At 40.8% G+C, this 144,179-nt stretch overlaps 1 protein-coding gene across 3 annotated transcripts; it reads left to right on the top strand.

Annotated features, from left to right (window-relative positions):
* The first annotated feature begins 37,274 nt into the window (after positions 1–37,274).
* Positions 37,275–115,940, top strand: VRK1 (VRK serine/threonine kinase 1). Of its 3 annotated transcripts, none has more exons than XM_065871330.1 (13): positions 37,275–37,342; positions 69,845–70,009; positions 74,792–74,847; positions 82,818–82,887; positions 83,867–83,954; positions 88,411–88,519; positions 88,639–88,731; positions 91,191–91,323; positions 92,117–92,237; positions 92,533–92,591; positions 96,373–96,551; positions 110,532–110,622; positions 115,719–115,940. In XM_065871330.1, exons 2-13 carry the CDS (start codon positions 69,850–69,852, stop codon positions 115,748–115,750), a joined length of 1,191 nt encoding a protein of 396 aa, XP_065727402.1. In that variant the 5' UTR covers positions 37,275–37,342; positions 69,845–69,849; the 3' UTR covers positions 115,751–115,940. The 3 variants fall into 3 exon arrangements, with proteins under 3 accessions (XP_065727402.1, XP_065727401.1, XP_065727403.1); XM_065871329.1 differs by lacking the exon at positions 37,275–37,342 and adding an exon at positions 111,879–111,953 and having other exon boundaries at positions 69,850–70,009; positions 115,719–115,750; XM_065871331.1 differs by lacking the exon at positions 37,275–37,342 and having other exon boundaries at positions 69,850–70,009; positions 110,535–110,622; positions 115,719–115,750.
* Positions 115,941–144,179: the final 28,239 nt, after the last annotated feature.

Below are 144,179 nucleotides of genomic sequence, written 5' to 3'. Positions count from 1 at the left end.
TCGCCTATAAAGTGAGCAAAGATTAGTACAATCAAACTCCAGGCTGGTGAGAGAGGAGAGAAGGAGGGATGCATGCAGAGCTTTCGGAAATATAAACGGTTACAACCCTTTTGGAAAGAAATTTGGCAATCCGTACCAAGAAACTTTGAAATGCTCATACCTTTTGACCCAGTAATTCCACTTCTGGGAATCTAGCCCAAAGAAATAATCCCCAGAGATGTAAATCGAGCTGCCATTTATGAAAGAAAAATTGGAAATAATCTATATGTCCAATAGAAGTGGACTGTTTAAGTAGACCATGGTCTATCCATTGCCCTAAATTGATGCTGGCATAGAGAATCATGTTTGTAAGAGCACAATGACGAAACAAAAGCAGGATGCAAAGCTGAGTCTACAGCGTGATCACAATGACACTCAACAAAGGAAAAGTCACACACAGTAAACACCATCACGGTGAATATTTCTGCACACACAGTAAACACCATCACAGTGAATATTTCTGCATGGTGGAACTAGGGGTGATTTTTCCCCCTATCCTTCTATCCCTCTTTTGACTTCTCGTTTTCTAGAAGGAGCATGAATTTCCCTTTAGAATAGAATAAAACAGTTGCTTTTCTTTTTCCTTTTTAAAAGTGGTTGTGAAAGTGACAAGGGCTTGGAGAAGAAAAGTTAATACGATTGATGGAAAGGAAACCAAGTCCTAGGATGTACTGGGGCTGTGAGATAGAAGTGTTGGAGTGCTCAGATTCTGAGATGATGTAGGGATAAAGGACAGAGCATAGGTTTTGGAGGAGAGTGGACCTGGGTTGGAATCCTGCCTCCACTCCCTGACCTGGGCAGTGCTGAGCTCTGGGCATCTTCCGTCACCTTAGCTGTTGAATGTGGGGCTGGTTCCTTCGACATTCCCCGACCTCTTTGTCTGCGGCTACGTCCTCCATGGCCCTCACCATCTTCCTTTACGCTGATGCTACAGTGAGGAAGATGCATAGTGCACCCTCTTTGGAGAGAAAGCTAATTTAAAAAAAAAAAAAATTTATTTATTTTTGGCTGCGTTGGGTCTTCGCTGCTGTGTGCGGGCTTAGTTGAGGCGAGCGGGGGCTATTCTTTGTTGCAGTGCACGGGCTTCTCGTTGCGGTGGCTTCTCTTGCTATGGAGCACGGACTCTAGGTGCGTGGGCTTCAGTAGTTGTGGCTCGCGAGCTCCAGAGGGCAGGTTCAGTAGTTGTGGTGCACGGGCTTAGTTGCTCCGCGGCATGTGGCATCTTCCAGGATCAGAGATTGAACCCGCGTCCCCTGCATTCGCAAGTGGATTCTTAACCACTGCACCACCAGGGAAGTCCGAGAAAGCTGCTTCTCGTTGGGGTTTTAACCCAACCCTGACCCTCTTTTGCCCGCACCTGAGCACCCTCTCAGCAATAGCAGTAGCTCTGGGCTCCAGGTACCACAAACAGCAACGTAAGTGATTCCCCAGGCGTGCTGTGTGGTACGCTGTCCGGAAATGGTCCAAACTGCTTGGTGCATGCAAAGCCCCTATTTGTGCCAGGGCTGTAAATTTCTCTATGACAGGGAGGAGACTCACCCAGGAGTCTCCTTGCAGACAAGGCACTGGACGCCCTGCTTTTCTTTCTTCCTTCCTTTCTTTCTTCCTCCCTTTCTTTCTTTTTTTTCCTTGCTTCTTTCTTTCTCTCTTCCTTTCTTGCTTTCTTTCCTCTTTCTTTCTTTCCTTCCTTCTTTCTTTCTCTGTCTCTCTTTCCCTTCCTTCCTTCCTTCCTTTCTTTCTTTCTTGCGCTTTCTTTTTTGCTCTTTCTTTCTTGTTTGCTTTCCATCCTTCATTCAGGGCAGACCGTGGGTAAAATTGAGAGATTGAGGAAGTTTATTTTAGATGACCTTTCATCTCCCATTTCAGAATTTCTCTTCTTTTGCCAGAAATGCACGCTGTCTCTCCCTTCTACCCTACAGCACTTTCCAGTAGAACATTCTATGTTGCTGGAAATGTTCTATAATCGGTGCTGTCTGATACGGTAGCCACTAGCCACATGTGACTGTTGAACATTTAAAACATGTCTAGTGCCACTGAGCAACTGAATTTTTCATTTCCTTTTGTTTTAATTCATTGAAATTTAAATCAGATAGCCACATATGGCAGGTCACTGTAGTATCGGATGGGGCAGCCCTATAAAAACCTGTCCTCAGTTCTGCTTCTGGTCTCCTTCACAAATCCATCCTTTATATCCAAACGTCATCAGCTCTTCAGGCCTCAGTCTAGATGTCACCTCAGGGGTGTGTTGGAGCCGGCTTGCACCAGCCCGCCCCCGCCCCCAAGAGTGCATGGGTATATCTCTTCCTAACTCTTCAGTGACTTCACGTGGGGAGCTTGAAATCAGTTGTCATGAAAGTCTTTACACCACGGAAATGGGCAAATCAAGTGTGTTTTCTCCATGGAGCCTGTTGTTAAACATTTACCAGCATGCCTTTGTATAACAGAGCTGTGACTTGCACGCCCCTAAGAGCAGGTGTCTCCTTAACTTTTGCTCCCTGGGCACCTCCCTTGTCTCACCCTCGTCGTCCTGGCTTTGCTGAGCTAACTTCCCACTGGCTTCCCAGCGTCAGATTGGGCCTGCCATTGGGATCCGGTGCATTCCAGGGCTTACATCTCTCAGCCGATTCTCACACTGCTTGTGTTTGTTTACCTCTTCCATTAGATTTCTAGTTCCTTGAGCGAAGGTAGTTCTTTTGTCCTGCTGGGTGCTGAATCCCCAGGGCCTAGCACATGGTAGGTGCTTGATAAGTACTTGCTGGATAAACAGAAAGGCTTGGTGGAAGGAGCTTGGGGCTGGGAGTCCATATCTGGAGCCCTGGGTTTGAGTCTTTCTCTAGCTCTTTCTTCCCAGTTGTGTGGCATTGAGTATTAACCGCCCCCCCACCGCCCGAGTCAGTGTCCTTGTGTGTTACATGAACATAACAGTCCCTTTCCTGTCCACCTTGTAAGGGTCAAAAGCCATGCACATAAACAAATTGCTTTCAGAAGTCCAGGGACATTTTGAATCCTCTTTGGTTCTTTGCCATCTTAGCTTGGGGCATCAGAGGGGACCAAAGGGGGTCTACAGTCTCCCACTGATTTAACTGAAATGGGACCAGCGCAGCAACTAATGAGTGAGCGAGAGGGTGTGTGTCTTTGAAGCTAACCAGGCAGCAGCCTTGAAGGAGAGGTTGCGATTCCTTTTATCCCCCTTAACAGGGAAGTTAAGACAGCTACAGCAGAGGAGTGTTCTTTCTGTTTCTGGAGTTGCGTGGTGGTGAAGGCTGAACTCTTGGATGAGAAATTGTTTTCTTCTGACATTTAGGAGAAAAGCTCTCTTCTGAGAGCCCACAAATATTTGTCAGTTGTTTTTCTTTTTGAGAAATGTTTTTCTCAGATCTGCATGCTGAAGACCGTCGTGGGCATTTCAGCTTCTGTGGCCTGTGAAAGGTGACTGCATCCCAGGGCTGCTCCAAAGGGGTTAATTGCATCTAAGCATTGGAAAGTGATTATCTAATTAAACTTTGAAACGGAATGGTAAAAACACTGGGTGACAGACTGTCTGTGGGAGGGTCCCCTGAGGTGCTCTCCATTTATTGCTAATCATCTTTCTTGCCCAGCCTGAGCCTGTTTCCAGTAGAGCACATGCTCAGACCACGCTCTCCCCGCCTCGGGATTCGCTCAGAGATTTTTCAGGCAGATTCCTGCTCCGAGTTGCGTGCCCTGCCTGAACTCTGCAGTTGTGCCCGGATGTCTTGAAAGACTATCATCCCTGGTCTTCACCTCCCCAGCTTCTATTTAAAATCAGAAGGCTATTTCTATACTTAGAACCATGAAATCAAAGAGATTTGAAGCTTTGGGAGTTATACTGGATAGTTATGAAAATTGCCCAGAAAATTTGGGTTCGAGACCTAGGACACCTGCCATAAAGTCCATGCACGTGTCGCATCCCTCACATTGAAATCTGCGGGCGTTTAGATTCTTCTGATGGAGGGCCCTTGCTTAGGCACCCTGGTGGATGCCGAGGTGAGTCTGGACCATGTGCTCTGGAGCAGCCTGTGGGTGAGAGGGGAACAGGCTGGAGGAGCCAGCCGACAAGAAGGTAGCTCTTTGTAACTTCAAAAGCTATCCCGTTTGTTCCTAATTTATGCCTGGTGATGTGGTTCCCTACACCACTGCCATTTTCTAGATGTGGAAACTGAGGCTCAGATCGCTTAAACGACTTCCCTGAGTCCCTCAATGCCGGGCTTCCTGACCTTGGAACTCATGTCTTTTTTTTTTTTTTAATAAGTTATTTTATTGAAGTAGAGTTGATTTACAATGTTGTGTTACTTTCTGCTGTACAGCAGAGTGTTTCAGTTCTACATACATATACATTTTTTTCATATTCTTTTCCATTATGGTTTATCACAGGATATTGAATATAGTTCCCTGTGCTATACAGTAGGACCTTGTTGTTTAACCATCCTCTATATAATAGTTTGCCTCTGCTAATCCCAAACTCCCACTCCATCCCTCCCCGACTCTCCCTCCCCCTTGGCAACCACAAGTCTGTTCTCCATGTCTGTGAGTCTGTTTCTGTTTCGTAGATAAGAAACTCATGTCTTTTTACCTGTTGCGCTGGATGCTGCGGAGACCTTAACAAGGAGGGGTTCCTGCCTCTTTTCTGGGGACAAAGAGGAAAATGTCATAGCAGAGATGGCATTTGACTTTGATGTTCACAGATGGAGCTTGACCAGTAAGAGAGAAGACACAGAGAAAGGCAAGTGGATACAGAGTTTGGGAACCAACACCTTGGCAGGAGTGAAGCCTTGCACTTCATTTTTATTTTTTATTTTTGAACGATACCTTTACACAGCAGTAAACATTTTTGGAGCCCCTATTATGTGCCAGACCCTGGGGGAGGGGGGCAGTTAGAGTTAAGCAAAGCAATCGAGGTGGTCGATCTTATACTCTAGCAGAATAGTGGCAGGGTTTTGAGCAACACAAGGCATGCTCAGATCTGAGTTTTAGGACAATCACTGTGGCGACAATTCGGAGGAGGGGCTGGAGGTGGACGGGGTTGGAAGATCCTTGAGGAGACTCCTGAGAAAGGCTAGAAGGAGATGGGGAGGGGCTGGCTCGGGGCCCTGGCAGTAGGGGTCAGGGGGAGGGGAGAGATCTGAAAGCAGTTTAAACTGAAATTCCAGAATGATTTCCGTGTGCACTTTTGTATAAACTAAGGCATTATAGTCACTTAAATTCCTCTTTAGAATTGCCTATGCAGAACAACACTTTAATATTTTGCCCTCAGCAAAGGTTACACAATGATATAAGGAGAGCCACCCAAGGAACATCACTGCATTTTTTTAATAAAATGACTATTGGGGACATAACTCATTACACTGCTCATTGCCACTTACGCAAATGTCCCTATGACAAATGCATTCTCGGGCTCTGGGCCAAGAAGAATTGGTTCTCCTGACATACAGCCTGGATCCTACCTCTAGACAATAAGAGCCCCATGGCCTGCCATCCTTCCCTCTGGACTCCAGGTGTTGGGAAGCCCAGAGCAAAATTTGGGCTTCATTTTTGTAGCATTACCTAGACTATTATACCCTTCTGCTTGATCTGATTCTAGTTTTAGTGGAAGCTGCCTTTTTGGGAATGGAGCGGGGAGGAAGCCTGGTGAGTAAGTCAATCAGTAAATGGCTTACCATAGCTTCTGGCCACATTGCGTTTGAGTATGGCTCCTGAACGCCATTTCCCAAACTCTGTTCCTTGGCACACAGAGGTTCCATGAGATGGTACCAAGCAAAGGAGCAGTCCCAGCTGGGCGCATTTTTTCATCTTCAATTCATTTTAAAGCAGATGTTAGAAAAATTCTCAGCTTTTTAGTAAAGCTGTTCTAACCATCAAACAAGAGAGGCTGTATGGCGTTATTGAGTCCCCAGGCGCAAGGTGACCTGGGAAATGACTCCATCTCTTTGCAACTCAGTTTCTTTATCTGTAAAATGGGTTAATTGTAGTACCTGCCTCGGAAGCTTAGAACAGTGCCTGGGACTCAGGAAACCTTTGACTAGTGGTAGCTTTCACTCCAGAGTGATCATCTCCCTTTGGGAAAAGCTCTCCTGCCCCTGACAATAGGAGGAAGTCATGTGACAGATCGCTTGGTACAGGAAGCATGATGTTTAGCAGTGGGTTGTGCGTTTTGCCTTCCTACTGCCAATCTGTGTGTTTTCTATTTGAAAATTGCCTGTCTTTGTTATGCATTTTATCTCATGATTTTAACATTTATTGGTGCAATTATTCAATGTTTACTTTATATTAAGCATATGGATCAAATTTTGATCATTTCTTTTCACAATTAGTTCAACTGTGAGACCATTTTTTTGCTGTCGACTTTAATTTAAACAATATCTCTTGAGCCTCCTCTGGGCACCCTGACAAAATGGTACAATTTAAATAATATTCCATGGTCAAACAAGTTTGGGAAATACTGCCTGAGGTTATATTTTAGTTGAGTATGCCCCCTTTGGGCAAGATTATTCTGTTGAAACTCAGATGAAGCACCAGCCAGCTTGGTCTTTCGAAACAGCACCACTCTTGAGAATGAAAATTTGATTTATATAAGCCATGGCTGTTCTTAACATGTGTAATAGTTCTGCCTACTAACACCAGCTTGAAAACAATGTCTGTGTGTTTATCATGAGTTCATTCATTCAATAATAATTTATTGAGTCCTTCCTACGTGCCAGGTACCATGCTAAACATTGGCAGCATTGGGTTCTAGGTTCCATGTTCTAGATCTGTGGTATCCAATATGGTAGCCACAAGCCACGTGTGGCTGTTGAGTACTTGAATGGCGACTAATCTGAAGTGAGATGTGGGGCACGTGTTAAATTCACACCAAATTTCAAAGACAGTATGGAAAGGAAAGCACAATATCTTTTAAATAATATATATTTATTATGCATTAGAAATATATAAAAATAGAGTTAAAAGTTAATGTTGGTAGCGTGTTGAAATAATCATGTTCTGGATATATTAGTTTAAATAAAATTTATGATTAGAGTGAATTCCACCTGCTTTTTTTCACGTTTTGTTTCAATGGGGCTACTGGAAACTTTTAGATTACATATGAGGCTCACGTTCTATTTTTGTTGGGCAGCAGGGGTCTAGATGGTTCACAGGTATGTAATTGTTTAATTATGACACAACAAAAGGAGTGTTATAATTTTCCAGATACCCCTACTGCTGGAGCCTGATTTGGAGAGGACTTCCCGAAGGCAGGATGGAGGGGTCAGCAAAGGCTCTGAAGTTGGGATCAGGAGTCTGGAGTTAGATCCAGGGAACTGAGAGTGAGCACAAACATACTGGGATCAAACGGTGGCTTCAGGGTGTATCTGTCAGCTTTTGCTGTGTAACAAACAATCACAAAACCACAGAGACATACAGCAATATACATTTTTGACTCACACCTCTGCAGACTGGCTGGGGTGCACCTGACGTAGGCTGGGCTTGGCTTCTCCCTGAGGATTGGGCTCAGGTCTGCTCCAAGGGCATTCATGCCAGAGCCCAGGCTGAAGGGGCAGCAGCTACCTGGGAAAAACTCTCACGTGACAGTATAGGTGCAAGAGGCAAACCCCACTTGTGCAAATGATTTATAACCCTCAACTCAGTCACGTCTAATAACATCCCCTTAGGCAAAACAAGTCACAGGGCTAGGACCAAAATTCAGCAGCAGGGAAGTACAGCCTGCCCGTTTGTACCATGAGGTTAAGGAGAGTCATAATGACCAAGCCCTACACCTACTGGACAGAGAAAAATACTCCCATGGAGGTGGGGGTGAGGAGGCAGTGAATTTTGTTGAACAGTAATCTAAACTATCAATGGGGTGGGAGACATGATTAGAAGTAGGGTAAGGTTCTGAATGCTTATTATGAAGGGAACAGAAAACTCATGGTCCATGGGCAGGGTGACCACATAATTTGCCATCCACACTGAATACTTCTGAGAGTGAAGGGGTCCTATTCATCATTACACTGGGACAATAGGGATAAACTAGGATTGTCTCAGGGAAACCAGGACATATGGTCACCCTAGCTACAAACCAAATCCCTAATGCTGATGTGTTTTGTTTTACTGTCATAGCATTTCGTTTCAGCTTTCTTTTCTTTTTAAAGTTAATTTGAATGTTCTTCAGGGAGGCATATGTTCTCATGCACAACACAAGCCCAGGCACTCTCTTTGGTCTCACATATAATCAGGCTCCTGGAAATACACGTGCAGCTTGCTTTTAGCCGTCAGATCCTTCACGGGTGGTACATTAGATTCCTAGGGCTGCTGTAGCAATTGTAGCCCATTTGGTAGCTTAAAACAACAGAAATTCACTGCCTCCCGGTTCTGGAGGCCAGAAGTTCGAAATCAAGGTGTCGGCACATTTGGTTGTCGTTGAAGGCTCTGAGTGAGAATCTGTCCCAGGCCTGTCTCCTGGCTTCCAGCGGCTGACCCCAGTCCTTAGGGTTCCTTGGCCTGCAGCTGCATCACTGCAGTCTCCGCCCCCACCTTCACATGGCTTTCTCCCTGCGTCTTCCTGTGTCTGGGTGTCAAATCTCCCTCTCCTTTCTCTTATAAGGACACTAGTCCTAAATCCAGGATGATCTCATCTCGAGATCGACTTATGACCTCTGCAAAGACCCTGTTTCTAAATACAGTCACATTTGCAGGTCCTGGGGGTTAGGACTTGGGCATATCTTTTCTGGGGACACAGTTCAACCCAGTACAAGTGATTTCCAGGTGGGCGATGGAGAGCAGAGTGAGTGTGGGTGGGTGCAAGGCATGTGATGGCAGAAAGAGCGGGTTGGTTTCTCTCCTGGGAGTGGGGGCTGGCGAGAGCTCTGCTGGGGAGGAGCCTCTGGGGTGACTCTAAAGGCTGAATGGAGTTTGGGGGAGGGGAGAGAAGGCAGGACAGCAGGTGCGGGCCTGGCCAGGCAGGGGCTCAAGTGGCCCAGAGGAGGTGGTCTTCAGCACCCCTAATCCTGCCTCTCTGGGGTCAGGTGAGCTGGCCTTATTGGTTGAGTCCCCAGCGACTGGCCAGGGCAGGCACCCTTCCTAAGGAGGTGTAAAGTAGAAAGAGGAGGGTGGGAATCCCAGTCAGAAGCCCTTAGATGGTGTCCAGTGTCCTCGGGGGTGAGAGCAAAGATTAGGAGCCTAGTGTGGGTCGGGGGCAGGATGGGGTCATGAGAAGGTCGAGTCAGGGCTGAGTATGGAAAGCAGGGCCACGGGAGGTCTCTACTTACTGTCCCCAAGGGTGAGTGTGAGGCGAGAGGGTGTGAGGTGTCCTAACAGCGCAGGAATGAAAGCATGAGAAGCACTTCGGGGGCAACAGGTGTCATTCGTTCATTCGCCCATTCACTTATTCATTCTGCATGCCTTTCCTCAACACCCTGTGTGCCTGACCCCGACCCAGGGAGAGAGCCTGACACACACGGGCTCTGCCTCTGAGATGCTCCCAACCCAGCCTGGAGGCTCCCAGGCCGGCATATCTATGTCAAAGCAGAGCGTGCCCGTTGCTCCGACAGGGAGGAGATGGGGTAGAGGAGGGTCCCGACGGCATCTTTCCAGAAACCCGAGGCAGGGTGGTTCTGATCAGACCCTGCCGCACCCCGGGATGACTCCCAGGGTGCTCACCGGCCATAGGACTCTGCTTTTCTCATTTACTAGTGAGAGCCTCCTTTGTCCCCCCTCCTCGGGGAAGGACCATGCCCTGGTCTGGTCCTTTGTGTTCAGGGACCAGCAGGCTCTTGGCGGATGTTAAATGAAATAATACCCACTTACTTTAGCAGCCTCTGCTTTGGTGCCCACTGGTAGCTCAAGGAGACACGTGCAAGCACACACACGCGCGCACACACACACACACACACACACACAGCCCATGGGGTCTGGCAGATGCAATTAGCCTCTGGGTCCCTCAGAATGAGATGCAGGTGGCTAATTGTCCATGCCAGGAGGCAACTGTGGGCACAATTAGTCATGTCTCCTTCCCCACTCGGGGCTAATAATGGGTGGGGAGTCAGAGGGCTGGGGAGGAAACTGGATGAGGCCTGGCCTCTCCCTGTGCCCTGGGCTGTGACTGGCAGCTTTGGGGGCAGTGCTCATCCTTTGAGCCTGGGGAGGGGTGCAGGGTAGGCGAGGAGGAGGTTGGCAGCTCTTGCGAGGATCAGGGCCCTCTTGGGTTCTTGCCCTCCCCTCCCTGCCCCACCAGCACACTAGAGTCTGTGCATCCCAGTCTATTAACGGTGCCAGCCCCTTGCTTTTGTGTAGCTTGTTAGGGTTTTCAAAGCCCTTTTGTACACACAATTGCATCCAACAGCCACAGGACTGGGAGTGTATCTCCCATAGAGATAAGGAAATGGAGGTTTGCCGGGCAATTGGCAGAACCTCTGTTAGAAGCCAGCCCTGGGATGCCAAGCCCAAGGGCTGCCTTTTACGTCCTCAAGCTGCCTTTTGTCCCTCCTTGCCTTCCTTTCTTGGAGGACGGCAGGAGCAGAGGGGTGGCTCCTCAGGGACCAGACGGCAGATTATAGCAGAGTCGGCCAGGGACATTCCCGGTGTAAGAGTTGCCTCAGTAAATTTTCAACAATGCTTGTTTAAGCACTGAAGGTCTTCCCTGTCCAAGACCTGTTCAAGGAGCCATGGTACGTTGGAGATGGAAGGTGTGGTCTCTGCTTCTAAGGTGTTTGCCATCCAGGAGAGCGAATAAGATGCCTACACAGTATCCATTCTACCAGCACGGGCTCTAAACATTTCCCTAATCAGCCCCTAACTTGCGGTGTGACTTTGGTAGCTACTCACGACCTCTCTGGGCCTGTTTCCAGAGCTGCTGAAGCAGGGAGCTGAGACTCAGTGGTGTCTCAGGCTCTGTCCAGTTCCTCCAACTGATTTCCAACCATGCTGTATAACCAAGAGGAGGCAATGACTTCTGACTGGGGAGGAGAAATTGGAGGGGGGCGGGGGGGGGGTAGAAGTTGGGGGAGGGGCACAGCAAGAAGCATGTTGGATTTGGGCTTATCTGGTAGGATTGCAACAGGCAGAGGAGAACAGGCCTACATCCTAACCCAGGCTCTGCTTAAACTTGCTTTTGGGGTTGTAGGTGAAGGAAACATCATCTCAGTGCATCTAACTCTAACCTGTCCTGGAGCTCATCTCTAAGACGGCCTCCTGGTGAATCCTGCCTCCTGGTATCCATGCCTTATTGAGGTGTATCCCCTTGAGTCTGGGTTGACCCTGAAACTCACCTGTAACCAATAGAAGTGGCAGAAACGATGCTGCCCGACCTCGGAGGCTGAAGTGTTGCAGCTTCCACCTTCTCTTGGGACATTCACCGTAAAGAAAGCCATACATTATGTAAGAAGTCCAGCTGTCATGAGACCAAGCTAGTCATATGGAGAAGCTGCATGGAGAGGGATGCCCAGCCAGCTCCTAGGCGGTCCAGCTACACTAACCCAGCCAAAAGACACATTATTGAAGGTGCCACCTTACATATCCAGCTTGGTTGACATCTGAATAAAAGTGAGGCCCACCCAACTGAGCCCATCAACCCAGAGGACCAAGAAGATAATAAGAAATGACTGCTTTAGGCCACTGAATTTTGAGATGGTTTGTTGTGCAGCAATAGATAACCAGAACACATACATAATGCAAAAGTCCAAGGAGGTCTGGTTTCAGGCATGGCTGGATCCAGGGGCTCAAATAATTCTCTGGGTCTAGTTTTTCTCCCTTTCTCATGTTTTGCTCTCTTCTGTGCTGCTTCTTTCCTAAATCACCTCTTTCCAGTGATATTCCTCAGAACTTCCAGACTTGTATCACCCCTGCTTCCATCAATACCAGTGGACAGACCCGCTTTTTCTCAGCCCTTACAAAATTCCTGGAAATACATCCCATTGGCCAAGTAACATGATCTTCCTTAAACCTTTCCTGATGTGGCTGGAGGGAAGTGACGCGGAAGGGACATTCTTTACCTCTAGAAGCAGGACTAGGCATCAGCCCTGCCCAAACCATGGCTTGAGCACGGGGAATGTCACTTCCCAAGAGGGTATTTAAGGGACTATTGCCAAAGAAGGGAAAATGGACCCCTAATAGACACAAATAGATGTTCATTCCTGTGACCTTGTGTAAGACACTTAACTTCCCTAAAGCTTTGTTTCCTCTTATTTTAGAAAAGCTCAAGATACAATTCTTGTCCTGTCTAATCTACTGTGAGGCTTAGGATGAGGAAGGTTGTGGCAGGAAGCCTGGGAGAGCTGTCGCCAGGGTCCACCTTGAAGAGCTGGCTATCAGCACTGGTAGCAACCTACAGGCAACTTCAAAGCTGAGCAAAGCAGGACAAGCTGTGGCTCCCCAAACCCAAATCCTGTCCACAGCGAGGAAAGGAACCGAACACAAGTCTTCCAGATCCGGAAGCAGGAGGTTAGGTCCCCAGACACTCCGCCCGCAGAGACCTTTGTCCTGCGTTTCCCAGGTCATGTATTTCTGTGCATTTGCAGAGTTTGGGTCAGCTAAGGAGTCCCTGAAATCGAGGTCTCTGCTTGAAGTAAGTGGGAAGAGACTTTCTCAAAGACAGAAACGCATCCTGCTGCTGCAAGGCTGAGGTGCCTTTGCTGGAAGGAGGGGTTTTTTCCCCCGAACCCTCTGAGAGATCAGAGACACCGCACAGGGGACCCTAATCCAGGATGATCCCTTTTACTTGGGGGCAGATAGATTGTTTTCTCTCTAGCCATTGCTCTCAAAAGGCCCTGAACACACCTAAAGAAAAGGTATTTTACCTTTTAATTATATTATATTTTACAATATATTTTTTTTAAAAGGCAAAATCCTGGAAGTGAGAATGCCAGCACTCTTACCATGATGGAAGCAGCTCAACTCTGGAGCTTCTACTTCTTAGAAGTCTGGTGTGTAGTCAGAATGGCCATCATTAAAAAGTCTACAAATAACAAACACTGGAGAGTGTGTGGAGAAAAGGGAACCCTCCTACACTGTTGGTGGGAATGTAAGTTGGTACAGCCGCTATGGAAAACAGTACAGAGGTTCCTCAAAACACTAAAAATAGAGTTGCCATATGATCCAGCAATCCCACTCCTGGGCATATATCCAGACAAAACTATAATTCGAAATGATACATGCACTCCTATGCTCATAGTAACACTATCCACAGTAACCAAGACATGGAAATAACCTAAATGTCCATCGACAGATGAATGGATAAAGAAGATGTGGTATATATACACAGTGGAATACTACTCAGCCATAAAAAAGAATGAAATAAGCCATTTACAGCAACACGGATGGACGTAGAGATTATCACACTAAGTAAGTCAGACAGAGCAAGACAAATACCATATGATATCACTTATTTGTGGAATGTAAAATATGACACAAATGAACTTATCTACGAAAAAGAAACAGACTCACAGACATAGAGAACAGACTTGTGGTTGTCAAGGGGGAGGAGGGTTGGGGAAGGGATGGAATGGGAATTCGGGATTAGCAGATGCAAACTATTACATATAGAATGGATAAACAACAGGGTCTTACTGTATAGCACAGGGAACTAGATTCAATATCCAGTGAGAAGCCATAATGGAAAAGAATTTGAAAAAGAATGTAAATATATGTATAACTGAATCACTTTGCTGTATAGCAGAAATTAACACATTTTATACTTCAATAAAATATATATATATAATATTTTTAAAAGACTGGTGTGCATTAAAGAGGTGTGCATTCATTGACCCACACGACGATGCATTCTTTCATTCATACGTTCACTCACCTATACCTATCTACACATTGCTCTATTTACTCAGCCAACTATCCATCTGGTCATACCCATATCAGCCTCAGTCAGAGAAAAGCTCCAATGCATGATAGAGGCCTAGAGAGAAATCCTCAGATCAGGGAAATGGTTAAAATAAATCAAAATAAAATCGGAGCTGGCTGCGGTGCTTATTCTCAATGACTCACAGGAAACTATAAACCAGCCATGCTACATAATTGACCACCGAGCATTTTTCGCTCTCAGTCAGTCTGAGATGTACCGAATCCAATATGGTATCAGTGATTTGATTTGTTAATAATCAAATTGCAAATACCTTTTCATTTGGCTTCAAAAAGCAAACAGCCATTCGGAATAATTTTTATGGGTCTTGGAATGCAATATAAACTTAAAATATTGTGTTTGCAAGTCCTATTGGCATGACCATATTATAATTTATATTGGTCTATTTTGATGTACAGTGGCATAATGAAACTTTAAAAAACATATTCTGCAGAGCTGCATCTAAAGCCAAGCCGGCAGCACGGATTAATGTAAGGACATCATGGGGATTCTCTGCATATTTTCTTAAGGAGAATTCTAGAGAGTAACTATCCTGCTCATCAAAACTTTAACTTCAGCGGGGATTGCAGAGCTTTGCAGAGTTTGCTCCTGTCCCCTTTCCGGGCCCACTGTCTGATGCTCCTCCCCCGGCCCACTCTCCTCCCTCCCATGCACCCTTCCCACGCCCCACTATTTGCAATCTTCTGAGCATATCGTGTATGTACCTTTCTGTAATCAGTTTTCTGTTCCCTCTGTCTGTAATGTCTTTTCTCTCTTCTTTGCTTAGGAAATATCTCTTAGACATTCTTCAGCTTCTAACTAAAATGCCATCCCTGCTGGGAACTTTCTCTGATACCCCCAGAAGTTATTATTTCCATTCTCCCACAGCAATTTAAAGAGGAGTCTAGGGACTTCCCTGGTGGCGCAGTGGTTAAGAATCTGCCTGCCGATGCAGGGGACACAGGTTCGAGCCCTGTTCCGGGAAGATCTCACATGCCGCGGAGCAACTAAGCCCATGTGCTACAACTACTGAGCCTGTGCTCTAGAGCCCACGAGCCACAACTACTGAGCCCGCGTGCTACAACTACCGAAGCCCGTGCACCTGGAGCCTGTGCTCCACAACAAGAGAAGCCACCACAGTGAGAAACCTGCGCACCGCAGTGAAGAGTAGCCCCCTGCTCGCTGCAGCTAGAGGAAGCCCGCGCACAGCACTGAAGACCCAACGCAGCCAAAAATAAATAAATTTGATTCTTTAAAAAAATAATAATAAATAAATAAAGAGGAGTCTATGATAGCACTTGTCACAGTGTGTTATTGTTATCTGTTTACACACACTAGACTCTTGAGTTCCTTGACAGCCCAACTGTGGTATGTTCAATTCAAAAGCTCCAGTGTCTACCACCATGCCTGGTCCATAATACTTGCTCAATAAGTGTTTGTGGAATCTACTGTGGATGGATGGATGGATGGATGGATGAGGTGGATGGATGGATGGATAGATGGATGGGTTGGTGGATGGAAGAGCAGATCCTCCTAGAGGATGATGCTTTCTCTGGCATTCGAAGCAGTCAAGAGAGACTTCAGGACCTAGATAGGTTGTTGAACAAACTAATCTGTTAGGTTTCTTCCAGTCAGAAAGCCCCTATTCCATTATTTTCCTGTAAAGCTTTGCCTCAGCACAGAAATGCAATGTGCCTTATAAAAGAAATCTTTCCTTCTCTTGTAATAGATAGATGCCCGAAGCTCCCAATTATAGCTGAATGAAGCAGAAGGGAAGAAATGCATTTACTGAATGACAACTATAGGCCACGCACGGGGCTATGCATTTTCCAACCATTCTCTTCTTTTATCTTCGTGATAATCCTATGGGGAACTATTATCCCCATTTTGTAAACAAGGAGTTGAAGCTCAGAAAGCCTTAATAAATGGTGGAACAGAGACTTAAACTGATGTCTTCATGGCCCAGATGTCCAAATCCTGTCCACTGAAACATGGCCTCCAGTGAAAGAAGTAACGGCCGATAAAGGGGCCTGTGTTTAAAATGTCAGGTTCAGGAATGTTGCATGGACAGCCTTGAAGATACCCAATCGTTATTCCAAGGAATTCATTTGGCGTACAGAAAATATAACTGGCTGTATTTGGCATCTGATGCTTCTTACCTATCCTATTACAGGTTTTGCAGGAAGGGTGTGGCATCTCACTTAGCTTTTTCATTAACACTGCTGTTCAAGTTGATACTCTGGGGAGGCATTGTGGAACAGGGAAAACTCCTCGGACTAAGAATCCAGGGACCTGGAGTTTTGTCCCAGATCCCACGTGGATTAGCTGTGTAATCACGCCAAGTGAAGTATTTGTCCAGGGCTGCTAAACTAGCAAGTACAATTTTTAAATCTCCATCCATGCCCTCTCACTACCACTACCCTCCCCAGATAACCATCTGTTCAATTTCCCACTTACCTCTCTGGCCCTTTTTACAATTATTTATAAACATATACAATACACGTGAAAATATTTAAAATTTCTAAAAACATAAATGGGACCATATTCGTGTATGATTCTGTGACACCGTTTCTGCATCTTTCTTGAAAATCTGCTCCGTGAGCAACTTCAGTTTATCTTATTCTTTTCACCCTCTACATACTATTCCAATAGTACAGAGCTACAGTCATTTACCCTCCCGTGTTGACAGACAGGCAGGCCGTTTCCAGTGCTACTGTGGACATGCTTATGAAGTACGTTTCTGTGCACACGCGCACCTATTTCTCTAGGATGGAGTGCTAGAAGTGGAACTGCTTCGTTAAAGGCTATGTACGTGAGAGTTTTGGTAGATACGTCCACAGGGGTCCTCTATTGGTCTTACCACTGATGCTCCAGCTAACAGGAGACAAGAATGCCTCTTCTTGCTCCCTCATCGACACAAAATACACACAAAAAGTTTAATCTTAAAAAAAAGTGTTTAAGCTTTTAGGTGAAAAATGATGTTCCTTTGTTGTTTTACTTTTTATTAGTTATATAATAGTAATGTGTATCTTTCATATATTTATTGATCATTTCTATTTCTTTGGTGAATTGCCTTTGACAATTCACACACTTTGTCTATTTTCTGTCAGGGTTTTTTCTTTCTTTTATAGTGAGTATTTTATATATTCATTTATTTGCCAAATATTACTTGAGTAGCTACTACAGGTCCACGACTGCTAGACTCGTAAATAGAAGACGCAAAGTCCTTGCCCTCAAGGAGGTTACATTTTATGGGAGGAGGGGCTAGACAGGCAAGGAGCAGATAAATTAGCAAATGATATAGTGTGTCAGAGTGGTAAATGTTACCCTAGAGAAAAATAAAGCAGGAAGCAGAATAAAGCAGAAGGGAAGAGAAGGGGGGGCAGTGTGGGGGGCAGGTGTTGCTATATTTTAAAAAGAGTAGTCAGGAAAGCCCTCATCACTAAGATAACACTTAAACTGAGACCTGGAGGAAGAACATCCCAGACAGAAGGAACAGCCAGTGCTAAGCCCCTGAGGTGGACGCAGCTGGGAGAACCAAGTGGCTGGAGCCCAGGCAGGAAAGGGAGAGGTCACGTCGCATAAAGGTTGTACTGGTTCCCTAGGACTGCTGTGGTAACACAGCACCACAGATGGAGAGACTTAAATGACATGCATTCTTCCACAGTTCTAGGGGCTAGAAGTCTGAGGTCAGGGTGCGGGCCCGAGGGGAGGTTTGCCGGTGCCCTGGCCTTGTTGAAAAGGGTTCAAGTTCCAGGGTGGGTGGTCAGTGCTGTGTGAAAATATTTGAGGTCTTCTTGCTTGGGAGCCATACTGCTGACCCCCTGAACCTCTGTCCTAGACCCCCAGGATTTGCTTTTAAGCTATTTCACACCCCCTTTGGTTGGTCAAACACACCCAATGTATGTTCTTAAGGAAGGATGCTTCTAATAAAGAGGTCTGAGTGAGAACGCGCTCTCCTAAGACCTGAATGTCCTTCTTTTCTCCCATCTTCAGTGCTTTAGCCAAGTGGATCAGGTTCCCTCTCCTGAAGGAACAGAACTCTGTATGCAAAAAAAAAAAAAAAAAAAAAAAAGTCCTTCTTTTAACAATTTGTCTGCCAATTTGTCCAGAGCTTCTAACACTCATTGTTGGGAATAAAGGCAAGGCTCTACCTTGAAAAGACAAGACCCAAAAGGTGGGCGAGGGAGGAGGTGGTCATATGAGCGAGTTACCTGGAAAAGTCGCAGGTTCAAAGTTTACAGTTTCTAGCGCTCGCGTTTTATCTGTTGAGAGTAGTGGATGCGGATAAACTGATCTACAGCAAGGAACTAATAAGTGAAATGAGGCAAATCAACATAAAACAGAGATTCATAATAGGCCTCCATTTCACAATACCAGACTGTACTGGTGCAAAAAGGCCCCTGGTTTGAGCACTCGTTTGAATTTGCTACTCAATGAGAAGCACACGTGCGCAGCTTGAATAACTGAAAATTCCCAATTACAGTTCCGACGAGTGAGGTTTTCTAGCCTCCTGTGAGTGACGAGCTAGACAGGCGCACTCAACCCAGTCCTGACGGGAGAGGGAGATGCTAGCCAGCCTACCTTTCTTCCTCTGAACAAAAGCGGTGATGGCTTTGTCAGGCCCCATTTGGAAACACAATATCAATCTTGCCTTATCCATATTATTGATGGGTTGTGGGTATTCTACAGTAATTATGTTAAAAATGAAAGATTTCAAAATGTGATTGGCAGGCTGATTGAAATAATGCATGTGATTAAACCCAGGGCCTGCTTGTGAAACTAAAGGGAGAATGTCAGTGGCAATTAACTGTATTTTCTTTAAAGTTTGCCAAGATTTCTCTTGGTTTTCGTTGTGTTATTATCAAATAACCCACCAAGGCACCTGGTGGTAGGCATTCTTCATAGTCTTCCTTAGAGGAGCCAATGGGATTGGAGGTAGAGATAAAAGGAATCCCCATCTCCTGTCTCTTACAGGTGAACTTTGCCAGCCTCAGGGGCTAGTACCGAGGACAGAGACCATTGAAGTTCTCTCTCCATTTCTCTTTCTCTTTCTGTCTCACTCTCTGTCTCAGGCTCTCTTGGCGTCCACCTGTCTCTCTTTCATCAACTCTTTTCCCCATCTTTCAATTCAAAACCCTTGGAGGGAGGAATTTATTAGCTCACCTTGGGTCAGACGTCCAATCAGATGCCCAGTTGGCTGCCGTTTTGTATGATGCGACTTCCTTCCTTTCACCTCCTACCCATGGCATTGGCCACAGATGGGTGGACTTGATGAGTAGGTCCCCTGCCAGATGTGAGGGAGCAGGTGGTCACAGCTGTCAGTGTGACCCCAGGCATGGGCCGGGCTGGGGTATAGTCCCGTCTCCTTTCCATTCAATGAGCACTTTCAGGGAACCTACCAGGTGTCACGCTCTTATCTGGACCCTGCTGGGTTTGGAGTCCATGAAATTCCAACCCTTCCCTGCCCCGTGGAATTCATACAGAACTGTGAAGACACAGGAAGCCCTCACTGACTTTCTCCAATAGTTTTAGCTGTTCTTATGCTAACAAGGACCCCTGTGTGGAAAAAGGATTCTTATCTTGGCCACATCCAGCCGTTTGGGGTTTTATCTTAAGTGGAGAGAAGGAGTCAAGTGCCCAAATCCTTCGGGTGAGACACAACCGTGGCACTTATCAAATGGGAACCTGGTCCCTCACAGCCCTGGGGATCACCCAAATCTTAGATGTCACTTCTCAGAAGCCTTCCCTGATTCCCTGGACTGGGTTAGGAGCCTCTTCTCTGCACTGTTGCACTGCCATTGTTTTGAACTTAGGACATTGCTTTGTAATGAGTTTTTCTCTCAAGAAGGCTCTTGAGTGCAAGGAAAGACTGTGTCTTACTCACTTCTGTGCATAAGGCCCAGGATATAGAAGGATCTTGATGGATGCATGTTTGTTAAACAAATGACCTCTTGTCTTACCTTCCTACGGCTGCCGTAGCAAAGTACCACAAACTGGGTGGTTTACAACAGGAAGTTGTTGTCACGGTTCTGGAGGCCAGAAGTCTGGAGTCAAGGTGTCAGAAGGGCTGTGCTCTCTCTGAAGCCTCTAGGGAAGTATAGGTTCCAAGCTTCTCTCCTGGCTGCTGGTTGTTCCTTGGCTGTGGTCACAGAACTCCACTCTTCACGTGATGTTCTCCCTATGTGCATGTTTGTGTCCAAATTTCCCCGCTTTTTTTTTTTTTTTTTTAGTGGTACACGGGCCTCTCACTGTTGTGGCCTCTCCCATTGCGGAGCACAGGCTCCGGACGCGCAGGCTCCGCGGCCATGGCTCACGGGCCCAGCTGCTCCACGGCATGTGGGATCTACCCGGACCGGGGCACAAACCCGTGCCCCCTGCATCGGCAGGCGGACTCTCAACCACTGTGCCACCAGGGAAGCCCCAAATTTCCCCTTTTTATAAGGACACCAGTCACACTGGAGCAGAGGCCCACCTTACTCCAGTAGGACCTCATCTTAACTTAAATTCCTTCTACAATGAGCCCATTTCCAAATAAGGCCATCTTTCCAGGTACGGGGAGTTAGGACTTAAACATGAATTTTGGGGAGACCCAATTCAACCCATAGCAACTCTTTAGAAAGCTGGTCTCAAGGTTCCTTCTCCCAGACCTAACAGACTAGTTTGCAAGGTCACTATGACCCCACAACCACCCTGAGACAGATAGCCACACGTTGCAGAGACTCTTAGATTCAGAGCCAGGATCTGAGTGCCAGGCTCCCCTCCCCGAGCAGGGCCCAGGCCTCTCCAGGAGTGGCCTGGTGAGGATGTTCACACTAGGCCTCCAGGACTCTCTTTCTCCTCCTGGGGAATGGGGTCCCCTCCCCAAGGCCTCTCAGCCCTGGCACATCCAGTCAGAAAGTGAAGGGGAGGCCAAGCTTCACCTTTAGCTGTACCAGGCAGACTCTGAACCCTGGGAGGAGAAGAATGGCTTGAAATTCCCCGAATGCCTTCCTCAAAGGGAGGTTTTTGCTGGCTTTGCCGTGAGGTCTTGGATTTAACTCAGGAACATGAAGACTCGCCACAGAGATGATCTTGCCGTGGGAACGAAAGACCGGCTGACATGGCGTTATTGCTCGGCTCCTGGAGTTGCATGAAGTTCTCATTAATTAACGAAACCCACCTACCAATGATGTTCTTCATATTTATACTGTGTTCTTCCTCAAATGGGCCACTGTTCCTGTGACTTCAGAATTGTGGCTAAATGAAGTGACACCTGCTGGGGCAGGAGACAGCGTGAGAATGAACTGTGAACTAGGAGACGAGCCTGAAAAGTGTGTGTGTGTGTGTGTGTGTGTGTACACATGTGTGCGCACACACTGCTTCCTATCTTTTCACAGGTTATTTTTTTACTCCATCTGACGCTCTGAGCTTGTCCAGTGTTCTGTGTATCTCTTGCTGGGCACTAAGCCACCCCAAAATTTAGTGGCATAAGACAACAGCCATTTCATTATATGCACAATTTTGTGAGTTTAGGAAGGGGGGCAGGAATGTGAGACATCTCTACTGCACGATGGGTTGGCCTCAGCTCAGATGACTTGAACAATCAGAGGTCGCTGAGCCGCTCCACCAAGTCTGCATCTCTGGGGGCTTGGTCCTGGCTGCTGGCTGTGTTCATCGATGCTTCTCCACCTTGTGTTTGTTAGGACTGTATTATCCAGGAGGGCATTTGCACTCACGTGTCTGATGACTGGGCTGGGATGACTAGAACAGCTGGGGCTGGCTGGCTAGGCATCTTGCTCTCAGTACATACCTCCAAGTGGCTAGCTTGGGCTTCCTTACAGCGTGGTGGTCCTAGGTGAATTGAACAGCTGGCCCCCTTCCAGAGTGAATATTCCAGGGCTAGGCGGAAACTCCAAGGGTTCTTATTACCTAGACTTAGAATTCACGGTGTCCCTTCTCCCACATTGTATTGGCCGAGGAAGTCACTAAGGCCAGTCCTGATTCAAGAGGAAGGGAAACAAACTCCACCTCTCTGTCGGAAGATTGACAGAATTTGCAGCCACATTTAAGCTTTAAAACTCATCCTGCCTGTCAGCCGTTGACCAATGCTCCAGGTGGTCTCTCCAAGCCCTTCTCCTCGGGGTCTCAGAACTACCGTTCTTAACCACAGATCTAACCATGTCATTCTCCTGCCCCTTGCACACACCCACTCATGTGCACGCACACACACACACTCACAAATACGGAGCTCCTCAATCGCCTCTGAAGGATACCTAAGCTCTTGGCATTCATGGCTCTGTAAGTTCTGCATGACCTGGTTTCTACTTACCTTTCTACTCCTCTCCCTCAACCCCTGTTCTCCATCCTGATTTAATTACACTGGTCCCTCCATATCCACAGGGGGAATTGGTCCTAGGCCCCCACGCTCACTGTGAATACCAAATCCTCACATGCTCAAGGCCCTTTTATATAATGGCCTAGTGCAGTCGGCCCTCCATATCCATGGGTTCTAGATCCACGAATTCAATCATCTTGGAACCTGCAGATACAAAGGGCCAAGTGTACTTGTAATTCCAGAAATCCCCTGTCTTCCTTCAGGGCCTTTGCATGTGCTGCCTCCGTACCACGCCTGCTCCTCGGTCGATTTCCTCTGGCAGCAACTCATCTTTCAGACGAAGCTTCTCTGACCTCTGCCCCACCCCATCCCACCCTACAAGGTGCACCTTTATCTTATGCACCTTGTCACTCTGCATGGTAACCATCTGTTCAGGCGTCCTTCCTCCCTTTTAGACGATGAGCTCCTTGCAATCAGGAGCCGTATTTCTGAGGGGGTTGTCTTTGCCTGGGAAAGGACCTGGAAGCAGTGTGCATTCTGTGAATGTGGAATGGGTGTAGGAATTAATGCTTTGAGAACAGGCGGATGGTGTGGCCTGAGGAATGGCTTCATGTTAGAATTTCTGAGTGACAGCATATGAAGCATCAGAGCTAAGAAATAGCTGAAAAGTCTGTTTCAGCCTCTGGAATCTTGGAGCCCTGCTCTCCAAGTGTGTTCTGCCTCCCACTAGTGGCATGGAATGAGGATAGATGCTGCTTGTGGGAAAGATGTTCAGTGGTGGAATAAGTTTGGATAAAATGAGATTGAATAAAATGCACTGATGGGCATTGAAAACCTCCTAACAGAAAGTACAGGATGCCATGTTTCCCAAACTTACTTTACTCTGGAACCCTACTAGGACCACTGGTCCATGGTACACACTCTGGGAAGTTTGTTTTATTATCCCAGCTTCCCATTGATGCTCTGCCCACAGCCCTTTGCAGGGGATACTCCTGCATTTAGCTCCTGACCACCCGGCAGGGGACCAAATGTCCCAGGACCCAGCTATTGGCAATTGTCAGTTACCAAGAGGTGCCCATGATACGCTCTTTTCCACGGCAGGTGACTGAGCTGCGAGGTCACATGGAATTGGGGATGGAGGCAATCATATGGGTTCAAGCACAACATAAGTGACCATGACAGTTCTTTTTTTCCCCTGTTTTAAAAAACAAGTATAGTGATGAACTATATTACATAAGTTACAGGTGTACAAGATAGTGGTTCATAATTTTTAAAGGTTATACTTCATTTATGGTTATTATAAAATACTGGCTATAGTCCCCATGCTGTTCAATATATCCTTGTAGCTTATTTTATACACAATAGTTTGTACTTCTTAATCCCCTACCTCTATATTGTCCCTCCCCCGTCCCCGCTGGTAACCACTGGTTTGTTCTCTATATCTGTAAGTCTTCTTTTTTTGTTATGTTCACTAGTTTGTTGTATTTTCTAGATTCCACATATAAGTGATATCGTACAGTATTTGTCTTTCTCTTGTCTGACTTATTTCTCTTAGCATAATACTCTCGAAGTCCATTCATGTTGCTGTAAATGGCAACATTTTCTTCCTTTTATGGCTGAGTAGTATTCCATTATGTATATAGACCACTTCTTCTTTATCCATTCATCTGTTGATGGACACTTAGGTTGCTTCAATGTCTTGGCAATTGTAAATAATGTTGCTATGAATATTGGGGTGCAGGTATCTTTTCAAATTCGTTTTTTCAGATATATACCCAGGAGTGGGATTGTTGGATCATTTGGTAATTCTATTTTTAGTTTTTTGAGCCACCTCCGTACTGTTCTCCATAGTGGCTGCACCAACTTACATTCCCACCAATGGTGTAGGAGGGTTCCTCTTTCTCCACAACCTCACCAATATTCGTTATTTGTGTTCTTTTTGAGGATAGCCATTCTGACAAGTGTGAGGTGATATCTCATTGCGTTTTTGATCTGCATTTCCCTGATGCGTAGCGATGTTGAGCATCTTACCATGACAGTTCTGTAACGTATTCAAATGTCCCTTTACAATGAGGAAGTGGAGATTTCAAGAAGTGAATGGCTTGCCCAGGGTAAAGCCGAGAGATCAGTGGTCTCTGTGCTCTAAGTGTGCGCTTCTTCCACTGCTCCACTGCTCTCAGTGGGACCCAAATCCCTCAGTTATTGAAGAATCTGGTCAACCAGGGACAGGGAACCTGTGTTCACCGAGCACCTCTATGTACCAGGCTTCTTAGCAACTGTAATAAATCAGCCACTCCCAAGAACACTGGGAACTAATATTATGGAACTTATGTCACAGATGAAGTACAACCAAGGTTGTACTTTGATGAAGTACAACCAAGGACACACACTGGGAGTAACAAAGGGAGTTAGAATTAAGCTCCTTGGGCCTAATTCTAAATTCTGGATGGCCTGGATGTCTTTGCTTGAGTCACATGCCTAAAGAGGCTTGTTGCAGTCCAACCAGAAATGGTTTCAATATCTGCAAATGGGTGTATGGAAAGTGCAGCCCTCTGAAACATGTCTTACTCACTAGCTGGAGGTCCAGCCCCACCGTGGGATTAGCTGTTGCCTGGGCTGCTTCCAGAGAAGCCTTCTGGGGAAAAGGATCAATGGCAAAATTGGTAGATCCAGCAAGGCTTTTGCAATAAAAGCTTTTTATGCCTCTTGTTCAAAGCATTTAAGTGCCTTTTAGATCACAGATTGAACCATCGACATTATAAAGTGGAACCTTTTAATACCAAAATACACTTCCAGAGTAAAATTCCATTATGGGGAAAAGCATTTCACGGCACCAGGCTAGATAATTATTCTCTCACGTGTAATAGGATGCATGAAATGTTTGATGATAAACAGAGTTTCTCAGCACTGCAATAAGACAACTCACACCGCTCTGTGTGTGTGTGTGTATGTGTTGTATACACATAAGAAGTTCCATCTCATTTTGGACACCAGTTTCTTTACCCGTAAATAGTAAGAATTGGACTTGATGGGCTCCGAGGTGCTTCCTGCTGTCAGATTACATGGAAAAGCCATTTTCCCACTCTTGGTTTCCATTCCCTCATCCTTAAAATGAGGGCTTTTGAATCAATCAGGGAACTTTTAGTTGCAAGTGATAACTCAAAGTGGCTTAAGAAAAAAAAAAAAAAAAAAGTGACTATTTTGGCTCACGTCGCTAAAAATCTCAGGAGTGTTCTAGGTTCAGGCATGGGTGTATGCAGCAATGTTACCAGGACTTGGTTGCCCTCTGTCTCTTGACATTGGGGTCAGTCATGCTCCCTCCCTTTGCCCCCAGGTTCACATTCTGGCGGCTTGGCCAAGTCAGTAGGAGGAGAACTTCTTTCTCCCAGAATTTCCAACCACAGCCCCTGGATTGAATCTCATTAGGCTAGGATTGGATCACGTGTCTATTCCTGAGCCAATCACAGTTTTCAGGTACAGCTACACTAATTGGCCAGGCCTGGGTTACATGACAACCTAGAGCAGAAGCAGGGAGTGGTGTCAGCGCCTTCCAACTGTGAAGTAAAAGTTATAGAGGATGGTTCCCTTTGGAATTGTGGGAAGCTGCTGATAGAGGAAGGGGGAGAGGATGTCGGGCAGAGGAAACAACAGATATCCATTTGGGGTTAGAACTAGTTCTAGCTGGCCCTGAGGCTTGCTTAAGCTCTAGAAGCTTATGAATAATAAATGCTTAGTGCCAGAGGCACTTTTGTGATTATTCAATCCAATGTTTTTCCTTCAAGTTAAAGAGACTGAGGCTCAGAGGGGAGAAGTGACTTACTCAAGGTCTCTTGAGTCTTCAGTAGCAGGCCTACCACGAAAATTCAGGTCTCTTACCCTCAGCTCCATGCTCTTGAACTCTCCTCTTTGAACTATGCAGCTAGGGAGGCCTCCTGGGAAGGGTTGACCCAAGGGAGCCTCTTCTCAATGTCTGGTTAGGGCTTTGCTGTTTATGCTTGCTTCCGCTGACAGCAACCCTTTGGCCCAGCCAATTTAGGATATTTCAGAGTGACTGATACCTTCCAAGTTTCCTTATGCAGAGTCAGGAATCTCAGGTGTGATTTCTGATTATGCTACTGATTTGCTGTGTACTCTTGGTCAGGTCACTTAACCTCTCTGGGCACTGATTTCTCAATGTGTAAATTTACCCTGATATCAAGTTCCTCCTTATTGCTTCTCTCGCCATAGATACCCCTGGGATCTCTTGTGTTCTAGAAGGTCATCTAATACATTCCTCCAAAATCAGGGTTTCTGTGAAGGCTTGGCTAACCCCCCTCAGGAAGAGTTTGCATTTTAACAAAGGAGTTTAAAGAGTACAGTGGCTCTCTAATAATGGGAGTGTTTCAGGCAGTGTGGGATGGCCACATGTCTGGCTCTGGAGAAGACACACCTGGGTTCAGATCCTGACTCCTCTGTGTGTGTGACCTTGAGCAGCTGGTCTAACGTTTTCAGCCTCTGTTTCCATCTCTGGAGAGTGGGAATCGTTCAGAGTGGTTGTGCTTGGGCCAGAGCAGGCTCCAGTTTGGGAGGGCACGTGACAGCAGGGGACATGCCCAGCAACACCTGGGGTCAATGGGAAATGTCGGCACAGCCCCCTCTCTGTATCCCATTAGAGGAAATTACAACAGTGACGTTGCTATCTCTGGTGTTGTGGGCTGAATCCTGTCCCCAACAAGATATGTCCAAGTCCTAACCCCCATACCTGCGAATGTAACATTATTTGAAAATAGGGTCTTTGCAGCTGTAATCAAGTTGAAGATTTTGAGATGAGATCATTTAGGGTGGGGCCTAAATCCAATGACTGGTGTCCTTAAAAGAGAAAGGAGAGGAAAACTTGATGCACACAGAGAAGAAGGCCATGTGAAGACAGAGGCAGAGATTAGAGTGATGCTGCCACAAGCCAAGGAGCACCAAGAAGTGCCTGGAGGGCTTCCCTGGTGGCGCAGTGGTTGAGAGTCCGCCTGCCGATGCAGGGGACGCGGGTTCGTGCCCCGGTCCGGGAAGATCACGCATGCCGCGGAGCGACTAGGCCCGTGAGCCATGGCCGCTGAGCCTGTGCATCCGGAGCCTGTGCTCTGCAACAGGAGAGGCCACAACAGTGAGAGGTCCACGTACCACAAAACAAAACAACACAAACAAAAAAAAGAAATGCCTGGAGCCACCAGAAGCTGGAAGAGGCAAGGAAAGATTCTCCCCTAGTTTCTGACCCTGCTGACACTTCGATTTTGGACTTCTGGTCTTCAGACCTATGAGCGAATACATTTCTGTTCTTTTAAGTCACAATTTGTGGCAATTTGTTGTGGCAGCCACAGGAAACTAATACAGCTACCAACCAGAGTTTATGAGAAAACAGAAACTTTGTAAGTTCTGTGGTGTTGACTCAAACTGCCTTTTTTCTTTTTCTTTTTTTTGCGGTACGCGGGCCTCTCACTGTCATGGCCTCTCCCGTTGCGGAGCACAGGCTCCAGACGCGCAGACTCAGCGGCCATGGCTCACGGGCCCAGCCGCTCCGCGGCATGTGGGATCTTCCCGGACCGGGGCACGAACCCGTGTCCCCTGCATCGGCAGGCGGACTCTCAACCACTGCGCCACCAGGGAAGCCCAAAACTGCCTTTCTGACTACAAGAAAATTCTCATCTCTGTCTTTCTCTCTCTGTCTTTCCCCTCCCCTCTATTCGTTCTCAGCATGTGCCCTATCTTTATGTTCAGTCTGATTAACCATGGAAATTTCCCCTACGGAGCTGATTAATCAAAATACTGAGTCATTCATATTTTATACTTAGAGATTCCTGATCGTGCTTCTAAACAGTCAGTAACAGATATGTACAAATAAACTGGAGTGATTATTGGTGATTTAGCTCCATCCAGGATCATAACAGGGGGTGAAGTTATATGGCAGGAATGCATATTTAATGATATATGTTTACTAATAGAAAATATATTAATAAATTATACACGCATAGGCTTTGGTGAGTCAGCCATCCCAAACGATTCATTTGTTCATTCAACAAATTTTTATTGGACTGTGTACCAGGCACTGTGCAAGCCCTCTGCTCTTAGGAATCTTTCTAGTGCAGGAGACAAACAGCTGAATGTACAATGACGTTGGTTGTTGACTTTGGCGGTGAGTGCTTTAAAGGAAGGATGCAGGGTGCTGAGAGAGGCGAATTTGAATGCAGTGGTTGAGGGCATGGGCTCTGGAGGCAGAGCCCTTGGATTTGAATCCCAGCACTGCCACTCATTACCTGTATGCCTAAAAGAAGCTACTGACATTGTTGGGTCTCCCTTTCTTAGTTCCCTAATCCTTAGACGTAGCCCTTCTTCTTCAGGCCTGGCACATTTTGGGTTTCATTGGACAGCCTGAAATTAACTAGAAATTAACCAACCTCCTCTGACTTGGTAGGGCTCAGACTCCAAACTCCCTTGCAGTGGTTAGCAGCTGAAATCTCCGCCTGCTCTTCTAACCTTCCAATTATTGTTTCCCTTTTGGGCAGCCTTGGAGTTTTGCTCATGCAGGTGCGATCCACTGATCAGCCAAAGATTTTAGGGGTGTTTATATAGAGGCTTTCGGGCTGCCCTGTGGCTCTGTCCATTCTGAGATCCTCCGCCCCTCCCCAATTTCCAGCTTGTTCAGACTCCACCCTCTGACTCTTCAGGCTAAAAGGACTGTGGCTTTCTTTTTGAGTTCTAGCCACCCTGTGGCCTGTGGACTGGGGAGTGTCCTCAGTGGAAAAGTCAGATAAACATGGATCTCCTGCAGGGTGGCTCCCTGTTTTCAAGGGTCAAATCCCCTTCAGTTTCTGCCTGCTGTTGGCTACTGTCCTGTGGGAGGTGAGTATGAATAAGCAATTCCACCATTACCACCAGAATGCTCTGATTTCTTTTTTTAGTCCACACTTGGTCCTTGGGTTAGTTCCTCTGTCTCTTGGATAATCCATTCTCATTTCTAACAACAAGCTGACTATATGCTGATGATTCCCGAGCTCTTCTCTCCACCCTCTGAAATCTGTGTAGATGTGAACATAAAGGTAGAGAAAAGGGCCTTGAAGACCTAGAAGTTGGAGCCAAAGAAGAAGTGCTGGCAGGAAGCACCGCAAAGGAGCATTCAGAAAAGGAAAGAGAACCTTGGGCAGGAAAGTGTTATAGAGGCCAGGAGGAGAAAGTGCTTTAAGGAGAGAGAATGGGCAACGGTGGAACAGAAATCTTGTCTTGTTTATCCCTATCCTGAGAACCTAGCGCAGCGCCCGGGACTTAGTAGGTGTTCACTAAACCTTTGTTAAACAGTAAATGAATGAACTTCAGTTTAAACTAGCGGATGCCTCGAAGGGCTCTGCACTAGGTCCTGAATCCTCTGACAGCTGCTTAACAGAGTTTTTAAACACCTGAGGCCTTATCTCTATGCTAAGCTAAGACCAACGACAGTCAGGGGAAAGAATGATCAAGTTCACAAATTGTCCTGTGGCTTATATTTTAATTCTCAAAGATAAATGTTACCTCAGGTCATGCTTTCTGCCTCTGCTGCAGGTGTTAGCTTATGAAAATATTGGCTGAGCTCAGCTCCCTGGTGTGAAATGCAAATCCTGGGAAATTACAACCTGGGTTTCTTTTATTAATGGTCACTAATGGTTTGCAATCAAGACACACCTGTTAGAGGCAAAACAATTGACTTATTTGCTTGACGTGCGTATAATTTATCAACAGCCTGATTATTCATTCTCTCTCAAGGTATTCACCAGAGACAAATAGGCAGAAAAAGAGCGTAAAAAAGTCCACTGATCTAGTTTTAGTAAGCAGTGTGGAGTTATCACGGCTTTGGGGTCAGACAGTCCTGGGTATAAAACCGCATTCTGTCACTAACGAGTCACAACCACAGTTAAATCTCCTGTTCTCACCTGTTAGGTAATGATAATCAGACCTACCTTTTGGGGTTGATAATGAGGATTAAATAAGTCACTGTCCTCTCAAGCCTTCCCATAATAGATTTGCTTTTTCATTCCAGTCCCCTTTTGCTATTTTCTAGGAATTCTGTTAATCTACACTTGAGCTCGACACTTATCTCATGATCAGATCCCAGATTTCTGAAGATCTGGGGCCATGTGCATTCTTCATTGTGTAAAATCCCACATTCCTTTTGACACCAAGGAAGACCATAATCATTGACATCGTAGAGCTGAGTTCAAATCCTGCCTCCACCACTTACTGGCTATATGATTTTGGGCAAGTTGCCTAAGTTCCCTAAGACTTAATTTCCTCACCTGTAAAATGAGCTAATGATGGTACCTACCTCATAGAGCGGCCGGGAAAACCAAAGGAGATTCTAGATGTAAAGTACTTGGGACCATGTCTGGCCCATGGCAACTGCCAAAATATGTTGGTTGCTATTATTTTAAAATATTTGCCTATAGACTAATTGATAGGCTATGGGTTAGTTAAAGCAAGGAGTTAGTGATGATGAGGATGTGTGGAATAAAGGAAAAATGCATCTTCCACATGGTGACTATATTTGGCAACAATTCTCTCCAATTCTCTTGTGATAAAAGGATTCTGTTTTGCTCAGAGCCCCTTTGAGTCTCATAATAATGCTTATATATAGTGCCTTTTGTCCCAGAATCTTGGAGCAGCCCTGAAATCAAAACATAACACGAGTTGGATGGTTGCAAAGATAAAAGCAACAATTTGCTTTTGTTTTTGGAAAAGCTCTCCTTCTTTTCGTAGTTTACAACTTGGCAGCTGGTTGTGAACACGTATGTGTATTTGACCTGGGTCTATGGCAAACCACTGACAATACATGATGACAGCTGCTTGTAGCTTGGCTCCTGGAGACAGAGTGACATGAGAAGTGGACCTCATGGTGTTTGGAAGGAGGAAAATAAGAGAGGGATGAACAGAAGGGGGAGGCAAAACCTTTACTGAGTGCCTACCAGGGGCCAGGAATTTCACACATGCTATCTCATTCAATCCCAACAACTGCTAGCCTTTACTGATGAGGGCGGAAGCTCAGTGAGGTTAATAATTTATCCAAGGTCACACAGCAATTAAATGGCAGAGGGAGGTTCCAGACTCAGGTCTGTCTCCTCCTATCACATTACCACACTGCTTCTCTCTTTCTCTAAGGATGCTTGTCTTCACTTTCAAAAAGTGTGGAGTGGGAAAAAGGAGGAAAGCTCCATATCCGTGGGTGTTTGAGAGTGTCAGATCCAGTACGCAATGTGGGGAGTGGAATGAAGGGGAGAGATGATCCAGAGAGAAGTTCTGAGGAAGCAAGCACCAGGTATCCTAGAATTCAATAAATTCTAAGACTCCATCAGTTCTAAGATGCCCCATTATTTTATGTGCTACTAATAAAGAAAAAATAAAATCACCACCAATTACAACTGGCATTGGTTGTAAGACATACTCTGATTTCAGAGACATTAAAATGTGAAAAAGCTTGCATGTTCGAATTGCTATGTCATTTAGCAAGGCCAGGTCCTCTCCTGTATTAGCTGAAGTTTAATGCAGGACACAATGACCGTTCTAGCTATTTTAAGTACAAAGGGATTTAATATAGGGAGTTAGGTACTTGTAAAGTCACTGAAGGGCTAGACTAGCAGGCACTAGTGAGAGCAACACAGAACTGCCTTACCTAGGAAGCCACTAGCTCTGCCACAATCAAAAGGGGGAAGAAATGACGAGACTGCCGTTGGGACTAGAGAGGTTAGGAATTCTCGTCACTTGCACAGTTAGAGGGAACACAGACCACCACTCTCACTTCTGACACCAATTGCAAATTTAGTAGAGGGTTCCCCAAACCACCCTCGGTTTTGACAACTTGCTAGAAGAACTCACAGAACTCACTGAAAGCTGTATACCCATGGATATATTTTATTATGGGGAAAGGATGCAGATTAAAATTGCAAGGGCAGAAGCAGAGGCCAGGAGGGTTTGGAATGTGGAGCTCCTCTGCCCGTGGAGTTAGGAAAGTGCTACTTTCCCAGCATCAGTCTGTGACAATACATGTGGAGTAATTGCCAACCAGTCACTTAAGCCTCAGTGTCTAGAGTTTTTACTGGGACTCCACTGCAAAAGTATGATTCATTGCCTACATGCTGATCTCAGTCTCCAGTCCCTGTGGAGTTTGACTTATACTGTGTGACCCAAAGCACCCATCGTAAATTGCATTGTTGGTCCTTCTAGCATGGCCAGCCTCTACCCTGTGTCATATTGTTGGAAACAAAGACACTCCTATCTGCCATTCCAAGGTCTTGGAGATCACCTTGCTGAGGACGAAGACCAGAGCCCTTTTTGAGCAAAGTTAAATTCTTTACTACAGAAACTCACAACTGTACGCGCCACCCAGGGGTCAGGAAGCTCCTACTGCCACCAACACAACTGCTTTCTGATGGCATTAGACAAATGGCACTGGAACACTGCTGCAGAAAAATCCCGAGACTTCATTACTGTGTTGACACCTTACTTTGCCTCCAAATCTTCCTTGAGGAATCTCACCGGTGGAACCTAATTTGCATCCAGAGTCCTAAGCATTAGGGTGCCTGGCAAATGCAGGTTTTAGCTTTGCAGCCTCTGCAGCAGCAAATGACAATAGAAGGCAGTAGAAATGTGTGTGAGCGTCAGTAGACCGTATCTGCCACTCCTCCCGACAAGTGGGCAGAAAGCAACCTATCCGCTGGCAGCTCACATCATCCTCAGCTCAGGGAGTTTCACCAGTACACTGTGAAACATTTCAGTCATTCTTGGAGGCTCGCACATTAAATCTTTCTGTACCATTAATCTCGCAAATCTTGGGGAAGACAAATAACCATGGCATCCTGAAAACATGCTCAGGAGATATAAACACGTGAAATGAATGGTTGGTGCACTGCATGGAAAGTGGTTAAGTGTTTGGTCTTCTGAATTAGCCTAAACCTTGACTTAAAGCCCACATGTATCACTTAGTAGCTATGTGACTTGGATCAGTTACTTACCTTCTCTGAGCTTCAATTTCCTTATCTCTGTAGTCAGGAGAGGGATAATATCAAATGCCAAGAGTTATTGTGAAGATTTCTTGAAATGTTGTTTGCAAATTATTAGTGAATTCCTGAAAAGTGCTTAAAACTTAATAAATGGAAGCTGCCATCATCACCATCATCATCATCATTATCAGGACAGAGAAAAGGACAAGCAGGAAACATTTGCCTAGGACTTTGAAACTTCATTCATCCACTTCTGACCTCAGAACAACCCATAATCATTAATTATTGTATCATTAAATCCCAAAGAACCTATCTCTACTATTGTGGAAGTCACTAGATAAGTTCAGCAGAGTAACTAGGTCAATGTTACCTTGTCTATGAGGCCTGGCAGAACAATTTGTTCTGCTTCCTGCATTCTCACTGCACGGAGTCTAAGTGCCACCATATTATCTCATTACATTTTCCAAGAGTCAGCAGCTGTGATTGATATCAGGATGGATTTGGAGTCAGCCAGCTCTATCGGCCACCACTAGCTGTACGACCTTGAGCAAATCATTTCACTTCTCTGGGATTTTGTATCCTCATCTGGACACCGGGGATTATATCACTCACCTCTCAGGGTTACATGAAATGGTTTTCCCAACACATAGGAAATAAATGCTCATAAAAATCATAGTTACTAGAATTTGTGAACACGTCTGGCTCTCCCACTGGATTATGAATCTGTAAGGACACTGTGACTGGCACATAATAAGTGCTCAAAAGCCCTTGCTAAAATGGAAATAGGGGCTCTGGGCCCTGGAATGAGATGAGACATCAAAAGGGAATGGATGAGTAAGAACCAGGATCAGCGTACTCGGAAGACTTCTGAACATATTCTGTTCCTCATTCCTCTCTCTTTACCCTCCTCCCAAGAGGTAATAATTCCTTGGGTTGTTGTTAGGATGCCTACACTGGGCAACGACACCCCAGCAGCTTTGTTCCAGGAGGATCAAAGCCCTTCTCAGACACAGCCTCATCTACCTCCCATCAGCCTTGGGAGGCACAGAACTTGTTGGTCCAGGATGACTGCGCCCATTCTACAGATGAAAAGGACAAGGACTCATGAACTGACTCACTGGTAGATCCAGTGTCTGCTGAAGACTGCCTGGGCAGTGTTGCTTCCTAGTGACTATCGTGCTTGTTTGAATTCCCCAGACTGAGTTTCCGCCATGGTCTAGCTACTACCAACCTCCTCTCCCTTTTCCAAAGTGCCCTGTATTACGGTTCCCATTCTGTGCCTTTATACTCGGGTTGGAGAGTTCCTGGAAGTAAAAGAGGACACTCCAGGGCCTATGTGGCAGATCAATACAGATCCCATGCATAGATCCTCGGCTGGTCTGCCCTTGATGGGCAGCAGGAACAATATTTATTAATTGGGCTGAACCCAGTCATGGTCCACACTGCTTTATCCATGATAATCCTTTGTCACAGAATCCCTTTACCTGACCATGCCAGCATCTTGCACAAATCTCTATCACAGTATTGACATTATTATGCTAGAAGTATCCTCATGTACTGAGGCTGTGCATAAAGAGCCAGTAAAAACAACATTTGGAACTAGATTTGAGGGCCTGGAATCATTTAAACTTTTTGAAGTTTTTTCCTGTTTAAGAACTGAGATATCGTATATGAAAAAGCACAGTGTGTAATACATAGCAAGGCCTCCTTAAACATTCGTTAAACCAGAACTTCCAGATTTCCCAGAGGTTAGCCCAATCCCTGGCTCACAGTGAGTGCTCAGTAAACATTTGTTTGGACTGTAGAGATATTTTTGAATATATGGCAGGACTATACTCGTGAATATTTCCTCCCAAGTTCAATTCTAAAGCCCAGCCCCAGCAAGTCCTCAAGGGTCAATCTTCTACAGAATCCTGATGTTGATACCAAGCTATCAACTCATAAACATTCATCGAGGGCCTCCTGTGTCCCAGCGCTGTATCCCCACCTACAGCATCTCAGATACACAGTCTCTGTGACAGCAGCTTGGAATAATGTCCTGCCATGCTCTGCACTGGTAGGACATCTCAGCACGTGTGCATGGTGCCAGAGAAGTTGGTAATTGCCTTGGGACATGGTTGCATTTAAGCATCGTTTAACAGTAAGTCATCTGAGTTAGGATGAGGGAGCCATGAGTTCCAGAATAAATACATTCCATTCTCACCTTGGAAAACTCCAGACACTGTTGCTGATTTAAGTGTCTTTCAAGGCCAGCCAATTGTCAACCCAGTGTGGAATCAGGGACATTTCTTCTGCACGTGTTTGGTGAAGTTAGGGGAACATGGTCACTATGTGACAGATAAGTCTTGTTCTAAGTCTTCTTAGTGTGTGTGTGTGTGTGTGTGTGTGTGTGTGTGTGAAGAATATCTTTCTCTCAATGGATTCTGGCCACAGATTCTTGCTGGGGAATCCACACCTGTGAGATGTGTGAATCTTGAGACCTCTTTGCCGACAATTAATCATCGAGTGCTCACCTTGTGTATGTGTTTCCATCAGGGTCTCAACAAGAAGCAGACGACGTGTTTGAAACAGGGTTTATTTGAAGAGAGTTTATCTGTAATGAGAGTATTGCCAAAGTGTGAGGGTGGGAACCACGGGGATGGGGCAGTAACCTTGTCTCAGCAGCAGCTGTGGTGTTATCAGTTGCAGGTCTGAGGCACAAAGGGAGGGAGCTGTCACTGCAAGCTGGAGGGGAGGGCCAGGCAGCAGTGGCCTTCAGCCGAGGGCCCCAGCCAACTGGAGGTGACCTTGCCAACAAGGATCCCGGGAAATCCTTACCTTCAGCGACAACTCTCTTCCCTTCCACTTCTCTGTGGGGTTCTCTACTGGCCAAATCCACCAGAAGCCAGGGGCACAGGAACCTGGAAGTGGTTTGTACAGCTCAGCCTCCTGGGGTTGAGGGCAGGCTGGAGGAGCATCTGGAGCACGTGGGGGTATCTGGAGGAGCAAATGTGGGTCATCAGGCACAATACTGCACTGTCCAATGGACAGAGTTCACACAATTTTGGGGTCCACTCAAAGAAAATCATGCAAAAATATCTTACCTTGGCAAATAAAAAAACCCCAGAGCTATTAACAGAAGGCTTTGGAAGAGACCTGTGCTTAAACTTCATTACTGTAGTTTCACTGTAAATCTCCCTCTGCCTATGGCTTTGGTGACTCTGACCTAGAGCAGCATCCCAGCCCTCAATAAGCTTAGTCTCATGGGTAATGGAGGCGTGGACAACTGATTAGAATTACAAAGCAAACTGTGACATAAGAGAATTACAGATGGAATACTACAGAAGGTTAGGTAGGCATTGACATAGGCTTTGACAGACAGGTAGGATTTAGACTCATGGCTGTGAATGGACAGAATAATATTAATACTCTACGATTTATTGGGCATCTACTACATACAAAGCACTGTCTCTACGTACAAGGCACTCATTTAATCACGACAGAAACAGGAAAATGAGACTCACAGAGGTTAAGTCATTTAGGTCACAAAGCTACAGAGTGGAAGAGCTAGGATCTGATCGCGAGCTGTTTGCTTCCAGAGCCAGGCCACAGCATACTGAACCAAGCTGCTGTGGGATGAGCTTCAGGGTGTGGACCAGAAGGGGGGAAAACGCAAGCGCCTGTTGGCAGAGGAGACACTCGGCCAAAGGAGAACGTAGGATTCTTTTACATCCAACTCTTTGTCAACACACTTATTATTATAATTTAATAAATAAAGCTACTGCGAACACCGGCAACAATTATTTCAGTTGCTACAGCATTGCCGGGTACAGCATCTGACCAGAAGGACGGACTCCGAGGCTGTAGACCACATTTCCCAGAAGCCCACGGGGGCAGAGGGACCGGGATCTCGCTTTGCCAGTAAAAGACTCCATTTCCCAGCATGCAGTGGTAGCGCCGGCCCGCGGCTCCAGGCGTTTCTGGGGAGGGGGCGGGGCCATCTCGGGCTCCGCCCCGCCCCGCACGTTCCCGCTCGCCCCGCCTCTCACGCTCGCCTGAGCCAATGGGAAGGTCGCATACTGCGGGGTGTGAAGGGGCCGGAGCAGCTGAAGAGTTGCGAGTCGGCGAAACCGGCGGGAAGTTCGTATTGAGCGGAAGGCGACGGGTCTACAGCTCGGGGTAGGGCGGCCATGCGCCGAGCGGTCCGAGAGCGCCAGCGCCGAGAGGGCGCCGCGGAGGGGGAGGCCGGGGACTGGGCCGGCGCGGGGCGGCCGGGCGGCCGTGACCTTGGGCGGCGCAGTGGGCTGCGGACGGCGCGCCGCTGGCGTCCTCTCCCGCCGGGGCTCCCTCAGGCCCCGCTGCGGCCCTGGGCTGCCTGCACCGGCCGGGCCGGTCCCCCAGGCTCAGTTCCCGGTTCTGGACGGCGTGTAGGCTGGTCATACTTGCACCGCATCCTGGTTGCTCGGGCTGGGTCTGGGAGATGACCTCTGTAGGCCAGCCTAGACCGCCGGGCTCCCTACGCCGTCTTGGAGCTCACCCTTTTCGGAGGAAACTGAATGGAAGCAAATATGACATTTTGCAGATGCTGAAAAGCTCCCTTAAAATGAGGACAGGCGACTGTGGGCCACAGTGGTGGGGTTGAGGGAGGGCATCTCAGGAGAGGTGACGTTGGTCTTGAGATCCGAGTTGGGGGAAGGAGCCCGCTCCCCGGAGGATAGCGTTCCAGGTCTTTCTAACCTGGCAGAGTCCGGCTGAGGCCGGGTGAGAGTTTGCACTTAACCGCAGGGTTCAAGGCGGTGGAGCTCCGTGGGGAGTTATACGAGGGATTTTCGCATCCTTCTGACGGTTGTCCTTTGTTGTCTCTCCGTAGCTGCAGGCTGGCTCCCTTTGCTGATGCAGCTGTATTCAAGGGCAGCAAATAGTTTTTCCTTCTGTCGAAATAATTTTTGGCTCCGGTCTTAAAACTCATAGGTGATTTATTTAAATTCGACGAAAAGCACCAGCGTCGCTGGGTTGAGAGAGAGAGGAAGGGGAAGCAGCCACTGGGTTCCTACTGAGGCCACCCATTTTTCTAACTTGTTTTCTATCAAGTCACCCATTTTTTCCCCCCGTTGCTTTGTATTGACTCTTCCTTTCCCTCCCCCGTCTCGCCTCTTGGAACAACTTGGAAATACCAGTTTTGCTCTTGGGAGGGTGGCGGTTTCAAGGAACTGTCAGAGAGTCTCATTAATTATTATTTTTTCTTTTTTTCTTTTTAAACTGCAGTTGCCCATCTGTGGAGTCTGAAATTTGCAAGAGTTTTAAAAAAATACAGGGCAGCATTTGTTTTTAAGAGTTCAGAATAAAGGCCCCTTATTTTCCATGACATGCTGAGTGTGATACTTCTGGGGAGAATTTAATCTACAATTTTAAAGTAGTTTCCGAGGGGGGGGGCAGGGGTTCTTTATATAATCATCTTATTCAAATTATGTTTGTGCTGTTCAAAATGGCCTGTAGCAATTGGAATTAAATTTCTGGGTGGGTAAGGTGATGTTGACCTGTGGAAGGGAATGCAACTTAAGTTGTCACTTAACGCCAGCTTCTGCCGAAGCTGCCTCAGGTGCTATTCTCTGTGCATCTCATCATTGCTGATCAGATTCTGAGTTAATAGGGTAACACAACTTGAATCCAATGACAGTAAACTTGTGTTAAGCATTACTGTCCGTTTAGTACTAGTATCTAGTGCAAATATCAGGTTTAGAGTATAATGGCTTCTTAATGTTCAGTGCTGCAAAAAACGCGAGAGGATATTTGTTAAACAAATGAGGAAATGGAGGAATGTGTCAAGCACAGAACCTGGCGTATAGTAAGTTAGTTAGTGCCCAGGAAATGGTTATATGGAAGCTTATGCTAAGTTTTATTCCAGGATGCGAGTGTATATTTTAAAAATAACAGTAATGCATTCAAAATGTTGACAGATCCTAAAATTAAATTTCTTAAATAAGCCAGCTTTTTTTTTTAATTTGAGAACTAATGTGAAATAATAATAAATACATAAGTGAATGTCCCAGATGTCTAGGAAAGAAAAACAAGATTTTTATTTTGACAGCTATATGTTTTTTTCCCTTAAAACCATCCCTAAGAAGATATAATGTGCTATGAATAGAATTTTGATTTAAAAAATGAAACTTTGAAAGTATTTTTGATTTGATAAATAAAACTTACTGGAAATGAGGCAAAACTTAGAAATTTACCTTATATCAAATGAAGAAGAAGGATGACTCCTGAATTTATGCAAGTGTGCAAATGTTGATATCTCCATGTATCAGGCACTGAACCTAATGGAAAGTAAATGCTGCCTCTGTGTGTGAGTGAGGCTTTCATGGAAATTGGTCTTGATGGGTTTTAAGAATGATGGGTAACTGAATAGGCCTGGAGAATATTTTTCAGACTGGTAGGACATTTTACATGTTTGCCAAGGTTATTTTTCAGAGTAAGCAGAGGTGGACTCATTTATTCACCAGATGTCATGTGGCTACGGTATGTCAGGAATTGTGCTGGGTGCAGAGTCTGTTCTTGCTATTGTGTTTTGTCGAAGCAAGTGTTCTTTTAAATTAATAGAGGTCATTCTTTTTGACTTCGGTTGTCTAGCCACCACCATAGAAGGAGTCAAATGTGTATGGCATATTTGGAAAACTATACTCTTAGTGATAAAATGTAGAGAATATGGAATTTTTAATAAGGGTGTAGTATTAATTTAGAAAGGTGATAGAATCCTGACAAAGCATTTAGCTAGGTGGTGTAAGCAAGATGTGTTTATACTCTAGGGCATGTTTGGCCCTTTTGACCCGAATTCCTGTGAATATGTTCGTACTTGCCATTATAAAGATGTAAAGAGGGCTGTGCCCTTTAATATCTTGTCCCCTTAGCTTCTGAATGATATTTAAGTACCTAACATTATGAGGTGGTTGTTTGGAAATAATTTCATGCACTTGCCCAATTATTCCTGCTCCATCTCTCCCAATGTCATCTTAAATCTTTGCACTCAAACTCAAGCACATTCTGCTCTTCTTTTCTGGATGACATATGGGCACTTGATGAAAGAAAAGCTCTCTAGAGAGTCTGGAGAGGTATTAAGCCTGCCCTTCCCCCCATAATTAGAATTTGATTTTTAATATTCACCAGTATATACTAATGACAAGAAACTACTTCTAGTAACATTGGTGAGTAAATTTATTAAGAATTTTAGGGACTTCCCTGGTGGTCCAGTGGTTAAGACTCCAAGCTTCCAGTGCAGGGGGCACAGGTTCGATCCCTGGTCAGGGAAGTTCTGCATGCTGTGCGGTGAGGCCAAAAAAAAAAAAAAAAAGGGAATTTTATTAGCCACAACATTTTTGTCAGCTTGGTTTGGTTTGAATTGTATTATTTATTTAGTCTTAGTGTAGGTACATGGATTTTGATGATTCTTTGCAATAACTCCTCTCTCTCCAAGGGATAGAAGCCAGTACTCTCAGATTTGAAAATTATATAGATGCTGTCCACACTGGCCAATATTTAGGATGAATATTAAATATATACACATACTAAAATGTTTATCAATAAGCCACATATATTAAGTGGGAAGATACACTAGATGGAAGTCACGTAATTAAGTTGCAAGGTTATTAATATGAGATTTGACAATGTTCTGTCATATTGTAAGGACGCATTTGTCTTGATGGAGCTCAATATCCAGAATCACATAGTTGGTCCTGAAAGGGACTGATGAGAACTGGAAAGTCAGTGGGCACAAGGGCAGCACCATCCCACTCTTTTCACGGCTTTATAGTTTCTTTCTGTGCATTTCTTTGTTTTCTCTGCAGACTGGCAGACTTATTGCTGTTTACATTTGGGATAGATACGTCTGCTTCAGGTCTAGCTCCTTGTTTCAGGAATCCCAGAGAGACTCCATTATCTATCTAATTGTCAATTATATCCAAAATTTTTTAAAAAGTCATGAAGTTAGGAATCTTATAGCTAGGATAACTACAGCTTTATTTCAGATTAGTTGCTTTCCTCAAATTGTCTTACCAAGTAAGAGCCGAACAAACTGTCGTTGTTGATACTGTGTATAAATGGATTGTGATCACATTGTGTGTTAGAAAGTGCTGTTAAGCCTTTAGTCTTCATAGACTGCGTCAGGAACATAGAGAAACAAACTGCTGTTTCTGTTGGCAATGTTGCTTTTGTTCCACTTCTTATTGCAGCTTATTATATAATACAGCAACAGAGCTGTCAACATACAGACTATATCTAATTATACATTCTTCATTAGCGGTAATAAAGAAGAAGTCTTTTTGTGGGAATCGGGAAGAAAGTTTTAAAAATCCATTTAAACAATACTAAGGTCAGATTATAACATTTAAGAGGCTTAATCTTACTTGTTTTACAGGCTTTTAGAAAGCATTGTAGAAATTGTGACTTTCAAATTTTCATTACCTCACGTGTTGCTGCCCATGTGAAATGGTACAGCCACTCTGGGAATTCGTTTGGTAGTTTCTTAAAAAGTTAAATATACTTCAAACACATGACCCAGCAATTGCACCCCTGGGCCTTTATCCTCGGAAAATAGAAACTTACGTTCATACAAAGACCTGTATGTGAATGTTCCTAGCGGCTTTGTTTATAATAGCCAAAACTCAGAGACAACCCAGCGCGTCCTTCGGTGGGTAAATGGTCAAATAAAATGTGGTATAGCCATATAATGGAACACTACTCGTAACAAAAAGGAGCAAACTATTGACACAAGCAACAATTTGGATAGAGCTTAAGGGCATAGTACTGAGTGAAAAAAGCCAACCTCAAAAGGTTGTGTGATTAGAATTCCATTATATAGTATTCTCAAAATGATAAAATTATAGAAATGGAGAAGAGATCAGTTTTGCTAAGGTGAGGGCTGGGGGTATGGTGTGACTATAGAGAGGGAGCATGAGGGAGTTTCTTTGGGGTGATTGAACAGTTGTATGTCCTGTTTCTTGTGACGGTTATAAGAATCTTTATAGGTGATGAAATGTCACAGGACCATACACGCGTGTGTACGTGCACTCACACACACACACACAGTGTAAAAACTAAAATTTGAGTAAGTACTTTTATTACTAACACTATCAATGTCAATTTCCTAGTTTTGATCATTGTATTATGCTCATCCTTTGTATGGCTTTGCCACATAATCATCCATTGAAGGTTGTGGTTTGTCTAGTTTTTGGCTATTACAAATAAAGCTGCTATGAGCACTCATGTACCGGTTTTAGTATGAATATAAATTTTCACTTTTCTAGGATAAATACTCCAGTGCAACTGTTGGGTTGTAGGGGTAAGTGTGTGTTTAAACTGTTAAGAAACTGCAAACTTTCCTAGAGGTGTACCATTTTACAGTCTTATCATCACTACAAGAGAGATAATTTCTCCACATCTTTACCAGCATTTGGTGTTAGCAGTATTTTTTATGTTAGCCATTTTAATAGGTGTGTATTGGTATTTCATAATGGCTTTAATTTGCACTTTCCTAATGGCTAATGATGTTGAACATCTTTACATGTGCTTATTTGCCATTTGAAGGGTTTCAGAAAAAGCCTCCCCCAAATGTGCCGTTATGGCATGCAGATTATCTTAAGCCAAAGACAGTGGAGACCCAAAAGACTCAAGAGCTTTTTACCTCCACTTCAACTGCCAAATGAATTTAGATAGGGAGCCTGGCTCAGAGAGAGCTATTACCAGAGCTAACTTTTATCTGAAAGCCCTATCTGTTTGGCATCTAATAACAAAGCATCTGATCTTATTGTCTGAATTACCTTCCTCCCCTTTGAAGTCCCAGGCCCCTGTCCCCTTCCTTAGCTCAGGATGGTATATTAGCCTCAACTGCCCAACTTACCCTTGGGTCCCATATTTTTATGGAGGTAATTAAATTTGTTTTTCTCCTGCTAATCTGTCATATGTCAATTTAATTAATATACCAGCCAAAAGAACCTAGAAGTGTAGTGGAAAAAATTTTTTTCACTCCCACACATTCATATCTCATTTGGTGATTTGTCTGTTCAAATCTTTTGCCCATTTTCTAATTTGTTTTCTTATTGTTGAGTTTAGAGTATCCTTTATATATTCTGAATACAAGTCCTTTGCCAGATATGTGATTTGTATATATATTCTCTCAGTCTGTGGCTTGTTTTTTCATTCTCTTACAGTGTCTCCTGCAGCACAAAAGTTTTTAATTTTGATGAAGTTCAACTTACCAATGTATGGATCGTTTTTGGTGCCATGCATGTCTCAGAACGCTTTACCAAACCCTAGGTCAAGTAGATGTTCCAAGTTTTCTTCTGTTTTACAATTTTATGTCTTACATTTTGATCAATGAATTTGTTTTGGGTTAATTTTTGCAGAGGGTTTGACGTTTAGGTCTTGGTTCTTTTTTATTTCTTTTGTTTATGGATGTCCAACTGTTCCAAACCATTTGTTGAAAAGACTACCCTTTCTCCATTGAATCATGTTTTTTAACCTTTATCAAAAATCAGCTGGCTGTGTACACTGTAAACTGCATACAAAATGAAGATAGGAGGAAATGAGTAAGCAAGTAAGGATGAAAATACAGATTTCTGAAGGTGTATGAAGACTCATGCCTTAAGTCTTGAAAAAAATTTATGTATAGATTTGAGAGGAAGTGGGAACACATTTTAGAGAATAGCATGAGCAAAGTTAGGTCCTAGAGAAAATAAGTAAGAACTGGCTGTTCTGGGGAGTCATGGGAGTGAAGGGGAGGATAGTTGGTTCATGAGTCTAGAAAACTGCTGGCCAGTTTATAATCAGTTTCATTGGCCACTAGAATGTACTGTGGGTTCTTGAGCAGGAAAAATGATATGGGAGAGATGGTCTTCAAGAGAAGTTGTTTTAGGGGCATGTATAGCAGTACAGTAATAGGTTGGTAGGAAGAACAGGTTATAGCCAGGACCCTGAACTTGACTTAGTACTTTGTGTTACAGACATCTACCACAAAGCCAAAACAGTGGTGTCACTTTATAACAATGTCCTTTGTATTTCCTAGAAGAATAATGGTAGGTTTCAGACTTTTGCCACTGTCCTCAGTGATGGATACTGGGAACTCTGCTGGACTTTCAAACTCCTTCATTTTAATGCTTCTTTTAGTAAATTGTACATGTTGGCTCATTGTTGATGTGGGTGACATTTCTTATCAGGCCTAAAAAGGGGCCAAGGGGTGAGCAACTGAAATGATAAAAACGTAAAGAGTTGATAAATTGGTCCAGTGAGGAAAAGTTAATGGAATCACTTTTATTTATCATGGCTAAGAGGAGACTTAGGGGTTATTTAATCAGTATGTCCTGATACTTGTATATGAAGAACCACATGGAGAATGATGATGACCAGCTGTTCTTCAAAATCACCGAGGAATGAACAAGGACACACAGCTCAAACTGCAGCATTAGAGTTTTAGTCTGAGGGAAGAATTTCCAAGCAATAAGAATGTTAGATACTTCATGCCAGTGATCCAAAGGATCTTTAGAGATAGAATAGGAACCTAGATGTAGTTTAGGGACATTTTGCTTATAGTCAGGGGGATGTACGTGACAGCCCCTGAGTCCTAATTTATTGATTTGCGACCCAAAATACTCAGTTTCTGTTTTAACATCCACTTCCAGTTCTTGATTCTTTCCCCGAAGAAATTATATTTCTTTTTCTGTTCACCTTTGGGAAACTCATTTGGTTTCTGCCTTTTGTGCATTTAAAAGATTATCTTGGATGTGGATTAAACTTCTGTCATTTAAAAAATAGCCACTTAACAAATAGAACTTATTTAATGTCAAACTGCTAAATATCCATGCATTTCTACTTTTTAATTTAGAACATGGAAAGCCATATCATTCCATTTTTATAAAACATCAATGATGACTTGTTGAGCAAAGGATTTTACTGCATAAGAGATTACCGTGACATGTATTAATGAAAGGTTGGCAATGTGAAAAGCTTTAGTGCAATCACTTATTTGCCTTCAAAGCACTTTTTCTGTTTGATTTAATTTCCTTAGTCTGACTCTTTTCCACAAGTCTAGATCTTTTTTCCACTGAAATGTTCAGATTGACCAAGACTGTTTTACTTGTGATTGCAACCCTTCAGTATTAAAGCGGAGTTTTTTGTTTTTGGTTTTTTTTTTTCCCTGCAGAAGAGCAAGCTCTTACAGTGCTATGCAAGCTGCCCATTTAAAACTATCATTGCTTGGCACCTATGCCCTAGTGACAGTTTGACCAACATGTGAGCAGGCACACTGCCATCCTGACAGATGGGCTTGCGTAGAGGCAGCCAAGAAACCATGTATCTGCATCTAGTGTATTTGTTAAGGGCAGGATTCCCAGTCGGGGATGTTCAAACGTCTGTCCATCCTGAGCTTTCACGCCTATGGATAAAGGGATGTCATCATTAATCTCAGCTTCTGACTGAGATTCCATGGGTATATAAGAGCTTCTTGGCTCTTACAAAAGTAGGCAGTTGGGGACAGTCAGTATAATTGATCTCTCCTTCATCACTGGACTACTTCAAATAATCCTTTCCTCTTTCTCCCAGCCAACTAGGTTTGAAGTGAGTACAAACCTGTTCAGACATTGTCCCCATACTTCTAGAATACGTGCTGTTTCATTTGTTTTCTAGAGTACGAAAGCTTTGAAGTCATTAGTATTTATGGTTGGGACAGTGATGTACATAATTGGAGTCAGGTAGATCTGAGTTCCAAGATTGACAGCTGTATGGTATCAGGGCAACCTAATTTTACCATCACATCAAGGTGAAATAGTAGCTATTTCATAGGTGGTTTTGAGAATGACCTGTGAAATATGTACAGTGAATCACTTGGTATCATGTCTGGTCCACTGTACGTGTTCAGTAAGTGTTTATCCTCATCACCATTATCATCGCTGTAACATGCCTGAGGGCGTTTTTCTCTAGAGCGTTATCGAAACAGAAAATCTTTATTCCACTCATTTCCCACCATTCTTGAAAGTCATGTATTGGATATCATCACATTGTCTGGCCTATAATGGAATGCCTCCGATGACAGGGAGCTCACTACTTCTAGAACAGGGTTTTTCAACCATGTGACTGGTGACATTTAGATGGGTCGTTCTTTGTTGTAGGGGATTGTTCTCTGAATTGTTGGGTGTTTAGCATCCCTGGCCAGGGAGGCAAAATTGTCCCTGTTTTTCATAAAGTTTTGACTGTTAGTAAGTTCTTTCTTAGATTGAGTGGAAGTCTACTTTCTTATTTCTCCCACCCAATTCTGTCTTTTGGAGACATGTAGGACAAGCTGAATTCCTGTTCCACGTAATGGTTTTTCAAATACACAGAGATTGTCATCTAGTCTCCTCAGTCTTTTTGAGTTGAAACACCTCCATCTAGTTCATTAACTGTTCCTTACAAGGCATGATTTCATGTCACTTCACCACGTTGGTGACTTTCCTTTGATTTAATCCCCTGTTTAAACTGTACCGCTTAAAATTGAATGCAGTACTCCAGGCAGGGCTTGATTAGTAAAAAATTGAGTTGCATCTCTTGTTTTAGATACAACACTTTTCTTCTATTAGGCTAGGAAAAAATATTGCCTTTCTTCTATATACTACATTCTTATTATCAGCTATGTCCTCTTGATAACCACATCATAGTTGAACCTAGAGTTGAATTAAACCCCTAGATCTGTTTAAGCCGTATCTTCTTCATTCTGTTTTTATGCATTAGTTTTGGTGCTCAAGCATGAGAACTTACGTTTATCCTGTTAAATTTTTCTTTTTTAATTTAGCTAACTGCAATCCCAATTCTTGGTCAACTCTGAAGTTTCTAGTTCAAAAGAACAAGTAGGTGATGATGATGCTGTCAACTGAAATTGAAAATACAGGAGAAAGGTGTGTGCGTTTGTGCATGTGCACGTCTATGAAAGGGGAATTGGGGACGGAAGGCTGAGGAATCCCAATATTAAGAGGCAGCTGGACACAAAGGAGGCAACAAAGGAGACCAGGAAGGGGTGGGCAGAAAGGTAGGATAGAAATGATAAGAGTATCTTGGAAGCCAGAGTGACTGTGTATTGAGTACTGGGGTAGGTACTTGAATACAAAATGAATAGGACATTGTCTCTGCTTTCTGCTTCTGTTTTTATTTGCCCCATGGTTTAACTGTTCAGTTAATGACATTACCTAGTCAATTATGCCTGAAAACTTAGAGTCATTCTTTATTTTGCCTTCATACCCTTAACTGTTAGGTTACCAAGTTCTACTGATTCAAAAAAATACAGAGTGGGAAGAGTGCATAAATCTTAGCTAGCTCAATGATTTTTTTTCTTTTTTTTTTTTAACATAGTGAACACACTATAATTACCACCAAGATCAAGACATTTGCTATTCTAGCACTCCAGAAGTCTCTGTTGTGTCCCTTTCTAGTAATTATTCCCACCCTGGTAACCACTCTTCTGACTTCTATAACTATAGCTTAGTTTTGCCTGGTTTTGAACTTATATGTACATGGCATTATATTATGTACTCCTTTTAACCAGGCTTCTTTCATTCAACATTGTATCTGAGATTCATCCATGTTGTTGCATATATAATATGTTGTGTTTTTTTTTTTTAATAGCTCGGTAGTTCTGGTTATCTGTTATTGCATAATACATTAGTTTTGGTTATTGATTACTACATAACACAGCACTCCAAACTTAGTTGGGGTTAAACAACAACCATATTAATTTTTTATTTTTTATAAATTTATTTTTTTATTTTTGGCTGCGTTGGCTCTTTGTTGCTGCACGGGCTTCTCATTGCGGTGGCTTCTCTTGTGGAGCATGGGCTCTAGGAGAGCAGGCTTCAGTAGTTGCGGCACGTGGGCTCAGTAGTTGTGGCTTGCGGGCTCTAGAGCACAGGCTCAGTAGTTGTGACGCATGGGCTTAGTTGCTCCACAGCATGTGGGATCTTCCCGGACCAGGGCTTGAACCCGTGTCACCTGCATTGGCAGGCGGACTCTTAACCACTGCGCCACCAGAGAAATCCTCATCTGGGATTGTTGATCAGAGCACCTAGTTTGTTGTTTTTTTTTTTCCTGAAAGTGGCTATTTTATTTTTCCAGTGGTATATCTAAAACAGTTTGAATGGAGTCAGAAACTTCTACTTGAAACTTGCTTTGCTTCTTTGCAACTTTTGAGTCCATGGTGGACTCTTTGGATAGTGTTCAGATTTTGCTGCTGAAAAGGCTGTAATGGGGTTGATGATCATATATAACAAGAGGAAGGTCAATGTTTGTTTCCAGAAGCAGAGATTCCTTTGAGAAGGAGAGGAGGTTTAGGAAATATCCAGTGAGCACAGTCTCTGTGGTATTGTTTAAAATCACAACAATTTGGAGATGAGCTCCTGCATCCTCATTCTGGGCCCTTGTAATAAGAAACCAAGCTTAAATTGGACATTGCAATGTGTAGGGGCTTAGGTTGGTGTTGTATTTATTTTCTTCAGTGCATATTCTTCCTCTTCTGTTTTGGGACTAAGTTTTATCACCTTATCACTAGTATGGTGGTTGCTATAAAGGTGGCTGTGCCCTGGTTGCAGATTCTCCACAAGGCTTTGGCTCTTCAAACACGTTGGCTGGGTTCCCAGAGAAAGCTTCCCGAGAGTGACTTATCCTCGGAAGTCACATAACATCACTTCCACTGTAGTCTATTGGTTGAAATAGACACAACCCTGCCTGGATTCAAGGGGAGGGAACTTAGACCTCACATGTTTATGGAAGGTGTGTCAAAAAATTTGTGACCATTTTTTAAAACTACCTCAAATTATAGACCACAATTGATCCACTCTGTTGTAGATGGTTATTTGAATAGTTTCTGCTTTGGAGCAGTTGATGAATAATGCTGTTGTAAACATTCTTGTTCATATTTCTTGCTTCATATATATATTCACTTTAGTTGAGTGTAGATCTAAGAGTAGAGTTGCTAGTCATAGGGCATATGTATTTTTAGCTTTAATAGGTAATTACTCCCAAACAGTTGTCCAAAATGATTGTACCAATTCATATTCCTACCAGCAAACTGAGAGTTCCCATTGCTCTGCAACTTCACTTCCACTTGGTACTGTCATTTAAACATTAAAAAAATTTTTTTAACCATTCTGTGGTTGTGTTGATTTCATTGTGGTTTAATTGGCATTGCCCTGATAACTAGTGACTTGAGCACCTTTTCATATGCTATTAGCCTTTTAGGTATCCTGTGTTGTAAAGTGCCTGTTCCAAGGCTTTTACCCGTTTTTAACAAACTGGGTTGTCTTTTTTTCTTATTGAAATGTTGGAGTTTTGTATATTCTGGATATGAATCCTTTGTTGAAAATATGAATTGTAAAAATCCCTTTCCATCTATGACTTGCCATTTCACTCTTGTGTCTTGTTGATGAACTGAAATTCTAAATTTTAATCAATTTCAGTTTACCCATCTTTTCCTTTATGGCTGGTGTTTTCTGTGTCTTGTTTAAAAAGTTTTTGCTACTCTGTGGTCATGAAGATATTTTCTTATGTTATCTTCAAGACGTTTTATCATCTTACCTTTCACATTTAGGTCTCAGTTTTCAGGAGTTGATTTTTGTGTGTTGTGAGGTAAGGGTCAAGGTTCCCTTTTTCCCCATATGCTTATCTATATGAGTAGTAGCAGGTAGCATTGGGTCAGGTGAACACCAGTCTGGGAGTTAGGGTTCCTGTATTCTCAGCCTTAATCTACCTTTAATGCACCTTCTGAACTTGGGCATGTTATTAAACCCTTGTGGCCTCAGCTTCACCTGCAAAATGAAGGATTTGAATGAAATGTTTTCTGATTTTCATCCTGGCTCTAGTTTGTTAGATTATTCTCCCTAGTTTACAGTTTTAGTTAGGCCTATCAGAATATTCTTGGAACTCGTTTCTGTTATCTGATGTGTTCTTGATATCTCCCAGCTTTATGTTATCACCAGTTATGATGAGTATGCCATCTAGATTGTCATCTAAGCTACTGAGGAAAGAGCTTTCTTGATCACGGTGGTAAGTCCTCGCCCCCGCACCTGTTCTTCTGATCTTGTTGTTATTCTCTGTCTCTTGCCAGGAGCTCATCATTTTGTTTTAGTAAGCCATGGCTCAGGACACCAATTCCGTTTTTGAATGTCATATACATATACTATTCATTATGCTTGTCCTTTCCTTCAGTTTCCTACTTGAACTTCTGAGAATCACAGATAACAATGCAGAGCTTCAGGAATCAGCAGAAGTCATTCATGCTCAAATGAGTTCTAATCTCAGTGAATTCTCTCTTATGTTGCTTGTGTGCTCTGGAAGGTGGCATATCCTCCAAATAGCTGCATACTATACTTGTGCTCTTCAGTGGAGTAGTCAGTGAACCACACTGGTAACATAACAAAGTGTACCCTTTGCTGGTTCCTCTGTGTTCTTAGTAGCCTGCGTTGGGGTGATATCTACCCTTCTTTCAGAAGGTATAGTTTCTTTACACAGAATGTCATAACTTCAGGATAGCTATTGTTCCTTCCTTTGTCATTGATATCACATTTTCCCTCTCATTAATCTTTTTTTAAAAAGTAAGCTTCATTGAGATACAGTTCAGTTATCATACAATTCACTCATTTAAAAGGTATTGTTCAGTGTTTGTATTTTCACAGGACTGTAACCATAATCTAATTTTAGAATATTTTCATCAACCCTAAGAGAACTCCCCTACCAAGTAGCAGTCACTCTCCATTTTCTGCCATCACCCACTGCCCCCCGGCCCCCACAGCCCTAAGAAACCACTTATCTGCTTTTGTCTCTAGAAATTTACCTATTCTCGAAGTTTTACATAATTGGACTCATACAATATGTGGTCTTTTGTGACTAGCTTCTTTCACTTAGTATGTTTTTAAGGTTCATCCATGTTGTAGCATGAATCAGTGCTTCATTTCTTTTTATTGCTGAATAAAATCCCAGCGTATGGGTATGTCACATTTTATTTATCCACTCATCTGTCGAAGGGCATTGGAGTTGTTGCCACTTTTGGACTATTATGAGTAATGCTGCTATCTGTGAACATTTATGCACAAGTTTTTGTGTGGACATACGTTTTCATTTCTCTTGAGTATATACGTACCAGTGGAATTGCTGGGTCATGTGGTAACTCTGTTTAACTTTTTTTAGGAACTGCCGAACTGTTCCAAAGTGACTGCACCATTTTGCATTTTCAGTAGCAATGAAGATCTCTCCAAATCTTCACCAGTACTTGTGATTTTCTGTCTTTTTGTTTATACCCATGGTAGCGTGTGTGAAGTGGTATCTCTTTGCGGTTTTGATCTTTATTTCTCTTAATGACCAGTGAGGTCGAGCATATTTTTGTGTGCTTATTGGCCAATTGTTTATCTGTTTTGAGAAGTGTCTGTTCAGATCCTTTGTCCGTTTTTAAATTGGGTTGCCTTTTTATTATTGAGTTCATTAACCTTTTAATGTTCACTTTGATTTATTTTCAACTAGAAAAATGTTTTTCCTTGGTTTTCCTTCCTTTTTTTTTTTCCGTTTTGTTCAGGGACCGTTCATCCTTTCTATAATGAGCAGGAGGGTTGAGAGTGCTCTCAAGCCCTTTTGCATTCTCTTGGCAACAGCCTCCATTGGCAAAATATGTAACTGTGGAATACCTTAGACGGGAAAATGTACATCTGCTCGTTATTGGAATAGATCCTTTTGTAGTCTCATAATGGTACTATTTTTATACATTATTTTCTTAACTATTTTTTCATATATTCTGCAGTAGTTTATCACATCAAGGTTTTGCAACTGAATTTTTGTCAACATTTTGTATTAGTAAAACAACAACTAAAAACTTTTCTGAAGAGCTTTACATCAGTTATTTATTTCATTATTTTGTCCTCTTGATCATTGGAAGTCATCCTTTTTATTTAATAGTTAGGCTGTGTATTTATAGTAACATTGAATATGTTTCTGTTTTGTCTTTTATACTCTTTTTATGACATTTACATTATTAGTCATTAAAGCAAATATTTTACCACTTTAAGACGTTTCGTTTTGCAAATGATTCTGCAGTATGCACACTCTCAGTACTTCGAAGTTAATTAGCAAAAAAGGCATTTTTGCAAAAATTACACTTGCCATACATATTTTTTGAATCTTGGCCATGTTAACTTACCTGTCCATGGTTGTGAGGCAAGGAAAATATCCAGCACTATTGGGGTCGAGTAAGAGGGACACGGTGGTCAACTTGAAGGGCTTCATTGTCTAGTGCAAAAGAAAAAGGAGAAGAGCGGCCCTGGCACTCAGAAGCTGGTCTGGTGTCACCGCTAGACCACGCTGTTCTCCATTTAAACATAAACAATCTCACAGATTGCCTCAAAGTTTCTCTGAGGGCACGGAAAAATGAGACAGAGCACAAACAAAAGCAAGGTTGCTGCCACCCACAAAATACTTGGCCAGAATGAGTGACCGCAGCTTCTTTACCAATTACTGTTTTATCTTGGTTCTAGTCTCCCCTCAGATAAGATTTATTGAGATACCCAACATAGAATTACCCCACTTTCTAACCGCATCCAAAAGAAACTAGAGAAATTCCTGCTTCCCTAGCCCTCCCCCAAATTACCCAACCAAAGCCCAAATCCTATCATAGATTCTTTACAACATTCTCTTATGAGATGCCCCACTGTTCCTGTGGTGTGTGTTCTCCCAATGATTTAACTACAGGTTTGTTCTTGGTGGTCTATTGCTGAAAGGCAGACACCAGAGATATGACACTTTGAGCAACTGCAGTAACAAAAAATATAGGATAAAAGGTTACGTGACAATTTTAAGGTAATCAGCAAAATTCAAAGTGTGGGAAATTTTACAGGACAAATGACAAGGGGAAGGAAAAAATATTAGAGAGGTGGCACTTGTCCATTAGAGATTCAGAGACACATCAGCCAGTTACAGTGACTAAAAAATCAACTAAGACTTTTTAAAAAAAAAAAGTTGGGGAGATTTGAACACTTATTAGGTGATATTAAGGAATTGTTAATTTTATTAGGTGTGACAATGATATATGGTGAGTGTATTTTTAAAAAGTCCCTGTTAGAAAAATTTACATATGAAATTATATGATGTTTGAGGTGAGCTTTAAACTAGTCTTGGGAGGGGCTAGTGGATTGTTTATACAGAGGAAACAAACTGGCAATGTGTGGATAATTGTTGAAACTGGGTGATGTGTACATGGGAGTTCATTATATCACATCTCTACTTTGTATGCATTTGAAAATTCCTCTAATAAGGTTTTTTTTTAGGTCATTTGTATTTCTTTTTCCATGAATTTGCCTCTCTATGTCACTTTCCCATTTTTCTGTTGGGCTTCTGTCTTTTGTTTCTTATAATTTAAAGGATTCTTGAATATGTACTGAGAAAATTAGCCTTTTGTCATAGGTCTTGTAGGTATTTTTTATTTGTCTTTTGAATTTGTTTATGGTATTTTTTAACTTGTGGAGAATTTTTGTCAAATTTATCAGTTTTCTTTAGGCCTTATGTGTTTTATTTTATGTGTTGCTTAGAAAACCCTTCTTGTTTCTGAGATTCTGCAAAGTTCTTTTGTTTTCATGCAGAATTTTTTATGTCTATAGTACTCTTCTGATTTACTTTGATTATTTGGTCATCCTAATTTCCTTTAGAGTATTTAGAAATAGTCTTCCTTTGAGCCCTGCTGCCAGAATATATAAGGAAAGATGTTGTTCAGTAGCTATCTTGCAGAGATTTAATACTGAACACCCGGAGAATTAACCACGAGCAACGTTTGGTAGTTAATTTTGCAACCCGCCCCCCCGCCCACAAAATAGGAGAACTAATGGGAAATCCGTCATTTACAAGATTGGCAAAGTGTGCTAAATGTTATAAAAAATATTAGCAGTATAGTTCAAAATTTCTAATTTTAGAAAAGTTCCTGTGATTGCTTTACATAAAGAAGTGTTCTGGGACTTCCCTGGTGGTGCAGTGGTTAAGAATCCGCCTGCCAGTGCAGGGGACACGGGTTCGAGCCCTGGTCCAGGAAGATCCCACATGCCGCGGAGCAACTAAGCCTGTGTGCCACAACTAGTGAGCCTGCGCTCTAGAGCCTGCAGGCCACAACTACTGAGCCCGCGTGCCTAGAGCCCTTGCTCCGCAACAAGAGAAGCCACTGCGATGAGAAGCCTGTGCACCGCAATGAAGAGTAGCCTCCGCTCATCGCAACTAGAGAAAGCCTGCACGGCAGCAACAAAGACCCAGCGCAGCCAAAAATAAATAAATTTAATTAAAAAAAAAAAAAGCGTTCCTTTCAGCTCTTTTTGTAGGGCTTATGGGTCAAGGAGCTAGGCACCCACCTCCCTTTGAGGTTGGCATCTTCAAGCTTGTTCTTCTCTTAGATTTGATGCCTTTGCCTGGGCAGAGCAGGAAGTTTTCTAAATATTTCTGTAGTGTTTTCTTCATGGTTGGTTCGTGGAGACCTGTTAGGACTCCATGGATGGATCTTTTAATCACTGCATCAGAAGTCAGAAGAAGTGCGTAGCAAAAACTTCATGACATCATTCCTTTTTGGGGGCAAGTGGTGGCAGTGAGGTATCTTGGGATTGTGTTTGAAATTGTACCATACTACATGTTCTCAGTTAAAAATTAATTCTGCAGTTAGTCTTCCTCTTTTAGAACTTTTGGAAATCATTTAAAGGAAATAAAAGTTGAAGAAGTACATTTGATACTGTATTTTAAACATTTTATTCACTATACCAAAACTTTTTATAATCTAATGTTAATCATTTTTTTAATACAGGTTTAAAAAATCTGACTAGGAAGAAATTTTTCTCCTTGAAGATATCTACTTTATTTTTCCAAGTTAGAAGTTCGAGTCTTCACCTAGTTCTTTCCAGCTTAAGTGTGAAAACATGACTAGTGTGACAATTGCTTCTAAAGATTGTATCACAGTTTGAGTTTAGCTTAAGGTTTTTCAGAAATAAATCTATGAATTGATGGGATCATTATCTCTGGAGGTTCACTTCTAAATTCTCATTGTGTTACATTTGACTCTTATTTTGTTAGTGTTACTAAGGGTACCATATAGCTGTGAATGTTTTTCATACTTTTATTGATATGGCTGGTTCTCTGAGTGAAACCAGGGGATGATTGGATGTCCCTAACAGAACTGAGTTAACCTTCCTGTGTCTCAGTTGTTTGTGTTAAATGGTATTGGTAGTAACTACTTTTATTCCTGTGGTCATCCTTATAGTTCTGTCTCAACTGTAGGATTTGTGGGGACAAAAGTAAATATATGAAGAAGACCCTGTGTATTGTTGCGAAGTGGCTATAAAAACTCAAGATTCTGTATTTTATTTTTCATATGATTTCTTAGCACTAAACCAATGCATTAATCAACTTCTGATTAACTGGCTCATTTGTAAGAGGACTGTCCTTAGATGTATTGCTTTCAAATTGTTCACAATGTAATTTAGCAAAAGAGGTGATGAAGTTCTTTATTGACTGATTATCTCCTATTTGATTTTATTCTTTGACTTACTGTAGATTGGCAGGAAGCCATTTACACCAAAATATGTAATTCTTTTTTTTTAATTGATTTATTTAATTTTGGCTGCGTTGGGTCTTCGTTGCTGCATGCAGACTTTTCTCTAGTTGCGACGAGCGGGGGCCACTGTTCGTTGCGGTGTGTGGGCTTCTCATTGCAGTGGCTTCTCTTGCAGAGCACGAGCTCTAGGCACACGGGCTTCAGTAGTTGTGGCACGTGGGCTCAGTAGTTGTGGCTCATGGGCTCTAGAGCGCAGGCTCAGTGGTTGTGGTGCACGGACTTAGTTGCTCCGCGGCAAGTGGGATCTTCCCGGACCAGGGTTCGAACCCATGTCCCCTGCATTGGCAGGTGGATTCTTAACCACTCTGCCACCAGGGAAGCCCTGTAATTACTTCTTAATTTCAAATAAGTTTGAAATATGGATAAATGTTTTTGGCCTGGGATATGGTGGGATGGGAAAAGGGTGTTTTTGGGGGAGGCTCCTTCTGAATCGTTCATTCACTATTTTATATTTTTTACCCAACTTCTAAAATCCTCTAATACAATAGAGTTGTATGTAATAGAGCCCTTACATTGAAAATGAATGACTTAATGAAGAAAGGAAGATGTACCAGAATACAGTTGGCCTCTGTATCTGTGGGTTCTGCATCCACAGGTTCAATCAACTGTGAATTCAGCTAACTGCAGATCAGAGATACTTGAGGGCTTCCCTGGTGGCGCAGTGGTTGAGAGTCCGCCTGCTGAAGCAGGGGACACGGGTTCGTGCCCCGGTCCGGGAAGATCCCGCATGCCGCGGAGCGGCTGGGCCCGTGAGCCATGGCCACCCTGCGCGCCTGGAGCCTGTGCTCCGCAACGGGAGAGGCCACAACAGTGAGAGGCCCGCGTACCGCAAAAAAAAAAAAATACTTGAGAAAAAATTTCCAGAAAATTCCCCAAAGCAAAACTTGTATTTGCCACATGGACAATTATTTACATAGCATTTACATTGTGTTAGGTATTGTAAGTAATCTGGATAGTATTTAAAGTATATGGAAGGATGTGCGTAGAATATATGCAAATACTATGCCATTTTATATAAGGGACTTGAGTGGATTTTGGTATCCAAGGGGATCTGGGAACCAGTCCCCTGAGGATACTGAGGGATGACTGTATCTAGACCAGTGGTCCAGTCTGTGCATCACAACTCCCTGTGCAGGATTAAAATAGAAGATGCTGGGGCTCTTGTGGAGTAGGGCCTTTACTGTTTCAGAGTTCCACTGGTAACCATGATGTATAGCCAGGATTGAGAATTACTACCTCTGACAATGGATAGTTATGTAATCGAGTTTACACTTTTGCTCTGAACTTCCAGGCACCCACTGAAAAAGGGGAAACAGGAGTTTCATAGCTCTTAATATCTTAAAAACTTGCATCACTGAAAGAGGCACTTTTTTCCCACCCTGAAACTAATAGAGTTGATGTGTACAACTGCTCACTGTCTTTAATAAATAGTTCTATCAAAGGATTCAGAAACATTCTTTACCTGGAGGGCTTTTTATTGATCCTTGTTTGAAGCTGATGGTATAATATTAAATCATAACTGTGTGATGGTGTTTTTGCATGAAGCTAAGTGCAGCTTCTTGAAGCCAAAGGTTGCATTTTGTTTGGTTTTATATTTCCAGTCCCTAGCACAGTTTCCAGCACATATTCTGGAGGTGTTTTATAAATGCCTTTGGAATAAATGAGTTCAAATGTTTAATTTCCTGGTGAACTAAATTGCCATAAAGATAGAACTTAGAAAATCTAGAATATGAGATGATTAGCATGTTTCCTAGACCATCTGTCACTAATATTGATTGCTTCTACTTGGTACTGTAGACTTGTTTTTCTGGGGGTGGGTAGCTTGTGTAAAGTTAAAAAACGTTTAAAAAACCTCTTACGTTCTTCTGTACTCCTCTTTAGCGGCTTAAAATCAGGTCAGTTTGTAAAAAATTGACATCCTTACTATTCAGTAAGGATGAATGCAGTCAGTGGTTATTCCAGTAGCAACACCATTGTAATAACTGGTAGGTGTTTCTGCCTTGCCCCCTTCCAGTCTGTTTGATGCATCAACCAGAGTGATCCTTTGAAAACCTAAGTCAGAGCATGCCACTTCTCTGCTCAGACCTTCCCGTGATTTCCCATCTGACTTAGATTCAAAGTCAGTGTCCTTACAGGGGCCTCCATGTTGGACGTGATGGCCACGCCTTGCCCTTTTATGTCTCTGACACCAGCTAGTGTTCTCCCTGAGCTCATTCTCTGCCAGATGCACCAGCCACCTTGCTGCTGCTAGGACAGGCTGGGCATGTCCTGGCCTTAGGCCTTTGCACTCGCTGCTCCCTCAGTGTGGGGTGCTCTTCCTCTAGATCACTGCATGGCTGACTTCACTCACTTTATTTACAGGTCTTTGCTTAAATGTCACTTTCTTGTGACGCTTTACCAGATCATCTTTTCGGTTTCATCTCTGCCCCCCCTACCCCCCACCCCCCGCCATGTCCCTGCTTTATTTTTTTCCTTTAGCACTTATTACCATTGGACGTAGCTCATGTTTTAATTTTGAAAAAATTTATCTGTCTCTCCTAAACAAAATATTAGCTCAACGAGGGCAGAGATTTTTGTCTGATTTGTTCACTGCTTTATTCCCATCTTCTAGATAGTTCCTGGCACAGAGTATGTGCTCAATAAATATTTGTTGAGTAAATGAAGCAGATACTATGACTTGTAATAATATAGAATTCTGTGGGTTTGAGTATTATTATTATTTATTATTATTTTTTGCGGTACGCGGGCCTCTCACTGTTGTGGCCTCTCCCGTTGCGGAGCACAGGCTCCGGATGCGCAGGCCCAGCGGCCATGGCTCACGGGCCCAGCCGCTCCACGGCATGTGGGATCTTCGCGGCCCAGGGCACGAACCCGTGTCCCCAGCATCAGCAGGCAGACTCTCAACCACTGCGCCACCAGGGAAGCCCTTGAGTGGTATTTTTATTTTAAATTTAAAAGGAGGCATAGAATGGTAAAAGTTTTATATTTCTTGTCAAAAAGTTGCAACCATCTACTCTAGTAGCACTACCAAATAACTTAGTTTAAGTTAAAGGGAGAATAGGGCCTAGTCCTATCCTGTACTTTTGAGAAATGGAAGTTGATCCATTATAAAACCATTCCTACCTTGAGGTGACTTTAGTGACAATGGCACTTAAGATTTTGGTAATCATGATATCAAGTTTAGCCTACAGGTGAAATGGATTTTGAGGATGGAATAATACACGTTAGCCAGAAATATAAAAAATAGTAAAAATTTTGGTGAGAAATTGGTCAGTGGGAGAATTCTTCTTGAGTGTTCAGAGTATGATTTTCATTTTGATTCATTTTGACTTCATTTTGATTTATTTGAAGGACTGTGAATTAAAATGCAAGTATAAACCCGTTCCAAATATTATGTTTGCCCTTTTGCTAAAGTCAGAGTCCTTATGGTGGCTCCCGGGGCTCCATTTGATCTGTTGCTCCCGTGTTCCCTCTCTGACTTCTCCTCCTTCTTTCCCCTTGCTCAGTCCACACCAGTCACACTGGCATCCTTACTCTTCTCTGGTTGCGGGACAGGCTCCTAACTTAGGGTCTTTGCACCACTCATCCCTCTGCCTAGGATGTCTGCCCCAGATACTCACGTGGCCTCCTTCCCATCTTTGCTCAGATCTCACCTCCTCAGTGGGGCTGACCATGACCTCTCCGTTAATACTGCACGCTGCCCCCGGTCACCTTACACTCCCTGTCCTCTATCCCCTCCCCCCAACCTGCTCTACTTTATTGCTTTTTGAAACATAGCATCTGCATTCTCTAAAATATTACCTATTCTCTAAAACTTACCCATTATGTTAGCTTTTATTATCTGTCTCTTCTAGAATATAAGTGTCAAATGGTAGGACCTTTGTTTTGTTCCTTGAAGTATAGCAAGTGCCTAGAACAAGTGCTTGGCCTGTGGCAGATTATCAATAAATGTTTGTTGAGTGAATATATGAACAAATCATTACTCTTCTTCATAAGTTCACATAATTCACAGTTAACCTTTATTTACTGCTGTGAAAACAAGTAGATTTATGTAATTAGCATGTATAAGAACAGTCTTTGAAATAATACCACTTGTATTTGTACCTCCATGTTATGAGTCAGAATTTCCTTCCTTTTTTAAGGCTGCATAATACTGTGTTGTACATCTGTGCCACATTTTGTTTATCCATTTGCCTGTGGGTGGACACCTAGGTTGCTTCCACATTTTGGTGGTTGTGAATAGTGCTGCTCTGAACATGGGTGTGCAGATATCTCTTTGACACTATCAACTCTTTTCAGTTCTGTTAGCTTAAAGGAATATTCATATCAATCAATTATATTTTTTGTATATGCCTCCATCTTAATTTTAAAGCTATTAATTTTATTTCCAGAGGGCTTAATTTTATTTAATGGCATGTTTTTATTTTATGTAATTTATTCTTATAGAATTTGTATTTTGATGTATTTGGTGTAAGACCATGTACGATGGTCTGCTTTTTTAGCATGATACAATCCTGGAAAACTATACATCAAAAAGTAGAACAAAATCCTTGAAAGAATGAGGTGTTACTGTTGTGTTTCCCAAAATACCTAGACTGTGAGTGGCCGGAAACAGTAGAGTGAAAACCAGTAGAGTGTTGTGTTGTGAAAGCAAAAGGAAAGAACGTTTCAAGAAAGAACGAATTAACAACAGTGTTGAGAACTGCTGGGTAATGAGCGGAACAAATGAGATGATTCCTCGGGTCATCGGGTTTAGTGCCCTGAGCAAGAGTAGTTTGAGTGGGCTTGTGAAGGGAGAGTCCGGATGGAGTGAGTTGTGGGGAGGGTGAGGAGAAGGGACATGTTCATAAGTACAGGTTTGGTGCTGAAAGGGAGAAGAGAGTTAGGATGATAGTGCAGGGGGGTTAAAAAACATTTTTTTTTTCCCCCAATGGGCAAGCCATGAGCATATTTAAAAGCTGATGGGAAGGGTCTAGTTGAGGGAGATGTTGAACATTTGACAGAGGGGTTAATTAATAGTTTATGTCAGGACGTCGGAGGGGATGGGATGCAGGTGAAGAAGGAGCTGATGTTTGATGGAGGAGGAGGGCTTCCCTAAATTGTGATCACAGAAGGAGGATAGGATGGATGTAAAGTTAGGCCTGAAGTGGGTGCAGGTGGTTTGTAGGTTTGAGTCTTGGAAAGATAAAAGGAATTTCCACTTGAAGTTTGTGGCTTTTTTCTCTAAAGCAGCAGATGAGGTCATCTGTTGAGAGTTATGAGGGGGAATTACAGTTTTGAGGACAATAAATAGGGTTCAACATGGATTTCAATTGCTGGGCTTTTAAAAGGAATGGCATTATATATTAAGGATAAGGTTAGATGTCAGGTACTTGAGGAAAAGAAACTTAACCTTTCTGCTGTATAATTTTACTCATTTATTGAAATCCTACCAAGTGCAGTGTATTGTAAGACAGCTCTCTTACCTAGTGAGTTCATAAACTTAAGGGAACATTTATCAAATGCAATAAGAGGTAAGAACAGTGCTGAAGCTTCAGAGGTCATATCTGACTGCAGAAGAGCTAGATCTTACGTTTGGTAGTGTATATATGTCCGTGCCACTCTCTCACTTTGTCCCAGCTTACCCTTCCCTCTCCCCGTATCCTCAAGTCCATTCTCTAGTAGGTCTGCATCTTTATTCCCATCTTGCCCCTAGGTTCTTCATGACCATTTTTTGGGGGGAAGCAGCCACATAGCACAGGGAGATCAGCTCGGTGCTTTGTGACCACCTAGAGGGGTGGGATAGGGAGGGTGGGAGGGAGAGAGATGCAAGAGGGAAGAGATAGGAGGACATATGTATATGTATAACTGATTCACTTCGTTATAAAGCAGAAACTAACACACCCTTGTAAAGCAATTATACTCCAATAAAGATGTTTAAAAAAAAAAAGAGCTAGACCTTTGCATATGGAAAAGATTTCACCAAGTGTAGATAGGGGAGGGTGCGAAAGTGCTTTCTACTACAAAGAGTGGAGCTGAGAATATGCTGGTACCATGTTAATGGCATGGTGAAAATTATCCTTGAATCACTGTGTCTCTATACAGTTTTAAAACATCAGAGAAGCTTATGACTTTAAAGAAAATTTCATAAAAATATATGACCCCCTCAAAGGAACTTACGTGCATACCTGTTTTAGGGGAAATTTATGACTAGTCATCCAGTATGTGACAGGATTTATACAGCATTGTAATTTCCCAGTTTGGGTATGATGAATTCATAGAGCTCATTAAGTGTAAGTGGAATTATTTGATTCATTCAAGCTTTTTTCTCTCCTCAGCAGAAGATTAAAAAAAACATTCCAAACTTGAATCCAGGACTTGGAAAATGCCAGTTGTCTAAATACAGTACCATATTGTGATAAATATAGCTATTGGAATTTTAAGACTCTTTTCACAAAACTTTTAATATTCACAGCAGAACTTTTTTTGGAATGTTATCTGAAAAACAGAGGACCATTTTATTACCAGAGCTGACTATTAATTAGGGTATTGTTTCAGATATAAAAGTTGATCTGCCACTGAAATTCTATTTGAATATGTATAGTTCCAAGCTTGCTTTGTGTATTTAATAACTTCAGTACCATAATTACTCTGTTTACAATTAAATTTTGGTGAATATGCTAATATGGGATATACCAGCAAGTGATTTCAGTAAAGGGCAGTGTTGATTTGCATTTTCATGTGCTTTTCACTTGCATCTGAATTTCATTTAATATCAGTGAGAAAAGAAGTGGTCAGTTTATGTAATGGTCAGTGACGGTAAACTTTCTTTTCTTTGAAATCTCTCTGTTGGATTGGCTGTCATAACCTGCTTTGCTCCAGGTGGGCAGAAATTATGCAGAAAGATTTAATTTGGTAGAGGTTTGTGCCCTCCGTTTTATTCTTTAATAGAAATCTTAATGTAGGTATTGGTTTCATTATTAGGAGAAACCTATAATGTACTAAAGCAATTGTTTAATTCCAATGAGTATTTTAAGTTCTTTACTGAGGTAAATGTTTATGGTCATGTTATTTACTACAGTTTTTGAGCAAGGACTTCTGGTTTTAAATAATTCTCCTTTCTTCTTTTCAGAAATCCTCTGAAAAGGAACAAGGAGATTTGAGACACATCGATTTCATATTCTCTGAAACTCGGAGACTTCTTTTACTCTGAACCAGAAAATAAGAGGTGCTGCCAAGCGCAGTGAAGGTCAGGTGGGGTTGTGGGAGGATGTTGAAGGTGGCCCTCTCAGGTCTGAGACCCATCTCAGACGGAACTGGCAGCAGAGTAGGGTTCTCCAGGGGAAGTGGCCCACCCCGAGGGGCACAACCACTGGTCTTTGTTGGGAAGAACAGGAATGGGTGTTGGCAGAAAAGGGCCCTAGGACACTTGATGGCATGATGAAATGTTCTGTATCTTGATCAGGGTGGTTGGTTCTCAAGTGTGTATGCATGTGCAAACGTTTGTCAACCTGTGTATACATTTGTGCAGGTTATCAATTTATTGCTTCTTGTTTTTGCTCTGTTGGTGGTACTTGAACTAGACCCTGTAAACGTGTTTTCTTCTCCAGCACAAGGTTAGGTTAGTCAGTAGAGGGTGAGGGACAGACACTGCCAGGCAGAGTGGGGAAGGGGCTTCTCTTGCTGTTGTAGTGTGCTTTTTTTTTTTTTTCCTCTCTTAAGGTATGGATGCCAGCATGCTCTCTGTGACTTTTCTTTTGTACGCTGGTAGGCAGTATCTTGCTTCCACCAGGACCCCAGCGGGTGGATTCCTATGGACCAGCTGGCACCCTAGAGAACTCTGCCACCCGCTGGGCTGTAGCTACAGCCTTTCCAGTGAAGAGTTCATTTCTGTGTTCTCTCCCTTAACCTTGTAGATAGTATCTGCTCCCTCCCTTTTCTATTCCTTAGAGTTCTCCTTTTAGTAGTCAACCACCTTTTAGAAATTAATAGTTTTTTATATTAAGCGTTCTTGTTTAAGTTACTTGTGCATTTTCTTTTTCTCCTGATTGGCCCCTGTTACAACACTTAATGTTTGTGTAATTTACCGTGTTAATTTTACATAACTGAAAAAATAGAATGAAATAAATCATAAGTGTATAACTTGATTAATTTTAATGACGTGAACGTACAGTTCAGATATCACCGAGACTGGGGTATGGAACATGACCAGATCCCCAGAAACCTTCTTCCAACTCATAGTCATTTTCTCCTCCCAGTGGTTTCTGCTACTTGACTTCTTTCGTCACAGATTAGTGCAATGGAATCATGAGTGTCTCGTCTTGTGTCTGGCTTCTTTTTTTGAACTTAGCACTGGGAGGTTCATCTATTTTATTATGTCCATTTTCCTGTTGATGGACATGTGGGTTTCCAGTGTTTCGCTGTTTTGAGTAAAGGTGCTGTTATCCTTTTGGTGGACATGTTTTCATTTCTCTCAGGTATATACATAGAAGAGGAATTGTTGGGTCAGGTAGCAGCTGCTGCAGAACAGATTTCAGAATGGCTGAAGCACTGGCCCATGTGTGAGAACTCCACTTGCTCCACCCCCTTACCAGCGCTCAGCGCGTCAGCCTCTCGGGCTTGAGATCTTCACAACTACTAGGGGATAGGTAATTCCAATGCTGTGTAAACTCTTTATATTGTGGTAAGAGAAGAAAAACTTCAAAAGTGTTTTTATGACGTGAGCATAATATTGATATCAAAACAAATAAATATGTTAGAAAAAAGAAAACTACAGACCAGTCTTACGTATGAATAACAATTTTGTCCCTAAGTAAAATGTTCGTAAATAGAACCCAGCAGCGCACTCTAAGAATCATAACCTTAATTAGGAGTATGCCCTGCATAACTGTGTGGTGTCCAGCTGCATTTGTTTAAGTCTTTTGTGTCTCTGTACATCTTAAAAGATGAGTTATTGACCAAATGCTTATTTATTAATCCACTGCCATTGCCACCCCCTTGCATCCAGCAGAAGCCAGCCTCTGAGCTGTCGGTTGTCTGTGGCCAGCCTAAGAGTGTAGGGCTGGCAGAAAGGAGGCCTCCGCATCTTTTTTCCACAAGAAGCCACTTGTGCAAAGGGAGGAAGGGAGTTTCATTTAGGGGCATTTTAAAGAAAATTTTGTGTTGTAGCGGCCCCTTTCTACCAGAGCAGCAGAGTATATTTCAATGACTTCTTCACGTTCACGTGGAGTAGATAGAAGTGTGAGGGAAGTTTTAACCCAAGCATAAAGTTAGTTTCAAGTAGTAATTAGTAAACCAACATTCCATTTCATTCCATTCCAAAGAAACGTAATCTAGGACCTACATTGTACAAGTTTCTATGAACTTTTTCTGTACTTAGTTTACTTGGGTTGGTGTGATATATTTTAAGTTCCTCAAACACTTGTGAATCTCCCTAATGTGTATGGAAGGCTGACTAAAAGGAAAAAAAAGCTGGATTCCGACCTCATATCTTATACCAATATAAGTGTAGACAGATAAAAAATTTACCAAGAAATTTTATGAAACTGTAAAATAACTAAAGGAAAACATGGAGATCTTTGAAAAAAGAAATTTCACTGGGAGAGGTCTTTTAAGGATGACATAAAACCCAAAAACTAAAAATAAACAGTATTAAAAGATAAATAAATTGGAAGAAGTATTTGCAATGTAAAGAGCTAATTTCTTTAATATATATAGAATATATAAGAAGTGCCTATAAATAAAAAAGCAAAAGGCTATTAATAGTTCACAGTAAATGAAGTACAGATTTTACTTTGGAGACTTCTCTTTCTTTCTTTTTTTTTTTGGATGTGTGTGATTGGACAAGCTCGTGGAGTATGAAAAGATTTCCGGTTTTGATCCTTTGGGGATTGTTAATTATAGGAGCAGTAATTTTTTAATGTTTAAAAACCATAAAATATTTCACAATACAGAAAATCTTATTAAACAAATACAGACCGAATGAATTAGAAGGTACTTTTATAACCACCACCTATGTCAAGAGATATTACTGAGCCCACCATGTGCCCCATCCTAATCACAACTTTCTTATGCTCCCCCAAAGTAAGTTCTAGCTTTTATGGTAATCGTTTTCTTTATAGTTTTAGCACTCAGATATGCATCCCTAAACACTGTGGTTTAGATTTGCCAGATTTTGTTAGATATGTTGTTTTTAAGTCTGTTTTTTTTGCGGTACGCAGGCCTCTCACTGTCGTGGCCTCTCCCGTTGCGTAGCGCAGGCTCCGGACGTGCAGGCTCAGCAGCCATGGCTCACGGGCCCAGCCGCTCCGCGGCATGTGGGATGCTCCCGGACCGGGGCACGAACCCGTGTCCCCTGCATCGGCAGGCGGACTCTCAACCACTGCGCCACCAGGGAAGCCCTGTTTGAAGTCTTTTTAAATCTAGTTTTCTTCTCCCTCATCTCTTTTCCCCCCTTTATTTGTTGAAGAAATGGTGTTATATGCACTGTAGGGCTTCCAGCAGTTAGGATTTTGCCGATTGCATTCCTGTGTTAGTTTATCATATTCTTCTGTTCCCTTCATATCCAGTGACTTGATAGGCTAAATCATACTCAGGGTCCGTTTATTTTTTATTTCTTATTTCGCAGGATTACTTTATGGGTAGTGGCGTGTTTTTTTTATCAGGAGGCATATAATGTCTGGATATCTCATATTTTGATGTTAGTAGCTATCATTGCTCAGTGTCTGGATCCATTAATGCATTAGGAGGTGGAATTAGTGTTAAGCTAAAACCATTCTTATTCACTTATTAGCTGAAATTTTTCTATAAGGAGAAATTTCTCTTCATCTTCTATTTGGTTACCCAGTGGTACAATTCATGTAAGAAAGAAAGGATAGATGCTGGATTCTTTCCCTTTATTTACTGGTTTTCAAAATTGAGGGGTTTCCTGTTATCCTCTAGAGATGACCACTTAAGTTTTCTTACTATTATGAACTCTTGGTTTTACCCATTTTGTGTGTTTCAGTCCATTATCGTTATATTTATTGACTCAAATTGGCTCATCTTTGGTAGTGGGAACATCTTTCAAGTTGACTCCTTAGACATATTTGACATAACTCTAGTAGTTTTTGATAGCTTCCTTGACATCTAGAAATGACGAGGTGTTCCAGGTTTATCCTGTACATTTCCAGCTCCAGACCTGGAATCAGTCATTTCTTCAAGGAACCTGGTTTCTTTTAACAGGAAATGGTATTTCAGGAATACCGTTTGTGTACTAGGGATGCTCATTGCTACTGGGTTGTTTATTGTTTCTAAGCTTTTTTTTTGTGAATGGGGCTAGGAAATACAAAGGTGTGTGTGTGTATGTATATACTTTCTGTAAAAGATAAAGTACCTTCTGAATTAAAAAAATACTTCCAAATATAATCCTACCTCTTCTTTCAGCTGCGTCCTTTTTCTTCCATATTTGAATCCTGATTTTTAAGGACACAGTGATGATAGAATTAAAACATCACATAATTATTCATTTGCGTTATTCCACATCTGTGACCACAATAGCTGTAGTTAACAAAACTAAGTATCACCACAATATGATTACTGGAAAGTTGATTTTTTTTTGCATGTTTTCCCATTTTTTGCGATTGTACTATGTCCACATTGTCAGAACATATACCCATTATCTATTCTAGCCTCTCCTTTATAACCCTTGTTGAAACTCAGTTCTACAAATAAGTATTTACTGCTCACTGTCAGCTCTTATAGTGGCTTTTCTTTAGTGATTTTAGATATCTGAGGCTTGTTCTCTAGTAGATTCTTATTCCCTTTTCCTACTTCCGTGTTGATAACACCTTGAAGTCTTTAGATTTGAAATTTAACTGAGTATAGACTCTTTGGTTCAGGTTCTCTTTCCTTGAGTCTTAAGTATGTTACTTCCTTTTTTTTTTCTGGCATAAAATGTCGCTGTCAAAGTGATGACAATATGATTTTGCTTTCCTTATAAACTATCGTTTTTTGGCCTGCATGCACAAAGAATATTTTCTTTTACTATGAAGTTCAGTAATTTTACTAGACTAGGCTGCATCTTAGTGTTGGTCATTCTGGGTTGATTAGTATGTGGTGTGATCTTTCACTTTGGGGTTTCACTTTTTTTTTTTGCAAGTTCAGGAAAGTCTTTTTGAATTAAAGCATTTAAACTGTCTTAATAAGGAAGATAGTTCCTTCTTACAATAAGGAACTCATCAAATAGGACATTACTCTGATGATTTGATAAAGCTGGATAAAATTTAGAAGGCATTCATTTTAGTATTTGGAAGTACTGTGTGGCTTAGTTATTTCTTTTACTCAATCTACTGTAGCTCTAAAAGTCACCTTTTTTGGTGTTTTGAGTCTGGGCTGTCATGGTTACAACTGAAATTCCATTCAGGAAAGTTTTATAATGATTACAAACATATTAAGAGAATTAGTTGATATGAAGAAATAACGGACACACTCATTTTGAAGATTCTTTTGTTAACTTAGAGAAGATTTAGACAATGAAGATGCATCAGTATTCTGTAGGAAAAAGTTAAATTTAAAAATCCCCAATAAATTAATAAAGAGCATTTGCATAAATGGAGTCTCTGTATGTGGAGTGATATGGGTGGATATTTGCTAAAAAAATTTCCAATCTAATGTAGTACGTATGTATTTAGAATATCTAGGCTCAAAACCAAACTACTTATGTAAATTGTCGGATCTTAACAGACATCTTTCAGCTGAATAGCCATTTCAAATGTTGCAGACTACCTTACAACTCCTATCACCCTCTTTACTGTATCTCTAATACAGTTTTAGGGAACTATAGGATCCTAAAAACTATTTGTTTTAAATCTTTTTCAATTAATAGATTAAAATAGATTAATCTGAGAGTTTGAAATCACACACACCACACATACACACAGTCTGGTTCATGCTTTCTTTTCTTCAGTCTTAAGTGTGTTACTTCCTTTTTTTCTGGGCCACTGAGTTCATACCCTTGCCCAAGAACTTGGCCCTTACTCTACAGCTTGCTAGCCTTGCTGCTCACCATTCCTGACCCACCCTTCCTTCACTCAGTGAAGTAAGTTTTGTCTAAGGGCACTTAAAGCCCAGAGAGAAGTGACTTGATCAAGATCACCCCAAACTGACCTCACACCTACACTCGAATCTAGGTCTTTTCGTTATAGACCTGTGCTCTTTTCGCGGTAAAACACTGCTGTCCATGAATGCTATGCTAAGCTTGTCTGTTAGTAAGTAAATAGGAATTCATCTCCAAAAGGATAGTTGGTGAGAGGGGAAACATACAAATGCTGGATATCACCAGCTTTGCCTTTTCTGTGAACCCAAATGACTAAACAGCCGTAATTTCTCCTGGTCACTCCTTCATTATGGTGACTTTTGTAATTGTGGGTCATGTTGGTGAGGCTTTGGAGCCAGGGAATCCTCAGTGCAGATTTCTATTGTTCGGCCACTTAGTAGGTATATGACCTTGGACAGGTTGCTTAACTTGGCTGAGCCTTAATTTTGTCATCTGTAAAATGGGGATGATAATGTAATCTTCATGGAGTTGTGAGGATGGATGGAAGCCTATGTGTAAAGCATCTACTATCTTGCCATAAATACTCTTTCCCTTTCCTCAAATGTTAACTGTCTTGTGTTTTCAGTGTCTACTGTGTTCTTATGCCATCAACATTGACCTTTGTAAACTCCTCATTGCATTTGTATAGAGTATGCATTCTAATTGGATGTACCTTTCCCCCTCAGCTTCATAGAGCAATTCTTTTGTTGTTGCTAAATAGCATTTTTAGTCATAGATGATATTATACCACTGGAACTTTAAATATTTTCTTGAAAGTAATTGCATGGATCATTTTATTTATTGCTTCCTCTCCTAAGTTAAGAGATAATCAAAAGGATTGAGCACGTATAAATTAGAATTAACAGATGTCCTTTATTTAAGTTTTGGAGTAAGTAGGAATTTGAATAGCATCTTTGTTGCACAGAAGCTTTCCTTAGTGAAAAGGTTTTTAGCACTTCTAGGATTATAATGAATGTTGCTTTGTTTTGTATTATAGTGAAAATGCCTCGTGTAAAAGCAGCTCAGGCTGGAAGACAGGGCCCTGCAAAGAGACGTCTTGCAGAACATTTTGCAGCCGGGGAGATAATCACGGACATGAACAAAAAGGAATGGAAACTAGGATCATCCATTGGCCAAGGTGGCTTTGGTTGTATATATCTTGGTAAGTGTATGACTACTTCTAATTGTCAGTCCGAAGATGTATATGCTTTGTTATCAAAATATTGATAGTTTCTTAGTTGCAAACTTTTACAGGATGTTTCTAATAATCTACAGTCAACAAGATATTGTATAATTAGGCAAAAATGCATCTGTGACCTGGGAGTGGAGAAGACAGTTGATTTAATCACAGTAGAAACAGGATAAAATATCTGTAATATTGTCATTAGTGAGCATATGGCTTTAGATTTTTAAGATATTCTATATAACATTCATCTCCTTTGAGACCCAAAGAAAGCCATACCTTTCTTTCCCCACCTCCACCCAATTAGGATGTATTCCCTTTGTTTTGGTTTAATTTGGAGATTTTCAGATCTTTAATAGGTATGGATTTACCTTTTCTTTTTATGCAACCCTAATAGTCATCATAGTGGAATTTAGGAGAATGACCTAGAAGTTGCATATTAGGCCTGAAATGTGCTATTTAATTAGCATACTTACCCTGAAATCTGGGGGGACCCATTGTGGAACCCTGGGATTCTGTAAGTTAACTAATTGGTTGATTTAAAAAATATTTTACGTGATTGCTTCTAAAGCTGTCTGCTCCACCAGGAATATTAGTAGTGACACAGTGCATTTCATAATTGCTTTTGATATTTCTTTCTAACTTTTCCGTTATATATTCTTACTCCACCTCTCATCTTGATTTAATTATTTGATTTCTGCCATGCGGTTTATAAAATTTTATTTTTAGCAGTGAACGCTTTTTTATTTTCAAGCAACATCTTAACTCAGAATACTAATATTAATACTAGATTAGCGTCATGTGAAAACTTATTAGAGCTGTACATTTTCGGGTCCCACCCCAGACCTGCAAATCCCCACCTGTAGGAAATGTGATTGAACAAGCCCTCCAGGGGATTCAAATGCCTGGGAAAGTTTGAGAACCACTGACATAGATAAAAAAGAGCAGCAGCTCTTACTCAAGAGGTGTCTGACTCAACCGGGACCAATAGGCTGTAGTTGGTTAGCTGCAGTCTCTAGAGGTATGTTCATGAAACATAGTTTAAAAACCAGCGCTTTACTGTATTTTATAATCTCTCTAGGCTAGTGGCACCTGTCTTTGGGGAAATAGTTGTAGATTCTTTAGTTTTGTTTGGAACCAAACCTATTCCAGTGAACAAGGCTATCTGACTTAAGCCGAAAGCCCTCATAAATCATGAAAGGTTAGGGCTATATTAGCCAGGTATATATTTTTGACCTTGTGATTTAGAGATGGCAGATAATATAAGCTCTCCCTACCACAGAATGTGTGGACTTAGGACATCCTATATTAGGGATGGGAACTTGTCTTAAAGCAAGCAAATTCTTCATTTTGTATTATTAGTTAGTTTGCTTTTGTAACCTTTGGCAAATTTGCAACTTGCTTTGCATGTGTGCTAGCTGTTTTATTTGTGTTTGTATTTATCATCAGAAAGTGCCACCTAATAATATTTTTTAAATCTAATGGTTTGACAAATTTCTGTGGCAAAACTTTGCTTTTTGAAAACTGGATCGATCAACCTGGAGAAGGCATTTGCTTTAATACTGCTGCCTCCACTTTATCTCTCTGTGCCCACTGACACCAAAACAGCCACATTCAAGATCATCAGCAATTTCTAATGATAATTTTCTGCTAAAACGTTGCTTCTGAATTTTGTTTAGATACTTTCTGCAGCATTTGATACTGTGCATCTTTCTTTCACATAAAAGTTGCTTCCATTGCCTTTCATGATAACATACTTTCACCTCTCTTTTTCTCCTACCTCTCTGGCTATGCTAAGTCATCTTGGTAAGTACTTCTGTGTTCTCCAGCTTTCCTTCCTTGGCTCACTTTTCCTTCTGTCTAGTCTCTCCGAGTGATCTCATCGAGTCTCTTGGCTTCTGTTACTGTCTCTTTACTGCTGATTTCCAGATCTTTTATCTGTGGCTAAGGACGTGATCCCCTGAGTCCAAGCCCGTAGCCAGTGAGTGGCCTATAAGGAATCTCTGTTTGGATGACCCACAGGCATGTCTAAAATTTATATCATCCTCTTTCATCTCGTGATTCTCTTATGATCAGGAGAGGAGTATCTGAATGAATGACACCCCTCAAGCCAGACTGGGAAGGCATTCTCAAGTATTGCTTCACTCGTGTTCCCAGTACTTCATCTGGTCCTGTTGCTTTAACTGTCTGACTTCTCAGATCCATTGATTTCTCTCTATCTCTGCTGATAACTGCCTTAGTGCAGGTCATTTTCATGTCTTGTCTGGATTCTCACTATGGCTGTGAATTTTCTCTGCTCAGCCTTGCCCCCTTGCATCCTATTATTCACGCTGTGGCTTGGGTGATCTAGTCTATTTAAACTTTAATGGCTCCCCAGTGCCCTTAGGATAAAGCATCAAACTTTGAGAATGGCATACCAGACCCTTCATGTAGTTCGGTCCCTATGTAACTTTTCTCTTCATCCCTTTTATTTCCTCAAAAATCTGTTCTTTGACTATCATGCTGCCCTTTGCCTCTTGCTCTTTGTGTGTGATTCTTCTTTTGCTTCATTTTTCCAAAGCTGAGCTTAGGGCAGGTGCTATCTGTGTATAATACCCCTCTGTTAACCCTTTCATAGTACTTTCCATGCTGCCCTGAAATTACTTTTCTTTCTTCCAGAATAAACATGTCCTCCTTGGCAGTGAGACAGTTCTTCTTATTGTTTTCCTAGTGCCTGGCATACTTTGCAGTATGTGTTGTTTGAATGAACTATTGAACTTCCCTTTTCCCCCTTTTCTCATTCGAATTGTGCAGTATTATTGGGATGCTATACTTATTTTAATATTTTGTGCACTAAATGCTGATTTTAAAAAATTTAACCTTGCTTTATTATTAATTCAGTATCTAAGTGATGTGTTCCTTGGGGCTGTTCCTTAAGGAGCTCAGACTTATTCATTTGCCCATTTAGCCATTTTTATGACTTGGTGTTCCCTTTGTAGTCTGAAGTATTTTAGCTTCAGCCTTTTCACAATACTGCTGCTTCCCAGCTGATTGGTGGTTTCTTGGTTTCCTTTGCCTGTCCCTCTTCATCTCTTCAGCTTCTAATGTGAGAATGCCTTAGGGCTCAGTCCTAGGATTTCTTCTTTTCTCTGTCTGCGCTCATTCCCTAGGGGTTCTTCCATTTTCATGGCTTTAAATGAATAGCATTTCTATCTTGATGACTCTCAAATTTCTTTCTCCAACTTGGACCACTTTTCTGAACTTAAGACTTGTATGTCAGCTGCCTATTTAACACCTGAACTTGGATGTTTAATAAGCATCTCAAACTTAAGGCACCCCAAAGCACCAGCTCCTCCTGCAATTTTCTCTGTCTTAGTAAGTAGCAACTTTTTCTTTCCAGTTGCTCAGGCCAAAAACTTGGAGTCATCCTTATCTCTTTTTTCCCCTCTTATCCTCTATAACTAATTCATGAGCAAATCTTGTTGGCTCTTCTTTAAAAATACATCCACAATCTGACCACTTATCACCGCCTTGTCTGCTACCACTCTGGTTCAAGCCACCACCATTTCTCACCCAGAGTGTTGTAGTAGCCTAACTGATCTCCCTGCTTCTGCCCTTGCCCTCCACCCTCCATTCTCCACAAAGCCGCCTGGAGAATTCTTTAGAAAATCAAAGTCTGAGCTTACCATTCCTCTCTTAAAACCTTCCAGTGACTCGCCATCTCATTCATAGCAACAGCTTTAGGTCACCTATCCATTTCATTGTATTTGTTCTCTGCTGCTTTTCTGATCTCTGACCCCTGTTACTTTCCACCTCACTTACTCTTCTCCAGCTACATCAGGGCCTTTGTGCTGGTCGGCCTGGAATGTTCTCGCAGATATTTACGTGGCTTATTCCCTCACAGTCTTCAGACCAGTGCTTCAGTGACACCCTGTCAGTGAGGTTTCTCTTACTAACTTGCAACACTCTCTACCTTCCCTTCCTGCTTAATTTTTCCTCTCTAGCACTTACTCCCATCAAACATACTTTATATTTTAATTGTTGTCTGTGTCCTACCACTGAAATGTTAGTTTCATAAGAGTAGAGATTGTTTTTTCCTGTTTACTGCTAAATCCATTTCCTAGAAACTGGCATGTAGTAGGTATCTGGTAAAAAATATGTGTTTAATGAATATGGGCAACCTTATATTCCTAACTCAGCATTTCAGGGCAACTGTGCTTCTTTATTTGCATGAAGTAAAATGATACCACATTAAAATTATTCTGGATGGCAGTTCAAAGTTCTCGTGCCAGTATCCTGAACTGTTGATCTTGATGAATTTTTTTCTCCCAAACGAATGTTTTTTAGAGCTTTAGCTCCCTCTTTTCTTACCTTCCTAATGCTCCTTCTTAAAAGGATTCCCTAGTTTGTTAAATTTAAGAAATTGTATCAGTCATCATCCTTTTGGGAATTCACAGCATACATTAGCATATCAAAGGCCATGAGTACTTTTGAATTAAAGAAGTCTTTAACTCAGTTTTTCATACTTAATTGATGATCATGTTGAAGACAGCAATTGTAAGATGCCTTCCAATTTCAGACATGTTAAATCGTGAAAAAAAGTTTTAAAATTGATGAAATACACAGTAATGATATCCTGAGACACACATTTGGGAGCTGAAATTTATTCTATTAAGAGGTTATAGATACACAGATCTAAATACTAATAAAGGGTTAGTAACAGGCTATTTATAATAATGCTACTTCTTGTTCTGATATTACATATGTCACTTTTTCAAACAGCTGATATGAATTCTTCAAAATCGGTGGGCAGCGATGCACCCTGTGTTGTAAAAGTGGTAAGGAAATATTTCAGCTGATTGTTTTCTTTGCTGTTGATTTAGTTGTAGTATTTATTTTGTAAAACATTCTTTTTGATAACTAGAATTAACTAAACCATAAGTTACTACATTTTTAGTAATGTTTCATAAATATTAAATGAGACACAAAAGTAGCTTTATAGTTTTAAATAATTTGAGTTCAAAAATTCTCTCCCCTCTCTTTTGAGTTAGAGTGGCACTAGTATCTGTGGAAAAAAAATGCATGAAAGCCTGGAGTTTTGCAGATGTGGAATAAAAATATTCAGCTCATTCTTTTTATTTCAGCTATATTTACAACAGATGAGATGCTTTTTATATTTATATCCTGCAAGACTGTACTACTTTAATGAAATTTTATTGTATTTTATCTTGCATTTGCTTCTGAACTTACATTTGGTCAATTTTTTCTTTTTATTTCCAATTATCTTTCCTCCCCTTTCATTTTAGTAAATGAAATTATTTATTTGTGGTCACTTTGAAACTTCTTTTTGCTATACTGACGTTGAAATTAGTTTGTAACGAGTGAAGGTAGACAGTATCCTGTCTAACGTAGGCATACTCTGAATAGCCAGGTCAATTTATACATTGGTGCACTAAATATTTTAACTACTATTTAAACATTTTAATGTTTTTTAACTACTATTTTTAGTAGTTAATTTAACTACTATTATTTTGTAGGCATTTTAACTACTATTTTTTTGTTAGGATGCAAGGTAGTATGCATCTTTTTGCTTGCCAACATTTGTAAGTCCCCTCTTTCAAAGTTCTTTAGTACATGTGAAGAACATGTTTTTGTTAAATAGAAGAGGTAACAGGGTCTGTTATTTGGGCAAATTACCACATAAGTCCCCTCACCCTGCTTTATTTTCCTAAAGGCTACAGACTTTCGAATTAGAATCACCCCAAGGTCTTTTGGTTTGATTTGTTTTATTTTACTCTCTTTTTAAAAAAGAGTATATTTGATCTCTTATGAGTTAATAACTCTTTTGGGCCTGAATTGTTTTAGTGATTGTTTTCACCAACTTTTTATGCAGGCATAATTTTTCCAAGGAAATAAATAAACACAATTTGAATACTTTTGACAAATGCATATACCTGTATACCCCAACCCCTATTAAAATACAGAGCATTTCCATCATCCCCAAACTACTACTTTTGTCTTTTTCTGGTCAAACCCCTAATTTCCCACACCCTTGGAGGAAACCGTTTGTCTGAGGTTTTTTTATGTTTTTTTTGTTTTTGTTTTTGTTCTGCTGTGGATTAGTTACTCCTGTTCTAGAATGTCATATAAATGGTATTTATACAGTACATTACTGTTTTGTCTCTGATTACTTACATTCAACATAGTGTATTGAAGGCTCATTTATATTGTTGGCATTTCAATTGCTTGGTCAGTTCTACTGCTCAGTAATATATCATAGCCATACTAGAGTTTGTTTTCCATCTCCTGTTGATAGACACGTGGATTGTTTCCAGTTTTTGGCTGTTATGAATAGAGCTTCTATAAACATTCTTGTACAAGTATTTTTGTTTTTCTTGGATCAATACCTTATAAATTTATAAGAAGTACCAGACAGATTTCCAAAGTGGTTTTTACCATTTTACAAAACGTATGAGAGTTCTGGGTGCTCCGTGTTCCCCTCAACACTTGGAGCTGTCGGGTGTGTTTGTTTTAGCCATGATATCAGAAGTGCAGTAGTGTCTCATAGTTTTAGTTTATATTTACTTAATGACTGATTTTGAGCACTTTTTCATCATGCTTATTGGCCATTCATATATTTTCCTTTGTGGAGTGCCTCTTCAGTCTTTTGTGGCCAACCCCCCCCCCCTTTTTTTTTTAATAACTAGGTTGTTTTGCTTTTCATAATTTGGTAGTAAGAGAGTTGTTCTGGATACAAGTTCTTTCTTAGATTTATATGTTGTAAATCTTTTCTCCCAGTTTGTAGTTTGCCTGTTTACTTTCTGAATACTTTTTCTGCATCTACTGAGGTGGATCATAGGATGTTCTTCCTTTATTCTGTTAATGTGGCAGTTATATTGATTGATATCTGAGCAGTGAACTAACTTTGTATTCTTAACATACACTCCACTTAGTTATGATGTATTATGCTTTTTACATAATGCTGGAATTGATTTGCTAATATTTTGTTAAGGATTTTTATTTTTTGTTCATGAGGGATATTGGTCTTTAGTTTTTTTCTAATATTCTGAAGATTAAAACATTTCTCATCTCATTGTTTGGTGCTGGTGTCAGGGTTTTTGGTGCACTGGGTTTGGTCTCCCCTTCTGGCCACACAGCATCGTAAGTGTCCTGTCATGGGGCTCACTTAGCTTGTTTCCTGTCTTTAGAAGTCACAGTCCTATACTGCCTATTTTGTCTAATGTATGAGAATAGTAATTTCCTATATTTTGTCCAATTTTTGTATTTGTTTACAGTAGGAGGGCTAATTGGATGCCGGCTATTCCGCATGCCTGTAGGTAGAAGTAACGCTGGTAACTTTAGGGGGGGCGGGTTATTGGTTTGTTTCTCCTGCTATTTCACTTTTCTTCATGCCTTTTCATGAAGTAGTGAATAACATTCCTTTTGAAATATTTAGTTTGCTGCTATATCAGAGGAACAAAAGTTCTTACTACTAAATTGGGTCATTTGCATGGAATATTATCTGCATTTGTCTTTGATATGACAATATTAAAATATTAAAATCTATGGGTAAGATTAGTTTCTTTTTAGGATCTTTAAATAGTGTCCATTGTGAGGAGAAAGCAAGTCCCCTTATGACTTCTCACCTTCATGAGGTTCAGAAAACGCAGTTCCCTCTGACCACGCGGCAGCTTCTTCCCCTGCACGGTCATTTCTGTGTCGCGGAAGGAAAGTGTGCCTGAGCCGTGCCTCATAGGTGGGCCTGCTGTGTCACCATGTCTTTTTTCTTCTATATAACCTGAGCTTCTTTAAATTGTGTTCTATTTTAGAATGACAATATTCTTCTTCATTATGAGTAATCCTAAGTGTTTTATTTGTTATTCAATGTATGTAGCTTTACTTCTACTATCTTTTTCACTTACAGAGTTATGAAAGAGAATGGATAGAAACAAGTATTTCCTAACTGCTAAAGGTAGCAAATTACTTTACATTTCTAAGTTTAAAACCAGTTGTTACCAACCCTAGTTCAGTACTCTGTGTCTCCCATCTCCTAATTTAGTTCTGTTTCCATTAGCCTATATTACTCCTTCTCTTTGTAATTAGGACAATGATAAATATTCAGTTGATTTCTCTTTTGCATTTAGTATTTCAGTAACATTTTCAAGGTTGTGGCTTGTCTGTGATCCTGGAAGAATGCCATAAACAAAACAATGTTGACTTTTTCTTTCCTCTCTAAGGGACCGTTTAGTGACTGCTGTTGGCTTGTTTCTTCCCTAATACCTGTCTTTTCTGAACTCCTTTAAACCTCTGTAGCACTCATTCTATTTCCATTTATTTTACAATTTCACTTGCTAATATCCTTTCAGGCCACTACTTGTTTTAGTTTATGTGTTTATTTTATCTCCCTAACTGGATTTTAAGGGTTTTTTTGTTTTGTTTTGTTGTGTTTTGTTTTTTTGCGGTATGCGGGCCTCTCACTGTTGTGGCCTCTCCCGTTGCGGAGCACAGGCCCCGGACGCGCAGGCTCAGCGGCCATGGCTCACGGGCCCAGCCGCTCCGCGGCATGTGGGATCCTCCCAGAATGGGGCACGAACCCACGTCCCCTGCATCGGCAGGTGGACTCTCAACCACTGCGCGACCAGGGAAGCCCTGGATTTTAAGTTTTTGATGATAAGGACCTTGTTTTAAATTTTGTTTTCTTTATGCCACCCTTAAATGCCTATGTTATCCTTTTGAAAACTTTTTAGGCATCATTGCTTACCACCTTGCAACTTCCTGATGCCACCTACTTCTGCCTCTTGTCTATGCCTTTTAGTGCAGGCCTGTATGCATGATTTACCTTCACTTCTGACAGGCATTGCCATAGCTCTGTCCATTACTGTTCTGCAGTTCTTACATTCTCAGAGCTTTGTAGTATTAAAAGTCAAAATGGTTCACCAAATATATAAAATGATTATCACTTCTTTCCAGTATTAAAATCAGAACTATTTACAAACACTTGCCATTTTAACCTCAGAAGCTATTAAATATCATGTTTTCAAAGAACATGTACTACTCTTTGGGGAAATTTCATAATTAATTACCAAAAAAAAGCAAGATAACAAAATTATTTATGGTATAGAGGTAATTTTATAAAATAGCTATATATGGAGAAAATATATCAAAATATTTTCATATTTTCTAAAGTGAGCACGTATTTTATCTTTAGAGAAAGAAAAAAACTCAGCAAATGTTAATTAAGAAATAATCAAAGGCAAATTGATTTTTTTTTTTTTGCGGTACGCGGGCCTCTCACTGTTGTGGCCTCTCCCATTGCGGAGCACAGGCTCCGGACGCGCAGGCTCAGCGGCCATAGCTCACGGACGGGCCCAGCCGCTCCGCGGCACGTGTGATCCTCCCGGACCGGGGCACGAACCCGTGTCCCCTGCATCGGCAGGCGGACTCTCAACCACTGCGCCACCAGGGAAGCCCCGGCAAATTGATTTTTAATGTGAAATTAGACTTAATAGTGTGAGAGCATATCAAATCAAACAGTGGTTCTCAGCTCTGGTTCTACAGGATAATTAGAATCTCTTGGTACAGGGCCTGGTGGTTGGTATTTTTAGTGAAGTCTCGTGAAAGGGATTCTTTTGTGCATCAAGGTTGAGAACCACTGGTAGAGTCTGCTGCACAGAGCGCCTTCATTATTTTCAGTGGACTCCTGTGCGCATGCTCGTGTTTACCTTTGTGTGGGGATCCTTTTATTCAGCAGCGGCGCCAAGTACGCTGTGCTTCTCGTAGGGCTTCCGTGTTAATGTGGAAGACTTGTTAGAACATTTGGTTGCTTCTCATACGGGTATCTGCTCTGTTAAAGAGCTCCAAATATTAACCCACACATTTCTTACATTTGGTCTTGAAATGAAGTTAGGACTAACATATTTACAATAGGTGTTTCGGTACATACTAAGTACATTTTCTCTCCTCCCGAATGACTGTGTCTGGTTTCGTTTAGGGCCTTAATCCTTACTGATTTACGGGAGCAGCCTTGGAGTCGTGGTGCTGGGTCACAGGAGATGGCAAACTTGTATTCTCTGCCTCTGGATAACTGGGAGACACTATCTGTATTTTAGTTCAGGAAAGTAAATGTGCAGAGAGAAATGGTAAATTGATCATTAAAATATTGGATAATGCAAGGAGAAAAATTTCCTCTTGTGATTTCTGGTTAATGGATTGTATAATAAATTAGTTCTTTCAGTCACCCTTTGCAGTCATGCCAGTGAGCTAATAGCAGAATTGGAGGCCAGGCTTTTGGATCTTATATTCTAACAGTTCTTTATATCATAGTCCTTTTCCAACATGTACTGATAGAAATCTGTGTTCCGAAGTTCTCTGGAAAAAAGTTTGCAGACTGATGTTTAATTTCCCTCATTGATGTTATGAGAAGTGACCTGAATTTTTAATTCATATCTCATAATTCTTTGGTAGGAAGGAGAAACTTTATACAGCTTCATTTTTAAATGGCAGCCAGTTGCTTTTAGATGGTGCCATTGAAATATATCACATTTTAATCTTTTTTCTGTTGTCATCTTCATTTTGACACTTAGAAGTCTTAAAGAAACGTTTAGTGATATTCTAGTTAAAATGTCAGTCCCAATTTCTTTTCTAAATCTTGGCTATTACAGAGTTGGCAAAGTATTTTAGATTTGAAATATGTTAATAAAATTTTAGTTATGAGTTAAGGTATTTTCTTTAACAGAAATAGCTAGCTTTGGCTCAAGTGCAATGCCAAGGAAGTAGCTCCTTTATTTTGTTATAATGGAATCTTATTGGATTAGAAAAAGTATGAAATGAGCTCAAAGAGTCTTCATTGTAATGGGGCTTTCAATATAATAGCCTGATTTATATAGGTTGATTCTCATTACTATAAGTTTAATAAATTATTGCCTGAAGGAAAGCTTGAGAATTAAAGTTGATATGACATAGATTGAAACTGAATAAATCAGACTTTTATACTGATGGTAATAAGCCAGGATTAGTCTTAGGAAAACCCCTTTCAGACCTGAATTGTGTTAATGAGCTACTCTAAAAGTTAGCCTTTGGAGAGTAACTTTACCAAAATTCCTTTCCTGAATTTCCATTTCTTTTTTCATTCTTACACTGAGTTTGTTACTCCTGCTGAAGGCCTGTTCTCAGCCATGGGCTCTAAACATTCACAGGTGTCTGTCTAGCTCCCACTGCTGCAAGGAAAGGAACCACAGGTTATGGTGAAACTCAAGGTAATGAGTCCACAAATTAGAGATTTGGCATACCTTAGTAGATTGGTTAGTTTTTACTTCTTAAGGGGTAATGACAGGCCAAACCCTTGTATACCATTCTCTTCCAAGGCTGGGCTGTAAAGTATACTTACTTGTAACAAACAAGGCTAGCTTATTTTCAGGTTCTGATCCCAGTGCTATATACGTTGCTCTTTTGCTGTCCAGTATTCTTAACTGGCTGCGGCCTGACTCTTTGCATATTGCCTAATCAATCTTCCTATAAGTACTTTAACTAGGGATTTCTATTTTTCTGAACTGTAAGAAATCTGAGGTATTAGAACTGTGCGTTTAGAGTAGTTCTGTTTAAACCTTAAGGAGCAAAATTCACTTCTATGAGAGTGAGAGTATCTTGAATAAAAAAAGGTGAACATATTTTACTTTCTTCCCGTACTTTCTTCCCGTACTTCCTAAAAGGAAAGCCGCCCCAAAATTAGTTTAGAAATGTTAGCTTCCTTATTTGAACTTTTTGCTACTTTTCAAAATTTCTTCCCGTACTTCCTAAAAGGAAAGCCGCCCCCAAATTAGTTTAGAAATGTTAGCTTCCTTATTTGAAGTTTTTGCTACTTTTCAAAATTTTTCTCAGATTCTCAATAAACAAGATAATATCAACATAAAATATCAAACAAGTATTAATCAGTTTTAGACAAAGTTTACTGTATAAAAAGTCCACAAAATTATAATATCTTTCTCACCACTCCAGATTTATTTAACAAGGCAGAACTCCCAACAGGCTGATATTTCTCACTTGTCAAATAGCTTTTTGTGAATATAAGAGTCTTTGCAAATAATTTTAACTGTTAATATCCCTTAAGAATATGAAACAAGTGTAGTTTAGTAAAGTTGATGGAAAACAATTCTTATTGAGCCTTATTTTCCTCTTGACTTTAAATTATCATGTGGGAAGTAAATTGTAGGGCTCCTTAGTTTGAAAATCATGAGAATCAGTGTCAGGAAAGGATACACTTACATGGACAGTGCTTGTTTGCTCTGGGAGTTCCAGAACACTCTTCTTTGTGATAAGGTTGGTTTTCTGCCAGTTTTGATAATAGATAAAATTGTAACGAGAAACAGGAAAGGAATGGGATTTTGCCACTAATTGATTAAATCAGGTATTGAAATTTTATTATTCAGTAAATCTCAGAAATATCTTGTAGCCCTTTGGTGAAACAGTTAACATGGTTGCTGATCTTTACTTAAGAGAAAGTTAATGATGAAAATAAGGTTAACAATTTTTCTTAAACTTCTGCAAAGACTGGGCTGTATATCTGATTTTGTATAGTTTATCACATGTAGAAATGGAACTTGAGAGAAATATAAGACTTACGGACTCTTCTGAGACTATCTGAAACATTTTTGAAGAGTTTTACTTAATCTTAAACATATTTTATAAACTGAAGTATCAAAATCGTATTGTTTGGAAAGAAAATTGATTTATTAATCTTTTTTGAAGGTTCATTGAAAATTACTCAGTAATTTTAACTACTGCTTGTGCTAATGAACTCTTTTGTTTTAAGGAACCCAGTGACAATGGACCTCTTTTTACTGAATTAAAGTTCTACCAGCGAGCTGCCAAACCAGAACAAAGTAAGAAATACAGTACACATACGTTTGCGCTTTTAAAATGACCACTGGTTTGGTTTTGTTTAAGCCAAGACTAGAACATTGGATCTTAAATTATGATGTTTTGTTACTTTTTACTTCACAGATAAATTCTATTTAAATGAGAAATCTCATTTCTCATGTATGAAATGTATGAAATGTACATACATTTTCATACAAATGTATGAAAGAATTTTGATCTCTTAACAGGTGTATTATGATAAGATTTCACTTATATTGATAATATAGAGTTTATAAATAATATATGATTTAGGAAATATTGTTAAAAGTTGAGAATTAACCCTAATCCATGAGTATGCCTCAAGGGTCTCCAAATCTTTTTTTGAGTGTTTTTCTAAATTCTGGAGACCATGACCTGCAGGGATTCGATCACTTATGAACTAGAAGACTACCAAGGGAGAAAGCAGGACCTCTTCTAGCTATCCTTGTCCTCCTGTCCTCCAATCCCCTTCTCACCTTCCGTCCCCTCTAAAAATCCACGGAATCTCCTGGTAGGATGGTATCAGGCTTGGGAATCTCTCGAGGGGCTTCTCTCTCTCCTCTAGCTTGATTTCCTGGTTGAGGACTTTTAGAATGAGGTAAAAAAACATTTAGATAGGTGTAAAAAGTAAGTCTTTCTGTGGAAACAAGTAAACATTTACATAATTGGAGATATTAATTATAATTGCATGTGGTTTGACTTTTTAAAAAATGTTTTCTGCAGATTTTTCATTTTAAAGACAATGTTTAGGACAGGATAACACAATTTTGTGAGTTAATAAAAATGATTTGATTGTAAAGTACTGTTCATTTGTTGGGTACAATGTATTGTTCACTTTCTTTTTTTACGAATAAAGGTGAAATCTTATTGCATGTATATCTTAGGCGTTCTGTTCTTAATTTTTCTGAGAAAAATTGCTGATGTATAACAATTGAAATCACAAGCATGTGTTTTAATTTGTAGTTCAGAAATGGATTCGTACCCATAAACTGAAGTACCTGGGTGTCCCTAAGTATTGGGGGTCTGGTCTACATGAAAAAAATGGAAAAAGGTAAAAATATGCATGTTTTGTTTTTCTCCTCCCTTTTTGAGCATTCGCAGTTCAGTTGTTTAGTCAACAATTATGTACTGAGCACCTACCTACCGTACTGCTTGGCCTTCACCTGGGTTGTGTGGAATGTATTCAACAGTCTCTCGTCTGGGGGACTTGTACCGAGTGGAAGCAACTGCCTGGAACCCAGCTGACAAGTAGGAACAAAGCCAACTTGCCTGCATTCTTTTTTTCCCTTAAAAATGAATAAGCAAACAAACAGAAAATTCCTTGTTATTTATGTAAAAGGGAGCCCACAGGCTTCAATTTGGCGTTTTCTGTTAGATACATAATCTGCCCACCTTTGTGAGGTTTCAGTCTAGCTGAAGAGAAAAAACAAAGCTGTATGAAACAACCAGACGCCAGTTCAGTGCCAACTTGTGTGATTCTGACTCTTAACATGTCTTAGGAGTTCAGAATGGAGAGAATATTGCTGGCAGAGTTGAGTTGGAGAAAACCTCCAATGCTTTTGATGCATAATTGACACTTTAAAAATATTTAAATGAATGAATGGAGCACCATTCAGCAATGCTGGTAGCTGAGATTTGAAGAGTAGATTTAGTTGGAACTGGGGTATATTGGTTAGGATGCTTTCAGCTGCAGGTAAAGATAAAACTGACTCAGGTCTCTTAAGTAACTGTCAAGTGCCCAGCTTCCTTTATCTTGCCCTTTTGCCCTCTTGGCTTTGTTCTCTATTAATTCTCCATTGTGTGGTCTCAAGGTGGCTGCCCATTTCTAGGCTTCACCTGCAGACACAGTACCCAACAGCAGAAAATGGGATTGCTTCTTGTGAGTTTCACTTTCCTGGCAGGGAAACCTTTCCCAGGGGTCTCGTGGCAGGCTTCCCCCCATGTTTTCTTGGTCAGAGTTTTATCGCTGCTCATGCTTAAACCAGCCACTGGCAAGGGCAGAGTGATCACAGTGATGAGTGGGGGGAAAGCCTGAACCAGAGTGGTGCTCTGTCAGAGAAGAGGGAGAGCAGAGGAGCTGCTGGGGGGGCAGCCAGCGTTGTTCACCAGGAAGTTCTTATCCTGGAACCCAGGCACCTCTGAGGGAGCGTGGGAACTCCCCGGAATGACGAGAGAACATTTTGTTATATGTGGTTTTGCTGGGACAAGTTTCTACAGTTTTTAGAAATTTTCTGGAGAAATAGTATAGAGCAAGGATTAAGTTAAGAGTAAGGATTCTAGAGGCAGACACTTGGTTTCAAATCTGTTTTGCCCCTTAAAATGTGTGTGACTGGGTAAGTAACTTCTTTTTGCCTCAATTTCCTCGTCTGTGAAATAGAGTAACACCTATCCACATAATAAGGGGTATTAAATGTAAAGCTCTTAGAATATGTGTGTTAGCTTTTACTCTCAGAGGGGTCTTTAATCCCTTAAATATTAAGAACTGCTGGTTTAAAAAATCACTGTAGAGAAGGAATAGCATCTCAAGTGGGGAGTAACATGAACACAAGGTCATAATAGGCTTCTGGCCTGCTGGCTGGCCTCTTGGCCATCTTTCTTTTTTTTTTTAATGAATTTTTTTTTCAGACATGACATTATTTTATGCATAATTGGCCATCTTTCTTTAACAAAGAAAGCGGGGACTTGCACACACATGAGAAAGAGAAGGAAATAACTTGGAGAAAGAGGCTGAGGTAGGTAATGAAGATGGGGAGGAAAGGGCTCTTTGGGGCCTGTGTGCAGTAGGTAGTTGGAAGCTACTGCACGTGGCACGTGTTTGAACAAAGGGACAGACACCCTCGAGGTACAGCTGACTCACCATTGACTTGTGGTGACCTTACAACTCAGCCTGTGTCTTCTGTAACACAGAGTGCCTAGAAGTATTTCCTAAACGGGAACATTGATCACCTATAAGATGTTGATTTACTTCTTAGGTTGACGCTCTTAAAAATAACCATTTTTAGTTCTCTTAGTTCTTTTTTTTTTTTGGCTGTGCTGCATGTCGTGTGGGATCTTAGTTCCCCGACCAGGGATTGAACCTGGGGCCCCATGAGTGAAAGTGCCAAGACCTGACCACTGGACTGCCAGGGAATTCCCTCATTTAAGTTCTTACAAAAGTAAAGAAATAGAAAGTAAGATTGTCCTTCCAGCCCCCCTCCCCTGCCAGAATCCTTACTTTCCCCTCTAACTCATCTGAAGTGATATGAATATAAGCGCTTAGAACAGTGTTAGGCTCATAAAAATGTTAGCTGCTATCATTATTAAATCAATTATACTGATTTATATATTCCCATTATTTGCATTGTTTTATCCAAGTCCCCAGGAAAGTATACATCGAAGGTTTTACTTCAGAAAAGTTACTTAAAAGTAGCTTTCCTTTTAGTACTCAGTGGTAGACATATCCTTGCAGAAGAATGTGGTGAAAATTTATATGCAGTATTCAGAATCATGCTTCACTTGATCTGTATAATTTAGACGTGGTGAGGCGATTAAGGGATTGTTGAGAGCAGTGGTGGAGTGATCTGTGAATAAAAACAAAGGTCTACTTCATGTAATATATTAATAGATCTCTGGTTGAATTAACCAGGTGTGCCTTAGCTCCCTTTCAGAGTAACAGCAGAGATTGTATTCTTGTTACCTACATATTATTTCATAATAATTACACAATCACATCACTTATTTGTAAAAACAAATGTGTACATTTGTCCTTGGTCTCATCCCTCAACCTCTCAAAATGTGTTGTACAGAGGAAATCAGGAAGTCAAAATTACTGTTCCCTCTAATATTTTAGAGGTCAGGGTACTGAAAATCGTACAAGAATGAAGACATTTTGCCACTAACTAATTCTGTGACTTTGGACAAATCAATTTACCGCTATAGACATTAATTATTTTATTAAAAGATGTTTAGAAAGATCTCTAATTCTCTTCTACTTCAAAAATAGGTAGAATCTTGAATTTTTTATTTCGCGTGTTGTCTTTTAAATGTTAACTCTTCCTTCCTTACTGAACTTCTCATGTTGTATTTTTATCTTAGAAACCTAAAATATATAAATGGGGTTTTTGGGTCCTACTTATGTTCATTTATTTCGATGTGTTTGGTGTGGTGGTCAGAAGCATGGATCCACCACTTCCTAGAAGACAAATTACTAATGATCAGTTTTCTTCTGCTGTAAAATGGGGCTCATGGGACCTCCTAACCTCATAAGGGTGATGTGAGGTTTAAATGCACTGATACATCTGAAGTGCTTACAATAGTGCTGTTCTCATACCAAGGCTTCAGCAAATGCCAGCTGTAGTTGATGTGATGGTTATTAATCTTATCCCCATTAGAAGGTATTGTGATACATTTTGAGTGTGTTCTTGGTTTTTATTGATTTATTGAATGGTTTAACTAGACAATTCAGAATCTGGAAAACTCTATAAAGATAAAAGTGGTCCACAGAGCAAAAGGTGAACCATGTTACTGCAACTAGGTGATGTTTTTCAGTACACACTGAAATATAACACATGGTTATTGAATCTTAAAATGTGGGTGCTGGAAAAGACCTTAGAAAGCATGAGGCCCTACCTCTCATTTGACACCTATGGAAATAGGGGCCCAAAGAAGAAACGTGACTTGGCCAAGGTGACAGAGTTGGTTTGTGGCAAAACCAAAAATCTTCATGTTGTTCCAGGATATTTACTGTTCCTCAAATCTTATTTGTTGAGTACTTAGTATACAATTCTTTTATACCATTTAAGCAGTTTTATTGCATTTAGCTACTGTTACAGCATCTCTTGACAGTCCTGATTTTAACAGAATGTTAATACTGCTAAAATGTGCCTTAAAAATAGAGAACAGGGCTTCCCTGGTGGTGCAGTGGTTGAGAGTCCGCCTGCCGATGCAGGGGACACGGGTTTGTGCCCCGGTCCGGGAAGATCCCACATGCCGCGGAGCGGCTCGGCCCGTGAGCCAGGGCCGCTGAGCCTGCGCGTCCGGAGCCTGTGCTCCGTAACGGGAGAGGCCACAACAGTGAGAGGCCCGCATACCGCAAAAAAAAAAAAAAAAATAGAGAACAGTCACAGGCGGGAAGCTAATATACAGAAACATAAATTAACATTAACTATGACAAAAATTAGTGACATCAATCTTACTCAGATTATTTTATCTTTACCTTGAAGTGTCTGTCGTCTTCTCTCTGTGGGTGTTTTCTTACATTGAATATTGTCTCATGTAGCTTGCTGAGACCAGGAGGCCCATAAAGTAAAAGCCAAGACAGGAAAGCTCTCACAGCTCTTGAGATTTCTAGTTGGAAGAACTTGTTTCGAATGTTTGTCTTTTCTTCCTTCTTTCTTTCCTTGTCTTGTCTTTCTACTTTCTTGGTAAACATTGCCTTGAAAAAAATTACTTTGAAAGGAGAGTACTCAGTGCAAAATAGGTTTTCCTGAGTTACATTTTGTTCATTGACTTTTCTTGTTTGTCTTTAGTTACAGGTTTATGATAATGGATCGCTTTGGGAGTGACCTTCAGAAAATATATGAAGCAAATGCCAAAAGGTTTTCTCGGAAAACTGTCTTGCAGCTAAGCTTAAGAATTGTATGTGAGCTACATTCTTCTCGTTTTTAATCCAGTAAAGGCTAGTTGTGTTGAAGCTCGGTCCTCTGCTGGTTGGTGTTAGGTACTGCATTAATTTATTCTATATGATGCTTTTATAGCTGGATATTCTGGAATATATTCACGAGCATGAGTACGTACACGGAGATATCAAGGCCTCAAATCTTCTTCTCAGCTACAAGAATCCTGACCAGGTAGTTTTGTAACTTTAATTTTTACCGTTTAAAACCTGTTGTTTGAAAACAAATATGGTTGCTACGAACTTTTTTTTTTTTTTTTTTGCGGTGCTCGGGCCTCTCGCTGTTGTGGCCTCTCCCGTTGTGGAGCACAGTCTCCAGACGCGCCGGCCCAGCGGCCATGGCTCACGGGCCCAGCCGCTCCGCGGCACGTGGGATCTTCCCGGACCGGGGCACAAACCCGTGTCCCCTGCATCGGCAGGCGGACTCTCAACCACTGCGCCACCAGGGAAGCCCGCTATGAACTTTTGAACCCATGCAGAAGTTTTACTTTTTCAAATAGATATGGTAATAATAATATTTCTTCTTGACACTTTTATCTAGTTAACATTCTACATTTTTGATGCGATTTGTTGGCACTTTATCAAGTTGGCTATTTTGCCCTAAATAATATTCAGAAGAAGTACTTGTGATACAAAATGAATTTCAAATAGCTGTTTGAGGGTGGAAGCTTAAAATTATATAGTGCACCAATGAATTATGTTTGCCTTTCTGCTTTGTCATTTTTTAAATTTCCTTTGTTCAGGAAATCCGTCTAATGTAAGTGTTCTGTTACTTGGAGAATTTGGTCTTTAACATGTTGATTATTGAAATCAGTTGATTTACAGAAATGTCTTAGCTGTCTAAATTTTGTAGGGTTTGGAATTCAAATGTGCATTTTTTTTTTTTTTTTTTTTTCGGTACGTGGGCCCCTCACCGTTGTGGCCTCTCCCGTTGCGAAGCACAGGCTCCGGACGCGCAGGCCCAGCGGCCACGGCTCACGGGCCCAGCTGCTCCGCGGCTTGTAGGATCTTCCCGGACCGGGGCACAAACCCGTGTCCCCTGCATCGGCAGGCGGACTCTCAACCACTGTGCCACCAGGGAAGCCCTCAAATGTGCATTTTTAAAGCCTATTACCTTCACTTTGTAATTTTCACTTTTTAAGGAAAGGAGAAAAGCTAATGTTATTATACCTTTATTTGGGTCAGTTTAGTTGGAGTAGAGGGATTTGTAGTTTTCTTGAAGCTGATTCCATGATTTTGGTAAAAGTAAGGTTTCGTTGACATAGTTGGGCCACTGTATTTAATCCATTTCATGTGTGTTCTCACTTCTTACTTGATCTTGTATAAGAAAGGAATATTTAAGCATTTTAACTGTGTATGTCGATATGCCATACTTTATTCTTCTTTGTCTCAGACCTAACTTTGACTTCCTCTTGCTTAGTTTTCCCTTTTTCCTTTGGCTCCCCTTTGTTTTCCTGTCATCTCATATATTTGCCTCCCCTTCCCCATCTCTGTTACAGTAGCTGTAAGGAATCTGTATACGCGGAACAGAAGAAAGTTTCTGGTCTAGAGCAGGCTAATGGAGAAATCCTAAAGGCAATCACAGAATTTCCAGGCAACTTGTTGTAGATGTGTTTAGGTTAAAAATAAGCAAGCAAGCAAGCAGACAAACAAAGCATAGCTTAGAGAGCTGAATGGGAAGGATTCTGTTAGTTGAAGTAGACGGCACTTGTGTAATAAATGCAGATATAATTTATTTCCATTTGCAGTTGACTGAAACATGCTGCCTTTGTTTAGATGGAAGTATTTTTGCAGCTTGGTTATCCTTTGGGCGTATGTTTTGGATGGGATAATTTTTCTAGTATTAGTTGTATGTGTTAGATCCAGCCCCAAATTTTTACTTCAGTTCCCTCCTGTGACCAGATACATATATCTGTGAGACAGTCACCCAGAATTAGAGATGTAATATGTGGCTCTGGAATAGAGGAAAGCCAAATTTATTAGCTTTGTATGCTAATCAGATATACACATACATGCCCATAGATATGTGTATATATAATACTAAAATTTAGTTCTAATTATGAAGACTTGACTTTAATATATAATATTTAAATGTAGCTAAGAGCCTCATCTAAAAGGTCTTCAGGTCATTATTATAATCTGTGAAATATCCTTATGAAGTGAATTGATATTTGGTTATTTTATAAGTGAAGACAGAGGGGAATAACTAACAACATGTGTCAACTAAGTTAGGAGTCTTACAGTCAGCATGTAGCAGTTGTATTGCAACAAGTATTGATGGTTTACTCTGTGCTCAGTTTGTTTTAGATGCTGTAAGGAAAAGTGTAAGATTTATAATCCTTGCTCAAATTGAGGAGACAAGATTATTTACAGGTGTAACACATACTTGTCTAAAGAAGTCGGGTGATATCTGCACTATAGCTACATGGTCATTTAACATTTTTCTTTAAAAAGTCTTTCAGAATTAAGTGCTTGCTGTTGTTTGCGTGTTGGATCTAACTTGTTTGGGGTGCTATAATATGGCCTTGTGGATGAATCTACCCTCAAGTGACAGTATTCTGTTTCTGGGCTTTAAAGGGAGTATATGTGTAGTCATTTTGCCTTTAATTTGTCTTGGTGTTTGGACATTTATAGGTGTACTTGGTAGATTATGGCCTTGCTTATCGGTACTGCCCAGAAGGAATTCATAAAGAATACAAAGAAGACCCCAAAAGATGTCACGATGGCACGATTGAATTCACCAGCATCGATGCGCACAATGGTGTGGGTACGTCAGTGGCACCTGAACAAGAGATACATTGCCAGTGCTTTCAGCTGAATTCCTACACAGTTCTTCTGCAGTAAACACTTAGCCAAGTAAATCAGAATTGAAGAGACAGGATAGGATGGGGGAAGAAGGGAGAGCTTAGGCTCCTACATTTGTGCAATGTGAGGGCATCTGTGTTTCCTCCCTGTCTTCCTCCCACCCTTCAAAGATCACCAGGGTTTCAGTAGAGGAGGTAGTTCAGTCAGCTGCAATAAGGCTTTCTTTTGCTTTTATTTAGCTTAATTGGAATGTTGGGGGTTTTCCCCCCTAAAAGTCTGTAAGTTTCTTATGCAGCTACAACTTTGTAACAGGTAGACTTTTATTTTGTCACCTATTAAGTTGGCCTGTTTCTTCAGCAGTCCGTTTCTTTTTCTTCTGTACCCAACGCTGTGGAGGAGCTAAAATCCCCAGTTCTCTGGGCTTCTTAATAGCTTATAGCATTTTTAATATCTTCACATTTTCCAAGGGCACTATTTAATGTGTCATTGTTTTATAATTTATTTCCTAGGCTAATAGTCTCAGTGTGAAACTGTAGAGTTTGCCAATTTGGGTTTTAAAGTAAATTATTAGTTGGAGGTAAATTATTTCTTTTATACTGCCCAGTATTTGGTGCTTTTTTCAAAATGGAGTCAAGATTTGATGATGAAAAACAAGACTGTAGAGTTGACCCTTTTACCTCATTCCTTTAGATATACCTGAAATTCTACCTTAAACATTGTTTCAGTGTGCTGAATCTGCTTCTTTTGTTTCACAGCCCCATCAAGACGTGGTGACCTGGAAATCCTTGGTTATTGCATGATCCAGTGGCTTAGTGGCCATCTTCCTTGGGAGGATAATTTGAAAGATCCCAACTATGTTAGAGATTCCAAAATTAGGTAAAGGAAAACTGATAATAAATTATTTGGGGCAAAATCATGATAAAGCAGATGTTTAGTCAGAACTTCTTGATGGGGACTATAGTTTTAACTGATACTAGTGTAGAAATAAGAAAGTACTTGTTAAACAGTAAGATTCCTTGGTCTTCTGTTGAATTTATTTTGGAAGAATGTCCGTGAGCATGTTTAGGACGTAGCGCAATGCTGCTTAATGTGCTCTTTACTGTTCTTAAATATTAATAACTTTCCATGGTATCAAGTTTCAAACAGTGACTCAGCCTTTAATTTTTAACAGATACAGAGAAAATATTGCAGGTTTGATGGACAAATGTTTTCCTGAGAAGAACAAGCCAGGTAAGAAAAGACTTCTTGAATGTTCGTAGGGATCTTGTTTTCTGCAAGAAAAAAAGTCTTGAGGTCTGCGGAATATCTCTTAATGTAGGAGCTTAGGCATTGTTAAGTGTAATCATTCCACTGCAGCCTGCTCTCCTGAAACAGGTACTTCCCTTTCCACAGGTGGGCCTTCTTCAGTTATTATTCAGTGCTTTCAGTAATGGAACCGAATTTCATTCAGTAATTCAACTATTTTTTTTATTGAGGCTTTATTGTGTGAGAAGGACCATTCTAGGCACTAGAGATACACCAGTGAACAAATTAAATAAAACTTCCGATCCTCATGAAGCTCTAGTTGGGAAAGGTAGACAGTAAACAAACGAGTGAATTCCACAGTATATTGCATGGTTAGTACTGGGGCAGAAAGAAGAAAGCAGAGAGTAGAGTTGGGGGTGTGGGGATGGGTTGGGGAGTGAAGCGAGGAGGTGGATTGGAATTGTAAATAGGGTGGCCAGGGATGGCCTCACTGAGGAGATGACAACTGAATAGTTGTAGGAAGGAGATAGGGAGCGAGCTCTGGGGAAGTCGGGGGAAGAGCGTTTCCAGGCAGAAGGAACGTGAGTGCCGGGTGTACTTGAGGGATGCCTGCTTTTAAGCCATCATAGGGCTTTGGCTTTTACTTTGAGCAGGAGCGCGTGAGGTTTGGAGGAGAGGGACGTGAATTGTCTGTCTTTAAGGGAACTCTCTCCAACTCCTGTTGTGAAGATCGACTGCTAGGGAGGCAAGGCCGGATATAAACAGGAGCTGGTAGGAGGCTACTGCAATAATCCAAGCAAGGGAAGTAGCAGTGCAGGTAGTGAGGAGTGGTCGGTGTGGATATATTTAGAAGTCTTTTCAACCTTTGCTCAGTTATCTCCTTTTCAGGAGGTCTACCCTGACCTTATGCCTTTTAAACTTGCAACCTACCAACCACATCTAGAAATAGAATGTTATAGGCTTTTTCAGAAACACCCCCTGGTGCCTCCTGCCAATCACGAGCCTCTCCCACTGGCCTAATGAATCACTAGCCTAACTTCCAACACTAAGGATTTGTTTTTGAACTATATAGAAATGGAATCATAGAGTGAACAAAATGGTTTCATGAGGGCGGGGATTTTTAACGTTCTGGTTTCTATTGGAGTTCTTTGTCTTTCACTCAGTATTGCATTTCTGAAATTAGTTCCCACTGTTGCATTTTTTGGATGTTTTTATTGACTTTTTAACTTTATTGAGGAATAACTGAAAACTATAATTGTATCACATGACTTGATACACAGGCGCACCTCATTTTATAGCTGTTCACTCTATTGCACTTTGTCGATACTGTGTTTTTTACACATTGAAGGTTTGTGACAACCCTGGGTCGAGCGTTTGTTGGTGCCATTTTTCCAGCAGCATTTGTTCACTTCCTATCTGTGTCACATTTTGGTAATTCTCACAATATTTCAAACTGTTTCATTATTCTATTTATTATGGTGATTTGTGATCAGTGATCTTTGATGTTACTATTGCAAAAAAATTATGACTCGCTGAAACTCAGACGATTGTTGGCATTTTTTTAGCAATAAAGTGTTTTTTAATTAAGGTACCTACATTTTTTTAGACATCATGTTATTTCACACTTAATAGGCTACAGTATAGTGTAAACATAACTTTTATATGCACTGGGGAGCAAAAAAAATTAAAGTGACTTGCTTTATTGTGATACTTTATTGCGGTGGTCTGGAACTGAACCTGCAATGTCTCTGAGGTGTGCCTGCCTGTACATACACATTGGAGAATGATTACCAAGATTGACATAATTTAACACATCTATTACCTTGCATAGTTAACAGAGTTAACAGCAGCCTTTCTTGAAAAGACCAGCCTTTCCTGGTGATGCCGCCTTTGTGTTAAATCAGGTGTGGATTTGTGAGTCTGTTTCCGGGCTCTTTCATTGTTCTTTTTTTCTCTTCTTGGGCCCCACTGTCTTAATTACTGTAGCTTTATCTTAAGTCTTGATACATGGTAGTTTAAGTCCTCTAGCACTGTTTCTTCTTTATACTTGACTTTCTGTTTTGCTTGATCATTTGTATATCTGTGTACATTTTAGAATCACCTTGTCAGTTCTGCACACATCCTGTCCCTCTGCAATTTGCTGGAATTCTGAGTGGGATTGCATGGACTCTGGACTAACTGGGGAGCATTGGCATCTTTATACTATTGATACTTTATGTCTTCTGTTTAATTTGGTCTCAGTTTCTGTGTTACCTGTGTTTTATAGTTTTAATCTGGAAAAAATCTTGCCCATCTTTCATTATAATTGTTAGTAGGTATTTGATGCTATTGTTAAGTGATATATTTTTATTAAAATTTATTTTTCTAATTGCTTGTTGGTAGTATATAGAAGTAAAATAGATTTCTAAATATTTACCTTATATCCTGTGACCTTGTTAAATTTACATATTGGTTCTAGAAGTTTTTTTTATAGATTCCTTAGGATTTTCTGCATACACCGTCATGTTCATGAATAAACTGTTTTACATCTTCCATTCCACTCGTGATGCCTTCTGTTTCTTTTCTTGCCTTACTGTACTGGCTAAAAACTACAGGACTTTCAGGCAGAATGGGAACAGGGCAAGTGGACTTCCTTGCCATTTCCTTCTCTCATCAGGGAAGTATTCAGTATTTTACCATACTCGGTGATGTTTGCTTTAGGTTTTCTATAGATCCCCTTTTTCAGATTAAGAAAGTTGAAGGGAGGGATTTTTTTTTCTTTTTTCTCATGTACCCAGGTATTTAGAAACATGCCTGGCATGTGGTGGGTGCTTAATGAATACCTGAATGAATGAATGTGTAGATATGTGTGTGTGTGTGTGTGTGTGTGTGTGTGTGTGTAGCACTGACATGATCTCTTGATTTATTGGATGTGGGGTGTGGGAAGAGGATTCTTGGCTTGAGGTGCTGGAAGGATGGAATTTTCAGTAACCAAGACAGGGAAAACCACAGGGAGAACAGGTTTTAGGGGTTGGTCAGGAGTTTGGATTTGCATTTGTTGGGATTTGATATGAGTCAGTGGAAATCAGTGGATATACAAGTCTGGAGAGCAGTGGAAAGGCTGGGCTGGGGATATAACATGTATGAGTCATTAGCCTAAAGATGGATTTTTAGATGGATGTTGAAAAGTGTTGATCTTGACTAGTAAGATTTCTTTTTATGGGTTTGGTTCTGCCTCAGTGTACAGTAAACCTTTCATCATTCAGAAGTCGATTTTTCTCTTATGGGAAAACCAGGCCTTGCTTCTTTTTCTTTTTTTCAACCTGTTTTTCATATGTTTTATTTCTTATTTACGCAAAGAATGCAGCTGTCTTCTGTAGAACTAATGGCTTCTGTGGCAAAAAAAAAATACTGGCTATGATATTTATTGTATACTTAAGCACATTTTACTTTATAATCTTTATTCTAGGTCCTTTTAAAAAAATAGCTTTAAAACTACAGCAATTATTTTTTGTATATATCTAAATGTTAAGCATGTCTTCTGTCTTACTATCTCACAATTAAAAAATGTTTTTTACGTTGTTTCTCAAAATACGTTTTTTATTTGACTTATCTGACAATTCTTGAATTCAAAAGCATACTTTCCATTGAAGAAGTGATTGAAAAAAACATGTTTAACAAGCTATACGTTTGCATTCTAATTTTAGTATAACCATGTATCATTTTCTTAGAAAAGTATGTTGTATTTATGACAAAAAATGACAAAATAATTGTGTTATTCTTTTAGATGAAATTGCTAAGTACATGGAAACAGTGAAATTACTGGATTATGCCGAAAAACCTCTTTATCAAAAGTTACGAGATATTCTTTTGCAAGGACTGAAAGCTATAGGCAGTAAGGATGACAGCAAGCTGGACCTCAGTGTTGTGGAGAATGGAAGTTTGAAAGCAAAAACAACAACAAAGGTGAGTTTTGTTACTGAATTTTCCTTTGGGCGTCCTGTGACTATAATTGCAACAAGTATTAATTTTAGGTAAGAGAACCAGTAGCTCAGTAAAGAAAATAATAACAGATTGCTACGCAATTAAATGTTTTTCATCATTATGTAAAAGCAAACTCTTTATGATATGGAAAAATACGTAGAGGGTGGTAGAAAAATGAATATTTATGTGTTTCTTGTGTCCAGTAGCAAGTTAGGAAATTCCTAAAGAGATTCTAACTCAGGATACTAATGTCTGGCAGAGGGATTTGAGCAGGGCACTCAATTCATAGTCTGTGTGTTCTTTTCTCCCACGTCACCCCTTAGGGTTGATCTTGTCTTCCACTTTTCCCTTGTTCATTGGTGTGGTCCAAGTATTTACTATTTGAAAATTGGTTTTGAAAAATTACCATTTGAAAATTACATTTGAAAGTTTCCTTGTTTGTTGTCGTGTTGTGTTTCCCATTTGAACATTATTTTGCTCTTTACAGAAATGTCATTATGTAAAGCTGTGTATCTGTATATAAGGGAATTAACTTTTTGGAAAGAAATGTTAAATAATAAACTTTATGGTAGAAATATTGCACAGGCATGTAAATAACTCCTGGTATCACTTTAAAATTTAGATTTTGCAGGTATACATCAACTTATTGGTTATTTTTAATAATTATTGATCAACTTAATTTCCTTTTTTTTTTTTTTCTTGCGGTATACGGGCCTCTCACTGTTGTGGCCTCTCCCGTTGCGGAGCACAGGCTCCGGACGCTCAGGCTCAGCGGCCATGGCTCACAGGCCCAGCCGCTCCGCGGCATGTGAGATCTTCCTGGACCGGGGCACGAACCCGTGTCCCCTGCATTGGCAGGCGGACTCTCAACCACTGCGCCACCAGGGAAGCCCTTAATTTCCTTTTCAATCTGAAATTGTTTACTAAAATGTGCTAGTTGCTTTTACATGGGAAAGGAAAACCGCTTTTAGAAGAAAAATATTTTTTTACATTATTGACTGTTTTAATTGTCGTTAACTCTGTAAATTCCAGTAGATTCCTTTAGAAATCTTATATTCCAAACTATGAGATAAAGAGTTAAAAACAGATTTTCTCCCTTTAAAATAAGAAGCAGCATATTAAAAGAACTTACAAAGGAGATAGGAATTTTGACATTGGATCATGACTTTGACTTTTTTGGCTAATAGTAGGTGTCTTTGTAATTTCATCACAGAATCTGAAATTATACATATGCATCTATATATACATCTTTTTGCTTTCATAAGTTTTGTCTTAATTTCATCTCCATTTTTGTGTTTTTGTGGTCAACAACCGTGCGGAAAGCCATATCCAGCTTTAAGTGAAGAGGATAAATGGAAGGCTGAGTGGAATTTTTGAGTAAGGTGGTAAACTTACAGTTTGCATACACGTATAAACATGCAGCATGCATCTCCTTGCTCAGGACAGGTTTTTGTACGTTAATATTTATAGCTGGCTTCTGTAGTGTTTTTCTCTAAAATTTTGCTGATTGAAAAGTAAAGATCTCTGTTGAGGTAAGAACTTGTCCAGTACCATTCCCCTTTCCTTTGCAAATCACTGTTGTTTGTACCTACATGCTAGAGAAAATTTGGTTTCTGCGGGTTGGCTGACTTTACAGCTGAATAGGTCAGTCTGCTGCAGAGCTAACATCTGTGACCTTATAATTCTCTTGTGTCCTTGGGTAGTTCAGAAAGCTGGAAATTTCTTGTTAGATCATCCCCTACATGTATAAAGCTTCATTTAGGGGGAGAAAATGAATAAAAAGCTGAACTGTTAGATTTCCTTCATTAGTTTGCTGCTTTTTTCCCCTTCAGAGCTGATATAGGATTGTTTTTGTATTAAAAAGAAACTAATAAAAGTTAAGATTAGGTAAGATCATGAAGCTCCTTGATAACCATATAACTGTAGGTGAGTTGTTAATTTTGTTGGCCTTTTGTTTTTTGTTTGTAAAGTGAAAGAGTTGGACCAGAGCAGATTTTTTTTTTTTAAGCTTTCTTTCTTTTTCTTTTTAAAGCATCAGAACATTTTCTTCAAATAAATTGTAAATACGCCACAGCTGAAACAGATAAGAGCAGAGCTCCATCCAACTTTTCAGTCTGGGGGCTCCCACAAGAGAAAGCTCTCTTCTTTGAGAAATTAGTATTCCTTCTCTTGTTTAGGAAGGAGTATGTAGTTGAGATTCTTTTTTTGCTCTGGTTACTAGGAAGTTCAGAGCTGACTATAATGCTTCATCATAGAGACTGTATTACTCCTTATAATTGCATACTTGCTCCTCCTTTTCCTCTGTCATAATGTTTTAAAACTTTAAAATAAAAGTATATGTTCTTTGTATTTAGGACACTCATATCTCTGAAAGGGATAAGTTTAATCAATTCAATGTATATTTCTCTTTATATTCCTAAGAGATATGGTAAAAAACCTATAAGAATTGATTGACAGTGGAATGAAGCAAGCCTTCTATCCATTTTTTTTTACAGCCATGCTTGATTATGGTATAGTAAATTGGGCAACTATCGTGAAATATGAATTTATCCACTTTGAACTGGTTTTAGTCTCAATAACCTAAGAGGAGTATTTAAAGCACAGAATTTGGGGATGACATAAATCTGAAGTAGAAAGGCACTAAGTATCACCATGCCCTTAAAAATCATTATTAAGTAAATAATAAATAAATTCCTGCTGGCCCTCAGCCTGGAACATGGTACAAAGAGTTGAACAAGAGCAGAGAGAGGTCTTCCAATGCACATCAGTGGCCTGCAGCTCCTCTGGTGGACAACTTTCTATCTCTTTGAGGTGATCACACCTAATGTAGTATTAAACTTAATACCATGTAGCCTATAGTTAAGGTCAGATTGCCCCCAAATATACCATCTAAATTTGGTGAAGATCTATCTAGCTGTTTTTGTTTATAGAATGATAGAAACTATTTTAATTATGTAAATTTAGATTGTTGCAGTTGATACATTTCTTTCTGTTTTTTAATGGTAGTTTAGCCTTAGTTCTGTATCTAAGTGGATTCAGTGTTTACTAAGAATTTCTTTCCTTAGATACCCCATTATTGAGTTCTTTATTTTGAATCTTGTCTTATTTGGTTAGATTTTGTCAAGTAATTTTTTCCCTAAATTTTTGAGTGAGATTATGACATATGTACAGAAAAGTGCACAAATAATTGTGGAATTTGAACTTTACAAAGTGAATGTATGCATTTAGACGTCACCCAAATCAAAATACGGATCATTGCAGAAACCCCAGAAACCTTTTTCATGCCCTTCTCCCAGCCATTACCCCTTCAGTAAAAGTAACCAATTTTATGACTTCTAACGCCATAAGTTAGTTTTGCTATTAAAGAAAAACATAGTAGTAGCACCATACGTTTTGTACACTTTTGTGTCTGTCTTTCATTCATTTGTATTTCTTTTTTTCTTTCTGAATTTTATTTTTTTAAACAGGAGGTTCTTATTAGTTATCTATTTTATAAATATTGATGTATACATGTCAATCCCAGTCTCCCAATTCATCACTCCACCACCCCCTCCCCCGCTGCTTTCCCCCCTTGGTGTCCATACATTTGTTCTCTACATCTGTCTCTATTTCTGCCTTGCATTTCTGAATTTCCTTGCTGTCACAAGTAACAAAAGTCTTTTGTTTTTTTATTCTTGTGTAGTACTCCATTATATGACTATATCATGATTCATTTATCCCTTCTGCTCTTGGTGGATGGATGTTTGCATTGTTTCCAGTTTTTGGTGATTGCAATAATGCTGTTAAGAACACTCTTATAAATTCTTTTGGGAAACATATATAATTATTTCAAGTTTGGTGTATACATAGTAGAATTCCTGGGGTGTAGGGTTTACGTATGCTTAGTAGCTTTAGTAGATACCGCCAAGCAATTTGCCCAGTTTACTCTCCCACAGCAGCTTATGAGAGTTCCAGTTGCTCACTGACACTAGCTATTGTATTATGTTTAACTTTATCTATTTTGGTAGATGTTTACTAGTATTTCTTTATGGTTTTAATTTGATCTCCTTGAGAATATTGATTTTGAACACCTTTTCATAGCCTGTCAGTCTTTTTTTTTTTTTTTTTTTTTTTTGCGGTAGGCGGGCCTCTCACTGTTGTGGCCTCTCCCATTACGGAGCACGCACAGGCTCCAGATGCGCAGGCTCAGCGGCCATGGCTCACAGGCCATGGCATGTGGGATCTTCCCGGACCGGGGCACGAACCCATGTCCCCTGCATCTGCAGGCGGACTCTCAACCACTGTGCCACCAGGGAAGCCCGCCTGTCAGTCTTGATTATCCTTTTTTTCTGAGGTGCATTTCAAGTCTTTTGTCCATTAAAAACAATTGGGGTTGTCTGCTTTCCTTTGATTTGCAGAGTTAAGCACTTTGTATATATATACAATATATGTATTGCACATATTTTTTTTACAGCTTGTGGTTTATCTTTTCACTCTCTTAGTATGGTATCTTTTGATGAACAGAAGTTCTTCACTTTAATTAATCATAATTTATTAGTTTTTTGTTTATGACTAGTGCTTTGTGTATTCTATTTTAGGAACATTTTGTCTACCTCAAGATCATGAAGACAATCTTTTGTCAAGAAATTTTATCTTTTTCATTTAGGTCTACAGTTTAACAGAAATTGATTTTGCGCATGGTGTGAGTCGGTGTTTATTTACCCCCTGTGGATATCTAGTTGATCTGAACTATTTATTGAAAAGATTATAAGGTCCCCACAGCATGTAGCTGGTTTTCAGGTAACCATATGTGTTCGGGTCTGTTTCTGGACACTCTGTTCTGTGCCATTGGCCTGCTCATCTGTATTTGGGCCAGTGCCACACTGTTTGAACTACTGGCTTCATAATGATATTTGATAGTATAAGTTCTCCAACTTTATTCTTCTTTAATATTGTCTTTGCTGTTTTGGCTCTTTGACTTACATATAAATTTTAGAATCAGCTTATTAATTTCCACAAAAATTCTTCTGGGATTTTGATTGAGATTGCACTGACTGTCGTTTTGGGAAAAACTGACATCTTCACAGTATTCTTTTCTGTTCCATGAATATGGTATACCCCTATATTTATATAGGTTCTTTCATTTATCTCAGTGATGGTTGTAGTTGTCTCTGACTATATAGAGATCATATACATCTTCCATGTCTAACTGCTTAATTCTTAGTCAGTTTCTTTTTATCATCTGTAATCATCCCACACGTTTCCTTCATGTCATTTAGTTGTCAGCTCAGTCTGCTGTTTTTCAATGTTTCTAATATACTTATAAGTTCTATAATGATATTTTTCTATTTATTAGCTCTGCATTTCCTTGTTTATTGTGGGTTTTTAAAAATTATCATTTCTCATTTCCTCAATTTTTTAAAACTTTTTTTTAAACCTCCAATGCATTTTATAAAATTTTCTTTTTGAGGGGAGGACTGTGTTTTCTTTCAGAGTGGAGGCTTCAGCTATTTTTTGCATGTATGATCTGGGAGGGCACCATACCACAAGTGCCTCAGGTGATTCTAACGTAGATGAGAGGCAGGGGCGGCATCCTTGGCTGCATACTAAAATCACCTGGGAGCTTTTATAAATCCCATTGTCTGGATTGCACCCCAGACCAATTAAATCAAGAACTTTGGGGGTGGACCTGAGCCTCAGGATTTTTAGGTGATTACATTGTACAGACATCGTTGAGAACCACTGCAAACCAAAATTTGAGTGACCTTGGAATTCTAGCTTCTATGTCGAAAACAACCCTTTTGCCAATAGGCAAAGCAGATATTGGGCATTTAAGTCTAAAAGACTTTAAATAATAGTACTTATCAGCCACATGACCAATGTATGTATGTAGGCAATTATTCACACATGCCATGTTGCGATCTTTATTGTAAGAGATACAGAAGGAAATTTGGCGTCATATAAATGCCTTGAATGGTACCCAGGGAAATTTATTTTTGACATAACAAAAAGATATGCTTATAAGATATGTTCAAAACTTAGATCACAAAGGACAGTATTAGAACAGGATTCCCTTTTTCTTTGATACCATGACTAGTTTTTAGGAATTATGTTAAACATTTGTGTGAGTTTCTGTTTAATAAGGGATACATTTTTTAAAAGCTGTCTTTCTGTGGAAATAATGTTATCTGTCTTGCTCATAAGATTGTTGTGTGGGTTAAATGAGATTTAGAAAGTGCTTAGAGCAGTGCTGAACACATAATAAGTAATCAGTAAATGTTAACTGCAATATTATTGTTAATGCTGTTGTTTCACGACTTTACATTTTCTCAAGTCTTTCTGGTTTCTTGATGTCAAGAAAATAGCAGAACATTTTCATTTGAATCTTTTGAACTAAGATCATACATCCTTAAAAATTCAGTTTATGAAATAGAGTATATTGGGCAGATGTGAATGAAGACTGGCTTACATTCACTTGGTGAGCATGTGTGTTCAAATTGATTGTTTTGAATAGTAAATGATGGGGAATTGGTAAAAGTTGATTTTGCGACAAAGACAAGATGGTAATTACTGTGAAATAAAGGTTCCAAAATGCAGCTCCATAACTTACTCATATTAAAAATGGATAAATCACATTAATGAGTTTGAAGTTAACTTTTTTCATTGAAGCTGTTGATTGATACTAAAGGACCATAGGTAGTTGACATAAAGCAGAAGACTTCTGAGTGCCAGAGAATTCTGTGTTCGCTGTTTTCTCCCTATGAGTTTAGGAAATATGTATTTTGTGGAAATAGCCTTATTGGGGGGCGGTCAGGCAGTCTGTTTTTTTTTTTTTTTGCGGTACGCGGGCCTCCTCTCACTGTTGTGGCCTCTCCCGTTGCGGAGCACAGGCTCCGGACGCGCAGGCTCAGTGGCCATGGCTCACGGGCCCAGCCGCTCCGCGGCATGTGGGATCTTCCCGGATCGGGGTACGAACCCGCATCCCCTGCATCGGCAGGCGGACTCTCAACCACTGCGCCACCAGGGAAGCCCCGACAGGCAGTCTGTTTTTGATAGGAACTCTAATGTAGCTTGGTTTATTTTGTAAGAAACTTGCTCAAGTGTGGCTTGAGAGCATTTAATTCCCCACTAGTACATACATAGGGTTTCGTTTTCATTGAAATACGTAGTTTTATAAATATTGGCCTCTTTATTTTGCAGTGTTACAGCTTCAGAGTCTTGTGCTTTTAATTCTTAAGTTTGAAAATTCTCCAGGGGACTTGATGGTGCTCGGTGCTGGTAATAGAATATCAGCCCTTTAAACTTTAGGTTATCATTGCACATTTATGTATTGATAGTATTTTGTAGTCTGTCAATGTTAAATTATTTTACATATACTTTACAGCACTGATATGAGATACATCTGCTTACAAATGATGAAAGTGAAATTCAGAAGAGGTTAGATGACTTGTCCAGGGCCATGCAACCATTAATTATTATTATGCATTTACATAGCTCTTTTCCTCAGAGGAGCTCAAGGCACTTAAAAATCTCCAAGTGATTTTAGGTATAAAATATTAAAGACAATTAAACCATAACTAGCTACCCATTTGCCTCTCCCCATAAGTTGCCCTTGAAATACCTTAACTTTGCTAAAAAGTTTGATATTAATGGTGCAGGTCATGGAACCTTCAGAGGAAAATAAGCATGAAGAAGTGTCATATTAATTCCAACATAGAAGAGAATGCAGTGACCCATTAGTCTTTAGACCTTTGTTTATTGAATCTCTGGAAACATCTCTCAGTTGTTAAGTGACTACAGGTTTGATCATATCAGAAGTTTCGTGGTCCTTGTGATATGAATGATATTAGAGTCATGAAAGGCCGTTGTTGCCAACTTTGGAAGGTGGATCTACTGTTTTCAGAAGTGCTGTTGGGAGACCGTTCCAGCCCGTGATTGCCATTATTACATGAAAATTCGATGAGAGCCAGTTCTCAGTCATGTAGTGCTCCTGAAGACCATGTGACCAGGTTCAACTTTTCTTTCAGCTCATTATCTCCTCGGTGGCTGTGTTTTTTCTAGGAGGATGGGTGATGGTAGGGCTGTGAAGCAGCTTGTTTCTAGATCCTCAGTAGGCCCAACTTCGGAAGGGACACACATTCGCTCCAGATAAGCAAGTAGACAGATACGCGTACTTTGTGAAAGCAGTGCTTTTGCTAAAAGTGTGCTGCCCGTGGGGCAAGCAGTCAATTCTGCTTGCCACCTAGGTGCAGTTTTTTCATTTGTTTATTTATTCTGACAGAGTATGCAAATGCATCGGTATCATTTGCTAACTCATGAGTTAGCAATAATCTTTGGTGCACCATTTTCAGATAATTAACAGCAAATTCTTCATTCTTCATGGCATAAGAGTGGGAAAGCTTGAACTAGTGAAGGACATAGGTTTTCCACATTTTGTTAGTCATGCTTTTTTTTTTTGCTAAACCCCCAGACCTGCTAATAAATGATAAAATTGCTCGAGTAATATGTTAATTATTAACTACCTTCAGAATAGATAATTAAAAATGTGGACAGGAGAGATATCTAAATTTAAACAAAAAACAAAATCAGGGTTTGGCCATGCACTCATGCCTGTGTTACATTTACAGATGGATTGGTATTTCACAGAGTGAAATCCCACGTGTGTGGGATTACATTGGTCACTTACTCAAAAAGACTAGTTTACGGAACTCTGAAATGACTTCTTATAGGGCTTACATAAATGCAAATAGTTTTAGAAATTTAACTTGTGTGTGCTTAATGTTTTTATAAAAGCTAAAATTACTCTTTTGCTTTAACGATTTGTTAGTGTCTGTTTTTCTCCATGAGAATGAAGCCTGAAACAGTGCCCAGCACACAGTAGGTGCTTAGAAAATACATGATGGGATTCCTACCTCTGTTCCGATAGAATTAGGGTTACTGTGGAAGGAAATTGTAGTGTGCGTTATTCTTATCGCAGCCTTTACCACGGAAACTTGTTTAAAATAATAAATCACTTCAGTGTATCGTAACAGTTTTTTAGACCATTCTTCAAATTCATCTCTCATTTAAGTCACTTACTCACTTCCTGACCCACTTCCCATCTTTTCATCTGTTCTCTTTTCAGTTGTGTCTGACCTTTTCCTGCTTTTTCTCAAAACATTTCTGTAATTACTTAATGTCCATTTAAACATTACACAGTTTTTGAGGGGCTTTTGGTAAAACACGTCATCTCTTTATGACTACAATAGTAGTGGACTAGTTGCTCAGCAGGTGCAGACCCCTAGATATTTGTGTATGTGTGAGGTACATAATAGCATGTGGGGAAAACCCCGTCCTTGCCCTCCAGGAGTGTCCAGGGTGGGAGAGAAGAAAAGTAGAGTGTGACCCTGGGCTTGCCAAGTACACATGTATGTATGTGTGCGCTAGCTCTCTAGGAAGGGATCCGTTACAACGAAAGCACCACTGCTGGAAACTGCCACTTCACACCGAAAAGTCCCGTGGAGGGCAGCGTGGTTCTGTGGAAAGAAGTTCTAATAAGAACCAAGAGCCCTTAGCTCTTGTCTTCTCACCACCACCAGTTAGAAACACTGAGCAGCTTCTCCCAGCTTTCTTTTGTCCCCAGCCTCAGTTTTTTCTGTCTAGATAGGGAAGTTTAACTAAAATCCACTGATTTTGTAAATATTGTGGTGTAGCACATACGTTTCTTTACCTTCATAGAAGATATGTCCTTTTTCTTTTTAGTTACCACTGAGTAACAAATATTCTATTTTTGCTTACTATTAAGGAATGTAATAGTAATTTTTAAAGGGTATACATTTGCATGATGATTTCAGTGGCCTTAATCAAATGAGTCCAATAAGATTAACTGCGTATTGCAGTCTCATGTTTGTGTTTAGAGTTCTTTGTTCTTTGACACACACACGTGCAATACCATTTAAACATTTTAGGCTGTACCTTCTAAGTTTCTATAATGAACATTCATGACTTTTGTAATAAGGGGGAAGAAACCAACAACAGTTCTTCAGTACCCATCTCCTTTGATGCAAGCATGAATCTGATTGGCTTCTCTTAGATGCTGTTGAAAGCATTTAGAGGGTATCTTTGGATGTTTGAGTTGGGATGTGAAGAATTGTCTTTGGTTTTTGTCTCTGAAGACTTTTATTCTTTTTTCCATTAAAACAGCTTTAAGTCTATAACTAATCTCCAGTCAGTGTTTAGATGGTTAGTAAATTATCAGTCCGATGCATCTCGCTGATTTGTCTTCCTGTTTCTAACTTGGAAGTGAGAAGCTGCTAATTTAACTAAGTTTTAGCCTAGCAGTCTGAGCACTGCAAAAATACAATGTGTAATATATACACTAATGCCCTTTAAAATAAACCTAGTTTTTAAAGATATTTTAGCCATGCTGAATTAAAAGAAAACTCTGTCCTAACTTTATGAATTATTCTTATGTGTCATGCAATATTTTGATTTCATTTATAAATGTAAATAAAGGCACCTGTGAGACCTGGTATGGCATATGACAAAATCAGAGATTAATGCACTTCGTGAAGCCATTTTCTGTTTAAAGAGAACCAAACTATGTACTATTTGAAGCCTAAAAAGTTGTCAAATAACAAAATGGAGCATTTGGTGACATCAGTAGAAAGAAGGTGACAGCAAATTGTTTGGAGTTTCACTCATCGCCTTATGCAATGAATAACAGACTTAGATATTCTTTAACTTGGAGGTTGTTGTTAATTGGTCTTAGTCTGTAGACTGTTGGTCCTTTCTATCCAAACTATTGATATATATATACATTGTCAGAGAAGTTGGGCAAGAGATACCCAGTTGAAGTGTGGATTAATGAAATTCAGTGCTTTCCCCAGTACATACTGCTGAAATACAGGTGTTTCTTTTGTTGGTTGAATACTGTCTGATTTTCATTCCTATGTAATTTACCTGAACGGAGGTTAAGAAAGCTCCTTTTTATTAAATAAGCTTGAAAACAAGATGAATGCACTAGGTTCTTAGGTAGAACATATTGGATAGCTCCCTTTATAATGAGCATTTAAAAATCTGCCCTCCTAAAGCTGGAAAATGCATTCTCTCCTGTATGGAAAGCAATATAGTACTGAAATATTCCTCCTTAATTTTGGTCCAAACGAACAAAAGTGTCTGTGTTTATTCCTGCCTAATGCATCACAAATCTGCTGACATGCTAACCTTGGAGTCTTGGCTGGCGTTAATCAGGCCTGTGCACCGGCAGGAAAGATGTACCTAATGCACTCCATCAGTGCAGTTTGCATATGGAAGTCCTCACAGGGGAGCTGCCCTGTGCCAGCTGAGGGTTACCTGCCCACTGCAGTTATTGTATGTAATTATCGAACCAATCTGTTCAGCCCAGCAGGGTTTAGATAGTAATCATGAAGCAACACTTTGGAGAAGAAAGATGTAAGGCACTCTCCCCTTCTCTCATCAGTTATATGAAGTTACAGCCACTCTTCCAGCTATTTTTGAGAAGTAATACCTCCATGTACAAATCTGCTAAATGAATGCCTTTGAAAGTTTTTTAAGGTTTAGTCAAGATGTTATGTTTATATATGTGAAGCATTTTCTCCAGGACCATGATGGGAATCTCTGAGGTTTAATCTTTCCACAGCCACCGTTAAGAATATTTTGAAACAGTGGGATTAACTGTAATACATAGATAATAACAGTTCTGACCATTCGGAGGTTTTAACATAACGCGGCTTGAGTAGAGTTGTGCTTTCCCATGTAGTTCTCTTTGGAACAGAACCCATGGTTGCCATTAGGCAAAAGAACAATGTCCTGTCAGCAGACATTATACCCTTTTATAGCTGTACACAAAATGGCCTGAAGTGAGGAAAATTCTTAGGCAAAGTTTAACTTAATGTTGTTAGGAAAATATAAATGAGGACATTCTGATGTGTCGTGAATCTGTGAAATTTGGGAAGTATCAGATGATTTCCTAAATGCTACAGACTTATTTTAGGCAACCTAGAGAAGCAATGAATTCTGATGTAGATTTTAACACATTTAAATTTGAGATTACATGGGATAAAGTTGTATGAAAAGTGCAAAGTTTTCAATTCCTTACTAATGTCCTTCTATAGTTATACCTACGTATAGAGATGTTAGGTATTTTAAAACTTTACACAGGACTGAGCTAGTTAGGGAATGTAGTGATAGAAAGTAAGAAAAAGAAATTGTATGAACATTTGGGAAGAATGGATGGTGACAGAACGTAGGCATTAACTCCTAAGTAACACTCAACTAGAAAAATATGTAGAAAATAGGAAAGGCCTGAGAGAGTGGTGGAAAATCCAACCTGTTTTTGAGATTTTAGGAGAGCTTTGTACTTTTAAGACTCTTCTTTTACAGTAAGGTTTATGGCCCTCTTAAACTTTAAATTATAAAACATTTATTGGAAGTTTGCCATTATTGATCCACAGAATTTACCCATCAGTTTAGAGGGTATAACCACTGATGCGGTACGTGGGCCAGGCACATATTTTCCTATTTATCAAGTACATTTACCCCACCCCACACATGCAGCGTAAAATGGGGAAAATAAGTATCATTGGCCTGAGCAAGTATCAGCTTTCAAAGAGAGTTTCTGTATGATCAGTCCTGATGGTTAAAACATGGCTTTCAATAATAAATTATATGAGGCGTAAAAAGTTAGAGGTGGGGGCTTCCCTGGTGGCGCAGTGGTTGGGAGTCCGCCTGCCGATGCAGGGGACACGGGTTCGTGCCCCGGTCCGGGAAGATCCCACATGTCGCGGAGCAGCTGGGCCCGGGAGCCATGGCCGCTGAGCCTGCGCATCTGGAGCCTGTGCTCCGCAACGGGAGAGGCCACAACAGTGAGAGGCCCACGTACCGCAAAATAAAAAATAGCCAGGACATGGAAACAACCTAAGCGCCCATCATCGGATGAATGGATAAAGAAGATGTGGCACATATACACAATGGAATATTACTCAGCCTTAAAAAGAAATGAAATTGAGCTATTTGTAATGAGATGGATAGACCTAGAATCTGTCATACAGAGTGAAGTAAGTCAGAAAGAAAAAGACAAATACCGTATGCTAACACATATATATGGAATTTAAGGGAAAAAAATGTCATGAAGAACCTAGGGGTAAGATAGGAATAAAGACGCAGACCTGCTGGAGAACGGACTTAAGGATATGGGGAGGGGGAAGGGTGAGTTTTGACAGGGCGAGAGAGAGTCATGGACATATACACACTAACAAACGTAGTAAGGTAGATAGCTGGGGGGAAGCAGCCGCAAGGCACAGGGATATTAGCTCGGTGCTTTGTGACAGCCTGGAAGGGTGGGATGGGGAGAGTGGGAGGGAGGGAGACGCAAGAGGGAAGACATATGGGAACATATGTATATGTATAGCTGATTCACTTTGTTGTAAAGCAGAAACTAACACACCATTGTAAAGCAATTATACCCCAATAAAGATGTTTAAAAAAAAAAAAAAAAAGTTAGAGGTGGATATAAGAAATATACCCACTTCCAGACTAACTGTATAGTTGAAGGTTCCCTTAATCCCCTTTTCTTTCACCCCCCGCCCCTTTCCTTAGGTGACCCCCACCAGGAAGTTGTGTGTATTCTTCCTGTATGTTTTGACATACCCACACCTGTATAGATTCATATATATATGCTAATATCTGATAAGTTTGTATATTTTCTTTTTTTGTGTGTGGTACACGGGCCTCTCACTGTTGTGGCCTCTCCTGTTGCGGAGCACAGGCTCCGGACGTGCAGGCTCAGTGGCCATGGCTCACGGGCCCAGCCACTCAGTCGCACGTGGGATCTTCCCAGACTGGGACACGAACCCATGTCCCCTACATCGGCAGACGGACTCTCAACCACTGCGCCACCTGGGAAGCCCTGTATATTTTCTTAATTGACCATCATGCCACATCTTTTTCTTTTTTTTTTTTTGTTTAATTTTTATATGTAAGAAGAGAAAGAAAGAAATAGAGCAGAGCACACAACCTGGTGTTGAAGATATGGAATGCTCAGATACACAGACAGAAGAGGCCACACAAACCCGTAAGTTGAACAGTCTTGCCTCTTAGCTCTTTTCTTATATATAATAAACACAAATTTCATTTCCTCCCACTGAATAAGGGGTTAACTATTTGGGTCATAACATTCTCATTTTATAATTTAAAAAATGTAGAAGAAGATCTTATATTTATACAGTATGTATCGCGATGTCCTTTGTTCACATTGTGTTATTTACTATAATCATGTCTATAATAATCATGAAGTTGAGACCAGGAGTTACTCTCATTTTGCAGATACGGAGCCCAAGACACAGAGCATTTAAATGACAGAACTGTTGTGAAAGGGTTAGACGTAGAGACCAGAACTCTTACCTCGCAGGCTACTATCTCTCCGGTTCTCCACACCTACCACCCAACTCTGGGCGTGAGAGGGAATGTCAGGAGTCAGGTGGTTAGTACGTGGCTTACTGCAGAGTCCGCCAACTCTTCTTTTCTCTCAGCAAGTTGGGATGCAAGGAATTAAAGCCTCGAATCATCACTTCCCAAAGGTCTTGAAGCAAAAAGCAAGGTATAAAGTCATTTCTTCAATGGCTTATGTACTGGTGCTGAAGGCACTTTTAGTATGGAGAAGTTCCAGAAGTGACATTGGCAAAGGCAGCATCTGCAAAGGGCAAGACTAGGTTGGACTTTGGTCTGGTTAATAAATGGCCAGTCTGTGGTGTGTAGGCACACCTGTGGAGCTCAGAAGATGGGAAAATGTGTTCCAGGTTTCATGAGAGATGGTTTACTTGCCTCAGTGAGGAGAGATTCAGAGCTGGCTACAGTACCACTTCCACCCCCTGCCAGATATCTCTTCTATCTGTCTGCCTTTTATTTATTTATTAGTTTATTGGTCCTGAAATATTTCTGATTTCTAATAGAAGAGGCTTATTTTTGGTAAAAATTTCATCAAAGTGTAAGTGCCCAGTAGAGTTAGGCCAGTGATGTATTTTTACCTTCCCTTTGACAGTGATAGCCATGCATGTTTGCGGAGGGCAAAAATTGACTTTCAAAGAGAATCATCTTCACCCTGATTTTATTAACATTTTCTTCATTATATATTATGGATAGTACACCCTTAGGTTTATCTGAATTTACCCAAGAGAATCCTTGGGATAGCTGAAGAGCGAGTGTATAACGTCACTCTAGAAGCTAAAGGTTTTGAAATAGTCCCTCTTACTTTTCTGCTGCCATCTTCCATTCCCTCCTGTTTTTGTTTTTTTTCCCCTTCCTCCCCTGTCTTGTTCATTCTGTTACTAGGAGGTGAGGAATCCCAAGGAGCAGCACATCAAAGCATGTCTCAGCCAGAGGCGGCAGCAGCGGCTGTGGCAGTGAGTGGGAGCAAAGTTAAGGAGCATTTATGAAGATAGAGTAATATTCTTACTCAAAAAAATCCCTTACATTTTAAAACGGGAGATTTTAGTTTAGGAAAGGGCTTACGTTGTTATAGTAAGGTTGATACCCATTTAGACCAAAGGCAGTTCCCAGCTGTGCATAGGGGAGACTCATGCGTCTCCTCACGCCTGGAGGTCATTTGTTATCCGAACTTTGCTTAGTGAGCATCAGAGGTATTTGTTTTGATACATACGTGATTTTAAATTTGACTGTAATTACGAAAAATGTTTCTTATACCTAAAATTTTAATTTAAGGTCCTTATACTGATGGTTTTTACCGTGAGAAAATATATTAGTATTTTTGTTTTATTAATTAACGACAAAAGAAGAGAGTAGACCCCATCACTAATTTAAGGAGAATAATCCAGATTTCTTTTTGATATTAAAAAATGAAGATAAAAAATAATCAAATTCTCTTTTATTCATATAAACTCTAAATTGCTTTAATTAAATACTGTTCCAATTGTAATTCTTTTTCCCCCCCCTAAAGTATAAGGCTAGTTAAGGTATTTTACTATCTAAATATTCAAAAATGAGAGAAATATTACCTGAGATAGTAAAATGTTACTGCTTCTAGCAAAGAAAACTAAAGCAATCCAAGGGTTCATGAAAATGTATGTTTTTGTATTCATCAGTTTAAAGTAACCTGAATGAGAAGGCACATTATTACATTTGAAGTTTTTTAAAGAAATATAATTCAGTGAATTCTGTGTTTTAGAGCTTTAAGATTTTGCGTCAGAAACATGTTTCAAGAATTGTCACCTCTAACAGCTGCTTTAGAAATGTCAGTTTCTTCATTTACAATTTTATTTTCAAACACGATTTATGGTTTACATATGATAAGAGATTTTTCTCACCGTGTGATCTCTCAGAATGCTGTGCCTAGCAAAATGGGAGCAACTTTCCTTTAATATCTATTTAGACCATTTAAAAAACGTGTATAATTTTCTCGATACACCTAAACTCATTTTGACTAGCTGGGCGTCTATTGTGTAAGGACACATTCTGAAAGCTTTCTAATGTGTCTTGTGTAGGTTTTCTCAAAGAAAGAGAGGGGTGACGGGGTCGTTTTCAAGAAGAACAGAGGCCTCTAATCCTTGTAGTTTTATGCAAGGCATGATTTTTACCAATTGAGAAAATTTGGTAATTTGCTCCAAGTAATTTTTTCCCCACAAAATGATAAACCTTTAAAAACTACACATATTCTGGCATTTCAAACCCAGGCCAATATTTCAGAACTGTACTAAAAATTAGTTAATACAGCCGTGATACTTACGGCCAGCATACTTTGTCCCTGCCGTTCCCACAGCAGACAGAGCTCAGCAGCCTACTCTTGGTGTTGTTTTTGAAGTACCTTGGAGTTTGGACCATTCTTGAGGATTCTTTGAGGAAAGCATGACTTATGTTTACCCCTTGAATAGTTACGGTCTAGTCAAGAAAGAGATATTTTTAAGGCACCCTACAAAGAAATTTCCCACTTGTTTTTTTCCTTCTGCATTATAAAATCATAGAAGAGTATCCCAACCTTGTATATTTTATTTTTCAAACATTAAGTTTTACACATTAGTCTTATGATTGGGCCTTTTACCACTAGTAAAAATATTATGAAAATGAGGATATATGGGATGGGAGGAGAAATAGATTTTTTTCTGCAACAGTCAGAATTGATTATTGATTATTATTGATTATTATTAGTCAGAATTGATTATTAATTGATTATAAATACTGAACTGATAAAGTCCCTAAGTTGCATAATATGATTATATAATAAGTTGCAGGTGGTGATGGCATTCTTAGTTGCAGTGAAAAACTTTAAATCTCGATTGAATGGGGATAAGCAGTAACGGAATTTAATCTAAGAGTAAAATGTCAAATTAGGACATTAATGAGAATATAGCGATAATCGTTGACTTTAGTGTCCTTTTTTTTTTTTGTGGTACGCGGGCCTCTCACTGCTGTGGCCTCTCCCGTTGCGGAGCACAGGCTCCGGACGCGCAGGCTTAGCGGCTGTGGCTCACGGTCCCAGCCGCTGCGCGGCATGTGGGATCTTCCCGGACCGGGGCACGAACCCGTGTCCCCTGCATCGGCAGGCGGACTCTCAACCACTGCGCCACCAGGGAAGCCCTAGTGTCCTTTTTAATGTGACTATAGATTCGAATTTTATTGAAAGGGAGATGTACTATAGTATTGATTATGGACCTTGATCTTGTGATATCCTGTTATTCCAATTTCAGACAATCACAGCATTCTCAGTTTTCTATGGAAAATTAATTTCAAAATTGTTGAAGTAAAAACCTAAAAATCTACCATGGGATATTTTTAAAGGAAGGCTATATCACAAAAATTGAAGAAAAAACTCAAAAGTTTAAACCCACCGTAGCGTAGGCCATGCACTATGAGTGGCAGAGAAAAGAAGATACTCATATAACTTTGAAGTTTGCATGAATTGAAATGTATGGCAATTGAATAAAAACTAGAACTTGGAAAAATAACAAACAAACTTATCTTCCAATTAAGTACCTAAATAAACCTGTAGTCAGAAAGCCTTTAGAAACTGTTTATAATTAGACATGTGTGGTAGATATTTTGTCCTAGATTCAAAGAATGTTTTGTATGTTTCAAAAGAGAAGTACTGATCTCTTTGCTGTTCAGTGTGTTTATTGATTGATCGTGGGCCCCACGCTGCCCTCACCCTGGTACCATCGCTCTCTCCTGGCAGAGGGAAGCCCGAGGCCATGGAAGGCACACTCCTCTTGCCAGCACAGGCAGTTGTGATCGGGCCTAAGCTTGTCCTTCTGACTCTGCTGTGCTCGCGGTGGAGGTGGCCTGGGGTGGGAGACAAAGTCTCCTTGGGGAGGCGGATCCACATGCTCCCGGTAGAGAAGCACTGCATTCTTCCAGCACAGGAATAGCTGGAGAGGAACTGTCATAAGGCACTTAGGCCAGTATCAGATGTGATACTTTTCTAGAGGGCGACTCAATTGGGATCTGTTTAATTCCTAGTGGACAAGACTTTGCATTTTGGATTAGCCCAGTGCTCTTCTGCCTAAAGAGTAGAGGGATCAGGCTTTAAAAAGCAGCGCATTTGGAAAAAATGTCTTGCTTTTTGTAATATGCATATCCTCAGTGCTTCCCCCCAAGGAATACCTATCTTTTTATGTTTTAACTTTTTATTTTATATTGGAGTGTAATTGATTAACAACGTTGTGTTAGTTTCAGGTGTACAGAAAAGTGATCTGTATATATACATATACAGATATCTATTCTTTTTCAAATATTTTTCCCATAATATTGAGCAGACTTCCCTGTGCTATACAGTAGGTCCTTGTTGCTTATGGAATACCTATCTTGTTGCTATAGTTTACATTAGGAGTTAATGTTTTTAATTGTACAATAAAAATTTGTGGGAGAAATAGTTCAGGACCAGTGTAAATGGGGTATGTTTTTACCAGTGGATGCATTCTGTATAACTTCAAACTAGAAGGTCAGCTTTGTTAGCATATTTTTTGACACACTAAAAAATTAACCTAAGGTTTTTAGGGTATTAACAGTTATAACTTGTGTATCAGTTTCGTCTCCACAAATCATCATAGTCAATTAGATTTTTAAATATTAATAACCATATATGGAAATACTTATATTTCTGTTCTTTTGCTTTTGTAAGTTAATGACTAGTGATTTAAATCTCTTTGTTTTCTCTTCAAGGTTCGAAAACCAGGAAGAGAGTCCAGAAGTAAATCAAATACTGTGAACCAGTTTTTCTTTTCTTCCTTTCATTTGACTCTTTCCTCCTTTCATTTGACTTTTTCCTCTTTGTCTGTATTAAGTGTTTTATTTTCATGTGAGTCTTGTGGAGTGGGGGAAACAATGAAGTACCTATGTCTTTGAAAAGCAGACTTTTTTTTATTAAATACTTTGTAGAATTTACTAAAGCCTAATTTATAAAATTTCACAGTATTAAGGTTATACCCTTTAAGCTGTCCCATGCTGTGTGTTTGAGGTTCTGGGGTACATATAAGAAATATTACTATGACATGCACTTTTCTAATCGTTGTATATTTCCTAGAGTGTATAAAATGTTTGGCAAAGTCCTTACTTTTAAGGAAATACACAAAATAAAGGTCTCTTTTTGCTTGTTACAAATTTGTTGTGGGCATAAGATTTGTTTTGTATTGATTTTGCTCAGTTCCACAAGCATTTGTTAAGCACCTGCTCTAGGAAATGAGAGGTACAAAGAAGAGAAAAGATTATGAAAGAAAAAATGGAGTAGTAAGTTTATCTGTGAGAGATGAAATACATGTATTTGAAAGATTACATGAGAATTATGTAAGTATGCAAGCTGTATGGTAAGAAAACAGGCAGTTATCAAGTGGTGGCCAGATCAAAGATTGTTTTAGACTGGCTTCCTTTAAGGAAATACTGTCAAATATCTCTCTCTCTCTCTCTCTCTCTCTATATATATATATATATATTTGGCTTATTCTTTCACAGGAAATTATTTTTCTCCCAAGTTTTTTTTTTTTGGTATGGTATAATATTTGTACAGTAAACCAACCACTTTAGAGTTTTAGTGATTAGAAATTTTAAAATATAGACTATATAGTTGCCTTGGGAACAAAAGCTTGGAATTTCAACATGAACAATTTCAAGATTTACTTTGTTAGAGAAATTGGGATTGGATTGGATTTTCTAGGGGTGGTACACCTTACCCTTGTAGCCTGTACAATGTTTTTAGATGGTGTATAGGTACACTTTTATTTAAATATGTAAGCATTTATTTAATATGTATTTAAAATATAAATAGCACATTAAACTGGTGATTTTTCTATTGCTTAGGATAAGCCTAAAGTAGGTATTTTAGTTTTTAGAAAAGCAAGTTGATTTGAAGAAAATATTAAGTAAATAATAGTACAGGTGGATGTAGACATGTCAGAAACTGTCAGGGTTGTACCAATTTTGAGCAACTCTGAACCAACACAATTTACCTTTTGGCTCTCTGATGTGGTGTTTAGTTGTCACACGAAGCATTTATCACTGCAGTGGTCGCATACTGAAAAACGCAAAGCAGATCTGCCAACTTTCCTTCGAAGGTTAATCTTTTAAATGCCTCCTGAAGTTCTAGGGCTCTGTGATTTTACAGAATGGAGAACTAGATTTTGGGCAGAGCCTCCTCCTGTTTTCTGTAGAATGTTGGATTTTAGTCCTCATCAGTGTTATGGTCCCACGTTTATTTGTAACATCTAAATCAACTCTCAAGTTCTGTTTCAAACACATTGATGCTTAAAATAGGATAAAATGTGTGTGGTGTGTTTTTGTGTATGTGCCTTAGCCTTTTTTATTTTTCAAAACACAAAAAGATAGCAAAACCTGTTGGTTAAATATTAAGAAAACAAACATTTCCTCACATATTGTTTTTAATAAGTGCTGGCATTTTCTCAAATGTTGCTCTATTGGCAGGGCTGCAGAAATGAAAAACTAATAGCCATAGTAGCCAGTTTGATTCATCGGCTGCATCCCCTTGTTCTGCTGTTCTGTTCCCTACCTTACTCTGGTTTTTCTTACCCCCCTGATTTCAAAGAAGTGGTTTAATAACCTCCTTGTCAGTCAGAGTTATGCTTTTTCCCTTGCCTTTTTCAGTTCCATACTTACTGTTTTTTATCTTGTGTTGTTTTTGTTTTCTTTCCAATCCCTGCATCCAGTGGGTTTGCCTTTCTTTATCCTCCCTTCACAATCCAACATCCTTATGGACGTGTTCCTGGTCCCATGTGTCCTGCCTTCTCTGCCATTTTCTTAGGTCCTTAGTGAGCTGAGGGTTTCTAGTCTGTTGAGGACCCACCCCTGTGCAGGCTCCTGTCCTTCAGACAGTGGGAACTACATGTGTGCTATATTTTCTAGACAGCAGCTGGTAAATCTTTGATAACCATCTAAGCCCTGATGTAAAATATCTTCTGGGTGTTCTTCAATAGTGATCTTTTAAGACAAATCAAACACTAATAGGCCAGGGCAGCAAAACCCCAATTATTTCTTTGAATTACTAACTTAAATGTGCATATCAAGAGCTAAGTTGCGTAGCAATGAATTAGTGGTGGAAATATAAATACATTATATGTATTTGTGTGCGTGTGTGTGTGCGCTTGTTTATCCTTTAAAACTATATTCATCTGGTCATCAAAGTGTATTAATAGTACTTGATCACTGTAGAAAATTTAGAATATACAGAAAAGTGTCAAAAGACAGACTAGCCATATTACTACCACCCACAGACAACCACTGTTAACATTTTGACACATTTTTTTCCAGCCTTCTTTATGCATTTTTATCTTTAAATATCATACTTTATAAAAGCTTTATATTCTGCTCTTTCAAGTGAACGTTAAATACTTTCCATGTTATTACAAATACTTCATAAATATAGTTTTTATGTTTCTATAATATTTTTTCTTATGGATTCGTGATACTTTCATGACCATTTCCCTAATGTTGGAGGTTTAAGTTGTTTTCAGTATTGGGATATTAGAAACAATATTCTTGAATAAAATTGGGCATAAGTCTTTGTCTACATGTACAAATATTTCCTTAGATTTTCAAAAGGGAACCATTGGGTGAAAGACTATGAAAATGGAAGGTTATTGGTGCACATTATCAACTTGCTTTGCAAAACTCCGTCAGTTAACACTTTACCCAGAAATCAGTGCTCAACTTACATTTTTGTCAACCTTGAGTGCTACTAATTTTTATAATTTGATAAGGTAAATTTTTTTTAATTGCTAGTGAACCTGAGCAATTTTTAATTTTTAAACAAATCATTCTATTTGCTTTTTGATGTGTGTGTTTGTACTGTTTGTATAGTAATGATCTTAACCTCTGTCATGTTTGTTGCTTTTTCCAGTTTATTTTTTGTTGATGATTTAATTCTTATCGCTTTGATCTCTTTCACTGTAATTTCTGCTACTGTTTTAAAATATTTCCCATCCTGATATCAGAAATATTTACCAGGGCTTTTTCTAGGATTTGTGTTTTAATGCTTCTGAATTTTTAATCCATACGAAATTTAATGTGGTGTATGTATGCCATGAAGTAAGGATCACAGTGGATTTTTTTCCAAATAGCTAACCAGTAGCTCCATTACCATTTGTTAAGTAAATTCTCTTCCTCACCCCCTTTCCATCCTGGTTTGTGTTGCCTGTTTTATTACAGATTAAGTTCTTATACCAGGGTCTGTTTCTGACTGTCAGTTCAATTTCATTGATCTGTCTGTCTGTTCTTATGCCAGCACCACACTGATTTAATTAGTGCCATTTTACTTATTAATTCTTATTTACTGCCCAAACCACATTCACAGAAATCAAAATGAAAGAGAAAATTCATTTATGATCTCACCACCACCACAAAAATCAAACGCTTGTCCTTTGGCTGTGTTATTTTTCAGTCCTATTTCATGCTTATATAATTTTTCCTAGTTGTAATAGTTGCATTGGTGAACTTTTGCGTGTGTGTGTCTTTTAAAGTTCCACAGTTTATTCTATATATACCCCTGATTCATTAAGCTCTACCGGTATAAAGAATACAAGACGCACTGAGGAAGTGATTCTATGCAGTATACTGCTGACCAGATGGTTTAGGCAGCTCTCTTTATCACTTGGGTGTTACTTTACAAATAAAATGCTTACTATTTTCATTGTACTAAGGATGTGTTATTCATATATTGGTGAGTTTTATTATAGCAGTAGTATTTTGCAACTTACGAGTAGTGTTGCTGAATTTTTGTAATTTTGACTCGTCATGAAGTTACCTGTAAAATTTCTCCATTAAGCAAGTACAGTTTTATTTATGAACCACTGCAGAGGATCTTCAAAGCACTCTTTCCTCTTTTTGGCTTGGTTAAGTCAACCGTTTTTTAAGGGTCTGAGTTATCAGTGGAGTTGGTCTATAAGATAATCTTTGTGCCTGGAGTACGGAGGCAGGAAGGAATATTAAAGGCACGGATCCCGCCTTGGGTGGGGGGCTGGGGAGGAAGTGGGACAGTAGTCTGAAATCTGTTTCTATTTTTCTGTAGGTTGTCTTTCTGCTTCTGGTATCTTTTAGAAGCAAGTGAAAAGTGATCACAGTTATGTAAATGAAGACCTTATAACACCTGGACTACAGGTTGTTTAATAACTAAAAAATTGCTGTATTTAATATTTTTTCTGACTTTGACATAAAAAGCACAGTACAGAAGTTCATGGTGCGCCTTCTTGGTATAATTCTCAGATGTGAGAGGTACCTCACACTTCCCTTGTAAGGGTCGGATATGAACTTAGAAGAGTTCTGAACAACTGAAGGGTCTGCTAAGGCTGAACGCAGGAGAGTCCTAGGGCAGTATGTGTCCAGGGAAGGTTACAACTGGAAGCGCATGTTGATTCTGTTAGATTGCCTGGCCAAGAGAGTCATGGTTTCTGTCTTGAACTTTTCTAGATAGAGGAATGTGCCTTTAAGATCCTTGAGAAAACTTTCATGTTCTAAACATTTTAGTTCTCCTCCCCCAACCCCCCAAAAAAGAGCTTTTGTTTTTTTGTCTTCCGTTATTTCATTAACTCTTGTAGAACATTTTGGGGCTGACGCATGAGTCAGTCCAGCCGGAGAAGTATCGTTCACATCCTAACCAGCTTAACACTGGTTGCAAAGGTGTGCGATGTGGTCCCTGTGTAACACCCCATCACCTCCTACCAGCCCCCTGAAGTTTTTTTTTTTTCCAGTTTTATTGAGAAATAATTGACAAACATCACTGTATAGGTTTAATAAGGTGACTAGCACCCCTCAAATTTCTCCTGTAAAAATCCTTGGCAGATGTTTAAGAGCTTAAGACAAATATGTAACTTACCCTATAATTTATAATTTAAAGAAGGATCATTTAGGGCTTCCCTGGTGGCGCAGTGGTTGAGAGTCCACCTGCCGATGCAGGGGACGCGGGTTCGTGCCCCGGTCCGGGAGGATCCCGCGTGCTGCGGAGCGGCTGGGCCCGTGAGCCATGGCCGCTGAGCCTGTGCTCCGCAACGGGAGAGGCCACAGCAGTGAGAGGCCCGCGTACTGCAAAAAAAAGAAAAAAAAAAAAAAAGGAAGGATCATTTAGACATTTCTTAAGATACACATGCAGTCACAGTGGGCTTCCCACCGACACACCTTTTGTTAAACTTCCTAACTATGCTTTTGAAAAAGAAGTCATCTGTATTCCAGGTGCTACAGGCCCAAAATAAGTCTTTGATTTGTCATGCAAAGTGTTTAGAAAGCAAAGGTGGCTGAAATTATATCAAAATGGTTCCTAAGGCCCTGTCTGTTCCTGTCGAGGTCAGAGGAGCCACAGCCTGCAGAATCACAATTTGAGGTCAGGAATCCGGAACCCCTGCTGTTCCCAATGAACTGTGTGATGTACACAGAAGAGCTAAATGAACAGTCATGATAATACCTGGTTGGTCTTTTAGCAGCAAAATTGGAGGTGGGGGGAGGAATATGAAACTTTTTAAAACCGCGGGTTTTTTTTTTTTTTTGTGGTATTATTGTTGATATCCCTATTTGAATGTAAAGTCCCTAACAAAAGAAGCAAGCTGCCTTTAGACTGCATTTACTGCTCTTGATGACTCCAGTTGTGTGTAAATATTAGAAAACAGCAGGGTCCTGCATTCCAAGAATCACTTGAGCAGTGCCACGAAGACAAGTGTCCTGACTGGTGTAGTCATACTCCCCAGCTCTCCTGCTGTTTCTAATCTGTGCGCACAGCCGTGAAAAAACTGGACTGACATTTACAGGCACAGCAGGGAGACACTTGACTAGGGAATGTTAAAGACTCCAGCACCTCCGATTCAAAGTGGCCACCACACATGATAAATCTTCACAGGAGAGCTAGCCTGCGCTTCCACTGATGCCATAATGAGGGTATCTGTAATGAAGCAAAGAAGTGAAACATTGTCCCCCCACAAGCTCAACTTTTTAGCAGTCTGATATTTATTGTTGTCTTTTTCAGACCTAAATATCTAACGGGAGAGTCTCATCCTGTGTCGGTGAAGGATCTTTTCCTTTTGAACTGCTTTTTGGAGTCTGTTTCCTGTCGTCCTCACTCCTCCCTAGGGTTTTACAGGGAATTTCCTCAGGAAAGAACACTTCCCCATCAACTGTGAATAAAAATAAAATTTCCCGGAACCTGCTGTAACTGGTATGGAAGAGAGGGTCAGTTACTTTCTGCCTCGAGTCTGACAGACTTCCCTCTCTGTTTTGTCCCAGCGAGCTGCCGGATTTGTATCCCATAATACCAGTAATGCAGTTAGGCTGGCTGCACAGTGTCTGGTTGACTTCAGTTAAGAGTTTCTTTCCCTATGGGAATAAGACCAGACAGACTGTCATTTGCTGTTACTAATTCTGCTTAGCGTTATCACTGGAGCTTTTTTGTAATTAGCTATCTTAGTTGGCTCTTAAATTTTAATAGCCAGTTGAAGCTACGTTTTAGCCAAGTTCCATATCTAAATTGCACTCAGTCCATTAACAAAGTTGGTTAAAAGGCTATTAAAACAAAAGCCAATATATGGTGGTTCGCACTTGCATCTTTGCAGCAGGAGCAATGCCAGCCTCCCCCCTAGTTCTCTAAAGGAACTTTCTCTCCCCAAAGTTACGCATAAGCTGAACTCAACTTCCTGAGGGGCAAGAAATTAACATCAACAAGATTTTTAGTACATGAACATATCCAAAACTGTCACTGCCAACTGCCTTTTCCTCTCCGTGAGGGTTCTTTGGGGTTTGGTTTTACTTGGTTGATGGCGGTACAGGGAGGAAGAGGGGCATTTAATATTCCAACTTAAAGTTGACGGGTTTGAAAAGTGAATAATTGAAATGATGTTTTTCTCCATTTCAGCTGATCAAAATTATTAGCAAAACCATCTGAGGCACCTTCTGGTAGAATTGTAGTCTTGCTGGGTTTAAGTCTGTAAAACATTCTGCCAGACGTTAAAAAAAAAAAAAAAAAATTGTAGACGAGCCAGCACATAGGCTCAGACCTCGTGCCTAACTGATAGTCCCCATTGTTCGTGGTTTTTAATTCAGATCATTTCTAACTCTGACACGCACACCCACCCCAACCCTTTGCAAATTGGTTTGCCAAGACTTTACTTTCTTCATTGAGTGCCCGCTCCCTCCATATTGGGACAGTGGGTCTGTTTTCCATTTTCAAAGATCCTTAATTTCAAATTTTTTTAGAATTTGTGAAGCAGGCTGTCAAAAGAAATTAGACTGGTGCAGGCACATTCAGTTGACGTTTTTTCTGTGAATCATCAGGACCCTGGGAATGAAGATGTGGAGAGAAACTACTAGGCAAATAGGTCCTGTCACCCTGACTCAGCTGAGTGCCTCTGAAGAACGTCTCCACCCCCAGTCTGTTGAATTTGCCGATGTCCTCTTTTAAAATGAAGAGTCTATCCGCCTCAAAAATATACAGGCTTTTTTTTTTTTTTCTTAAACTCCAAATGGTGGCTTTTTCTATTTCCCCATTCAGAAGATATTAGGAATTGTAGTTTAATTTTAATTTTTAAAGCAGTAGGTGGCAGGTTGGAATACTTTCCACTCCCCAGTGTCTGGCCATTCTTCTGGTTACCTTTTCTCTTACTCAGAACTGCTGTCAAGCTGTAAACTTTGGTGGTGCTATCCTCCCTACCGAAGGCCACCTGGCAGACAAATTCTAGTGAAACCCAAGCGTTCGTTATATTTCCATTTTAAATATGTTTAGTAGCTCACATTCACATATGATCTTTTGTCTGGATTTGCTTCTCTAGCCTTTGGCTAAATGGCTGGGTTGCCATCAGTGAGTGTGGCCTTGACAGAGATGAAGAGCTTCACCTGTCTTAACAAAGGACTGGAAATGCTGGAGGGCCTCTCTGGTGGTTTTTGTCCTCTGTCAGAAGCTGATGGAAGAGGTCAAGATCATTTTATCCAGTGTTAGATGATATGCAGTGAAATTAATATACTGTTAAAAATGTATAGGTAACGAATTGGCCTTTGATAAAGATAGAACTGGCTTTGAAAATCGGGTCACAAACTCTTAAGAGGTCAGGGTTGGTGGTTCCTCCCGTGAAGACTGAAGGCAGGAACAGCCCTACCGTGGTTTTTCAGGGGACCCTCTAGCTGTTGATGGATGACCTTTGTGGGCTTTAAGTGATAATGTCTACAATATATGTTAGACCTCACCTACCCATACTTTATTTTAAACTAATTTTTAGGAGATACTCATAGGTAATACATGTATGGTACATGATATAAAAATCAGTAGGAACAAAGGTAAATAGTGATTATATTGTACACCTGTAACATATAGTATTTTACATCAACTGCAAAAAAAAAAAACTATAGAGAGGATGATGGGAAAAAAGGAAGTAATTGGCAGAAATTTTAAAATAGCATACCATATCACATATGGGAACCTATTATATATATTAAATATATATGCTAAAAATTAACTTCCAGCATCAAGAATATTTAAAAGTACTTTCATTAAAAAAAGGTAAATGGTGAAGTCTTAAATTTAAGATTATGGACCACCAAGGAACCTGGATAGAAGATAATCCTGTTTTTGTTTCATGAAAAACTGAAAGAATCCATGACAAAAAAATTAAGAACCTTTCCTTTTCCGTAGCTCTAGGTTCCCGCCCCAGAAATAAAAACTGTTACAGGTTTGGATAGCCTTCCAAAGCCACAATCTGCATATCCATTAATGGAGGGGGGCGGGAGGGGGAAGGGGAAAGAAAGAATGCAAACTCTTATTTTTTCTATATTGCAATTTATTGGGATAAAGGCTCTAGCCAAGCTATGAGGTCAAACACCTATTTTAATGTAACTGCTCACAATGGGCGTATATCATCTCATTATTCAGTCGGTTTTATATTATCCTCTTTGAAGATCTCTTAGTGATTCCATCAGTAGAAGAGACTGCAGCTTTGCCTGTCTATGCTGAAGGCAAGTGGCTGGCTCTAGAGCTCAGTGCAGGCCTGGGGCTCAGGTTTTCAAAGCCTCACCCACCTGCGCAGCAGTCTTCCTGGGTCGCTTCTTCCCCGCTGACCCTGGGGTTTCCTCTTTGCATCTCTTTCGTGTTGGATCACCTGTTACCTGGCCCAGTGTGTTTCTCCTTGGTTTACCCCTCATCGGGAGGAGCACATCCTCCATTAGTTCCCTGAGAAAAAGGTGCGTGGGAGGTAAGTTTTTTGAATTCTTGCATGTCTGAGGATGTCTTTGTTCTACCTTTCCTCTTGGCTGATAGTTTGATTTGTACAGAATTATGGATTGGAAATAATTTTTCTTCAACGTTTCGAAGGCATTACTCTGATAACCTTCTAGTTCCAGAGTTGCTGTTGAGCACACTTGAAGCTACTCTGTTCTCTCTTTCTGGAGCTTCTGTTCAGATATTGGGAATCATAGGCTGATCTTCTAAGCTTTCTTCCTTCTCCCCCCACTTACTTTCTGTCTCTTTTGTCTTTTTCCTTCTACTTCCTGGGAGGTTTCCTCAATATTTTCTTCTAACTCTTAGGATTTTAAAAAATTTCTGCTGTCATATTTTTAATTTACAAGAGCTTTTTGTTCTCCAAGTGTCCTTTCTCATGCGTGCAGGATCTCCTTATATCGCTGAGGATTTTCATTATAGTATTTGGAAGCTTTTTTGTCCCTACATAGTCTCTGTTTCTACAAATTGCATTCCCACTCCCCCATCTTGTTTGGATCTTTGTCCTTTATTTTATTTTATTTTATTTTATCTATTTAATTAATTTATGGCTACATTGGGTCTTTGTTGTTGGCTCTTTGTTGCTGCGCAAGGACTTTGTCTAGTTGCAGTGAGCGCAACTTACTCTTCCTTGTGGTGTGTGGGTTTCTCATTGCGGTGGCTTCTCGTTGCAGAGCTCGGGCTCTAGGCATGCGGGCTTCAGTAGTTGTGGCACTCAGGCTCAGTAGTTGTGACTCGTGGGCTCTAGAGCGCAGGCTCAGTAGTTGTGGCACATGGGCTTAGTTGCTCAGCAGCATGTAGGATCTTCCTGGACCAGGGCTCGAACCCGTGTCCCCTGCATTTGCAGGCGGATTCTCAACCACTGCGCCACCAGGGAAGTTCCTGTACTTTATTTTAGATGGTTTCTTCAAATGTCTGGCACTTCCTTGGCTGTCTATTTATATATAAGTGCAAGCCATTAAAAGGTGAATGGGAGTTCCGGGTCTGTGTGTGTGAGGGGGAGGGGCTTAGAGCTGGCATTTTGGGGCTTCCATGGAGAGCGACTTGAATCGGCCATTTTTGGAAGAACCCCATCCTTACCCTGAGACCTTCAGAAAACTGCACCTGAGATGAAGGCTTATGTGAAGGTCTTTTATTTGTGAATGTGGTCCCAGGGAGCAGAGGTGAGGGACAAGGGAATGGAAACAGGGAAGGAGGGAGCACAGTTACAGGGATGCATCATCAAGTTGGCTACGCCTGAGAGTGACTGACACACACATCCTGTAGAACCTTCCAAAGAGCCCATTGAAATACATCTCACAATCTCCAACCCATCTCTCTTCCTTTGGGTGTGAAGCTTCCCACACTTCTGAGTTGCACATGTGGAAGGTCCGCTATTCCTGGCAGGCATCTCATACAAATCCCAAAGAAGGAAATATAAGAGAGGCCATCAGGTTACACTCACGAGCTGGTGGAAGCCTGTGTGGAGTCTGTCACTGCAGCTTGGGCTGGAATGAGAGAGGATTTGAAGCAATGCACTACCATGGGATTATCCTAAGGTTTTTTTCTGCTTGGACTAGTCCATTTCCATAGAGAAGTTTCTTTTGCCCAGAGAGTTGAATTATGAATGCTAAACTTAAGAGATCTCCATTGTCTTAGCTTGGGCTGCTTATAATAAAGATACCATAGACTGGGTGGTTTATTTCTCAGAGTTCTGGAGAAATAGATTAGAAGTCTGAGGTCAGAATGCCAGCATGGTCTGGTTCTGATGAAGGCCCTCTTCTGGGTTGCAGATTACCAGCTGCTTCTATCCTCACATTGAGGAGAGCAGAGAGGGAAAGTGAGTTTTCTTGGACTCTTATAAGGGCACTAATCCCATTTATGAGGGCTCCATCCTCATGACTTCATCTAACCCTAACTACCTTCCCAAGGTCCCACCTCCTAATGCCATCATATTGAGGGTATGAATTGAACATAATGAATTTGGGGGAATGCAAACATTCTATAACACCCATCCACTGTGGATTTTTGCCTTGTATGGATTGTACTTTTGGTATCAAGTCTAAGAACTCAGCCTAGCCCTAGATTTTCTAATTTTCCCCAGAGTTTTATTTTTGTGTTTCACATTTGTCTGTCATCCATTCTGAGTTAATTTTTGTGTAAAGTCTGAGTTTTAAGTCAAGATTCAGTTTTTTTGCCTATAGATATCCAGTTGTTGCAGAACCATTTCTTGAAAAGACTGCCCCTCCTCTGTTGAATTGCTTTTGCACCTTTGTCAAAAATTAGTTGGACATATTTTAAGTGGGTGTATCTGTGGATTTTCTTTTCTGTTCCATTGATCTCTGTGTTCATCTTTCTGTCAATAAAATGTGCTGTTTTGATTATTGTAAGATATAGTAAGCCTTAATGTTAGGTAGAATGATTCCTCCCACTTTGTGCAGTTTTAGGTTTTTTTTCTTTTCTTTTTTTTTTTTTTTTTGTGGTACGCGAGCCTCTCACTGTTGTGGCCTCTCCCGCCGTGGATCACAGGCTCTGGATGCTCAGGCCCAGCAGCCACGGCTCACAGGCCCAGCCGCTCCGCAGCATGTGGGATCCTCCTGGACCAGGGCACGAACCCATGTCCCCTGCACCGGCAGGCGGACTCTCAACCACTGCGCCACCAGGGAAGCCCAAGGTTGTTTTAATTATTCTAGAACCTTTGCCTTTCTATAATAAATTTTAGAATAAACTCATGTCTATGAAAAAAAATTGCTGGAATTTTAATAGAAGTGACATTAAAACTTTGATTAATTTTGGGAGGATCAACATCTTTACTATGTTGAGTCGTCCTACCTGTGAACACAGTATGTCCATTTATTTAGGTCTTTGATTTCTTTCGTCAGTATTTAAGTTTCAGTATGCAGATCCTCTACATATTTTGTTAAGTGTATACCTAAGTATTTTATTTCCTCTGGAGCAATTGTAAATGGTGTTGTGTTTTTAATTTTGGTTTCCACAGGTCCATTGTTAGTATAAAGAAATGTAATTAAGTTTTTTGTGTTGATCTTGAATCTTGTGACATCAATGAACTTACTAGTTATCAATTTTAAAACTCAAGTATTGTGTTCTTGTTATGGTTAAAAAAATGAGAGCTCTTTGCTTTCTTCTACTCTTTCCTATCATCTCAATAAAATTATATGTTTTTAGATAAATTGGTAGTCAGTGTTTATATTATTTCAATTAGGTAGGTATTGTTTATTTCAATCATATCCAAAAAATCTATCAAATTCTTTCTTTTTCTAATTAGAGACCTGCCTCCTGGAGCCTTCCTTCTTGCTCCGTTGAGTAACTAGTTAGTCCCCGAGTTCCTGCAGAGCTCTTCACCTAGGGCTCCCCCTCATTGTAATACTGAACTTCTCTACCACTTTGTTGTATTGAATCTCTTGTTCCTGGTTTCTATAGCTTCTTTCTTGATTTTCTCTCTTACTTTGCACTAGTACATTCTCCAGAAGCTTCTTTAAAAACATGTGTTGGAGGTTATTATTAATTTTTTTTAATCCTTGCATGTCTGAAAAAATATATCTTTAATGTCTCTTCACATCTGAAAGTTTGGCTAGGTATAGAAGCCTAGGTTGAAAAGTCTTTTCCTTCAATATTTTTAAATGTTGCACTACTGTCTCCTGGCATTTAGTGTTGCTTAGGGGAATTCCAATGAATTCTGATTCCCTTTTCTCTCTCAAACTCTTAGGATCTTCTCTTTACCCTTGCTGTTATAATATTTCATACCTTGGCAAGGCTTCTTGTCATTTGCTGTACTGGGAACTCAATTATTTGTCAAATATTGAACATTCAGTTTGTTCCAGGCACTGTTCAAAACTCTGAAGGTTCTGCATGAATAAGACAGATGAGGTTTTCCAGAGTTTATAATCTTGTAGGGAAAAAAAGATAAATATACAAATAACTACAATAATTTCAGATTATGACAGTACAGTGAAGAATATAAAAGAGAAAAATGAATTTGGAGAAAGTCTGTTGGACAGCGGGTGCTATGTTAGTCAGGGTGACCAGGGAAGATCCCTCTGATGAGATGATGTCAGAGCTGAGACATGGAGGGCAAGAAGGAGGGGGCCACCTGGAGAAGACGGTTCTAGATAGAGGCAAATGGAAGAGTAAAGGTCCTGAGCTCAGTGCATCTGAGGTGCAGGGGGTAGAGTGTGGCTGGAGTGGTGGACAAAAGACTGGCAAAAATGAAGTTGGACAGTTCAGCAGAAGCCATACCACATCACGTAGGGCTATGGAAAGGAGTCGGGATTTTATTCTACTTGAAGTGAGAAGCACTTGGAAAGTTACACACAGAGGAGTGATAGGCTCCACTTTCCCCTTTTAAAAGACCACCTGAGCTGTTCTGGGAGAACAGTCTGCAGAGGAACAAGAGTAGAAACCAGCGGTGACCACTGAGGAAGCTGTTTCAGATTTTCACATGATGTGGCTTGGGCTCTGTGCCCCTTTCCGACCAGAAGACTTTGTTTCTCAGTTCTGAGAAGTATTCTTTGATTTTTTCCTTCCCTCCAATTTCTCTGTTTTATGTTTTTGGACCTCTTAGCAGTTACTTGTTGGACCTCTCCTGTTTTTTCTTTATGTATTTCATCCCAGTTTTGGGGGTGTTTCCTTCATTTTATCCTTAAACATTTTTAGAGATGATTTTAAATGATTTAGGCCATGCTGAGTGGGGAAGGAAGGCTAGGGTCCAAGTGGGCTACCTTGTTTTCAGCCCCTGCAGCTCTCTCTCCAGTTCCCCGAGGAACCTGGAGCCCTGTGCTGCTCAGGGAAGCCCTTCAGGGGCTTTCTCTGCTCTGCTAGGTCAGTGGGTACCCACGGGTACCCACTGTCTGCCAGGCACTGTGTAAGTGTTGGCAGATGAAAGGACAAGCAGAACTATTAAAGGAAAAATACTTCTCTAAGGGATGCTCAAAGCTCAAGAGAAGTGTGGAGTTGGGAGGAATAGTTGTACACGGCATATGAATCCAGGTGTCCAAGTACTGACCTCCTGCACCCTAGGGGACACCAGAATGTGCTGGCATGTGGTAGTGGAAACGATTTTTGAGTAATCATGAAAAAAGTAAAAAAGGCCAGTGACCGGGAATGGGCAAATCTTCAAATGTCATTGTCACACCATATTCTGGATTTAGTCATTTAAACAAATGATGCTAACCTAAATCTTTTTTTTTTTAATTATTGAGTTTTCCTTCCTCCTCCCTTCTCCCTTCCCTCCCTCCCTTCCTTCCTTCTTTCCCCCTCCCTCCCTCCCTTGTATATTTACTTTGCCAATGGTTAGGAGGAATAAAAAGAGTGAAACTTTATTTTAAGGCAAAGGGTCCTGGAGAATGTGCAGAAATTTGGGCATTCAAGAAGCACATGAAAAGCTGCTCAACATCACTAATTATTAGAGAAATGCAAATCAAAACTACAATGAGGTATCACCTCACACCAGTTAGAATGGGCATCGTCAGAAAATCTACAAACAACAAATGCTGGAGAGGGTGTGGAGAAAAGGGAACCCTCTTGCATTGTTGGTGGGAATGTAAATTGATACAGCCACTATGGAGAACAGTATGGAGGTTCCTTAAAAAACTAAAAATAGAATGACCATATGATCCAGCAATCCCACTACTGGGCATATACCCAGAGAAAACCATAATTCAAAAAGACACATGCACCCCAATATTCATTGTAGCACTATTTACAATAGCCAGGTCATGGAAGCAACCTAAATGTCCATTGACAGACGAATGGATAAAGAAGTTGTGGTACATATATACAATGGAATATTACTCAGCCATAAAATGGAACAAAATTGGGTCATTTGTTGAGACGTGGTTGGATCTAGAGACTCATACAGAGTGACGTAATTCAGAAAGAGAAAAACAAATATCATATATTAATGCATATATGTGGAACCTAGAAAAATGGTACAGATGAACCGGTTTGCAGGGTAGAAGTTGAGACACAGATGTAGAAAACAAACGTATGTACACCAAGGGGGGTAAGCTGTCGGGGGGGTGGGGATGGTGGTGTGATGAATTGGGCAATTGGGATTGACATGTATACACTGATGTGTATAAAATGGATGACTAAGAAGAACCTGCTGTATAAAAAAATAAATAAAATTTAAAAATATATATACAATTTAGGTCTAAGATTATGAATATGTTTATTCATAAAAATATATACATGCCATATATAAGAAAAAGAAATGTGTTACCTATTCACACTCCCAAAAGAAAAGGGTACATTTGAAGTAAATATTTGTATATATGGGTATTCTAAAAAGCTCTGTAGTATATATATGATTAAATGTTTATGTTCCTGTTAAAAAAAAAAAAAAAGGTGGGCATTGTATAATCAGGTGGAGTCATAGCTGGCTGGCAGAGGTCCCCCAGAGGAGTCCCTTCGGTCCTGCTGTCATGCTCAGTCCTTCTGTCCACATTTCCATTGTCTTTTATATAAAGACAGAAACCTGCTTATCATGTCTACAGATGAAATAATTTACTAGCCATAGCAGCTTATACTTTGGATGATAGCAAGAGTCAGAAGAGTCTGGACGTCTGTCTGATTATCAGTCTCCCTCAGCAGCCTGTGAACCTCCTGTCTTGGTCTTTGAGCCTCAGTAATAAGCGCAGCATCTGACACATGGTTGATGTGGGATAAATATTTGCTGAATGAATGAATGACTGGCTAGAAGATGAGGAAAACTGGGAAATGAAATTAATCCACCAAGTGTTAATATTCGGAAAAAAAAATCAGTTACCCAAGAATAGGATGAAGACGTGGCCCAGCAGCAGGTCATGGGGAAAGGAAGGAGGCTTGAGCTGATGACCATCTTCTGGGCCAGGAAGGTGATGTCCACACCGAGGCTGCTTGGCTGATTCACTCTGCACACAACAAACCACATCTTGGTGCCCCATTTGCATGGACCTGGACAAAGTGAGGTGCTTCCAAAAAGGGTGGGAAGGGTGGAGAATGCTTAAGAAACCATGTCACACCAGGAAACACTGAAAAAACTGGGATGATTTATTTTGGAGAACGGTGTGGGGAGTGTGGTGGAAAAGGTTGGTGTCTAAAATATTTGAAAATCTGTCGTGTGGAAGAAGAATAAGAGTCACTGCAGTCCCTGGACAAGGCAGAACCAGGCCGGATGAGGTGGAAGTTAAAGGGAGACGGCACCACACAGAGAAGTGACTGATAGCTCTCAAGTCCAAAGGGAGCCAGCAGCCCTAATGAGGCAGTAAACGCCTCACCTCTGGAAGCTTCAAGCAGAGATGGCTAAATATGGGACCTCCCTGGCGGTCCAGTGGTTAGGACTTGGTCCTTTCACTTCAGGGGGCCTGGGTTAGATCCCTCTTCAGGGAACTAAGATCCCACAAGCCGTGTGTTGCAGCCAAAAAGAGAGAGAGAGAGAGATTGTTAAATAATATCGTTGTGGGGTTCTTATCCTAGAGCCTCCATCTTGTAATAATAAATATAAAAATGTACTATTAATTTATTGAGTGCTTACTATGTTCTAGGCATGGTGCTCTTTTATATGTATTATTTCATCTTCATAGTGACCTTGTGACAAGTGACCATAGTGAAAATCAGGCTGCTCTGATTTTCCAGGAATCTGATGCTTAGAGGTCAAATGACTTGCCTAAAGTCACACAGTTAATGAGTTATACAATGTGATATGAGCCCAAACTTGTCTGCCTCCCGAGCCACCCTTTTTGCCACTGTACCCTGTGGCCACAATCTCTGAGGGTAACTCGGTGCTGTGCTCAGCCATTGCAACCTGGCCCTCACACCTCCGAAATATTTTCAACCCTGATTGTATCAGTTAGTGTGGGCCAGGTAACAAACAACTCTAAACAATTCTAAAATCTCAGTGGCTTAAAAACCACAGTTTTGTTGTTGTTCTTTTCCAGGTTCCATGACCCAGGTTGCAACGGGAAGAAGAACTGGGAATACTTGGTGAGGAACATGAATGGCTTTCATACCTAAGCAGGAGGAAGTTGAAAATAACAAATTATTGGTGTCAGATCATGGCCTAAATGGTAACAATGTTAAGTAATGAGACTTGAATTTCCTTGTAGCTTATGGAAAGTGATCTTGTTATTTTATAATTACCAATGGGCTGCAAGAACGGCCTCAGTCATTAACTCCCTTGGGTGCAAGGCTTGGTGGCAGAAGTGAGCCACGATAGCACTGCTTCTATAGTCAACAGAAGTGTAGAAGCTTTTGGATGCCCCCCCGCCATCTCTTCTGGCAGTTGGTCCAGGAATACAAGTGGGAATCCATCAAGCATCTTCTGTCTATAGCTGAGGGCAAGTCCTGTGCTACACACAGTTTCAGATCTCTCTCTGCGCTCCCCTCTCTGTCTCTCTTTCCCTCTCCATCTCTCTAGCTCTGGCTCTCACTCTCCTCTACCCCTTCCTCCCACCCCCTACCCCACTGCTGACTTCTCAGGTATAACGTGGTACACTGTCCTTGTTTGGAAATCAACCACCAAATCCAGAAATAAACCAACTTAGAAAAGGGCAGAGGTTCTTAACTCATAGCTCCCCTCTGTTTCCAGAAGAACATGGCAATGATGGACAAAGTGGCGGGAATTGCTCACAGGGCAGTAATTAAAATCACTTAGAAGACATTCCAGATGGCCAAAGCCATGTTCAACATGTGTGGAGTCTGGAGGACTCTTTCCTCTGCTTTCTCCCTACTACTCCAGCAATACCTGTAAAGTTCATGATGTTTCTAAGCTAGGAGGTTCTCATTTCAGGTCATGAGAATGTTGCCATGCTCCACCTTCTCTCATAGATGGCCCTCCTCTAGCTACTGCATACAAGGAGTTAGTGTTGGCCAGGGGAGACAATGGACATGAAGCACATCTTCCATAACCTGGAATCAGAAAACTGGCTGCAGCTGTGTCAAGGTGAACCTCACAGATTTCTCTTACTCTTTTTGATTTCTGAAAGTTCCCTAACATGAGGATTTCCAGATAAAATACAAGATGCCCAGTTATATTTGAATTTCAGGTAACACATAACTTCTTAGTGTAAATATCTCCCCAATACTGCCTGGGACGTGCTTCTCCAAAAAACATGATTCATTATTTATCTGAAGTTCCAATGAAACTGGGTGTCTTGTGTTTCTGCTACACCCCACCTGAAATGCAACTGCTGCTAATTTTCAAATTATGTGAGACAGAGCTTGGGAAGGCACACTGCCAAATAGCCACATGGAAGCAACGTCTCAGACCATCTTCCCAAACACATCATTTGGGAATCAGGTGCACAACGGAATGCCAAAGACAAATGGCTTTCATCTGCTTCCAAGGAAGGCTTGATATTGCGTCTTGGGTTACTAGAAATCCTCTTGATTACCCTCCACAAGAAGAGAACCACAGCAGCAAACACGCTGCAAGGTAACAATGAACCCTCAACTGTAGCTGGATGTGTATAAATGGGGTAAAACTAATCCCCTCTCTGAAGCAAGAGTGTGATGCCAAAGCCCAAGACAGGCCTTTCCACTGCACTAGCCAGTAGCCTGACAGTGAGAAGCAAACCAGAGTGGTTCTAAAGGGATGGTTTTATTGACCTCTTTGGCCATTAAAAGCCTCTCCTAGAATTCTGTCTTCTGTTTACAGCGGCAACAGAGAAGAAAAAGTTGGGAGTGAAAGTCTTGGGTTTGGATTGGTTGGTTACCGTTTCTCTCTATGCTGTGGGCTGCATTGCAGAGAAGGGGCCTTGGCTATTTCATCTACTCACTTGGCATGTTTTTGAGCCACTGGGTTCTGGGAGAATAACGAATTCCATCCTCATGGGAGCACTGTCCGGGAGCCTTTCATTCCTGTGCAGAGAGACGCTCCTGGGCTGGGCACTGGTCTTCTCCATTTATTGTAACAAACCGAGGGCCTTGTCCCCATTTACTAGATGGGGACGCTGGGGCTTAGGGGCAGGCCTCGCTGGGATTAGGTGTCCTTTCCACCGCCTTGCAGACACACTGGGCATCCCGTGCTCCATGTAACACAGCCTAAAACGCACCCATCTAGGCCGAGCCTCTCATTGGAGAAGCAGAAAGAAGGCTCAGTGTGATTAGGTGAAATGCCTGAAGTCCCTGTGTTGAGTCAGGTTTGGGTTGCACAGCTGCCCCACCTAAGGTCACCTGGTGACTTAAGCCGGGTCTCTGGGGAAGGGACCCTGAGCTGAACTGGGGTCTTGCTGCAGGAAGTTCACTGAGTGGGGGCTGACAGTCGGGCACACGTACAGGTACAAGTTTAACCACAACTTTCTGGTGGGAAGGGATCCTGATCTGGAGCTTGCTAATTCCCATGGTGTAAATTTACCCCCGTGACCGATTTCCAGCTGTCGCCCTGACGTGACTGGATGCAGACTTGGGAAGAGGTGCCCAGGATCAGCCCCAGCACATCAGCGCCCGTGGGGAGTGAAGGAACCAGGCGAGGCGGAGGGTAAGGTTAGACAATGCTGCGGTCACACAAAGGCCCCAGCAGCTCCGGGAAGCTAGCCTACCCTGCAGGGTAGTCCCAAACGGGCTGAGGCCCGAACCTTTGTGCTCCCCTGTATGCCCTTCCCCGTGTCACCCTGTCGTTAGACGTGGGTTGCCTGGGGTGCGGGCGGGCTGGTGCTCTCCTTCCTCTAAGTTTCCACAGCATGGGGGGTGCAGCCGTCCTAAGCCCCCATCCTGCGGGGTGGGCAAGTCTTCTCACTTGTTGCCCCTCATCAGCAAGAAGCAGTTCACTCTGCTTCACCCTTGCATCCCCCATGGTTCTTGGCACCTGGAAGATGCTTGGCAAACATCAGATAATGGAGAGTTGAATGAACCAGTGATCAAGTGAACTTTCAGTAAAGGTCTGATGACCACGGCTCCAGTTCAGCCCACGTCTCAGGCTCTTGTCTGCATTGTGTTGTATGTTGCTATTTCCTATGTGAAAGCCCATTTCCCCACCCGGGATGATGAGTTCATTTGCACCAGACCCAGGCCCCCTGTTTGTCCTGTGATCTGCGCAGCAGGCAGCGTCGCCAGCACTCACCACTGAGAGAAATGGTTTGAGTGGGGTGTAGGCATAATTGATAACATTTGATAAGGAATTTCCCTTGGCTAGATTGACCTTTCAGAAGAGTTCTGGTTGTGATACTTCCCTTTGCTTTGGGTAAATGGGAATATTAGAAATTAAGAAAACAGTTCAGGGCTTCCCTGATGGCGCAGTGGTTAAGAATCCATCTGCGAATGCAGGGGACATGGGTTCGAGCCCTAGTCCGGGAAGATCCCACATGCCGCGGAGCAACTAAGCCCCTGCGCCACAACTACTGAGCTTGTGCTCTAGAGCCCGTGCTCTGCAACAAGAGAAGCCACTGCAATGAGAAGCCTGCGCATTGCAACGAAGAGTAGCCCCCGCTCGCCGCACCTAGAGAAAGCTCATGCACAGCAACAAAGACCCAACACAGCCAAAAATAAATAAAAATAAAATAAATAAATTTATTAAAAAAAAAAAGAAAACAGCTCAAAGTCACCACCAGGTTAAGAAGTTCCAGTGAATGGAAAGCCTTGGATGGTATTTGCACGACATGGTCTGTGGGTGGGCATCACATAGAGTCAACATTTCCAGAAGTCCTCAAGAGGTCAAGTCGTCCCCTTCACCCATAGCCACGACACTTTCATTCCTGAGTGGACAGATAGGATCTTGGGGATACCCTCGATACTGTGACTAGGATCCTGGTGAGTCCTGGCATGTATACAACTCAGTCTCTGCCAAGTGTTCCTTTCTGACAGAGTAGCCCTCATTTCTGGGGTTCCTTCCCCAAGCACACAACACTTTTGCTGGTCTAATCAACCCTCTACCTGAACAAATGACCCAAGAGCCATCCCAGGTGACCCCTAGCTGTGTGTGTGTGTGTGTGGTCACACATGTTGGGGAGATGGGATTGCAGAACCCAGCCCCTTTTCATGGTGGATTTTGCATCTGCCATTTTTCCTGTGATGGTCAGGGGGTCGCTTCCTGTGGCCTCTGGATTCTCATTTCACCAGCCCTTCTTCCAAGAGCTTCCCATTTCCCTTTGTCCTCTAAATCCCATCCATCTCCCTAGAAATCTCTGTTGCCCTGGCTTATGTATTCTCTCTAATAGTGGCTATTTCCTAAAAAATGGTGTAGACTTTTGACACTGATTCATCATCACACCCTGAGGGGAAGAAGAAAAAAGACTCAAGAAGGAGCTCTATTTATTGCACAGGAAAAACTAACCAGAAAGGGCTTCCCATTCATAGTTCATGGTGATGTCATGCATCTTAAATGGCTAGCAGTTCTTAAAATGAGCTGCTGCATCTAACCTCCGTGTCTTTTTAAAAATTTTTTTAATTTTATTTTTTTATACAACAGGTTCTTATTAGTCATCAGTTTTATACACATCAGTGTATACATGTCAATCCCAATCGCCCAATTCATCATACCACCATCCCCACGCCCCCGCGGCTTTCCCCCCTTGGTGTACATATGTTTGTTCTCTACACCTGTGTCTCAACTTCTGCCCTGCAAACTGGTTCATCTGTACCATTTTTCTAGGTTCCACATACATGCGTTAATATACGATATTTGTTTTTCTCTTTCTGACTTACTTCACTTTGTATGACAGTCTCTAGATCCATCCACGTCTCAACAAATGACCCAATTTTGTTCCTTTTTATGGCTGAGTAATATTCCATTGTATATATGTACCACAACTTCTTTATCCATCCATCTCTCGATGGACATTTAGGTTGCTTCCATGACCTGGCTATTGTAAATAGTGCTGCAATGAACATTGGGGTGCATGTGTCCTTTTGAATTATGGTTTTCTCTGGGTATATGCCCAGTAGTGGGATTGCTGGGTCATATAGTAATTCTATTTTTAGTTTTGTTTTTTGGGTTTTTTTGGCGGTACATGGGCCTCTCACCGTTGTGGCCTCTCCCGTTGCGGAGCACAGGCTCCGGACGTGCAGGCTCCGTGGCCATGGCTCACGGGCCTAGCCACTCCACGGCATGTGGGATCTTCCTGGACTGGGGCACGAACCTGTGTCCCCTGCATCGGCAGGCGGACTCTCAACCACTGCGCCACCAGGGAAGCCCATTCTATTTTTAGTTTTTTAAGGAACCTCCATACTGTTCTCCATAGTGGCTGTATCAATTTACATTCCCACCAACGGTGCAAGAGGGTTCCCTTTTCTCCACACCCTCTCCAGCATTTGTTGTTTGTAGATTTTCTGATGATTCCCATTCTAACTTGTGTGAGGTGGTACCTCATTGTAGTTTTGATTTGCATTTCTCTAATAATTAGTGATGTTGAGCAGCTTTTCATGTGATTCTTGGCCATCTGTATGTCTTCTTTGGGGAAATGTCTATTTAGGTCGTCTACCAATTTTTGGATTGGGTTGTTTGTTTCTTTAATATTGAGCTGCATGAGCTGTTTATATATTTTGTCCGTTGACTCATTTGCAAATATTTTCTCCCATTCTGAGGGTTGTCTTTTCGTCTTGTTATGGCTTCCTTTGCTGTGCAAAAGCTTTTAAGTTTCATTAGGTCCCATTTGTTTATTTTTGTTTTTATTTTCATTACTCTAGGAGGTGGATCAAAAAAGATCTTGCTGTGATTCATGTCAAAGAGTGTTCTTCCTATGTTTTCCTCTAAGAGTTTTACAGTGTCCGGTCTTAAATTTAGGTCTCGAATCCATTTTGAGTTTATTTTTGTGTATGGTGTTAGGGAGTGTTCTAATTTCATTCTTTCACATGTAGCTGTCCAGTTTTCCCAGCACCACTTATTGAAGAGACTATCTTTTCTCCATCGTATATCCTTGACTCCTTTGTCATAGATTAGTTCACCGTAGGTGCATGGGTTTATCTCTGGGCTTTCTATCTTGTTCCATTGATCTATGTTTCTATTTTTGTGCCAGTACCATATTGTGTTAATTACTGTAGCTTTGTAGTATAGTCTGAAGTCAGGGAGTCTCATCCCTCCCACTCCATTTTTTTCCCTCAAGATTGCTTTGGCTATTCGGGGTCTTTTGTGTCTCCATACAAATTTTAAGATTTTTTGTTCTAGTTCTGTAAAAAATGCCATTGGTAATTTGATAGGGATTGCATTGAATCTGTAGATTGCTTTGGGTAGTATAGTCATTTTCACAATATTGATTCTTCCAATCCAAGAACATGGTATATTTCTCCATCTGTTGGTATCACCTTTAATTTCTTTCATCAGTGTCTTATAGTTTTCTGCATACAGGTCTTTTGTCTCCCTAGGTAGGTTTATTCCTAGGTATTTTATTCTTTTTGTTGCAATGGTAAATGGGAGTGTTTCCTTAATTTCTCTTTCAGATTTTTCGTCCTTAGTATATAGGAATGAAGAGGTTTCTGTGCATTAATTTTGTATCCTGATACTTTACTATTCATTGATTAGCTCTAGTAGTTTTCTGGTGGCATCCTTAGGATTCTCTATGTATAGTATCGTGTCATCTGTAAACAGTTACAGTTTTACTTCTTCTTTTCCAATTTGTATTCCTTTTATTTCTTTTTCTTCTCTGATTGCTGTGGCTAGGACTTCCAAAACTATGTTGAATAATAGTGGCGAGAGTGGATATCCTTGTCTTGTTCCTGATATTAGAGGAAATGCTTTCAGTTTTTCACCATTGAGAATGATGTTTGCTGTGGGTTTGTAGTATATGGCCTTTATTATGTTGAGGTAGGTTCCCCCTATGCCCACTTTCTGGAGAGTTTTTATCATAAATGGTGGTGAATTTTGTCAAAAGCTTTTCCTGCATCTATTGGGATGATCATATGGCTTTTATTCTTCAATTTGTTAATATGGTTTATCACATTGATTGATTTGTGTATATTGAAGAATCCTTGCATCCCTGGGATAAATCCCACTTGATCATGGTGTATGATCCTTTTAATGTATTGTTGGATTCTGTTTGCTAGTATTTTGTTCAGGACTTTTGCATTTATATTCATCAGTGATATTGGTCTGTAATTTTCCTTTTTTGTAGTATCTTTGTCTGGTTTTGGTATCAGGGTGATGGTGGCCTCATAGGATGAGTTTGGGAGTGTTCCTTCCTCTGAAATTTTTTGGAAGAGTTTGAGAAAGATGGGTGTTAGCTCTTCTCTAAATGTTTGATAGAATTCACCTGTGAATTCTGGTCCTGGACTTTATTTTTTGGAAGAATTTTAATCACAGTTTCAATTTCATTACTTGTGATTGGTCTGTTCATATCTTCTATGTCTTCCTGGTTCAATCTTGGAAGGTTATGCCTTTCTAAGAATTTGTCCATTTCTTCCAGGTTGTCCCTTTTATAGGCATAGAGTTGCTTGTAGTAGTCTCTTAGGATGCTTTGTATTTCTGCAGTGTCTGTTGTAACTTCTCCTTTTTCATTTCTAATTTTATTGATTTGAGTCCTCTCCCTCTTTTTCTTGATGAGTCTGGCTAATGGTTTATCAATTTTGTTTATCTTCTCAAAGAACCAGCTTTTAGTTTTATTGATCTTTGCTATTGTTTTCTTTGTTTCTATTTCATTTATTTCTGCTCTGATCTTTATGACTTCTTTCCTTCTGCTAACGTTGGGTTTTGTTTGTTCTTCTTTCTCTAGTTCCTTTAGGTGTAGGGTTAGATTGTTTATTTGAGATTTTTCTTGTTTCTTGAGGTAGGCTTGTATAGCTATAAACTTCCCTCTTAGAACTGCTTTTGCCGCATCCCATAGGTTTTGGATCGTCGTGTTTTCATTGTCATTTGTCTGTAGGTATTTTTTGATTTCCTCTTTGAGTTCTTCAGTGATCTCTTGGTTATTTAGTAATGTGTTGTTTAGCCTTCATGTGTTTGTGTTTTTTACGTTTTTTTCCCTGTAATTCATTTCTAATCTCATATCGTTGTGGTCAGAAAAGGTGCTTGATATGATTTTAATTTTCTTAAATTTACTGAGGCTTGATTTGTGACCCAAGATGTGATCTATTCTGGAGAATGTTCCGTGCGCACTTGAGAAGAAAATGTAATCTGCTGCTGTTGGATGGAATGTCCTATAAATATCAGTTAAATCTATCTGGTCTAGTTTGTCATTTAAAACTTGTGTTTTCTTATTTTTTTCATTTTGGATGATCTGTCCATTGGTGTAATTGAGGTATTAAATTCCCCCACTATTATTGTGTTACTATCGATTTCCTCTTTTATAGCTGTTAGTAGTTGCCTTATGTATGAAGTGCTCCTATGTTGGGTGCATATATATTTATAATTGTTATATTTTTTTCTTGGATTGATCCCTTGATCATTATGTAGTGTCCTTCTTTGTATCTTGTAACATTCTTCATTTTAAAGTCTATTTTATCTGATGTGAATATTGCTACTCCAGCTTTCTTTTGATTTCCATTTGCGTGGAATATCTTTTTCCATCCCCTCACTTTCAGTTTGTATGTGTCCCTAGGTCTGAAGTGGGTCTCTTGTAGACAGGCATATATATGGGTCTTGTTTTTGTATCCATTCAGCAAGCCTGTGTCTTTTGGTTGGAGCATTTAATCCATTCACGTTTAAGGTAATTATTGATATGTATGTTCCTATGACCATTTTCTTAATTGTTTTGGGTTTGTTTTTGTAGGTCCTTTTCTTCTCTTGTGTTTCCCACGTAGAGAAGTTCTTTTAGCATTTGTTGTAGAGCTGGTTTGGTGGTGCTGAATTCTCTTAGCTTTTGCTTGTCTGTAAAGCTTTTGATTTCTCCATCAAATCTGAATGAAGCAACTGACAAAGGATTAATCTACAAAATTTACAAGCAGCTCATGCAGCTCAATAACAAAAAAACAAACAACCCCATCCAAAAATGGGCAGAAGACCTAAACAGACATTTCTCCAAAGAAGATATACAGAATGCCAACAAACACATGAAAGAATGCTCAACATCATTAATCATTAGAGAAATGCAAATCAAAACTACAATGAGATATCATCTCACACCAGTCAGAATGGCCATCATCAAAAAATCTAGAAACAATAAATGCTGGAGAGGGTGTGGAGAAAAGGGGACACTCTTGCACTGCTGGTGGGAATGTGAATTGGTTCAGCCACTATGGAGAACAGTATGGAGGTTCCTTAAAAAACTACAAATAGAATTACCATATGACCCAGCAATCCCACTACTGGGCATATACCCTGAGAAAACCAAAATTCAAAAAGAGTCATGTACCAAAATGTTCATTGCAGCTCTATTTACAATAGCCCGGAGATGGAAACAACCTAAGCGCCCATCATCGGATGAATGGATAAAGAAGATGTGGCACATATACACAATGGAATATCACTCAGCCTTAAAAAGAAATGAAATTGAGTTATTTGTAATGAGATGGATAGACCTAGAGTCTGTCATACAGAGTGAAGTAAGTCAGAAAGAAAAAGACAAATACCGTATGCTAACACATATATATGGAATTTAAGGAAAAAAATGTCATGAAGAACCTAGGGATAAGACAGGAATAGAGGCGCAGACCTACTGGAGAACGGACTTGAGTATATGGGGAGGAGGAAGGGTGAGTTTTGACAGGGCGAGAGAGAGTCATGGACATATACACACTAACAAACGTAGTAAGGTAGATAGCTAGGGGGAAGCAGCCGCAAGGCACAGGGATATTAGCTGGGGGCTTTGGGACAGCCTGGAGGGGTGGGATGGGGAGAGTGGGAGGGAGGGAGACGCAAGAGGGAAGACACATGGGAGCATATGTATATGTATAGCTGATTCACTTTGTTATAAAGCAGAAACTAACACACCGTTGTAAAGCAATTATACCCCAATAAAGATGTTAAAAAAAAAATAAAAATCTGAATGAGATCCTTGCCGGGTAGAGTACTCTTGGTTGTAGGTTCTTCCCTTTCATCACTTTAAGTATATCATGCCACTCCCTTCTGGCTTGTAGAGTTTCTGCTGAGAAATCAGCTGGTAACCTTATGGGAGTTCCCTTGTATGTTACTTGTCGTTTTTCCCTTGCTGCTTTCAATAATTTTTCTTTGTCTTTAATTTTTGCCAGTTTGATTACTATGTGTCTCAGCGTGTTTCTCCTTGGGTTTATCCTGTATGGGACTCGCTGTGCTTCCTGGACTTGGGTATCTATTTCCTTTCCCATGTTAGGGAAGTTTTCGACTATAATCTCTACAAATAGTTTTTCGGGTCCTTTCTCTCTCTCTCTTCTTCTGGGACCCCTATAATGTGACTGTTGTTGCCTTTAATGTTGTCCCAGAGGTCTCTTAGGCTGTCCTCATTTCTTTTCATTCTTTTTTCTTTAGTCTGTTCCGCAGCAGTGAATTCCACCTTTCTGTCTTCCAGGTCACTTATGCATTCTTCTGCCTCAGTTATTCTGCTATTGATTCCTTCTAGTGTAGTTTTCATTTCAGTTATTGTATTGCTCATCTCTGTTTGTTCTTTAATTCTTCTAGGTGTTTGTTAAACATTACTTGCATCTTCTCGATCTTTGCCTCCATTCTTTTTCCAAGGTCCTGGATCATCTTTACTGTCATTATTCTGAATTATTTTTCTGGAAGGTTGCCTATCTCCACTTCATTTAGTTGTTTTTCTGGGGTTTTATCTTATTCCTTCATCTGGTACATAGCCCTCTGCCTTTTCATCTTGTCTATTTTTCTGTGAATGTGGTTTTTGTTTCACAGGCTGCAGGATTGTAGTTCTTCTTGCTTCTGCTGTCTGCCCTCTGGTGGATGAGGCTATCTAAGAGGCTTGATGGGAGGTACTGGTGGTGGGTAGAGCTGACTGTTGCTCTGGTGGGCAGAGCTCAGTAAAACTTTAATCCGCTTGACTGCTGATGGGTGGGTCTATTTTCCCTCCCTGTTGGTTGTTTGGCCTGAGGTGACCCAACACTGGAGCCTACCTGGGCTCTTTGGTGGGGCTAATGACAGACTCTGGGAAGGCTCATGCCAAGAAGCA

This window comes from Phocoena phocoena, chromosome 2 (assembly GCF_963924675.1).
Source record: "Phocoena phocoena chromosome 2, mPhoPho1.1, whole genome shotgun sequence".
Classification (NCBI taxonomy): Eukaryota; Metazoa; Chordata; class Mammalia; order Artiodactyla; family Phocoenidae; genus Phocoena; species Phocoena phocoena.
Note: the sequence above shows the minus strand (reverse complement) of the source record. Positions and strands in the feature narration are given on the sequence as shown.

Excerpts from the sequence above, each read along its gene's own strand:
- VRK1 (XM_065871329.1), top strand. The coding sequence starts at position 69,850 with ATGCCTCGTGTAAAAGCAGCTCAGGCTGGAAGACAGGGCCCTGCAAAG. Across the intron at positions 91,324-92,116 it reads CGATGCGCACAATGGTGTGG|CCCCATCAAGACGTGGTGAC; the intron begins GTACGTCAGTGG and ends TTTGTTTCACAG. Across the intron at positions 92,238-92,532 it reads GTTAGAGATTCCAAAATTAG|ATACAGAGAAAATATTGCAG; the intron begins GTAAAGGAAAAC and ends AATTTTTAACAG.